General features: G+C 45.7%; 4 protein-coding genes, 2 long non-coding RNA genes and 2 pseudogenes across 7 annotated transcripts; 4 read left to right on the top strand and 4 right to left on the bottom strand.

Moving 5' to 3' along the window:
• Positions 1 to 2534: 2534 nt before the first annotated feature.
• On the bottom strand, positions 2535 to 4535 carry LOC120660928 (protein transport protein sec31-like). Its single transcript, XM_039939587.1, has one exon. The coding sequence runs from the start codon at positions 4435 to 4437 to the stop codon at positions 2977 to 2979; it is 1461 nt and encodes a 486-aa protein (XP_039795521.1). The 5' UTR covers positions 4438 to 4535; the 3' UTR covers positions 2535 to 2976.
• A 16641-nt stretch (positions 4536 to 21176) lies between these two features.
• Positions 21177 to 22271, bottom strand: LOC120660927 (protein MIZU-KUSSEI 1). The gene has a single exon (XM_039939586.1). It carries the CDS (start codon positions 22172 to 22174, stop codon positions 21437 to 21439), a length of 738 nt encoding a protein of 245 aa, XP_039795520.1. The 5' UTR covers positions 22175 to 22271; the 3' UTR covers positions 21177 to 21436.
• Positions 22272 to 32534: 10263 nt separating this feature from the next.
• On the bottom strand, positions 32535 to 36830 carry LOC120660926. Of its 2 annotated transcripts, none has more exons than XM_039939583.1 (10): positions 36387 to 36830; positions 35744 to 35869; positions 35537 to 35653; positions 34947 to 35429; positions 34447 to 34850; positions 34175 to 34274; positions 33637 to 33696; positions 33435 to 33521; positions 33200 to 33334; positions 32535 to 33073 (listed from the first exon to the last, which is right to left on the bottom strand). In XM_039939583.1, the coding sequence occupies exons 1-10, from the start codon at positions 36471 to 36473 to the stop codon at positions 32768 to 32770; spliced, it is 1905 nt and encodes a 634-aa protein (XP_039795517.1). In that variant the 5' UTR covers positions 36474 to 36830; the 3' UTR covers positions 32535 to 32767. The 2 variants fall into 2 exon arrangements, with proteins under 2 accessions (XP_039795517.1, XP_039795518.1); XM_039939584.1 differs by lacking the exon at positions 36387 to 36830 and adding an exon at positions 35942 to 36362 and having other exon boundaries at positions 32653 to 33073.
• A 13328-nt stretch (positions 36831 to 50158) lies between these two features.
• LOC120658875 (protein SLOW GREEN 1, chloroplastic-like) lies at positions 50159 to 52507 on the bottom strand. Its single transcript, XM_039937016.1, has 4 exons — positions 51848 to 52507; positions 50609 to 50755; positions 50447 to 50527; positions 50159 to 50344 (listed from the first exon to the last, which is right to left on the bottom strand). The coding sequence occupies exons 1-4, from the start codon at positions 52505 to 52507 to the stop codon at positions 50159 to 50161; spliced, it is 1074 nt and encodes a 357-aa protein (XP_039792950.1).
• Positions 52508 to 54612: 2105 nt separating this feature from the next.
• On the top strand, positions 54613 to 97673 carry LOC120660924 (annotated as a pseudogene).
• Positions 80427 to 81467, top strand: LOC120660925. The gene is made up of 2 exons (XR_005669765.1): positions 80427 to 80785; positions 80918 to 81467. It is a non-coding gene; the product is annotated as an uncharacterized LOC120660925 (long non-coding RNA).
• A 2557-nt stretch (positions 97674 to 100230) lies between the features above and the next one.
• On the top strand, positions 100231 to 102460 carry LOC120660922. Its single transcript, XR_005669764.1, has 2 exons — positions 100231 to 101060; positions 101667 to 102460. It is a non-coding gene; the product is annotated as an uncharacterized LOC120660922 (long non-coding RNA).
• Positions 102461 to 105126: 2666 nt separating this feature from the next.
• Positions 105127 to 107648, top strand: LOC120660921 (annotated as a pseudogene).
• Positions 107649 to 115197: the final 7549 nt, after the last annotated feature.

The raw sequence follows: 115197 nt of genomic DNA, 5'->3' as shown, positions 1-115197 counted from the left end.
TCTAGAGTATGTATTTGTTGCAGCTCTGGCAGTGGCAGATGACCTACCGAGTATATTACTATATGAGCTCTGTGCTGTCTGTTCTGGCCAGGCTTGCATGCCATCCGAAGGCGAGGAACTGGTGCACGGGGACGGGCCCCGTCCAAAGAGCGCCCAACAGCTTGGCGTAAAACCCCAACAGTAGTGGTCAAAACTTCCTCGAGCTTTCGCCGTCGCTTCCCAAGATCCAGTAAAATGGTCGAGGCCAGGCCAGCTTTTTCACCCCGGCCGGCAAAACGGCGAGCAAAAGCGCGCGGTGGACGACACGAGATGACCACTCGCTTTAACCGTGTCCTCCATGGCCCCCCGGCCGGCTCACTGTAACAACGAGCGAGCAGCGGCATACAGCCCCGCTTTAGGTTACAAGAAAGCGACGAGCGGCCGAGCCCAGGTAAGAAAAAGCGCGGTGAAAAGTTGCAGGCGAGCACGCCACGCCACCGCCACATCATGGCGCGCACAGTGGCCTCAGGTCTCCGGCGGCCTCGGCCAGTCGGCCGGCCGGGATCCGGCCGCGGGCAGGCATCGACGGGCGGCGCCGCGCGCGCATCTCGAGACCGGAGCCGGCAGGAGGATGGCATCGTGCACGTACGCGAGAGGGGGGACACGGCCGCCTGGCCTTCAATCCCTTTTGCTCCGTTTCCGGATGGCACGCGGTGTGCAGCCAGCGGCGTCGCGATCCTGCTGCCGTCAATGGCGTGCAGTGCAGGGTCTGCCGCCGAGGAGACATCGCGTCATTGCTTGCCGGCAGGGGCGGGCCGGTGGCGAGTACGGCGTCGTGCAGGCATCGATCGCGTCCGTCGGTCGTCGGGGGAGAACGCGGAACAGAACAGCCCTCTGGCCGTCGGGCGACGCTGGGTCCGCCGAGGACGATCTGCGAGTCGTCATGCCACGTCGTCGGGGGGTCCCCGGCCGATTCATCCTCGGACATGGGCTGCCGGCGAGAGGTTTCCAGCATCTCGCAGCAGTTTTACAACTGCCTCCTCATCCTGAGCGTTCCGAGCAACTTGGCTTCCGGCGCAGGGGGGGGGGGGGGGTGGCATTTGGCAAAGCCATGATTAGTTCAATCAAGTTCCGCATCTAGCAAGCCTAATGCATCAATAACTCTTGAGAAGAAACAAAAAAATCACACATAACAAAACAGGGGGCCGGAGCCCCGTATGGTCCTCACGAGGCTCCGCCACTGTTCCGGCGTGTACTGCTTGTCTGCTTCAGCTATCTCAACGGCAAGGTGCTGGGCGCAGATTTGACCACAAATTAACCTAGAAAATGCAAGTTACATTGGCAGTTACAGGACCTGAAAGCCATCACAAAACAACCAGGTAAGCTCTCATAGTCTCATGGGTTGTGATCGTCAGTGGACAAATGCCCAGGAAAATACATCGCGCAATACTGCTGCACTAACCAGATACTCTGAACATTTTATTTATCTGATACGACATCACATATTGCTCAGTTTATTTATCTTTGATTCGGAAGAGTTTATCGGTGCACCTCTTTTGATTAATTCAGGCAATATAGTTCGACAGTGCACTAGTCATGCCGACCAATTCTGTAATTCTCTTCCTTGGAAACCAGAAATATCAATAGCCGTACTAAACTTAGCACTGTTGAGAACACACTTGTTACAGTAGAACAAGCAGCAATGGTCTGACCCAATGTTTCTGCACCGCATCAAGACAAGCACTATAGCATCTGAGCAGCTATCGTCATTCATAAGCTGGAACTTACCCTTTTCTTGGTCTTCCAGAGCATAGGTGAACATTTAAATCTGCAACACATTGGCCCCTCACCATCACCAGAGTCTTTGTCTCTTTGATACAGTATTTGCTGTATGTTTGAGCATGTGGGTGCACTGTTTCCTTCATATTTTGGACCAAAAGATGGGGAAACATTTCTTGCTGACGAAAACCCAGTAGCCGACACAATTACCCCATTCAAAGTAATTGATGTCTTGCAGATCATGAGACTCATTATCTGAATACTCCACAGGCTTCCACAGCTCATGTAGCTCACAAGTCACATGTCTCAATATAATCTGTCTTCACTAGCTGATTGCTAAGAACTCAGACTAGAGATAAAAAAATGGCTCCTGAATTCACAAGAAAATGGGAAGGACAACCTTGCACAAACAATCTAATAAATGAACTAATATTAAATAACAAAGCATGAAGCCATGAGCTATTCGTAAAACATGCTTGATTCAAAACAGCCTATCAGCAAAGCAAAAAAATGATAACAGAGTGGTTCAATGGAGAAGGTACAATGTCCTGGTGAAATCATCAGTGTGTACATTTAGTCCTTTATCAAAGTTCAGCAGAATTAAATTGCAATAATTCCTATACAACAGAACTATTACAGGAGCTATTTAGTATCATGATGAGAAATTAAGAATTGTCATAAAACTTAAAAAGGAAATAGATTTCCATCATGCCACATTGGAACAAGGACAGGCAAACTGCAAAATTCTGGTACCAGAAAATTTGTCATGAGCAGAATTCACATTAAAAAATAGAGCTTTAAACCATTTCATTTAATGCACCATTCCTACACAGAGCACATGTTACAATAGCACCAAACTCAAATGTACAATAAATATTTCCCGCCGCATTCACCTATCATTTTAGATCAACTCAGCTGTCTCCAGATCAGCTGTGAAATTAGAAAGTATGCAAATACAACAGCTAACAGCTAAAGCATAATAGCAAGTCGATGTGGCACGAACAAGAAATTAGCATTATCTGGAAAAAGAAGAAATCTTCCACTGGAAAAGAAGAATTCTTCCATCAATAAGACCGCAATGCTGCTCATGAAAGATCCTATCAACATAAAATGGGAACTCAACCTTCTTCAATTGATCTAAATGGCAATGTGATTGAATGCATATCCCAACCAATCAATCTGGTCTATGATCATAACCATCATCTTCATCATTAGCATTCACAGCTTCTTCTTGTTCTTACTACCCTTGGGGCGACCACGCTTCTTTGCACCCACCTTCATTCTCATTGGTTTTGCTGGCGGCGTCACAGCCGGCACCTCTACTGGTACCTCTACTAGTGGGGCATTAACTGGTGGCACCCCATTCTGAGCATTATTCTGAGCATTACCTTTCACACCACCGGTGCCACCAAGCCATGGCGCATTCGGCTGATCTGGTCCCCGTGGCTGTGAATTGATCATTCTTTCAAAGCCAGGACACCCAGGGAACCCAACGGGGAAGAACCCCCAGGTGCAGTAATACATGTCGGTGCCCGGCACAATAGGAGGTGGATCAGCCATTGCCTCGGCTACAAATGTCTTGCGGCAGCTAGGGCACAGCAGCTTGCGAGTCTCATATTGGCGGTCGTACTGGTGAATGTGGCAGCAGGCTGAGCACACTGTCCAGAAAGTTGGCGAAGGTGCCGCACCAGACTGCACTGCTGGGACCGCAGCAGCAATTGGCGTTTGGGGAGCAGATGGTAGCGGCGGACTTGGTGGTGTTTGTGAAGCAATTGGCGGCGGTGTAGGCCGTGGTGCGGGAGTAACCGTCAGCGGTGCTGGTCGTGTTTGGGGACCAACCGACCGCTGAGTTGACCGCGGAGGGGAAGCAACCGGTGGCAGCGTTCGCCGCAGAGGGGTAGAAACCGGCAGCAGCGTTCGCCGCTGAGGGGGAGAAACCGGCGGCAGCGTTCGCCGCTGAGGGGGAGAAACCGGCGGCGGAGTTGGCAGTGGGGAGGGAGCCGCCGGACTTTGTGCTGGCCGTTGAGTGGGAGCAGCCGGAAGCGGAGTTGCGCGTGGGGAGGGAGCAGCCGCCGGCAGAATTGGGCGTGGAGAGGGAGCAGCCGTCGGTGGAGTTGGGCGTGCAGGCAGAGGAGACTGCGAGTGCGGTTGCTGTAGATTTGGAGCGGGAGAGTGGTATGCGCGAGCTGCTGCTGCTGCTGCTGCGGCGGCGGCGGCGGCGGCGGCAGCGGCATCGAGCTCCGCGTCGAGAGCGGATTTACGAACGGGATCAGATAGGAAAGCCCAGGCATCGGCAACGAGGCGGGCGGCTTCGGCGAAGGCGAGCGAGCAGGGGCGGTCGGGGCGGGAGCGATTGAGGAGGAAGGAGAGGCGGCGGTACTGTGCGTGGATGGCATCCGGGCGGCGTGATGCGGGATTCGCGGGGTCGAGGCCGAGGACGCCGTAGGGATCGGGCTGACCGTTGGGGCGGCGGTGGCGCTGGGCCGCCAGGAGGGCGGCGGCGGCGGCGTGGAGGTCGTCGGCGCCCGGGGTGTGGGGATCGGAGGCTAGGGCCTGCGAGGCGAACTGCTTACACCCTTCGAGGTCGCGCGCCACCAGGAGCTTCTCGGCCACGCTCAACCACTGCTCCGCCTTCCGACGAAAGGCGCCGGTGCCGGCGCCGGCGCCGGACGGATCCATCGCCGCGGTGGAGGGGTGGTGGGCTGGGGTTCCCGTGGAGGCGTGGATAGATCGGTGGGAGCAAGTTGAGTGAGGGTAGCTATGTTCTTTCTCAAGGAAACAGCCCGACCTCCGGTAATTCAACGTGGGTTTAGGATCTGAAAAAAAAGTTCAATTTAGCTCCTTCAACTATAGCCAAAGTCTAAATTATCCTCTAACTATAATTTAATTTACTTCTAAAACTATACCACTTAGTTCATTTTACCTTATAATACAATTTATCTTTTCTTTTTCTCCGTACACAAGTTGAATTTTAATTTTAAATTTTATAGGATGGTAGTAGATATCACAATGCATAATTTTTCCATCTCTATATGAAATTTTGAACTCCAATGAGTAATTTATTCTAACCTATTAAAATAGTGATAGAAAATTACGATGTGCTTTTTCTAACATGTGTTATGTGTTATGATGTGTACTATTATCATGTAAAATTTCAACTTAAAACTCCACTTATGCATGGAGAAATGAAAAAACAAATTATATTAGGGGTAATCTATACCTATTTCTAAAGCGAGTAAGATTTTTACCTCAATTGTTGGTTTGGTCCATCTCGTATTATTAACAGATGGACCTTAGTACATCCCGTATGCGAGTCGGACCAACCCCCCATCCACGACTCGATCATGTAGATCCCTATAAATTAGCATACGAGCACCAATACATATTCGATATTTATACTATTTTTGTCCGTAGCAACACACGGGCATAATTGCTATTTTAAACTAAAATACAAAGTTTGGGCGATAAAATGAACCAAACGATAGTTTAGTAGGTTATCCAGACTTTGACTATAGTTGAAGAAAGTAATTTAGACTTTTTTTCCAAATTACAATAATGAAGCACGGAACAGGTTTGGAAAAAAGAACGCCCTCCCCTCTTCGAATTTCGAAACAAGCCAAAGCATAAAAATGGCTAGAGGAAATATCGAGTGCAGCATTTGATTACTGTTTGAAGCTGTTTTTTTTTCTTTCTTTTGTTACATACAGAAACAACTCTATGATATGTGCTAACTACCACGCCAAGTAGTTAAGTTAGTGATTGAGATAGACTTTCCCACATCAAGAGGCGAACTACCGCACCTCAAATGAATCAACACGGTCATCCTTACATTGGCTGTCAGTGTCCGTGAACTTGTCTGTTGTTTTTTTTTTGCGATAAAGAGAGAGCTTTACTGATTACTCAAAAGAACGGGATTACAATCATGAGCAACTAGTTGCTCAACACAGGTCGGAACTCGGTTGCGCCATACTGCACTATGAAACAACCGCTTTGCGAGCTGTGCAAGCTCAAGTGCTACATTCTGCTCTCTCTTTACATGATGGAAGCGGATTGAGGGCATACCCCGTGCCAAATCACAGATCTCTTTTATGAGAAACATCGGTGCAGATCGCTGTTCTCCTGGCTTGCTTAGAAGCTGTGTTGCAGATAGACAGTCCGACTCCAGGATGGCCGGCATAGGGGTCCATTCAGCCGCCAAAGCGACCCCTTCCCGGCAAGCCATCAGCTCTACTTCTTCAGCACACGAAGACTGGGAGATTACTCGCCATTCTGAAAGCAAGACAATTCCTTCCGAGTTCCTGATCACTACCCCCACACTGGCATCACCATTATTCGTGAAAGTACCATCTACATTTATTTTGATGTGACCATTTTCCGGCGGTATCCACCCAAGGTTCATTTTCTCTTTTGTGGACTTCACCTTGGTGTGCTGGTTTCTCACCTGCTTCCCCTTTCTATCAGACGCTTCATCTTCTCGGATGTTGCACATTGTTTCCCAATAGTTCAGCAGGAAACATATTGAACTATTTGTCGCTGGGACCCTTGAGTGTGTTAGTTCATTACGAACAAACCAGCTTCTCCAGAGAATAAGGATAAGGTGCCCCATTATCTCTGCCTCATTATTATCAATCAGCCGTAGTAACCACTCATAACCTGCAAAAGACAGTTTATCCTCCGATGGGAGCTTCCAAAACTTCCTCATTACTGAACGCAGGGTTCTTGCATGCGGGCACATAAGGACTGCATGATGTCCATCCTCGCCCCCCCCCCCCCCAACATATCAGGCATGTGCTTTGTTCTGTCATTCTGCGAGCTACTTTGTTTGATTGTGTAGCTAAACCATTATGTGCGAATTTCCAGACAAAGACTTTTACTTTTGGGGGCAGCTGCAGAGCCCACAGCTTCTTCCAAACCATTCGTTCTCCATTAGTATTAGAGCTTGAACTTGTTGTCGTTCCAATCTCTTTCCAATCCATGCCCAGTCTGTAAGCACTTCTAACCGAAAAGCAGCCTGTCTTTTATAATGCCATGCAACAACGTCTTCATTATTCCCCCCCGGCAGTTTAATTTTAAGGATTTCATCAATATCATTCCTATGGAAGAACCTCTCCAATATCTCCTTGTTCCATTCCCTGGATCCATCACGGATCAATTGTGAAACCCACTTAAGTCGGCATGGTCTTTTGCTACCAATTGTACTCAAAGACCAAGCTCTTAGTAACCAGTGGTGTCTCCAGATCTTGATTTTGGTTCCATCTGCTACTCGCCAGATCACACCTTTTTTCAGCAGGTCTAAACCATGCATAATTGCTTTCCACATTGAAGAACTTTGCAAAGGGAATGCTGTATCAAGTAGATCACCATTCGGATAATATTTGGCTTTCATCAATTTTGCACAAAGGCTATCAGGGAACTCGATAAGCCTCCATGCTTGTTTGGCTAGCAAAGCTTGATTAAAAATCTGAAAGTCCCGAAAACCCAATCCACCTCTAGCTTTGCACCTGGTAAATTTTTCCCATGCAATCCAATGTGTTCTTCGGTTGTCAGTATCCTCTCCCCACCAATACCTTCGCACACCACGCGCGAGTTCTTCACAGAAGCTTGCTGACAGGTGGAAAATACTCATAGTATAAGTCGGAATGGCCTGTGCCACAGCTTTTATGAGCACTTCTTTTGCAGCAGCTGAAAGGTGTTTTTCTGACCACATTGCCATGCGTTTTCCCATGCGCTCATGCAGTGATTGGAAGTGATCTCTTTTTTGTCTGCCCTCCGGGGTCGGTAGCCCAAGGTACTTTGCTTCAAACTCGAGCTTTTCAACTCCTAGAACAGCACAGATGTCTTCTTTTTGCCCTGCATCTAGTGAATTCCGAGCTAACAGTGAGCATTTTGCTGGGCTCAGCTTCTAGCCTGTACCTTTCTCGAATAATGATATGAGATTTCTAATCCTAATTGCTTGCTTAGCATTAGCTCTGAAAAAAAAGTAGAGCATCATCTGTAAATAGGAGGTGTGAAATACCAGGTGATTTTGAGCTCTTCAATAAAATTGTCCTGCATGTCTTTTTGTAGAGCAAAGGAAAGGGCATCAGCGACAAAAAGGAACAGATATGGCGAAAGTGGATCACCTTGGCGTAATCCGCGGGATGGTTGGAAGGATTCCAGGGGAACCCCATTAAGGCACACCGAGTAGCGCACAATGGTAACACAAGACATCACCCACTGCACCCATGAACTTTGAAAGCCCAGGCTCGACAAAACTTTTTCTAAGAAACCCCAATCCACCCGATCATACGCTTTTGACAGATCCAATTTATATGCACAGAAATTATTCCTTTCAATCGTCCCCTACTGGATTGCATGCAAGCATTCAAAAGCTATAATGGCATTATCAGTAATCAAACGCCCCATGATGAAAGCACTTTGATGTGGGGATATCAGCTCATTTAGCAACGGTCTTAATCTGTTTACCATGCATTTGGAGACAATCTTATAAATCACGTTGCATAAACTTATTGGCCTGAATTCAGACAAGCATTCTGGGTGTGCTACTTTAGGAATCAGAAATCGTCCCTTCTCTTAGAGTTGTGGTTTCGGGCTTCCACATGTTCTCAAAGATATATTTAACTTCTAATATCAGGCTGCCTCTCTCTTAGAGTTGTGGTTTCGGGCTTCCACATGTTCTCAAAGTAATCGTAAGATTTATTGCTCTAAATTCTATAAGCTTTCTTTGGTAGCAAGAAGGGTTTTGTGGTTCCTAGCGGATGAATGGAGGATTTGTTTTTATCTTTACAAGTTCTCTTCTTTGTGGTTATATGTATTCTCATTGATATGTTGTTGATGTATATGTTTGGAGTGGCCTTTCCATCATCTAGAATGATTATGCCGCATGCACTTTGCTTTAGATATTTTGCACCACTATAAATTGGTTTCTAATAATAACAATCAGCTCTTCCTCTCTTTTTTTTTAAAAAAAAAGAAAAGAAATAAACTATGTAGTTCACATCTATTCAAACCATTAGGGTTTTTTTAGTTAACACATGACCCTTCTTGTGTGCTTTGTTCTTCCTTCAATGAAAGTTTACCCTTTATGGCAGATGGATTACAAGGTTCACGTACCACGTCGCCTACAGTAAGTGATGCTAATTAAATTATTGAAGGCATACAAGAAGTCATAAAAGGAAAAAAAATAATCTCTATTATTATAAAATTTACCTAATGCTTTAAATGCTACCAAAACCAACCGATTAAATCAATTGATAATCCAGCCCTTAAAAGGTAGAAGCTTGCACCAACTCTACAAAAAAAATTTGGCAAACTTTTATTTGATTTAATGTTTGGAGATGTTGTTACTGATTTATGGGTCCTACTTCTTTTTTAACAGCAACATAAAGTTTACTGCTATGAATTTTGTGAGATTTCTTAGATTGTAGCATGGTATTGTTCCAAAACAATGGAATAACTAGTTCTAAGCACATGGATGGAAGATTTTTTCCCAATTTGTTTATTTGTTGTTATATCTCATGAGGATGATTATGTTATGGTCCAAGGTGATGGCACTAATGGCTATATGGATTATGTTGACTTCTGTTGATGACTATGGTTAGAACTTCCATTATCAACAATTAATATGTTGCATGCACTTTGTGTTAGATACTATATACTAGTAGAGCTTGCTCTCTGCTAATAGAAATCAAGGGGATTCTTACCTTCTATTGTCTTTTTAAAAACCGAAAAGCTATATTGTCAATAGGTGTTAAAACCTTCATTCTTTTTTGACGTCGTTAATGCATAACTGGTCGTACATTTTACTCGTTCCATCTGGTTGCAATCTTTGATCCATGAACCTTTATAGCAGATGCATTGTAGAATTCATGTGCTCCATTGCATGGAGTATGCTAATTCAACAATGGAAGACATAAAATAAATTGCAAAAGACCAAAATAATGACATATCAAGTAGAATAAGACAAGAAGCATATACCCCTCATTAAATGCTATCAAAATCAACTAACTAAACTAAAATTCATGAATGGTCTAGACTCTAAAAGGTATCTGGCATGGGCTCTAAGAAATTTGCCTATGAATCTTTAACACACCGTCATGGTGGAGCCATAATCAATCATAAATCCCATATATTTCTAGATAATGTTTTTTATTCTATGATCCCTTATATTTCTTGATGAGAAAACAACATATTGTACTACTTTTAAACACATGTAACTTTTATCTCGAGTACCATTTTAATTTTCTTTGTATCTTTGTGTTCTTTACAACTTGCTTCACAAAATAAGATCAATATTTCATATACTATGTACTAGAAAATTAGGTGCATTGATAGTAGCAACTTGAGTATAAGCATAATAGTAAAATATCCACACAAGTGACTATACAATGTTGATGAGGAATTGGCCATTGCTATTTTCAAACTTTGCATTCCTTGCATGGAGGATCAAGCTTTTTTCTAAATATGGTACAAATACAAACACTCGCATATACATGTGCATACTCACCATATATATGAATACACGCACGAGAAGCCTACCATATGAGAACCTTTGAAATTAAGATTATGCCGACATATTCTAAGATTGATAAGTCACCATATGCACCTCATTATTGATAGACATATCACATCCCACCAAAATAATAGTACCATTAATTTCTATAATATATTTCACCACAACAAACCTAACCAACCAAGCTACTAATACGGCCAACTCGCAAGACCAAGCTATATGTTGACTTCAATATATGAGAAAACTTATATAGATTGATCGAGTTACAAGTACATATAGGATGCGTAAGGGCAAGAGAGTTGTTAGGCCAGCTAGATGTTAAGGGGCGTCCCACAGTGAATTCACAGAGCATATAAACATTCTAGGTGTTGAAGAAGGTTATGATATATGGCGGCTCATGGATAGAAATTGATGCTAGTTTGGCTGTGTCAACATAGGTATTGCCTGCCTTAATTAGCCCCTATCTTGAATTCAACATTTTACTTATGTTCTTCTTGAGCCTTGCCATACAACAATTGTACACTTGTGCTACATGCTAGACCTAACTAAGTGATCAATGGGTTTTCAACAAAATTCTTATTCGGCATGCGTTCGCTGGCAACTGTAGCAGCGAATGGCGAGCCAACTCTAGTTGGAACCACGAGGACCCTTTTATGTCCTCTCATTTATCATTTTTTCCATCTTCTCATTTTCAATTTTTTTCTACGACATGAGCGAGGCGTCGAGGATGAATTATTTTAATAAGTTGGGATGTCTCCGGTGAGCTTCTATATGCACACATATTTTGGATTCCTAATACCACAAGCTCTTTGTTCATATTTTTTTGTGTATGGAGTAAAAGTGCTTTGAATATATATATATTCCAAGTCTGTATTTACGGACTTATTGATTATATATTTATGGTTTCAAAGTTAGATATGTTGATAGGTATCTAACCAATATGTATGAAGTTTCTGATTCATCCTCAGATAAAATTTAGTTAAAAATTTCTAATAAGTGCTTATAAAGTTTTGGACCTACGAAGCAAAAAGTTTGAAATGTGCTAGTACAAATTTACTGCAGATGTGACCACAAAGTTTGGAACTACAAATTTTTGGATCCGGGTGTATAAAGTTAATAATATGATAGTAGAAATTTACTATGTGATAGTAGATAGTTCACAAATTCGGAGTCAAAGTTAATAATTACAAAGTTTTTTTGGATCCTCGAAATGTTTGAAACATGTGAATAGAAACTCTTGAATTTATTAAACTGCAAAGTTTGGAGTTTGTTTTGTAAAATGCTTTTAACTAGTGTCTTCAAGATTCCTGAATTCAAAGTGCAAAGTTACCAAATTTTGAATGCAATATTTTTCACATGATGTTAAAAGTTGGACATGTCAAAAGTTTTGAATATATTATTTGAAACTTTTTCATATAAAATCTCAAAGATTTTAGATGTTTACTTAAGAGTTGGAAATGTATAAATTATTTATAAGAAATTTTCATTCATTGGAAGAGAAAAATAGTTAAAAGATTTTTTTAATATATGCTTTATAAAGTTTGGTATATAGGAGTACAGAGTTTGTAATGTTCTAGTACAAATTCTTGAACGCAAGAGTGCAAAGTTTTGGATCTAGATGTACAAAGTTCATAATGTGCTTTGTAGAAGGTGTGGATATATGAATTTTTTGGATCTTTCATAGTATAATTGTAACACCCCGGTGTTAATTTTGACGCTAACATTGTGCTTAATCGCTAATCGATTCTAATCACCGTTATTAGCGTTAACCGAGTCCGCGCGTTAAACATTGTTTAGTCGTGTTCGTCTACGTTTTTCTTCTCGATCCGAGCCTCAAATCAATTTCCGCCCAAAACGAAAGTTGTAGACCTTCTTTTTCTCTACAACTTTTATTTTGGCCAAAATTGATGTTTCAGCACGAAATTTAAAGAAAATCTTTAATTTTGCTTTGATTAGGACATTTTCAAATGCACCTAAGTTTTAAAATTTTATCTTTCAAACCTTTGTTCAAATGAAAAAGTGCCTGAAACAAAAGTTGAAGATCTCCAAATTTTGAACAACTTTCGTGTTCAAAAGTTTTTCATTTGAGGCCATGAAGAAGGAGAAAAGGTGAGTTTACGAACTGGATTTTTGGAACCTCGAAATATTTACAGAAATGCCATTGCTACATATCCTCCTCTGCTCGTCGCTCGACACGCCGCCGGAGCCGTCGCCGCTCTTCGACGTCCGTGTCCACGCATCGCGCCGACGAACCTCGCCCCTCGTGCTCACACACCCGTCCTTATCCGCACGGAGTCGTGCTCGTTTTCGCCCTCCCCTTTCCTTCCTCGCACTCACACCAAGCCGAGCTCGAGCTCAGTGCCCCGTCGGTGTCCACGCCGGCCATCCTCGCCGCCGTGCCTCGATTCGCTGCGCCCCGAGCCGCACAACCTCGCCCTTTGCCTCCTCCACCCGTTCCCGAGCTCGTTCGAGCCAACCCTGGGCCGAATCGACCTCCTGAGCGCCTGCGTCACCGGCCGCCATTGCCTTGCCGCGCCGGAGCTCCGCCCCTCCGTCGATCTCCGTCCTCCGGTCTACCTCCGCCCGATTCAAGCCGTGGTGAGCTCGGCCGCGCTCTCCTCTCCCTTCCCGACCCCTTCTACGGCCGAATCTCGCGCCGCCGCCGCCGCAGCGCCGCCGCGCCGCCGTGGCCGCGCCGCCCCCCACTGCGCGCACGCCGTGGGGCCGCCCTGCGCTGGCCTGCGGGCTGCCGCCGTGCTCCTCGGGGCCGCCTCGCCCCCTGGTCGCGAGCGGGCTCAGCCCCTCCGCCGGCCTGGGCCGCCGCCGGCGGGAACGCGGCGCGCCGCCGCGCGCCCCCGCCCCGCGCACGCCACCTCCGCCGCCCGCCCGCTGCGGAGCGCCCCTGCGCCGCCCTACACGCCTCCCTGCCCCACCGCCCCGCCCTGGCCTCGGCTCCGCCGAGCCACGCCGCCGGCGGGAGCCAGGGCCGCTGCGGGCGCGCGCCGGCCGGCCGGCCGCCCGTGCGGGCGAAAGCAGAGGAGGGGACGGCAGCTGGGCCTGGGCTCCCTTACATGTGGGGCCCGGCTGTCAGTCGCCCCCCCTTTATTTTTGTTTTTGTTTTATTTATTATCTTTTGGCTGAAAACTTTAAGATTTTGTAGAAAAATAAAGAAAAGTGAGAAAAATGCAAAATAAATTTTGTTAGGTTTCTAAAATCGAGATCTTCAGAAGAAAAATACTTGTGCGTGGGTAATGTCACTTTTGCCCCTGCTAAATTTCGGGTTGTATTTAATCTAGTTTATTTAATACCGGTTGTTCCGTTGCTCTAAAAATTATGAAATTTATTCAGTAGATTATTCTTTGTATGTGTAGTCCACTGAAAAATTTCCAGATGCAGGGCCTATGTGTATCTTTGTGGATCTATTGTTGTTTGATTTCTTTTCTAGGGTTAAAATAAATACTTTCTGTCGTCAATAAATATTGGAAAATTTATGTGGCATGCTTATCAAAATCATGTTATTTTGGTAACTTCTTGTGGCTTGATCATATCTGCATGTCGAGTCCTTGCTTTTATTTGGCTCCTAGCTACACTTTTCTTTTATAAGTGTGGTTATTTGATTATTGTTTCATGCATGTGTAACCTCAACAAAACAAACTCCTGTCTTACTCCGTGCTGCCCTAAGCAAACTTAGTAGTTGATGTTTTGAAGGAAACACTTCAGGCTAAAATGTTTTAACTTTTTGAATCGCATCAGCAGCACTCATGCATTACTCTGTGTCCTAATTGTTGCATGGCATATTTTTATTCGTGTAGACGCCGCGAACGCAGCTGTCCACGAGCTAGATGCTGAGCCGGTCCAGGAGCCACGAGCAGAAGAGCAGCTGGAGAACGCCGTTGAGCACGCTCCAGTAGACTTTGTTAACCCCGCTGACCTGCAAGGCAAGCCCCGGAGCATATCCCTTATTTTAATTACTCCATGTTATATTTAAATTATTGTGCATTTACGTTCAAGGAATTGATTGGAACCATAGAGGCATAATCTTGAATACCCAGTGTCCTTACTAGTGTAGGTATCGCTAGCACTGCTAGGCTTAAGTAAACTCGGTAGAAGACGGGTGATTTCCTGTCACCCGCGAGATATAGGGTTGTTACTTCAGGCAGTGTTGTCAGGAATAAGGCAATGAGAAGGAAATTGGAGACCGGGCGGAGGGAAAGTTGGGCATGATAATTGCATAAAGAAAGTTGAGTCTCCGCCTGTGTCGATTGAGGACCGTTCCGTTGTTGGCCCTTTGACTGAGGATTGAACAGTACTAACCACATACCGGAAGTAGGAGGTAGTCGAAACCGGTGAGCTGTGTACCACTTTACAACGGTGATTTGAATTCCGTCATGCTACGCTGGGCGTGGGAGTTGGCGGGTGTTGGATAGGATGCCGCCTCCGGGTTCTCCGGGAGTTCACTGCGAGGGGCCCATCACCTGGGTTTTAGCAGGCGTAGTTCAGATGCCGTGGTAATGATGGAAACAGTTGACGCGCGTGACCCAACGGGGTTTACCTGCGTCGTGTGAGTTAGGTCCACCTTGCAAGGTTAAATCGGATCGATTCGCCGTGACTCGCGGATATGAGAGCCTTGGTCAATGCGTCGCATCGTAGTAAGGATTGAAAGGCAGAAAGAGAAAAGATGAATTTATGTTGATGTTCTTGAAAAGATAATATGATTAACCATGTGTGCTTTAGAGAATTAGGCAAACCTAGTTTCTAGCTATCAACACAATTGGAGCTAAAATATTGAAAGTAAGAATCCAATGTTAGTAGCTTTTCAGCAAAACAAACTCCAGAGCCAAAAAGATTTGCATGTCTAGATAATGGGCTAAGTATACCCATAGTCGGGTAAGCCTTGCTGAGTATTAGTATACTCAGGGTTTGGTTGTAACCCTTCTGAGCAGGTGGTATTCCGGAAGTCTTCGAGGAAATTAGTGCGTCCTGGAGTGGTCAGCCTCTTCCTCCAGGTTGGACGGTCGAGTGGGTTCCGTCTCCTCCGTGAAGTGAAGGCAGGTGAGCCTCACATCAGTGGGCAAGATGTGAAGCTCGTCTTTTGCCATCGACGTTATCTACCGTACGGTATTTTGAAGTTTGTTTCAAACTGTTTGTATTTTCCGCTGCGTTTGAACTCTGTATTCGAAATGTAACTCTGGCTTGTAAAACTTTATTGTAAATTAATTTGGAGACTTTTATTTAACTCTGGTTGTAAGTTAAGTTTGAAAATTTTTGTTGCTTGTAATCACCTGTGCTCGTCTTTTGGCGAGAGTTCCTGTGCAATCGATCCTGGTTAAAGCAGGCAGTCTGAGAGTACTGGTAAAGTGCAGTATCGGAGGAGTAAGTTTAATGGTTATTTAGTGCACTTGATCGGTATTATTTGGACTGTCCTGTGACAATAATGTTTGAAACTTGTTAGTAGAGTTTATTAAATCCGAAGTGTAAAATTTGGAGCCAGTTTTTGAAGTGCTAAAATGGGCGGAGGGCCATTTTAATACAAGGAGAGCCGGATAGGGGAACTAGTGAGTAAATATAATCTAGAGAGCGGAACTGCCGAGTAATTAATGCGGAGGGGAGGGAAGAGCATGCTTGTGTTGCTGCCTAATAGCGTGTTCGCCGTTAGCTGCTAGCTACACGTGCGTGCCACTACCAACTACCAACGCTCGTTCGCTGCCAACGGTCATAGCGAACATGCGCTGAGCAGCAGGTCCAGTTTTCAATCTAAAGAATAACACAATCATGTGTGTCTATTGTGTTTAGCTGAGACATTTGAAGTTGTTATGTTGTTAAATGTTTTGGATTTAGATTAGCAGTTACCGACCACTATTTACATGTTTTGTTTGAATTGCTTCTTATCCGACGTCCCAACATATCTGTTATCATTTTCCTAACTGGCTTTTCAGATTTCAATGTCGGGTAAAAATCTGTAATTAAAAATGTTTAGAGACTTTTCCGAACGTTCTCTATCTTATTTTTTATCTCTAAAACATGTGAGGACCAATGGTGGTCATCCTGGAACGATGAGTGATTGACAATATAATGTGGATTTGATGTATCTCTTGGCTTGTGATGTGCAGGTGTAGGATGCGACGTGACAGCCGATGGCACGTGGTGAATGGGTGGGCTCCAGTTTGGGTGCGATGGACCATGCTGTGATGATGGGCAAGCAAGAGGCTTATTGTCGATGTATGCATCATGCGGTGGTGAAGGACAAATGGAGGCTTGGCTCTGAGTGACCTGAGTAGTTAGGACGGAATCATGGCGCTCCACATGGTGCATGATCAGAAAGAGTACATGGAGGGAGAGATGGTGACAAATATGGCGTCGGTCAAGTCAGGGAGGAAGACGATGGCAAGCTCAAGCAGGCTGCCCGTGCGGCAGGACTGCGAAAGACTTGAATGCGTCCGAGCTTGGCGGAGACTGGATACGCGCCGACATCAGAGATGCCAGGTTTGCCTATTTGGGCCTCAAAACCGGTGGCGCGTTCAGTGCGGCTGGCTGGTGGTGATGATGAGCACATGGAGCAAGTCACGAAGCTTACGTCGAGGCAAAGCAGAGTCGTGAAGACGGTGTGTCCGTCAGGTGGTTTGATAAAAGGTTGGACGATTTTACCTCTAAGGATATTTGGGTTGTGTGATTTATGTAAGGACATTTTGATCTTTTGGCTAGCATATATATATATATATATATATATATATATATATATATATATATATATATGTCTATATATGTGTGTGTGTGGTGGGTTGTTGGGGGCAGCCACCTCTGGCATCTCTTTTGGTGAGATCCTCTCATTTTGTTTGTGAGAGTTTTGGCTAGGGTTCGAGAGAGGGAGAAAGGAATGGATTTTTATTTGAGTTTTTTTCCCACTTATGCTTTGATTGATGCTAGAAGTGGTTTGTAACCGGACCACGTGAAGTAATCCAAGGATCACTTTCGTGTCTCTCCTGTGCATCCCGAACGTTTTCTTTTTTCACGACTTTTTATATGTTTTTCGAGTGATTTTTGACTTGTGAGATTTACTTGAACTTTTCGCAAATTTCATTTTGGATCTGTTAGTTCTATAAGTTGTGGATCTACTATTGAAGTTTCATTCGAATCAGTTTTGATTCCAAGTTTCGGATTTTTGTTCTTCCTCATTTCTATTTCTTGTCCATGCAGATCACGCGAGCGCACAAAGCGAGGTGACGACGAGGCACAGGAGTGTGCAACAGGGCGTTGTGCGTAGAGGCCAGCGCAGCTGCACATGCTGGATCGCGGCAGCGTGCTCACGCACGTGGAGGCGCCGTGCTCGCGTGGCTAGTTCGCTGGGCATGCGACGGGCTCACCTCTACATCAACGAAGGTGATGGAAACAACATCCATCGCCTGAAGTACGGCCCACAAAATGCGGTCAACAAATTTCTCGCCCCCGCGCCGCCCGCCATCCACCTCGACTCCGGCGGCTAGCGGCTTCCACCACCGGAGCCACTGCCGCTGCTCGCATCCCTATCCTTCTCGTTGGATCCGCCGCCACCGACTGCCACCAGCTGTGGCACAACCTCCATGTCCCCTGCCGCCTACCTCGCCCACCGGATGTCCTCCGCCACCTGTGTTCGGCAGCGCTCCGCCGCCTCGCCTACCGGTCCACTGCCGTCTAAAGGCTCTCCCACTACATCCAGGAACACCACCGACCCCGAACCCCCAAACCTGAACACCCTAACCCGTCTCGTGAGCGCAGGAAGGAGAAGGATGAGGAGCTGGTGGGCACCGCGAGCTCAAGAAGGAAGAAGAGGAGTTGCTGGGCCGCGTTGGGCCGAATTGAGCAACAATTTTCCTTCAGGTGATTGTTCTCAGATTTGTCATAGCGTCGCGGCGGGCGTGCGGCCCAACTAGCTCGCGAGGCTCAGTTCGAGCGCTGCTGGCTCGGCCCAGCTGCCAGGCGCAGGGTAGGAGCCAGACCAGCACTAGCGCCAGGCCGGAGCACGCACGCCCCCCAGGCGAGGGCGCGGTCCAGCAGTGGCTGGAGCAGGCCGTTTTGCTCGCACGATGAGGGACCGCTGCAGCAGGCCGGCTCGGTGCACAGTCCACAAGTAAGAAGGAAGCCCAGCTCTGCACAAGGTTCAGCAGTGCATGCCCAAGTCTGCGTGAGGTTCAGGCAACAGCTCAGTGAGCTATCTTTAGTTTGCTCCTCTTTCTCTCTCTCCTCATATTGATCGTTGCATTGCTTAAGTTAATTACTAGAACTAGTTAATCACTGATTTTGATTAAATTAATTGATCCACATGTATTAGCATACTTAGCTAGTTCTTAGCTTTTATTCTTGATAATCTTTATTAGCTTTTACATACTTAGTTGGCTTGTGTTAGTTCTAGTCTTTTTGGTGAAACCATGTGATCGGCTTTTCAATAAGATTTGCTCCCGCTTGATTTCAAGATGTGTTAATCATTGTTAAAACATCACATGCTTGGTTAATTGAACCTTTGGTGAAAGATTTGCTCGAGTGAACCGCTTTACATTTGCTTTTGGCGTTTTGGTTAATATTAGCTTCCACTTTGTGTCGAACTTTTTCTACTCGTTTCTAGGGTGAGCTCGTCACGAGTTGACTTGTGTCACCTTGACGCTCGACGGTTAGAAAAGAGACGCGTCGGATTGAATTAGGGATATATAGACTTGTTCTCATTGAGGATAATTTTTTAAAGGCTCCAATTCACTCTGCCTCTCTGTCGGCCATTCCGGTCCTTCAACATGTTCTTTCCTGATCTAAACTCTGACAATAAAGCCACTTCAGAATGTCAGAATCCATCGCATGGTAAGTTCACGCTCTTAAAGAAAGAGAATAAAAGGATCCCCTAATAATAGGTCAAAAGGAGAAAAATCCCCTCAAGGCAGATCGATCATTGTGTCCCAGCATGGACTGCATGTATAGGTTGCCCATATTGATTGAAAGACGGAGCAACCCCACTGAATATAAATCATCTTAATTTTCCAGGACCAGATCCTGTCCAAGGGGCATGCATCGGCCATGCTGTGTTGATGCTGCAGCTGATCCATAGCTCTTCCATCACTGCTGGTATGCGTTCAGCCATCTTCGAGGATGACAGCTACCTGTTGCTCCACAGCGGTCGGCAAACAGTAGATTGAGAAAGTTCATTCCACAGTGACGCATTCTAACTGCAGGAGCAGGTGTCGGAGATTTTAGTTTTATTTGCACTCTTTCTCTCTCGATCGAATATCTAGAAGAACCTGCTTTACTCGTTATCCACATAGCATGGAAAAAGTAAGGATCATACCTACTGACAGATTGTGCTCCAAATAGGCATATCGATTCCAGAAAGTTGCCGTTAGTTCAGAAGTCCTTTCACACATCGATGTTCTGACGAGACACTTCATTTTTTGTGCACGCACCTACCTTCTCTGAAGCTGCTCTGAAAGCTGTAACATGCATGGCAGTTCCGAGTTCCGACCCTTCATTCATGCCCGGTACTTGCCTACTTGGGTTGGGTTGCAGTAGTCCGGTTGACAAATTTATTATCTTATTATTTAGTCAACAAATGGAGCCTCTACGCTTGTTCTCAATGTCTAAAAATTTTCACGTTAATAGGAGAAAAATAAAAAATAAAAAATAAAAATTACCCACTACTTCCATTATAATAATAATTAGCCAAAAATACCCCTATGCCTAATTAAAAATCACCCACCAATACCATTATGAAAAATTAAATATAAAATACCATTTAACTATGTCTCAGTTACAAACATATACTATTAATAAAATCTAAAGCTAACAACATTCAATCAAAATAAAATGAAAATAAGCATAATTATATGCATAATATAATTAAAGCTCAACAAAATAAATTGTTATTATAGATAGATTATATTTTAATTGTTTTAACTAATAATAAGACATAATTTACTATAATGAATAGGATGATATATGATAAAAATAGTATAATCTTTAAGTAAGGATACAACGACATGAATTTTTTTGAATTTTCAATACTAGCCGCGCAAATGCGCGGGCTATACGCCTAGTTCTTCAGATTTGCTAACCTGACAGACATCGTGTCTTCACATTTTTGGGCAACGTAAATGATAAGAAAACACGAGGCAAAAAAAATCAAAGCATATTGCTGGTACAGCAGAATCACTTGCCTTTGTAGCTCATTTCCTCAACGGGTTGTTCATAAGATTTCGTAGGTTTTGCATCAATTGTCATAAATGCAAAGATAACAAAGCAAATGGTGTTTCAACATGTTGGACATACTTATGGTAAATACTCTTGAAAACTCCACAAGTATATGGACTAGAGTCTCTGATGATATCCACAATTTGTTATTAGCAAAAGTGGTGTAATATTGTTTTCCAACTGAATTTCACCACTTTTGCTAATAACAAAAAGTATTTGGCCAAGAAACACGATTGTGTGACATGATTGGCTTGTATATGTCAAAGATGAAACAATAAAGAATCTATCTCATATTCTTTTTCGTTAACTCGCAAAGCTGAGCATCTTTTCTTCTTAGATAGAAAAAAAATCTACTTTATTTGTATTCAATGAAGCTTCAGTCTTGACATTTTTGTTGTCCAAAGACAGCCTAGCCTTCTGCCTTCATGCCAAACTTAAACATGTAGAAGGGAAGTGCTGCCCAAACTCGATAATCCCCACTGTGCCTAGCTACCACATTCCACATGGCTCACTTAAGAGCGAGAAATTATTATGGTAATAGTACGTACTAACGTACATGACCCATGACATGTTGACAACGCACACCCGGCCCTAACACTTCCGTGTCCTACTCCTATCTAACATGGATGTTCATCTTTTTTCTGAAAATCACTAAACTGGGATGATTTATCTTTTTCTGAAAAGAAGAGAAAGAGTGCGCACAGTAAAAAACTTTACAAGTTTTTTTTATTAATCCTCCTCTACAACAATTCATTCGCACCCTGGATTTGATCCCACGATTCACAAAATCAGTTACTATCTAACATGGAAATATACACCATCTAGATCACAAACCATATACACACAATCTATTGACAGTTTCATAGATAGAACACCTTTGTGCAATAGGGGAGTGTGCGTATATGTTCAGATTCGCGAAGCGAAACAATATATATAGTAAGATGCCCCAGTAGTATGCATGGTTCATTTCATCCTTACTAGGAAAATGCTCAGCTCCGGCGCGCCGCCACCTCCAGCGGCACCACTTTCGCCGCCGCCGTTGCCACCCTCCTCGGGGTTGATCATGTAGAAGGCCTCCGAGTCCTTGGACCCGACGACGCGCTCGACGCGGGCGCGCACGTACGTGAGCTCGCCGTCGGGCCCCGCGGGCACGCCGCCGTCCTTCTCGGGGGCCGCCGGGAGCACGCCGGCGCCCATGGACACGCCGCGCAGCAGGCGCAGCACGTGGCGCTCGTCGTCGGAGGCCTCCTTCCTCCGGATGGCGTACCCGGCCTTGCGGCCGTTGCAGTAGACGGCCCAGACGTAGTCCTCCACGAGCCGGCGGCGCGCGCTGCGGGTGTCGCTCTCCAGCGCCAGCTTGACCACCCCGGACGAGATCTCCCGGTGCAGCGCGCTCGTCAGCATGGGCAGCTCGATCAGGAACAGCGGCGGCGCGCGTGTGTCCTGGTGGATGGCCAGGCTCACGCGCCCGCGCCGGTGCCCGAACAGCGTCACCGTCGTGGCGTGGTCGGCCAGGAGCGCGCGGTTGTGCTTGCCGAGCAGCGCCACCATCTTGCACCCGGAGGAGAGCATGGGCATGAGCTTGAACATCTTGAAGATCCCGCCGCCGCCGCCGCCGCTGTCCGAGATCTTCGTCCGGCGCCCATTGGTGGACGGCCGGAGCAGCGCGCGCAAGGTGGGGCCGTCGATGAAAGACGGCATCTTTGGGGAGAGAGTTCGAGCTAGCTGGTGAAGTGAGATCGCCGTGTTGCTTTTCTCTGAAGCAAAGGGGGGCTCTCGCGAGGATATATAGCCTAGCCATAACCATACGACAGGGGACGGGAAAGAAGTTGGAAGGTCGTTGCTGGGCTGTTCATTGACATTGCTGTTGGAGTCTTACCGATACCCATGTTTTGCCTGCTTGGATTTGTTGTACGTTGGATCTGAGTGTAACCTGACAATAGAGACTTCCACAGTTCCATCCGAGCTGTAAGTCTGTAACAACCTATCTAGAGCCTTCACTATAAAGTTGTTATTTTGGACACATTGTTTCTTCCAAAGAAAAAAAGATTGGCGCTCTCTCGATTTGACATGGCAATGGATTGTGTGTAGGCCAAAAAATGTAGGCGTCTGATAAATAGGGCAAATTATGTGTGGTACCATTATAAGAGCGCAATGCAAAGAAGTACAGTTTTGTGATAGTTTTCTGTGCATAGATGTGAAATTTTGGTAGAATGTTATCCATGATGCCAAACTACCAAATGTCACTCTTTTAGTGACGCCTAAGGTTGATAGCACGACACACTTCATTGCTTCCCCTGTCTACACAACGTATTCATGATGAATTAGTATATGATCCCTTCGCAAAAAAACAAAAAGAAAGAGTGTATGATCAAAGCCATTGTCAATCTGTGATTCATATGCCAAAGCGGGGATCTAGGGTGAAAGCTGGATATCAAAACGATAAAAACCAGCAAACCGTAGTGTTCTCGGTGCCAATCATTCAAGTTGGCTAGTTGCACTTCCTGACCCCACATTAAAATTGAAATACCATATCAAGTTGTTGGCCATGTTGCCATGTCAATGTCGTGTCATCCAAAACCATTCTAATTTGAGTCAAGTTTGAAAAGTGAATTACTATGTAATCTCAAAAAAGAAAAGAAAATAAAGTGAAAAAAACTCGACCTACGGGAGGTTAGACCGCCCCCACGACATTGTATTGGCCTTCTTACATAGGTCGAGAAAATCTCTCTGCCCCATCCGTACATAGTGTTCTGTTGCTCGTGAGAAGGCTGGTCCACAACTGTGACCCGTTGCCTGAGCCGAACCTCAACTGTGCTTTAGACGTGGGACGAGTGAGCAGGTTTTTTTGTGCGAAGCTGGGGTCAAACCCCCGAGCAGTAGCTTCCCAATTCCCATCATGGCGTGCTACTAACCGGGCTAATGCCCCTTTGCAAAGAAAAGAAAAGTGAATGATGATGGTTTTGATAGATGAGAGTTGAAAAGTGAATGGTCTCACTGAGCGTTCAAAGCTGGACTTATTTTTTTTTCTTAAAAAAGCATTTAAATTAGCCCATAGTTGAAGGTTTAAACACCGCATTCAAATTATTCAGTTAGCTTTTCCACGAAACCTAGTGAGTTTAAAAGCATTGAAACACATCCTGCTAAGAAACTGTGAATGGTGCCTAGCTAGGAACGTGCTGGCCTACTCCACTTCCATGGAGGTTTCATCAACAAGGTCATTCTGGATCATGGCAGACCGATAGGATCGATGGTGATATGCACGACGGGCCATTTGGGGTGGGCAGCATGGAAGATTGTAGAAGATGGTTGCCTTTCTCGTTGGGCATTCAGTCCCTTCATCCATTACCCTGAAAGTTGCCGTCCTTGGGCTCTGCTCGGATGTGTGCACAGGACCTATCCCAGCCATTTATTTACATCAGGATTCGTGCTACAAGGGGTATGTAGATAGAAAAGGAAAACGGTTAGTGCCAACTACCAAGAATTAATGGTTACTAGCATGTCAACCCGTGCTCCCGTTGAGCTAATTAGAGTTATTTTGAAAATAAATTATACAACTAATAACTACAATTATCTATCTCACGCACTCCTATCTATTAAATATTCTAACATATACTATAAAATACATATTTATCATAATATAGTTGCAATATTTTTCATTTTGCACCACACCTCCATCTGTGTTGGATATATATATTTAATTGAACTATTTATTTGTGAATTAATATTTCTATCTCTTTCATCGTACATGAATACACAATGACACTTATCTTGGGTAGTATTTTTATATAAGTAATAATATAATAATGATAGAAATAGTAATTTAAAATTTATATTGATATACTTTAATATTTTATTACAATTATATAATTTAGATTCAGATTTAGGAGTTATTTTAACTTTTAATAGTGACATAATTGAATAATTTATTTACAAATTTAGGGGCTATTTTTTGCATTATTGTTTTAATTGCATAGGTGAGTAATTTACACAAAGGTTAGGGGGTTACTTTAGTTTTTTTAAATAATGGTAGAGGTGGGTAATTTAGATACATATTTAGGGGTTACTTTAGTCTATTTTTATAATAGCAGAGGTGGATAATTTATTAGAAAATATTATAGATCCATTGACTATTATGATTAGAGTACTCAGATGGATGGTTAGTTTTCGATTTTTGTGAGAATTTCTAGAACTTCACTATTTTTTTAGAGTGTCCACCTAGAATTTTAGGTGATTTCACGTGGAGGTTTTAAAGGTGCCTCCAATTAGTAATAGTAAAATAGACGCACATCATCTATTATAAAAAAATGTTTGAGATGAGTCATACGTGCACTGGTGGATGTGTTTTTGCCTTTTTACCCCAATGTCAAACAGCACTAGATATAGATAAAAGGTCACTTCTTATTTGAACCTTCATTTCTCTCATCTCTGCATCTGCTTCACGCTCATCTCTCAATCCTTTTTTTTTTTTGCGAAATCCACGAAGCTGCCATTCAGTTTGCCTTACATCTGTCCGTCCAGTATAAAGCGGTGTGGCCTGAGAGTCCGATCAGCATCACAAAGATTAGAAGTCAATCAGAGATTCAGAGGCCTGCTCACTTGCAGTGTACACAGCCACGCATGTCCTGCACGTACAATGATTCCCTTGTTTCCTTGTGAGCGATACATCGGTCGAGGCACCTCGTTGCGTAGCGATTTAGCTCGCGAGCTGGGGATATGAGATGCATGGATGTTTCCTATCCCCGGCGCCGAGTCCTTTTCTTCCGTATAGCGAAGCTGCAGCAGCTAGCTAGGCGATGGAATTATTTGGGGCCTGCCGGGCCGTGGGTTTCGTGGGTGCGCTGTGGGCATGCCGCGTGCACATGGCGTGTTGGGACGATCGAGAGCGAGCGAGCGATCGGTGCATAGCGCCGGCGCCGTGGATGCAAGCGCACACGATGCATCGGGCTGTCATTAGTTAAGGTTGGTGCGGCTCGTCGTGTCCGGCCGTGCAGTTGGGCAGAGATCCATACGCGGCGCATGAGATGGCTGGGATCGATGGCTTCATTCATGGATCGCCTTTATTTGCACGCGCTGTTCAACCTATGTCTAGCTAGTAGCTTGAATCACGTGTGAACAATTCTTGTATGGTTGCTAAGTGGTTAACCTGACGCCTGTTTGGGAAAAGGAGTTGCAGTCTGAAATCTGAACCTAACTGAAGTACCGCAGGCATATATACCAGCAGCAACTAACAATCAAAAGCAACCCCCAGGTCCAGCGGTGTTCTTGTATAATGCTGCCTACTCCTACGTACCGAGCTAGCTAGGTCCCTTCGGTTTCCCCACTCAGATGCGTAGCGAAGCTTTGGTAAATGCTCGTGAGCTTACCTCATTCGCTATCGTTTTGTCCCTTGCTATATATACGAACGTTCGCCGGAGGCGGAGCAGCAACACACTGCATCTCATCTGGGAACTGAAGAACAGTGTAGTAGAGATAAATGTATCGGATTCTTCAGAATAAACTAACACATGTAGCTAGTTCTCATGTCACTGCGACCTATTGTACAGTACCTATGTTAGGCTGCTCAATAGCATACAAAGCAAGCTGGCAATGCCCGCGCAACAGGTTTCCGATGGAGCGCATCGGAGGTCAGGAAAGGAGTGTGTTGATTGACAGGGAAAGATCCATGTTTGGTGAGGGGCGGCAAGCGACGGATCAGACCAAGCAAAACTGGAGCCGAATCGACGAGCGATCGATCGATCATCCACGGGCCGCTGCTCACAGCTCACTTGCATTGCTGCTAGGGATCGCCGGAGCGGAGCTACCTAGCTGGTCCATCCATCAACCATCATCATCCGTGGCAAAAGCGGGGGCGGCCATGTGACGCTGCGTGTGCCTGCCCCTTCCCCCGAGGGCCTGCGCGCATATGCTCGTGCCGGCCGGCGCGTCGTCGTCGCCGTCGCCACCACGACACGCCGCCGGCCCCGCATGGCCATACCGGCAAATCTGGAGGCCATGTGCGAAACTATTAACTGGGCTCTAGTTCCGTCGCTGTGGCCTGCTAGTGGCCAGTGAAGTACGGAAGGTGGAAGTGCAGACGTCACTATCGTGCCTGGCGAGCGGTGACGGTGGAAGCGGAAAAGATTGCACTGCGTCCTGCGGATTCGATTGAAAGACAAATCGAGCGACATATTTCCTCTTCTATGACATATTTGAGCTACAGTTTGCTTGGTATTGGGCCAAAAGATAACTAAAACAAAGCCTACCATATAACTATTCCTAGTATACTAACTAAAACAAAGCCTACTATATAACTATTCCTAGTATACTCATTATATTTTGGGTCCCCTGAAATTTGGGGGCCCTGTGCGGTCGCACGGGCCGCACAGGCCTAGATACGGCCCTGCGGCCCCGGCCCCCACGCGCGAGCGAGTACGTCGAACTGCCTCCCGGTCTTCTTTTAATGCATATGCCCCGCCATGCCGGCCGGGGGCACGTACGGCCGGGATTTGTCGGCGAGGTGCATGCTGCCAGGGTTTTAAATTTCGACCGGAACCGGTCCGGAAACCGCGGTTACCGGTCAAACCGGTCCGGACCGGTTCTGGTTCCGGCCGGTTTCGAACCGGCTCAAATTCAAAATTTAAATTTGAATTTAAAAAATGAAAAATTCTCAAAAAATTTATAAAAATACTTCAAGTTGCGACGAATTTAATGGTGTCAAATTTTTTCAAATATTCGTTCATTTAGTATACTTTGCGATCATTTGAAGTTAAACAAAAAAACGTGCATACAAAAGTATACAAATACAATGTAAAACATGTCATACATTGTATTAATGTAAAAGTAGTACAAAAGAGGGTTGGAGGGTTCATTTAGGCTAAAATATGTTATACAAACATTCATTTAGTATAATTTGCGGGCATTTGAATTTAAACCAAAAAAAATTGAATTTGGCCGGTTACCACTCAAACCGGACCGGTTTAGCGGTCTAACCGGTCGGCTAACCAGTGGAAACCAGTTGAACTGCCGTTTTTATTTGAAATTTGAATTTGGCCGGTTTTTCCTGTAACCGGTCAAATCGGTCCGGTTTACCGGAACCGGCGGGCGGCGGTTCGGTCCGAACGGTCGGTAAAAAAAAACCTACATGTTGCGCGTGTTAATTAGCTTACACTAGTCTGTCAACCCGTGCTCCCGCACGGGCTAAGATCAATAATTATAGATTATCCATCTCACACTCTTTTCATATACTAAATATTCTAACACATACTCTAAAATATAGATTTTTATTATTTAGTTATAATAGATTTTATTTTGTGCACCTTCATATATATATATTCAATATATATTTAGTTGAACTATTTGTTTGTGAATTGATGTTCTTATCTCTTCCATCATACATGAATATATGGTGACATATATTGTGGGTATTATTTTATATAAATAATAATATAAATAATATATTAATAATGATATAAATAGTAATTTTAGAATTTTATATTGGCAATTTAATATATTATTGTAATTATATAATTTAGATTTAGATTTATGAGTAATTTAATTTGTAATAATAATTACATAATTAGATAACTTATATGCAAATTTAGAGCAGCTCCAGCGTTGTATTTTACAGGGTGCTTGGAGGAGAGAGAAAACCTTAGACGTGGTGCGATACATTGGAGGAGATGGTGCTAGGGATGAAAGGCTAGCACCTGGTGCTCTCTTTTGCTCCCGGTGCCAAGGATAGAAAATTATTTTCGACAGCCGTTGCTTGTTCTTAGGGCTTTCCACATAGGCCTCATTTGGTTTGTAGCGTGCTAGTGAATAGTAATATTTTGACCGCTAATTACAGTGTCAAATAAAGCCAGTTTACAAAACCAACTTCAGAACCCCCGTGCTAGTGACCCTAAAGAATCTAATGAGGCCGTTGGCCGCACGATTAGAGGATGCTTATTGTAGCATCACTGTAGCAAATCATCGATTAATTACCGTAATTAGATTCGTCGCGAACACCCATCCCTTTCAGGTTTTGTAAATTGACTTCATTTACTACTTCATGCATAGAAGATTCTTTTATAGAATGGAATAGCGCAGCGTGAACCAAACGAGGCCATAGGAGAGAGAAGAACTGCAGGGATCCGCTCGGTTGGTGGAGAGGATTGTGCAGAGATGCTAAACGTTGGAGCAAAATTTGCCAACTTAATTTTTTTTCATGTGGGTCCCGCCTTAGCTTGGCAACGGTGCTACACACTGGAGCTGCTCTTAGGTGGGTATTTGTATTATTTTTATAATAGCATAGGTGGGTAATTTATACAAAGATTAGGAGGTTACTTTTGATTTTTTATAATGGCAGATGTGGGTAATTTATATACATGTTTAGAGGATTACTTTAGTCTATTTTCATAATGGTAGAGATGGGTAATTTATTAGGAAAAATAACAGATCTGATGGTTATTATAATTAGAATTGTTGGATTGATGACTTGATGTTTCTTATTTTTGTGAGAATTTATAAGATTTTTGTATTTCTTCAGAGTGTCCACCTAGGATCATAGGTGAGAGTATCCACCTAGAATCCTAGGTGGCTTCACGTGAAGACTTCAAAGGTGCCTCCAATTAGTAATAATAAGATTACCGTAGTCTTGCGAGCACGGCTCTGGCTAGCTCTTGGCTCTGCTAGGTTGCCGTCGGGCTCGCACCGTCGTTGTACGTCCTCGCTCCCCACCCTAGGGTAAAAGCTCGTTGGAATTTTGAGTTGGCGACTTGGCGTGCCGTACGTGGGCCCCATCCTGCCATCTCGATCGTGTATTGAGAAGTACTCCCACCGTTCCAAATTATAAGGCATTCTAAGAATGTTGGAGAGTCAAAAGTTTCTAAGTTTTACTAAATTTATACAACAAGATAATAAAATTTACGATACCAATTAAGTATCATTAGATTCTTTGTTAGTTATATTTTTATAGTATACCTATTTGATGTTATAAATCTTTGTATTTTTCTTTATAATTTTGGTCAAACTTCGAGATGGTTTGACTCTCCAAAATTTTTAGAATGACTTATAATTTGGAACGAAAGGAGTAAAGGCTTGGGGACCGTGCGCCTTGCGTTGCGTGCGTCCATGCCAAACACTGATTGGAGTTTGGAATAGTAGTGGACTAGTGGGGGCCTGACCTGGACCCCTTCGGTGGCGGTGCCTCCAGGAGACCAGGAGCCTTCCTATTCCGTCTGGAATTTTGATTCTCAGCAAGTGAAACACATTACACATCGATGATCTGATTCCTCGAGCAGTTGTGGAGGCAGCAGCGAGTGTTGATGTCGTTGCTGCTGGACGCTGAAACTAATGGTGTCGTTTTGGAGGGACTCTCCGGCGTCGATCGCACGGTGTGGCGCGGAATGGCCGGCTGGCCCTGGACCCTCCGGACTTGTCCGGAGACGGCGACGTCTTCAGGTGGCATGCATTTTGCAGAGTGACGATACAAGCAAAGGTGTAGCAGCAAAGCCAGCAAGCAAAAGGCTACTGTAGAACCGGGGGGGGGGGGGGGCTACTATCCATCGAACGGAAGATGGGAAAGTGATTCATCTCACGGCCCACTGCGGCCCGAAATTCCTTTCCAAAGCACGTGCACGCACAGGCCGCGCCGCATCAATATCGTCTTCGACCTCTCTCCCCGCCCCGCTAGCTTCCCAATCATCTCCGGAGCCGATGAGGGCTCTGGGGGGAGAAGGAATCGGCAGGATCGGACCGGGGTCGAGAAATCACCTGCTGTTCGACTCGAAAGAACGCTCGAGAAGGAAGATCCTTCCTGTGAAATACTCTACCACGGGCCGGCGCTTTGTTTGGATCGGCAACATAACTGGACCGATTCAAGCATGGGCTGAAATAGACCCTATTGGGCCGAATTTATCTCCTCCAAGACGAACGTCATGGCCCCGTTCCCGACAATAGAAAAATCTGCTGAGGCCGCCGTGGCGCTAGACGGACGGGCCACACGAGGCGGGCCTTGCCAGCCGGTGCGCCGCACGGCAAGGTACGGCCCAACGCTCATCCTGACGAGCAATAATTAGTCCAGGGCAAAGACTGACACTAAAATCGTTACAGAAAAATACTACTACTACCTCCCTCCCAAAATATAAGTATTTGTTGATTTTTACTGATCATGTTTGACCATTCATCTTATTCAAAAAATTGTGAAAATATTATTTATTTTGTTATGATATATTTTATCATCGTATATATTTGAAGTATATCTTAATTGTTTTTTCTTAAATTTTTTGAATATGACAAGGCTGTGGCGGAGGTAGTTTGAGACGGAGGTAGTATAGTTTACAGTGAGTCAGTAATGTTTATACTCTGGAAAATACGGCGGGTACAAGGCTGTGGCGCACAGGAAGCCAAGGCTCCAAAGCTAAAGGTGGTCATCGTTGCTTGATCGAAAGCACCTAGTAGCTAGCTAGCTGCGCTGCTAGAGCTACGCCCCCGTTTTCCTTTCGTTCGAAGACGAGAGGAGGGATCTATCATCCGCCGCTCGACCGGTTCACACAACAGTTCTTCCGCGATTCCATCACTACAGGAACACACACAATCCCCATGCCCCCCGCTTTCCTCTTTCCAAAAGCAAAAGGCGCTGGCGCCATTGCAGGCAGCACAGCCAAGCCAGCGCGGCCCAGCGCCGCCCTAGTAGGTCACCCACACTGACTGACTCACTGCCGCAGATCCACGCGCGCACGCCCACGAAGATCGATCCGATCCGATCGAACGCCGAGACCTGTGGATTTTTCTGGTGGGTTTCTTGTCCCGAGGGAACCCGCCGAGCGAGCGGTAGGAAGGAGTGCGAGGTTGGTTGGTTGGTTGGTTTGCACGAGACGGGCGGGCAATCATGCCGTGCCAGTGCCGGTCTCTCCCCACACGGGCACACCGCAACGCCCCCACCGCGCAAGACGACACCCCCCAACCAGTCTGGACAGGCCCGGCAACGAACGGATCGGAGGCCGCGTCATGGCCGCGCGCGGGATTCAGCGCCGGGACAGGCCTCGGCGTCAGCGGAGAGCGCAGCCGGCGCTAGGGTGTGCCTGGGTGGCGTGGCGTGCTCGACAGCCACGGCGCATGGGCGTTGGCGTCCGGTTCGCGTGATCAGGGAGGGGGAGAGGGGCGCGCGCGTGCATGGAGCGGACTTGGATTCTTGGTTGGAGCCTGGAGGCACGGCGATCGACGGGCGAGAGCCGGCAGGAGTGCAGGACGCGAGTGGTGACTCGGAGGCGAGGTCTCTCCGTCTCTGCGGCACGTACACGTACACGTTGACGCCGGGCATTCAATCTGTCCGGGCAAGGACAGCACCGGCCGGCCACGCTGTCAGCCTTTACACAGCAACAGAAGGGCCTGTCAGTTTCCAGCCCCCAAGGCCCTACGATTATTGGCTGGGTCGGTCCCCTGCCCCCACGGATCCGGGCTACTTACGGCGGCGCCGCCGCTTCTCTGGCTTGTTTGGCATTTTTCAAAACTAGCGTGCACATTTCCTAGAAAAAGAATATCGCATACATGAAGTACTAAATAAAATCTATTTCTAAATTTTTTTTAGAAATAGGTATAACTTTTCGCGACAATTCTAATGACGGTAATTAATCGATGAGTGGCTACAGTGATGCTACAGTACCATCCTCTAATCGTGCGGTCAAAGGTCTTATTAGATTCTTCAGGATCACTAGCACGGGGGTTATAAAGTTAGTTTTATAAACTGACTTTGTTTGATACCATAATTAGCGGTCAAAATGTCACTATTCATTAGCTCGCTAAAATCCTAGCGCGAAGAACCAAACAAGGCTCCGTCGCGCAACGACGGCGACACGCGACACCACCACTACGGCTTTGCACATTCCTGCTGTAATTTTGCACACCAATAACTCGTGTCGCCGTGGGTACTGATCTGATTTTACCGTTGTGTTTCAAACTTCGATCAGTCCTCACTCACCCGGACAGGCCTGAACACACGCCGGGATGGGGATGGAAGGTGAAAGGCAAAAGCTGCAAGTCCAGGTGACCAGGTTAATCATCGCCGACAGGCGACAGCGTGCGGTGGCGTCCTTTTCGCTTTCCGGCAACGGTCCCCTCAGTTAGCTGCGGAGCACGGTAAAAACCATTTCTCGCCAAGCACAAATACCGATCGAACTATCACCAAGAAGAAGCTTTCATATTTCCTATCCTTTAACAAAAGGCCGAACTGCGGGACGACGGCCGTCCAGCCTTTATTGCGAAACCCTGTGCACAGTACACCAAAGCTACGCGCGCCTTCGTCAGTTCGGGGGGCTCTTCTTGTACGCGCCTTCACGAGGGCAGCAGGTACCTGAACCTGAACTCGTACGGCAGGACCTGGATGCGTTGGGGCTCGGCGCCCGCGCGCCGGCCGCCCTCCACGGCCCGCACCGCCTGCTGGCGCAGCCCCGCCGGCAGCTGCAGGCACACCCAATCCATGAGCGAGTCCACGTCCTTGGCGAAGTCCAGCAGGTACCAGTGCAGGAGCTTGGGCACCGCCAGCCTCCCCGGCGACGACACGCCCACGGCCGCCTGCAGGTACTCCCGCTTCGCCGCCTCCAGCTCCTCCTCCACGCGCGCCGCCGTGTACACCCTCACCTGAAGAGTGAAGAGACGACGGCGTCACCACCAGGCCAAGCTCACATCGTTACACGCACGATCGCGTCTGCCGATTGCTGCTACTGCCGTCGCCCTGCGGCAGCAGGCAGGAACTTAATTAATTACCGCGGGGGAGGACCAGCTCCCGCAGGAGAGCGCGAAGGTGACGAGGGGCTCCGGCCACTCCAGCCCGAACGCGCCGCGCTCCGCCGTCACGTCGTCGCCGGCGCCGGCGCCGCCCTTGCCCCCTTCCGGATTCACCTGCCCGGTCACGAGTCAAGCATACGTTCAGCTCACTCTGCCACTGCCACGCGCGGCGTGGCTCCGCTGTATCGAGCACGACGGGACCGGCGTCTCTCACCTGCTTGACGCTGCTGTAGGGCAGCCTGAGGATGAAATGCTCGATGGACATGGCGCTGTGCGCGCGCCCACCAACGTTTATGGTCGCCTGAAAACACCAGACACGCATCGCGGCCGTCAGATATCAGAGGCATGGGCTCCGGTTTAATTCCTTGCGCGTTTCTGGAAAGGGGGCGGCGGCAGGGGAAGCGGGGCGCTGGTACCTTGGGCATCATCGCCACGAGCATTTGGGGGGTGGTAGGTACCCCTTGCTCCAGGAACGCCTGCAGTACAGAGAGGAGGAGCAGTCAGTATTCAAGGCGGATCAAGCATGCATACCCATCTGCCTAACCAAAAGATCTGAGCTAACAGTGGCAGCATTAGAGTTGATTAGGCCGCTGCTGATGGTCAAGGGGACATGGAGCATTTTCTTTATTCAAAGTTTAATGGCGGACAGCCTACAGTGTGCGGCGGTGCAAACATGCCAGATGTTCAGGCTTCAGACTTGAAGAAGACGCATCTCTGAACCCATGTGTCCAGGCTGTAGGTGCCATATGATAGGCAAAGCTATGGCCTTTTCTTTCATGCAATAACTAGATCAAATTAAAGCGACCACTGATAAGGTACGATCAGATTAATTCAGTCACCGAAATGTAATGTAACCTATCGATAACGGAAAGATGCCCAAGATAGAATGGAGGTGGAGGGAATTCAGGAAGCAAGAGGGGGTGCCCACAATTCTGAGCGACAGCAGCAGCTTACGTTCATCATGCAGGAATTGTAGGTGTTGATCCAGAACGCCAGCTTCTGCTGATGCGAGAGCCCCGCCAGGTCAACCGACGCCAGCCTCCGCAGCAAGGCCCTGCAGGTTTGCCAGGCGGACGGACAGGCGAGCGCCGTCCCGATCAGCATGCGCGCGTCGTGTTCAGGTTGAACCGCCACCCACTCGCCAGGCAGCCAAATCTAGCTTTAGCAAATAATTGAGCCTGCCGGATTAGCAGCTGCGATTGCAAGGATCACAGAAAACTACTCACTTCAGCCTCCGGGCGTGGAACGCGTCGCCGTCGCCGTCGCCGCCGCCGGCCAGCGCGTTCCGATCGAACGACGCGGCGTCGACCACGTGGAACCGCTTGTACGGGCCGATGTCCCTGGCGCCGAGCTCCAGGATGCCGTAGGGGTCCTGCGGGTACGCGTCCTCCGGCCCCGAGCTCTCGCTGGAGCCCGACACCGACGGGGACGGCGCCGGCGGATCCTCGCCTCCTCGGGCGCCGCCGGTGGCCGCGTCCATCCGCGAGAAGATGGTCAGCAGGCACTGCAGCAGCTCCTCCGACAGTTTGTTCGGCACGCTCGAGCCGTCTTGGTGGGACGTCGCTCTGTCGCAGTTGCTGGCCGAAGCGTCCGCGGGCCTTTTACGGTCTCGCGCCGCGGCGCTGGTTGTCTGCGTGGACGATGCAAAGAGCATCAGAACACCGATCAAGTGAGACAGTGGCAGCTCTGAACAACAGTAGAAAAGAAGAGGCTTTTACTGTTTTACCTTAGCAGGAGTTACCCTGCGCCTGTCAGGTGCCACTGCCGCTGCCGCTGCCGGCGTCGCCCTGGACATGGGCGCCTTCGGCTGCAGCGGCGTCTGGCGGCAGTTCCTGCTCGTGCTCGAAGTGTTGCTGCACGACTGGTTCTCTTTCCCTGCCATGGGTCGGTCATCATGGCTCGCCGAGTCAGGGGCGGGCTTTCTCGGTGTTTGCTTGCCATTGGCGATGCCGTTGTGCGGAGATGGACGAGCGGGAGGATGGTCTGAACCTTGGCGGGCCGCCGGCGGAGAGACCGCTGAATTGGGCACCGGGTTCGACGGTATCAGCTGCACCGGCACGGGAGCTTCGCCGCCGGGTAGATGGGTGTTCTTGGCGGAGGAGAAGATGATCGCCTCCTGGTAGATCCCTTGCCGGAAATTCACCACCTGCTCCTCCAGCCGGACGACCTCCTCCTCCAGCACCGCCACCTCCGCGAGAAGAGCTAGCGTCTTTACAGCACAATTCACAGCAAGGAACTCAGAAGTCAGAACAATTCAAAACACAATTCAGAGTGAATGGGCGAATCTCTAGAACAGAATGCAGCTGCGGCGCTAACCTGAGACGGCAGATACGGCGGCAGGCGAGGCAGGGCGCCGAGCGGCCGCGTGAACGCCCGCTCCAGAGCTCTGTGGACGTTCTCCTCGTGGCGCAGCTTCTTCTTCAGCTTATCGACCTGGAATTCAGCACCGCAAAACGTCAGAATGACCTACAGGAAGCAACCGAATCCGACAAATTGATGAGGTTGGCATAGAATTTCAAGTACGTCTTGCTGCAGCGCGAGCTTCCGGTCTCTCCTCGACTGAATTCTGTTCATGGCGCCCCTGGTGCCCGCGTTGGCCGCCGGTCCCTTCACCGGCGTCGCGGCCTTCCTCGGATCCTTGTCCATCACCTGAACGCAAACACCATCATTAAAAGAGGAACAAAAAGATGCCGCATTGAGCTGCGAAAGAAGGTTACTAACGGAAGCAAAGCGCAGATTCCTCTGCTCCGAAAGATAAAGCTTAAATAAAGGGAAACTAAAGAAGAAATGGGGCTCAGGAGCATTGACGAGATACTACTCCAGCTCAACACGAGTAGCTAGCTCTCTGAAGCAACTCCCAACTGATGCCAGAGAGCAATGAACCCGCGTCGAGATCTTGCCATAAACGCCAGCAGGTCACCAACCATTCTTTCATCACGAGAACACCAGATGGCACTGTTCATCGTTGTACTCTTGCCATAGTAATTAAAAGTGATCGTACAAAATATCGACGCCGCAACAAACAGCTGACGATCGGCGAAGTCGAAAATCTGCTGCGGAAACGGAGAGACCGTGGCGCATTGCCTCCCGGACGCTGAATTCGAGCTTTCTGTTCATCCAGAGACAGGGCAGGCGAAGAACTGAGAGAGATTGATGAAGCACGTACTCTACTGGCGCTCTTCGCGGCGGCCCTTGCGCCGTGCGCCGCCGCCGGCCGCCGAGCCCGGCCATTCATCTCCGGCGACGTATGCATGCCTCGAGACAACAAAATGCGCCGCGGAGAGAGGAGCAGCGGGGTGACAACTGATCGCGTGGGCACCTCAGGCTCCCTATGCCCGGCGACGCGACTCCGACGCCATTGAATTGATGATGCCCCCCGCGAACTCCGAGGCGTGGCTCGCTCGACGTCGACGGCAGCAGGGCGCGGGTCCAACCACCGCTACCGGATTAAGACGAGCGCCGCTAGTGGGTTCGATTCGGCGGTGCCTTTGATTGGGGTTGGGAGGAGGAGGAGGGAGGTGTGTGCGGGAATCGGGATTGCGGCGGCGGTGGCGTCGGTGATGGCGGTGCGCAGGTTGCCTTGGGCCGTGGGAATTCGTTTCGGGTTGTGTACAGCTTGTGGGACTAGTGTATACGCGGCGGCGAGCGTCATATATATATGCAACGGCGGTTGGCGATTAACCTTCGGCTTCACTTCACACAATCCACTTTAATCTTGGGTGTCATTTGTTTTACAATTGGTCACTCATTTTTTACGTATGCTGTGGATTCTGAATTGGCTTTTACAGTTACAGCCCCAACTTAACAGGCATTTTTTTTCTTCAATAAGATTCCACAATCTGCGCTACCTGAATTCTACAATTCCGCAAACGGTACAATGAACATAAGAAAAAAATATAGGGTAAGGGAGAAGGAGATTGTGGGGAATCTATTTCTGCACAAAGTGCAGGGGAGATTCATTGTGGGGAGCTGCTCTAAGGTTGATAACTTGATAAGGCACAGATCAAAGAGGCACACATCTCATGGAAAAACCGCAAGAGATCAAAGTTCTAACTGTGATAGTGTCAGATGACGAGACATGCAAACACAAACACTAGGATGAGCCCCCGGAAGTGGTGTGTGCCATCCACAGGTGTCACATCAGAGAAACCATGTACCGTTAGCATGTACATGTGTGGAGTGAAAAAAGAACAACACTGATGAGAAATGCCATGTGAGTGCTGTGGGGAATTCACGCTCAAAAGTTGGTTTATTTAATTGTTGGGTGGGAACAAATTGGTAATTTGCACGACTTGCTTTGCAATTCTTTAGGATTAAACATATTTAAAAAGTGTGAGTGTTCAACCAAATGAAATTTATGTTACTGACCCAATGCCCTCGAGTGTTTGTTAGGATGTCGTCAGACTTTCTCATCCCTCCTGGAAAAAAAATCGACTATTTTTTTTGCAAAAAAATATTGTGTTTGGGTTGTGTACTGTACATGCAGTCAGTTGAAATACTATGTTTGGACAGAAAAAAAAACATGCACTCAGTTTTTAATAGTCACCCCAAATTTTTTGTTGTGTCATGTATGCAAGCCTTTTGCAACAGGTGCAGTTGAACTTCAGTATATAGCCTTCAAGATCACAGTGTGCCCGTTGATGATACACTACTCTTGTACCATTTTTGGCTGCGACTACTACAGCTCATCATCGCCGCGAGACTACCGCAACTCTCGAGGGAACTTCACAAGAAACCTAGACTACGGTAGATTGGTTGGACGTAGGACAACTCGGAAAGGGACTGTAGAGCTTTAAGTGCAGTGCCAAACCAATTCCGGCGCCAGTGAATTTTTCCTCAGCTTCAGCTGTGTGCAAATTCATGCTACTGAGTACTGACCGATGGTGGACAAGGGAATTGTCCGTCACTGACATGTTAGCCAGCCGGTGGACGCGTGTCGGGCCCAGCGGGCAGTGATGGAAATTAGTGGCGACGGGATTTCTTACGCTAGCGGACCACAGTCCACGGTCCACGGATCGCTTTGCCTTGTTTTCCCCTACGAAGTAGGCCCAGCGGGGCCCGCAGCCCCTGTCGGAGGCCGGAGAGGGCGGTAAATGGGCCCGGGCCGCGCAGCAAATGATACAGAGTAGCGCGCGCCCGGGGGACCTTTCCACTTTTCCAGCTTCGAGGGAGGGACTGACGGGATAATGCAGCACCCAGCAGGCCAGCACGGCAGCACCAGTCCTGCAGGATTCTCGACCGGCCGGAAATGAACCGTACAATAATTCAGCTCGTGTCCAATTGTCCATCCTTGTGGAAAAAAAGGAGCAGCAGCTGTGAGGGGAGGAGAGAAAGGTCGATGCACGCTGGCGGAATGAGTAGGAGTCGAACGGCCAATTGCATTGGCGCGGGGGGACGTCCTGCAGAGCGGGTGGAGGCAGCGACGGAGCGGGGTCGATCATGAGCGGGGCGAGGGGCGACGGGGGCACGCCGCACGCACGCAGCCACATGCCGATCGCGGAGCGTGCAAGCAAGCCAGTGCCCAGGGGTGGGCAAAATATAACCGAAACCGATTAACCGAACCGAACCGAACCGCTTTAACCGCAAAAGTCGGTTAATTCGGTTAACGGTTAATTTTGCGGTTAAAATTTTTGAGATATTCTTTAACCGCATATTATTTTGGTTTTGATGTGCCACTAACCGATTTAACCGAATTAACCGATTTAGCAAGTTGAGTGTAATATGTATTTATCTTATGTCTTAAATATATGTATAATCATGTGAGATATCAAGAATTCTTGGTTTTCATAATTAAGATATCTAAGTGAGGCTACATTAATTGTTTTTCTAGCTTTCTAAGCTTATTTTAGTGGCCAATAGCTTGTAGTTGATGTCATAATTTCATTCTAATTTGCTTGTTATTTATGTATTGTATACATTACGGTTAACCGCAAAACCGAACCGATTTAACCGCAACCGAATTTACGCGGTTAAAAGATTTCTAGCTACAATTTCGGTTAAGAGTTTGTCATAACCGAAATATTTCAAAACCGAATTAACCAAACCGATTTAACCGCACTAACCGAATGCCTAGCCCTACCAGTGCCCGTCCCCCCCCCCCCCGGCTCGCTTTATCCAGGCCATACAGCTCGGTTCCGCAGCTACTACCAAAAAAATTGTTTTTTGTTTGTCCCCGTGTGCCACGCGTGGATGTGGCGTCGGGTTAGTACGTCCTGTGTCTAGGCGATCAAACTTCTGTTCACAATTCGCGGTGCTTTTCTTCAGGCCTACGGTGCTCGGCATGTACCAACTGAGACGACGACGCATGCGTTCGTACAGGCCGGCAACAGATGGCCGGGCGTGTCAGGCTCTCGGTGTACGCTAGGCTCCACGCCTCGACCGTTCGAAACAGAAGCCGCCGGTGCTGGCACAGCCTCGCCGCCCCCGGGCGCTGCCGCGTCACGCCACCGTGGCTGCCCAAATCATGGCGTCGCTTTTTCTGAAAAGGCCTGCAGCCTTTTCCGCCCCCTTGGCCCTGCAGGCAGGCACGCACGCACGAAAGCACGATAGAGTGTGCCGGCAGCCGGCAGCCGGCAGCCCCACGGTTGCAGCGGGCAGCGGTGGCACCGGTCGATGAGGTATTCAGGTGCGTGGCAACCAGGCCCCGGCGACCGTTCCACGGCACTGATGGTGTCGCGCGCCCAGCAAGGTCGGTCGGCCGGATTTCGGAGGGATCGGCGGCAGATCCTCTGTTTCCACGTACGGTAACCACGTTGGGGATCACTGTAGCCGAGACTCCTGTTTTGGACTCTGAAAGTCTGGAAGACTGAAGCTGTTCATGAAAGGGAGCTGACGGCGGGTGCAAAGCAAGTGCTGCATGCCTGCACGACTAGTCGAGAGCCAGGCACAAAAAGAAGCCACACCACCGCTGCTTGTTTCCTCCTCTCGCTTGCACATCCCAGCCATGAGCAGCACAACTTATCGAGACAGTGGAGCACATGGACAGAAGAAAAAGGGGTCACCGTCCTGGCGCACTGTAGTAGGAACGAACGGAGGAGCCACCGATCGAGCCAGATCCAACCAACCCAGATCGTGCGTGCGCCGCTGTGGTCCATGGCAGCGGCACGCCTTGCCTGCCAACGGAGGCCATCGAAGCGCGCCACGGCAGCGGCACGCCTTGCCCCGACCCTGGATGGAAACGGGTAGCCTACGCTAGCATCACTACCACATATATCCAAGATACTTGCGAGTAGAAGATCATAGATTGTTACCACTAGACGCGCAGCGCAGCGTAAAAAGTCGCGCGTCGATGTAGAGGAAGTAGTCGATCACATCCCACGAACCGAGCTTCTCGTACTTGATCCCAGCAGCCGATCAGCGCAGCAGTCGTAGCAGCGCCTCCACGGAGTCCACACGTACGGGGATGAAACGCCGGGCGTCGGTGTGCTAGCACCGCACGCACGGCAAGGGCGGCGGCCGAGAGAGAGAAGGAGGGGCGGCGGCGGCCGAGAGAGAAGGAGGGGCGGCGGCTAGGAGGTGGCGCGGCTCACCAGGGTATCGCCCCCCTAGCCCCTCCCTCGTATATATAGGACGTACTAATGTGTTTCTATCTCATAGGCCCATTAGTAACCCTAATCCCTCTTGGATCAATATCCTCTTGGGCCTTTAAACCGTATTGTGATGATGGGCTCTTGGGCATATCACCAACAATCTCCCACTTGCACTAGAGACAATCATACATGCAAGTTTTCCAATATTCCAAACCCCTTAAGTGTGTGACCCGTTAGGTTCATGTGTAGGTGGTCGTGATCGGAAATCATTTCCGAATCACAAGTCAATAGCGGCACCTAGCAGGGCATAGTGACTCACAAATACACATAAAGATCATATCGGCCGAACCTTAGATATACTCATACACCGATCCCTTTGCCACACGATACCAGTCAAGCTCAAAGCGAGATGCGTGCCACCTTTGTGATAGCTCAACCATTCTCTCGATCTAATAGTGGATTCTATTCATAACTAACCTTTAGTCATCATGATTAACTCTTTAATCACTTTGGTATGGCCATGCACTTTCAAATCCAACTATCTCGAGGGGCCCAGAGATATCTCTCCCGTTATCTAGGAGTGGCAAATTCCATCTTGATCCACTCACATCCCATTCCATGTTTCATGACACACCTGTAAGCTACTTTTGTAACTACCCAGTCACGGAGTAGCGTTTAGTAGCCCCAAGATGCACCACTACACACAGTGAGAAACAATGGCGATCTCAGGTCTAAGGATTCAGTAGGTATAACACTCAAGAACAACTGATGGCACATACAAAATAACAATCCCAACATTGTCTTGGAGTGGGTCAATCCAACACCATGTTCACCAACATGTGTCCACATCATTAATCCGATATCTCCAAATCCATGATCCGTGAAACATGATCATCAATTAATGCATGTGCTAGTCTCAACGTCGTTGTTGTCTCACACAACGACATAAACTAGGGATAATTTAGAATCATATCATTGTCAACAAAGAGTTTCACGAACAAGTCACATATTTGATAATCAATGTAAAAATAATGATCCATGGAACAAATAACAATTATTTATCATTACATAAACATACTCATGACACAAAAATCTCCCACGCACACTAGAATTACTGATGTAAGTATCTAATACCCATAGATCTCATGTGTGTCTCATGCTTTGGTTGTGGGAGAGGTTTCATCAACGGATCAGCAACGTTTGAATCCATGTGCACCTTGCAAACCTTCACATCACCTCTCTCAACAAAGTTACGGATGAGGTGATACTTCCGCAGTATATGTCTGGACTTCTTAGTTGTTCTAGGCTCCTTTGCTAGTGTAACGGCACCACTATTATCACAATAGAGGTCCACTGGACTGGACGCACTAGGAACAACACCCAAGTCAGAAACAAACTTTCTGATCCAAACAGTTTCTTTTGCAGCTTCGGAAGCTGCAATATACTCGGCCTCTGTCGTCGAATCAGCCACCGTATCTTGCTTGGAACTCTTCCAGCTCACTGCCCCACCATTGAGGTAGAAAACAAAACCGGATTTCGATTTGGAGTCATCTTTGTCTGTTTGAAAACTAGTATCGGTGTAACCCTTTACAAGGAGCTCATCTTCGCCTCCAAATATTAGGAACATATCCTTAGTTCTTCTCAAGTACTTAAGGATACTCTTTACAATTGTCCAGTGAGCTTCACCGAGATCTGACTGATACCTGCTCGTAACACTTAGAGCAAAGGAAACATCTGGGCGCGTGCAAAGCATAGCATACATGATCGACCCTATGGCTGAAGCATAAGGAATCGTACTCATCCTCTTTTGCTCATCAGGTGTCGTAGCACACTGACTCTTGCTTAGAGTAATGCCATGTGACATTGGCAAGAAACCTTTCTTGGAATCTTGCATATTGAACCGATTCAATATCTTGTCAATGTACATGTGTTGGCTTAATCCAATTAGCTTTTTTGATCTATCTCTATAGATCCTAATACCCAGAATATAAGCCGTCTCTCCTAAATCCTTCATCGAAAAACTCTTTTTCAATGTGGTTTTAACGGCTTCAAGCATTGGAATATCATTTCCGATCAGTAATATGTCATCCACATATAGGACCAGAAACACAAGTGCGCTCCCACTAGCTTTTTTTAAATACAAGGCTCATCTTCATTCTTGATGAAGCCAAACCCTTTAGCTACTTCATCAAAATGAATATTCCAACTCCGAGATGTTTGCTTCAATCCATAGATGGACCTCTGAAGCTTACATATTTTCCCAGCATTTTAGGATCGACAAAACCTTCAGGCTGTGTCATATACACATCCTCACTTAGATGTCCATTAAGGAAAGCGGTTTTGATATCCATTTGCCATATCTCATAGTCATAATATGCGGCAATTGCTAGGAGAATCCGAACAGACTTTAGCATTGCGACGGGCGAAAAGGTTTCCTCATAGTCAACACCTTGAATTTGTCGGAAACCTTTCGCCACCAATCGTGCCTTATAGATGTGAACATTTCCATCCATGTCTAATTTTTTCTTAAAAATCCACTTACAGTCGACAGGTCTCACACTGTCAATTTGATCGACCAAGTTCCAAACTTGATTATCATGCATGGATTTTAACTCGGATTCCATGGCTTCAAGCCATTTGTCGGAGTCGGGTCCCATCATTGCTTCTTTGTAGGTCAAGGGCTCATCATTTTCCATCAATAATACGTGGCGCTCCTCCGTAATAAGGAGGTTGAGCTTGTCAGTAGCGCGACGTACCCTTATAGACCTTCGTGGGGCTGGTGCCTCAACTACGGGTTGTGCAATATCTTGCACATCCCGTGAATGTTCAGTGGTTGCTGAAACAGTTTCGGGTGTTTCCTGAATTTCTACAAGTTGCACCTTGCTCCCACTAAATCCTTTTGAGAGAAACTCCTTTTCTAAGAAAACACCATTACGAGCGATAAACACTTTGACTTCCGCCTTATTGTAAAAATAATATCCTTTGGTTTCCCTAGGATACCCCACAAAGAAGCATTTGTCTGACTTTGGAGTGAGCTTATCTGACATCAAACGTTTGACATAAGCCTCACATCCCCAAACTTTGAGAAAAGATAATCCGGGACGCTTCCCAGTCCATATCTCATATGGTGTCTTCTCAACAGACTTATTTGGAACCCTATTCAGTGTGAACGCAGCAGTTTTAAGAGCATAACCCCAAAATGACAATGGAAGATCAACTTGGCTCATCATGGACCTAACCATGTCCAACAAGGTTCGGTTCCTCCGTTCGGATACCCCATTCCATTGAGGCGTTCCGGGCGGAGTTAGCTGCGGAATAATTCCACATTGCTTCAAATGATCACCAAATTCAAGGCTCAAATATTCTCCTCCACGATCAGATCGCAGAAATTTAATTGTCTTGCTTAATTGATTTTGTACTTCATTCTGAAATTCTTTGAACTTTTCAAACGATTCAGACTTGTGCCTCATTAAGTAGATATAACCATATCTACTAAAGTCATCAGTGAAAGTAATGAAGTACTGAAAACCACCTCTGGCTATTGATCTCATTGGTCCACATACATCGGTATGTACAAGTCCCAACAAGTCACTTGCCCTTTCACTATGACCAGCGAAATGCGCTTTGGTCATCTTTCCAAGCAAACAAGACTCACATGTGTCAAATGATTCAAAATCAAATGAGCTTAACAATCCATTTTTATGGAGTTGTTCAATGCGCTTCTCATTTATATGACCTAAGGGACAATGCCAAACAAAAGTGGGATTCAAATCATTTGGTCTAAGCCTCTTAGTATTAATGTTACAGACAGATTTACCACTGTAGGGAAACGGGTAGGCTACGCTAGCATCACTACCGCATATACCCAAGATACTTGCGAGTAGAAGATCATAGATCATTACCACTAGACGCGCAGCGCAGCGGAAGAAGTCGCGCGTCGATGTAGAGGAAATAGTCGATCACGCCCCACGAACCGAGCTCTTCGTACTTGATCCCAGCAGCCGATCAGCGCAGCAGTCGCAGCAGCGCATCCACGGAGTCCACACGTACGGGGATGAAACGCCGGGCGTCGGTGTGCTAGCACCGCACGCACGGCAAGGGCGGCGGCCGAGAGAGAGGGAGGGGCGGCGGCTAGGAGGTGGCGCGGCTCACCGGGGTATCGCCCCCTAGCCCCTCCCTCGTATATATAGGGCGTACTAATGGGCTTCTATCTCATAGGCCCATTAGTAATTCTAATCCCTCTTGGATCAATATTCTCTTGGGTCTTTAAACCGTATTATGATGATGGGCTCTTGGACATATCACCAACTGACTCCGAGCCAGGCCAACGCGCGCATGCGTGCCGCCGTTGTCCTTGTCCCGGTCGAAAGCTCGCGAGGCGGCCGGGCAGGGCAGAACGCGCGGGCGGAAGGCGCCCCCCGCGCCCTGGTGCTTGTGCTTCTGCCTCGCGGGTGTCCTACTCCTGACAGTTTTCCTGGCGGGCTCAAAAGGCCTGGGGCTGTCGACGGACCTCCGCGCTCGGCGCGGCCCCGGCGGGTGAGCGCTCCGGGGACCGGCACTCCGGTGGTTGGCGGCTGGCAGCTTTGGCCGCGCGCGGACGGCGGGGCTGCCGTCTCGTGTCGGGATCCACGGCTGGCCGATCCGTGGCCGCGCGCGTCCACCAGACGGGTCGCGTTCGTGGCCATGGCAGCGAACGGGATGGGAGGTGAACACGGACGCGACGCACAACGAGCCAAATCAAAAGGATTTCTTTGTTGATTGAGATATGAAAGAAGATTGGTTGTTAAGAGTTATTATTGCGTGGGCCTGCACGACTGGTTACAACGCTTAAATGGCAAAATGCGTACGGCCCGAAATTCATTTGCGCCCTTGATTTCATGGTCGGGACCGAGGAAGCTGGGAAGATGAGCTCCGACGGCCGGAGCCGCGGCTACCCACCACCACCAGGTCGAGGCGATCGGCGAAGGGGCGAGGAAAGGGGAAGACCACAGGCACGGCCGCACGGGGGCGTGGCCCGTGGTAGGCTCAACGCGCGTTTCGTCACACGGTGACAGCGGAGGAGTGGACGTGGAGAGCACAACGGACTGAGAGAAGTGACCGCCGGCTCTGTCCTAGTCTCCCTCTGCAGCTCATCAGATTACCAGGGCTCTAAGCTCAGTGTCTTCTGATAAATCGTGCATGAGTGCCACTGTTCAGAGTTCAGATACGAGATAAATCTAATGACGTTAATTAATTCATAATTAAATATTAATTGTAAAATAACAACGAAACGTACTATACCAAAATCCAAACTTTTTCACCAACTAAACACCCCGACTTACCGTGCGAACTGCAAGTGGCGCTGCGCTGCACTGAAGCAGCGGTAACACGCGCGACTGTTCGTGCATGTGCCCGGGGGTTCCTTCCGATGTACGACCGCTCGCACAGTTTTGCTTTGCGTGCCGACTAGGCAAAGGTTTAATTTAGGCCCCCGATCCTTGCCTGTTTGTCGCGCGGTACACGGTTGAATTGTCACTTGTCAGGGTGGTGGTACGGAACGAACCCTGCCTAATTCTAGATGCTAACCTTGTCACATGGCTTGCTGCCGATTTCAGACTAGTTTTTGCTGACAGCGGCCTGCACTTGGATCATAAAAATTCAGGCACGAGGAGGGGCATCTTTCCATGCACCGCAAACCGCCAGAACGAACGTATAATCATCTACTAGCCACTGATCACTGTCACTGCGTCCTTAGACACAGGAGTAGCCAGAGTCTAAGGTTGTGTTTAGTTGGTGAAATTTTTTGGATTTGGATACTGTAGCATTTTCGTTGTTATTTGTTAATTAATATCAAATCATGGATTAATTAGGCTTAAAAGATTCATCTCGTCCTTTACAGTTGAACTGTGTAATTAATTATTTTTTCAACTACATTTAATGCTCTATGCATGTGTTCGAAAATTTGATGTGATGGGTATGTAGGAAAAATTTTAGAAACTAAACAAGGCCTAATATTCCGTTGCTATGTGTATGCATGGAATTCATATTTTTATATCTAGAGAACCATGTGTGTACGGCATCACATGCTGTAAAACAATTGCCCTGTCCCTGTACGGACGAACGCTGAGAGGATTGGGATTGCCAGTTTGCCGTTGATCCACCAGCAGACAAATTGCAGTGGCCTTCAAATCAGCGGAGGAAAAGCGAGCGGCGGCTTCCCTATGATCACCCTCTTTTTCGCCCTCTCGCTGCTAGAATCTGCGCGGAAAAGATGGTGGTTGGTCTCTCGGGCGTCGCCCGGAAAGGGCGCCCCGGCCCCGGCGGCCGGCTTGTCCTCCTGTCCGCCGGCTCTGCGGCCTGATTGATCGCGTCCTGGTGGCTGCTGGTGTGTGCTAGCTATTCTCGGCATTCCGGCAATGCGCCCAGTGCATGAATGGATCCGTCGCCTTGTGGTGAATCGGGGCATGAGTGTTGCTTGGGTGGTTGCAGGGCATGTGCTGCGTGACCTGTGATTCATTTTCAGGTTTTGAGCGGAGGGTGAGGGATGCGGTTAATGCCGGCCGTCCTAGCAGACAAGGCTTGTCAATGCAGGATAAGATTAGGGCTAGATTCTGTTTCTGCGGATCCATGATATGGCCTAGGGCGATTTTCATATTGTTGCGGTGCTCTGGTCTCTGGACGTTGAGCAATTGGATGGTGCAGCCACCACAAGATCTGCATCTCTGAGCGTATGTGCATGCCACTGGATCGCACTTCTGAAGACAGCATGCTCCACGTTGCCGGTGTGCCACCCTAGCTACAAGCCACGAACTCTAGTGAAGGTCCGAGATCCGAAAGCTCCATTGGCTCATCTTCCAGGTAGTATTTTGTTTCTTTTTTACCTCGACAAGATGCAGACTTCTCCTTGTCATGCTGCTCTTCACGAGCATTTGCCACTGGCCATCGCAGCTCGGAAGGTGACAGGGGAGCGCTTCTTGCCAAAACCAATAACCTTCCAAAATTGTACACCACGAGCGTCAGCAGATCCAAGCAGGAGCAGCTGACGAAGCGAGTGCACTGGCAGACTGCGGATTTGGAAGGCATGCAGAAGCGGACTAAATTCCGGGCGTTATTTGAGGAAAGCAGACAAAACAGTCGATGCGACAGGTTTGTTATGAAGACGAAGTTGATGGTACCACCGTACCAGCGACTGCATTATTGATACAGACGTCGTTTCAGATGAACAGATCCCCCGTTGTTGTAATGTTTATAGTAGGAAATCAGCTTGTGAATCGGTCCAAGCAGCCTTATCAAGCACATACAACTTTGAAAGTTGAGTGGCTACCATTAATGCACAAAAGTGGATATACAGATTTTTTTTAGATGAAATGGATGTTGGATTTACTTGTACTTACATGCCGGATCCCACTACAGAATTCAGATTAGAAAATGAGAAGAAATGTAAATTCCGCCGCCTCTCGGTGGTACTAGAAATATTCGTACATGACCATGGACAGTCAACAGGCAACGGTGAGTTATTCAGGGTAGAGTTTGGCTTTTGGAATTACTAAATCACACTCAGTGTATGACAGTTACCACCCCTATGTGTATCTCTCACTCTCCACACTTGAAAAGCAAGAATTGAAGAGCACAGTGATAATGAAGCGTATGAATAGTAGGATCGTATGTGCAAGAGGAATGGAAACTAGAGGGTTTTTTTTTCTGAAATCAACTAGAGGCATTTTTATAAGATAAGGTGTTTGGAACACAGAATATATTCGTTTACATGTACCAATACTCACTTGTGGAAGTTCTATGAATGGAACTCAACATGAATGCATGGTAAGAGGATATGCTAGTGCAAAACAGGGGAGGCAATACATTACTGTGATAGAGAATTTACAACTTCTTTCAGTATGTACACCTGTATATCATTTCACAACGCAGTGAGCTCACAATGTACACTTCTTTCAGTATGAAATTTCAAGCAGATTAATCTGTGGACATAAATATTTTACATCTCATCATCTTACTATTACTAATTGGAGATTTCTTTTGAAGTCTCCAGGTAAAGCCATCTAGGATCCTAGGTGAACGGTCTAAAAAAACCGAAATCCCACAAATTTTCACAAAATTCAGAAACATCCGACCATCAATTCGGCAACTCCAATCATAATAGCCATTAGATCTGTTATCTTTTTTCTAATAAATTACTCACCTTTGCCATTATGAAAATAGATTAAACTAACCTCCTAAACACGTATCTAAATTACTCACCTCTGCCATTATAAAAAATAATCTAAAGTAACCCCTAATCTTCTTGTAAATTACCCACTTATGCCATTATAAAATAATATCAAATAACCCCCTAAATTTTCATATATATTATCCAATGATATCATAATTAATAAAAAGTTAAAATAAACCCCAAATCTAAATCTAAATTATATTATTATAATAAAATCTTAAAGTGCATCAATATAAAATTCTAGGTTACTATTTATATCATTATTAATATATTAATATATTATTATTTATATAAAAATACTGAACATAATGTGTGTATCACCATATTTCATATATAAGAGAAAAGATAAGAATACTAATTTTCATGTTGTTCACATAACTCAAACAAAATGTTCAGTTAAATACATATCAAACCATGGTTTTAAATAGCGGGCTATGACAAATAGTGGCGTATTTTTTTCCGAGGCTATGAGGCTATAGCGGGCTATGACAAATAGCGGTTCACTACTAAATCATGAAAAATACAAGTAATAGATGCACAAAAACATAGTAATTAGCGAATTTCATAAACATAAATATATTTCTAGAGCTATGGGAACATTACTTAAGTTGACAATGCAATAAAAATCATACAATCAAATATTTATTTGTCCAAAAGACCAAAACAGTAGCACTGAGCTAAGGATAAGGCTATAGCGGAGCTAAAGCTATGTTATTTAGCGCAGCTATAGCCCAATTTAGCGTCCATAACTGCCATAGCGGTACAAATACAAATAGCATAGCGGGAACCCTCTAAAAAATCTATAGCGGGGCTATGGCGAGGCTATAGCCCGCTATTTAAAATCTGGTATCAAACATATATGGAGGTGTGATGCAAATTGAGAAAAAATTGTTAGCAACTAAACCTGTCACATTTATTACAATTACATAATGATAAATATATATCTTTACATCACTGGATTAGATTATTTAATTAATTAAAGAGAGCGTGAGATAGATAATTATTAGATATCTCCAACTAGCCTGTATGGGAGCACGAGTTGATAGACTAGTGATATTCTAATTCGACGTGACAGCAGGGGCAGAGAAGGAGCAAAGAAAAATAATGCTGGGAGCTCTCACTCACTCCCCTTTATTATATCTCAGCTGCAACATATCTACCCCCAGGAGCATCGAGCCATTCAGCTATGAAAATCCTAATGGATCATTTCTTTGATAGAAATTCTGATCCAAATTCCTTTTGTATCCGATCATCTGACTCCATTTTAGCTGCTAGTATAACATCACTAATAAAACTCTTATCTGAGAATTCATCTGGCACAAGGCTTCTGTATATATCAAATTGCCTATCTGCGTCTTCTTTCCTGTCTAAAAGTGCATACACAATGCCCTGTAAGACAAAGTAAAATCCAGAGTCAGAATCAAAACAAAGATACTTTCAGGAAGACAGGAATCAGAACAAACCACAATCCACTGAAGATAAAAAGAGTACCTGGCAAAGGTGAGGCCGAAAATCTCGAGGATCCTCATTTATAAGATTTTGTAGTTTCTCAGATGCAATGTCTAACTGACCGTGTGTGCCATCAAAACTTTCATTAGACAACAACAAACTGCCACTGATTCAGAATGCTGTGTCATTTGAAGTATTTGTTACCATGACAACATGCATTTGTGCAATCAAAATCCTTATGTTTCGCTCTTCCGGGACCCTTTTGTCAGAAATCGCAACTTGCAAAGCATTCTCGAGCATTTCAAAAAGAGTAGGGCCTTCAAGTTTCTTATGCATACACAGTGCAAGTCCCTGCAAGTGTCTGAGGTTTTTACCAGATCGTGAGGAAATACCAACTACTTAGAAATATCATATGAATGGGGCTATAAGAAAGAACATGTTTTAAGAATGTCTTAAGGACTAGAATTGGGTTCAGAATCTGTTGCACATGCCTGACACAAAATGCTGAGCAGACAGATCAAGAAGTAATGAAGTAGAGAATTTGCTCTGCTTCATTCCTCACAAAAGCGATTCTTTTTTATAGCTACATTTTATCAAATGAAATCCTCAACGCTTGATATAATCATATAATCAGTTCCTTTTTCAAACCAATCGGTTAAATTTACAACACTTGACTAATCAAGTTATATAACCCCTACAATAAATATTGAGAAAGCCTCCGCATACATAGTTTGTACTTCCTACCATCTTAAAATGAAAAATTGACTGTTAATGAAACCTACACAATATTCATCACAAAACACCTTATGGGAAAGGCTCATGCCTCATGGGCTGTGCCACAACCCTTCAATTCCTGTTGCATTTGAACTTGCTAGCACGTGAACTGGTTACCAAGTGTGTAGCCAAATGAAAAATTGACTGTTAATGAAACCTACACAATATTCGTCACAAAACACCTTATGGGAAAGGCTCATGCCTCATGGGCTGTGCCACAACCCTTCAATTCCTGTTGCATTTGAACTTGCTAGCACGTGAACTGGTTACCAAGTGTGTAGCCAAATGTATTTCTGTTCCATTCTGAGAATTCAAAGCATTAAGACAACATTATGTGAATTCTTAGGACAACTCTAGCATAGGTTAGAAATAGATGCAGTAAACTGCCACGGTGTTAATGGAATTGTGGAATGACCTTTTGTTAACAACCTATTGCAATTGCTACAAGTACCAATTTGAATTCTCAATGTCATGAACGTGTACGATCTTTCTCAATGTCATGAACGTGTACGATCTTTGAACTTCGATCAGTACCAACGCAAGCAGAAACCAATAATCATAGCACAATCTGATATCATAACGTGACAAATGTAACCATGTCAACAAGAACAATTGCAGTTAGTAGATACTTTAGATCAGAAGGAGCATGTATGTTATACTTATACCCACATGGAGAGCACGAACGAGAAGGGGCTCCTCTGCTAGGACCTCCTCGAACTGACGCTCGGCCTCGGCGAGGTTTCCACTGAGCTTGTGCAGCTGCGCAATAATCAGCCGCCACTCCACCTCGCCGGGCTCGGCGTCATGCAGCCGCCGTGCATACCGGAGCGCACCACCCCAGTCCGCGTGCCTCATCTTGCTGTACAGCGCGCACTTGAGCACGTCCACATCGCCGGGGTTGTGGCTCAGAATCGCCGAATACATACGCATCTCATCGTCGTCCTCATCCTCGTGCTGCTCCTCTTTCTCTTTTACCTCTGCTTTCTCGACCTCCTGCTTCCTCTCTTCGGATTCTTGCTGCTCGTCTTCGTGTTGCCCCTCGATTTCCTGTGGCTGCAGAGTTGGCGGGGGAGTGGAGGCGAGGGCGGGGAGCGGGCGGTTGCCGGAGAGGGAGAGGAGGCCTGCGGCGAGCAGGAATAGGTCGCTGACTGTCGGGGTCTTGAGGGAGGGGGAGATAGAGGGGACTGTGGAGAAGCGTGGGGGTTTGGGTGGAATTCGGAAGCGGATGGGCTTGAGGGGGGAGGGGAGGGAGAAGCCGACAGCGGAATGGCGGCGGATGCAGAGAGAGGCAGAGGCTGTGGGGATTGTGGTGGGCAAGATGAAGTTCATCGCCGATTTGTCGCGAGCAAGAAGAAGAGTATGCTGAGGGCGAGGGGTCTTCTCTGCTTCTGAAATCTGCAATGGAGATGCTCATGCCCAAGCCCTACCAAACGCATCAAATCAAACCAGTTTCGGCACAAAAATGAATTGCACACCGTGAGCTAAAAATAATTACAGCTAAAAATACCACCAATCGTACCTTTCGACCCTGTTTGGTTCCCAACAGTCCCTGAGCTAATTGTAGTCTCTGGGCTAAAATAAAAAAGTTTCTCCCTATTTAATTGAGGGACTAAAAGGGACTAAATATCATTAATTGCAGTGATAAAAGGACCCAAATACCCCTTGCATGCATGCACCTACATGGCCCGCATGCACCTAGCTGCATGCACCTCGCGGTGGGTGGGGTGGGGGTCGCGTTGGAATGTGTGTGGACCATGGGGCATGGTGGAATAAGTTCCAAAAAACTTCTTTTAAGGGACTTCTCAAGTTTTAGCCCCTAACATAATTTTAGCCCCCAAAAATCCTCCTATTTGGTTGTTTAGCCTCAAAAATCTCAGAAACTTATGCAAAAATCTCTCAAACCAAACAGGATTTTCGTCGGCCTTCTCTCTCGTGCGAGGCACGCTGGTGGCGGCACCAGCCCGGGGCTGATGGCGCGGCCACACGCAGCAAGCGTCGGCGGGCGGAACGGCGCCAGGACGCGCGGCCGCAAGGGGCAGACCGGCGGCGGAGCGCACAGGCGGGCAGAGCCAACCGGTGTTCAGCGATAAAGAACAGTGAGATAAGAGAGACGCAAGTATTCGTGGCTCAGAATGAGCCCATAGTGTCCAACGGGCCGGCCCGGGCTCGGGCTAGGCACGGCCTGAAGGAGGTCGGGCTGACCCGGTTTGGATACGATTCGTGTTTAGAATATTTGGGCTTCGATGTTAAGCACGGCCCATTTAGTTTGGCCCAAAATAGTTCAAACCTGCCCGCCTGAGCCCAAGCGGTTTCCGCGAGTTGCCCTCGGCGAACAGCGATCAAATCTAAATTAACAAAAAACAACGCAGAACAGTAATCCACACCTGTCATCTCATTAAAAGAACCAAAAGCCGCAATATCATTTCCCATGCTTTGCAATGCATGTAGTACCAAAAGCCCGTTTAGTTACCAAAAAATTTCACCCAAAAATTTTTACCTCCCCTTTGAACACATGCATGTAGTATTAAATATAGTTAAAAAATAAAACTAATTGCACAGTTTGAATGTACACGACGAGACAAATCTTTTGAACCTAATTAGTGCATAATTAGCCATAAGTGCTACAGTAACCCACATGTGCTAATGATGCGGTCAAAGACCTCAAAAGATTCGTCTCACGGTTTCTAGGTGAGTTCTGAAATTAGTTTTTTAATTAGTATCCGAAAAACCCTCCCGACATCTGGTCGAACAGTCGATTTAACATCCAAAAATTTTTATTTTGGGAACTAAACAGCCCCATATACTCCAAGACAGCTGGCATGTCATCAACAATGCAGAATCGAGGCTGCACGTTGACAGAAATGTCACACCTCGGTCTCTACGTACATCGATCTGGTCGTTTGGGTTGTTGCTGGGAAATGTCAGTATGTAACCACCTCGGCATGGCATTGACGGAGTCCCCGGGAGAGCCAAATTGTCGTCATCGATATCGAATACGGAATACTAGCTCCTCCATTGTTGAAGGCCTGGTGGCCGGAGTCTGGAAGGAAGATGCTTGGAAACCCGACAGGAAGCAACACACAGTGCAAATCCTGGCATAGCTAGCTCATGCCGTTCGTGTTTCGGAGAATCCAAACTCCCCAAAATTCCAGTTGGTAACCTGGGATGGGATCCCACAAACACCAAGCAATTTACAGCTTTTTTTAGATAATGGGAAAGAAGCAATTTACAGCTGAACCACAAACTGCAAACAATCGACTGATTCACGTATAGCTCATGCATCCCCCGCTCGGATTTCGGAGAATCCAAACACCAAAAATTCCAGTTGGTAACCTCGCTCCGGGCTGCTCCTTGCCACAGCACTATATAAACACCAAACACTCTCCATTACACTCTCAGCGAGGAGCTCGATCGCAACACTAATCTCCTGACAAACCAAGATGGGTAGGAACCAGATCTCCTACTGCATTCTTCTCGCGATCCTCCTACTCGCCGTACCGCCGCTCACGAATGCCACCCTGGATCAAGCCACGCTGCTAAGGCAGTTCATCGCGTCCCGGTCCCTGGCCCAGAGCGCTGACGGCCCTGCCGAGACGGACCCCTGGGCTGACCCCAAGACCAGCTTCGGCCACCTGCCCACGAAATGCAAGAACCCCAAGGGCAGCAAGGAGGCCGACAGGATCGAGGCGCTGCCGGGGCAGCCGCCGCGCGTCAACTTCGAGCAGTACGCCGGGTACGTGACGGTGGACGAGGAGCACGGCCGCGCGCTCTTCTACTACTTCGTCGAGTCCCCCTACGACGCCGCCTCCAAGCCCCTCGTCCTCTGGCTCAACGGAGGTATCTCAATGGTGTTCGGCGTAGGCGCGTTCGTTCTGGCGCTTGGCGCCATGTAATTTGTGTGTTTTTTTTTCCACGCGGGCAGGGCCAGGGTGCTCGTCCCTGGGAGCCGGCGCGATGCAGGAGCTCGGCCCGTTCCGTGTCAACGCCGACGGCAAGACGCTTAGCAGGAACAAGCACGCCTGGAACAACGGTGCGTACGTGGCTGATGACCGGTCAATGTTCTTGCAAGTCCACGTACTCCCAGTGGCTGATGATGGATCGACCGTTATATTCATGACTCGCAGTGGCCAACGTGATCTTCCTGGAGTCGCCGGCCGGCGTCGGGTTCTCGTACTCGAACACGTCATCGGACTACGGCCTAAGCGGCGACTGGAGGACGGCGGTGGACTCGTACACCTTCCTGCTCCACTGGCTCGAGCGGTTCCCCGAGTACAAGGGCCGCGACTTCTACATCGCCGGCGAGAGCTACGCCGGGCACTACGTCCCGGAGCTGGCCGCCGTCATCGTGGCCATCCGCAAATTCACCGGCAAGAACCCTACGAACCTCAAGGGAATCTTCGTAAGTCGATCGATCGTCTGCCATTAACTATGGGAATAACTATTTAGGCAAACTTCAGTTGCTACTCAAACTTGAACTAATAATTGTTTGCGTTGTCGATTCTCAACCAATCGATCGGTTGGTTTCAGGTTGGCAACCCGTACCTTGATGACTACAAGAACGAGAAGGGCTCTCTAGAGTTCTTGTGGAACCATGGTGTGATGTCCGACGAGGTGTGGGCCGCCATTACCGAGCACTGCAGCTTCGGACCGTCCGAGGACCTGCTGTGCCACAAAGCGAAGGCGTCGTTCCAAACTGGTAACATCGATGGCTACAACATCTACGCTCCGATCTGCATCCAGGAGCCCAACGGGACGACCCACTCCATTGGCTATGTAAGTACATACAAGTACTCCCTCCGTTCCAAATTATAAGTCACTAGTCTATCAACCCGTGCTTCCGCACGAACTAATTAGAACTAATATAAGAATAAAGTCAATAATTATAATTATGTATCTCACACCCTTTTCATCTAGAGAACATATCAGGTGCAAACTAAGCAAACAGTGTAAACTCCAATTTGGACCACTGGATCAACATCCAAGGGGCATATGGGGATTGGGTAATTTTACAATTAACCGGCCGCCCTTGGATTGTGTAATCACACATTTGCAAATCCCCCTTTCCACTCCCTCTGCGCCTCCCCTTGGATGTTGATCTGGTGGCTCAGATTGAAGTTTGCACGATTTGCACGAAGAGGTTGGTTTGCACCTGTTTGTTTCATTTCATCTATTAAATATTCTAACGCATACTCTAAAATATATATTTATCATTATGTAAATACAATATATATTTTTTTTGCATCACACCTCAATATGTATTTAATATATGTTTTGTTGAACTATTTGTTTGTGAATTGGTATTTTTATCCCTTCCATCATACATGAATATATGATGACATATATCATGGGTAGTATTTTTATATAGATAATAATATTGATAACTGTACAATTTAGATTCAGATTTATGAGTAATTTAACTTGTAATAATAATGATATAATTGGATGATTTATATGCAAATATAGGTGAGTATTTGTATTATTTTTATAATGTCAAAGGTCGGTAATTTACACAAAGATTAGGGGATTACTTTAGATTTTTATTATAATGGCAAAGGTGGGTAATTTAGATACATGTTTAGGTGTTACTTTAGTCTATTTTCATAATGGCAGAGGTGGGCAATTTAATAGGAAATAACAGATCTGATGGTTATTATAATTTGAGCTGTTGGATTGATGGATGGATGTTTCTGATTTTTGTGAGAATTTATAGGATTTTTCTATTTTTCAGAGTGTCCACCTAGGATTCTAGGTGGCTTCATGTAGAGTTTCCTTTGGAGCCTTCAATTAGTAATAGTAAGATTCCAAGAATTTTGGAGAGTCAAAACATTTCAAAGTTTGACCAAAATTATGGAGAGAAACACAAAAATTTATAACATCAAATATGTATACTATAAAAATATACTAATAAAGAATCTAATGATACTTAATTGGTATCGTAAATGTTATTATTTTGTTGTATAAATTTGGTCAAACTTAGAAAATTTTGACTCTCCAAGATTTTTGGAATGACTTATAATTTGGAACGGGGGAGTATATACGATGTGCTCTTCTCTTAGTCTCCTAGTAGAGTTTAGGCACTGACGGCTGATAAATTAATAAATTGGTTCCATCGGTGACATGCTGGCTGACTGGCTGCTGAAATTGAGACAGTTACCTGGGTACGATCCGTGCATCAATTACTACGTCCCAGCCTACTTCAACAGGCTTGAGGTGCAGGAGGCGATCCATGCTCGGGTCAACACACGTTGGTCCACTTGCACGTAAGTACTGCTAGTACTCTAGTACTACCTAAGCCAGCCAACCCTTGGTCTATACAAACCTGGCCTGTATATATGCATGCCTTAATCCTTGTGTAATTTGGTCAGTAGTAACCTGCACTGGCACTGGAAAGAAGCTCCGGTGTCCATGGTGCCAACGCTCTCGTGGCTTGTCCGTAATGGACTGCGAGTGTGGTTGTACAGGTAACCTCCGTCACTATGCAGACTGAACAAGGAAAAGTATAGAGTGAATGATTTGATCTTGCTAATTCATTGCCAGTGGTGACATGGATGATGTGTGCCCAATTACGGCGACGAGGTACTCCGTCCAGGATCTCAATCTGACCATCACGAAGCCATGGCGCCCCTGGTACACCCCTGCCAACGAGGTAATTAAGAAACTAAGAATTCAGCTCAGAGAATAAAACTATAAAGATGAAATAGGATCGCTACATGCTGACGAACTGCGATGCTGTGTCACATATAGGTTGGAGGTTACATTCAGCAATACATGGGAGGATTCACGTTTGCGTCGGTGCGGGGAGCTGGACACCTAGTACCCAGTTTCCAGCCTAAGAGATCGCTAGTTCTCTTCTACTCCTTCCTGAAAGGCGTGCTCCCACCCGCGGTTTCATTGTGGCAGCCGTGAGAAGAGCTAGTTTTCCGAAGAAGTCATGGCTTGTTGGAAGCTCACTACCAAGAAGAAAGATACAAATAAGATTGAGACATTTCTAAGTGCTTGTTTAGCAAATAATACTCAAATGACCATTGATCTTTTAATGTCAATTTATGACATTCTGAGATTTATTTATTAAGTGGTTGGTTTCTTTCTGGTTCAAAAATATTGGTCAGAGATTCTTTGTGATAATTTACATAGCATGATTTAGTTTATATTTTGTGCAAAGTTGTGGAAGGTTTGTGAATACCAATGGTAGTCACCCTTGGATGATGAGTAATTAACAACGTCGTCGGTTAGTCATGCCAGGAGGATGTATAAGAGGGTTTGACCGGTTGACTTTAAAATTGGAGGTGCGTCCGGTGCGGCCGGATAGCGGTGATGGAGGGCACGTGACGCCATCGCGAAGTTTACATCGAGGCGAAATAAAGTCGTGAGGGGGCATATCCGTTCAATATCCCGATAAAAATTTTGACGACTTAACCCTTAAGCTGTATTTGAATTGTGTGCTTCATGTAAGAATGTTCTGGATATTTATCGGGCTTCTATATATATATGTGGATGAGCTGTTGTGGCAGCTATATATTTTGGTGGAGGTCCTCTCATTTGTTTGTGAGAAAGGGTTTGTTAGGATTTTGATTTGAGTTTTTTGCAATCCAAATTTTGGGTTAGGTTAGAAGTAGCTTGTAACTGGACCTCTTAAAGTATAATCCAATCATCAATCTTGTGTTCAATCTTGCATCCTGAGCGTTTTTCCTTTTCTGCGGTTTTTCGGGTGTATTTCATTTTTTTCACTCGATTCGTGAGGAATACTTGAGCTTTTTGCAATCTTCTTTTTGGATCTATTAGATCTTGCCGCTATGCTTCTAAACCTCAAGTTTCGTTTGGTTTCACGGAATTGTGAGAGAGCAATTTACATTTGAAGATTCGAAGTTTCTCTCATTTGCCCCCTTTCTTCCCTCTATCATTGCGCAGGGAGCTCGCGCTCTGCTCCAGGCGCTCGTTGACCACCAGACAGCAGGGGACGCGTGGCTGACAGAGGCGCACGTCGGAAAATCTATTTATCGAATATGCGACTACAAGCTATACTATCGCACATGTTCGCTAGAGATAAAATATCTTAAAACAGAAATTATTTCGAAACAAACTTAAATATTCTAAGATAAAACAAAAATATTCTAGAGATAGTAATTGTTTCGGAACAAATAAAAATATTTTAAGATAAAATTAAAATATTTTAGAGATAGAAATTATTCTGAAATAAATAAAAAATTTTAGAAAAAATATTGTTTAAATATGATCAAATACAATAGCATACCTTCTAGTTGTATTTTGTATATTGGGTTCTTAAAACCTGCTGCCTCCTCGTGGCCTCTCCGCATTTGCTGGCCTCACCGTGTCCCCTTTGTTGACACGTGCCACAGCCTAGAGGAGCCTCCAAGCCCTACTTGCGGTATAGTTGGCCAAATGGGCTGGGCCAAATGTGCGGCCCGAAGCCTAGCCCGAAAAAGCACGGCCCAGGCACGGCCTGGCATGATAGCAATAGTGTTGGGCTGGCCCGGCACGATCATGCAGGCTGTGCCTGGGCCGCCATCCCGGCCCGTAATGCTAGCCCAAGCACGGCCCGACTAAGCACCAGGCCCGATACGTCCCATTAACAGCCCACAACCTTCTCCATATATATACTCTCTCCTAACCCTAATTTTTACCATCCCTCTACCCATCTCCCCCTATCCAGCCGACTAGCCGCCAGCCTCCTCTCTTGGCTGCCGCTTGGCCGTCCGCCTCCACTAGCGGCTTGCGCCAGCGCCGTGGCAGCCGCCGGCCTGAAGCGCCTTGGTCGCGACGGCCCGCATCCTCTTGTCGCGCCGTCACCGCGGCAGCCGACGGCCACCGGCGCCATGGTCGCGGTGGCCAGCATCGTCCCGTCGCGCCGTCATCGCGGCAGCCGACGGCCTGCAGCACCATGGCCGCGACATCCCACGGCCTCCCCTCGCGTCGTCCCCGCGACAGCTGACGAATCCAGCACGGTAACCGCCAGCCTGCACCTCTGTGGCCGCCGCAAGGCCATCGGCCTCCATGGAAGGCGCCTTTGCCGCAGTAGCCAGCGGCCCTCCCTCCACGGGCACGAAAGGCCCGGCGTGTCGAGCGGCCCAACCCGGCCCATTTATGAGGGCTTAGGGTTGTGCCTGGGCCGCTGAATCAGCACGCCGGGCGGCCAGGCACGGCCCGACCAATTGATCGGGCCAGATAGGGTCGGGCCTAATCGTGCCTGGGCCGAGTCGGGCTAGGACCGGGTCGTGCCGGGCGGCCCATTTGGCCAACTATAGCTTGCGGGCCGAGCAATCAACCACCTCATTCCATGTGGGTCCCACACAAAAGCCCAATCCCCTTCGTTTTTCCCATTCTCACGAGTCTGCTCGCCACACACTGCCACGTAGCCCTGGTAACGAGCCGTGGCCCGCTCCTAATCCAAGCTCGGCCCTTTTTCTTTGGGTAGGTGCCGATCCTGATCCAATTTGGGCCCTTCTATTTATAATCCTAATCTAGTTTGGGCTCTTCTATTTAAAATCCTACTACTACTCCTGATCCTAACTCAGCCCTTGGGCCGCGATCCTAACTCCCTTAGCAAAGCCAAACAGCACCTCAAGTAGATGTAACTAAGCTCAAGCAAGTGCAAGTTTACAAAAGCATTGCCAGGGCATGCTAAACTGGCACAATAATTTTCAAAATCCTCTACGAGTACATATCCTGGGGAAGTAGTAAAGCAGCAATTCTCTCTTTTCCCATTAAGAGATGTCATGATCTAATCGCCCTTGCGACGGAAGGAGCACCCCTTGGTGAGCCTGGCCTTCCCACCAGTAGGTTGGCAGAGAACAGTTTGGCAGCTTGGGCACACAACCACAGTCTGGGAGTGGCTGAACACAGTGGTTCTGCAATCACAAAAACTTTGTGAGATACAGTCTGGGAGTGGCTGAACACAGCATGCTGATATCGCAAAAACTATACAACCATAATAACCTTTCACCAAAGCTTAACATCAAAAGATCGCAGATAATTGCAGTAAAGCTTAGTGGTCAATGTAAATTAGAACTCACTGGAATCAATCTTGCATCGTACACAACATGATTAAAACAGCTACACTTGCAAAAATGTGGTAAATAGAGCAGCAAGGTGTATTGTTGTGCAATTATCAAAAGAAATACAAGTGGTGAGAAACTAACAAAAACACTAGTCAAACATTAACAGTTTCATCTCCATATATAAACAATTTTCTTGTCCAATATATCCAGGTGTCATTCCATCTACGAGAACTGCATTCTTTTGGGGACAGAGGGTGTATGAATTTTTACCAAATCAATATGCAACCTTATATTAAGTTGTTCCACACAATCAAGGATTGTGGAACCACAAGATTTCACAAGAATTTTAATCATGTTGTGGAACTAGATAGCCTGCTAACTTAGCAACATGCAGCTGAAAGTAGGATCTCGAGGTGAACATGCAGCTGTACAACTACAGATCAATTTCAACTTCTCTCATGAACCAACAGCTAGGGCACTAACCTGTCAATTAGCATCTTCTTCTTCATCTGATTCAAACATACGTTGTCCAGTGAATGGTTGACCTGCAATGAATAAGAAACATATTAAACCACTATTATAAACATAACCAGCTTTGCAAAATGTATCTCAAATACGACATTTGGTTGACCTGCAATGAATAAGAAACATATTAAACCACTATTATAAACATAACCAGCTTTGCAAAATGTATCTCAAATACGACATTTACCTTCATCTGCATCATTCAAGCCAAACAACTAGTCTTTCGCACATACTAATGCTTCAAGAGTTTCTTGAGAGAGAGAAGTCTGATTTTTTCTAAGTATCCTTCCAGCACAACTAAAGGCAGATTCTGAGGACACTGTGCTTACAGGAATTGCCAAGAAGTCTCTAGCCATTAGAGCCAAGATAGGATAAGCATCTGTGTTTTTTTTCCACCATGCCAGAACATTAAAGTTCTCTCCTGCTCTCACAACTACTCTAGGATCATCCTAATAAATGTCCAGTTCAGTTCTTTCTGAGCGAGTCCTCGAGTTTTATGATGAAAACTGTGCAAATGCAAGTTCCACACGCCGTTTGCCACGAAGTCCAGAAGAAGAACTCGAATCGCCCTAACTTAGTACTTCCTCTTCATGTGAAGTAAAGACAGGACCGCCACTGTTCCTCACAATCCTCTCATACTCTAGATAGTATTGATTCAAATATCGCCTGAGTTCTCTCATCTTCTCTTCCACTTGTGCAGTCTCAACGGTCATGAAATAGAACTTGATAAAGTCAGCTTTCATCGATGGATCTAGTGTAGCAGCTATAAGAAGTATGATACTAGGTGCAGCCCAATACTTCTCAAACTTGAGATACATAGCTTTTGCCAACGCATTGAGTAGTGAATTGGCATTCCACGCCTCATCAAGCAGTTCATCTCGGATTGCCATCACCATCTTCACAAACATGTGAGCTGTTGGGTGCCTATCCGTAGAAAATGCTTTTGTAGCATCACTGAACTACTCTAGAAATTCATGAAGCCATGCAGTGTCCTGCCAGTCTAGTTCACTAGGACAATCTTGAAACTGCTCTGCTGCAAATCTGTTGAGGGCTGCTTTGTACTTCAAAGCTTCATGCAACATATCATATGTAGAATTCCAACGGTGGGGAACATCTAGAACTAGCCCTGACTTGCCTATGAGACCTAATGTCTGAACGACTGAGTTGAATGTTTGCAGCCATGAAGGTGTAGAGGTGGCAACCTTGATAATGTCCCTTATCCTTTTAATTGCATTTGGAATGACTTGCAGTTCCGCTTGAACCATTATATTGAGCACATGAGCAGCACATCTGAGATGTAGATGTTCACCTTCAAAGAACATCTGCGGACCTAGAGCAGCACGCAAGTCTCTGATTGCTCTATTGTTCACACTTGCATTGTCTAGAGTCACTGAGAACACGCGATCAACCAAACCCCACTCCATTAAGCAAGCAGTGATCCCATCTTGCACAGCAAATGAGTTATGGGGGTAAGAGATCTGCTTAAATGCAATGATCTTCTTTTGGAGCTCAAACTCTTCATCGATGTAATGGGCTGTAACTCTAAGATACCCCAAGTTTTGGTTAGACGACCACAAATCAGTTGTTAAACTGACATGAGACTTCAACTTTGTGATCTTATCTTGTAGCTGCAATTTCTCTTCTTCATACAACATCATACAATCTGTACGAACTGTTTGTCGACCGACGCAATGGAATGAAGGTTGACAATAGTTTATCATCTCTTTCCAAGTAGGATCATCTGCTTTTCGAAATGCAACCTCACCATGGAGAAAATACTTTGCACTGAGTCCTCTGAATACCACAGGATCGAATACAGAATTCTCTGTACCGGGCGTGTTCTTCAAAGATGCCAAGAATCTATCCCTGTCCTCTTGAGGGATATGATGGCAATGGTATCCAATATGCCTGTTCAAATGAGTTGTTCCTTTCCCTGACACAGAAGATAACTGAAGCTTACAATACTTGCAGACAGCCTTCTCCACTCCATCAATGAATTCCGTGTCAACATATGCCCAAACTCTAGCTCTCTTTTTTCCTGACCTGCCTGATTGATCTGTGGATATAGCATCCTCAACCTCTACTGCTGCGGTTGCTGATGAAACTCTTTCCATAATACCAGACACTGTAAAAGAGATAGCATTGCTGATGACACCAGAACAATGCTGCACAGCACAACACAGGCGCTCGATCAACAACAGCAGCACGCCGCCGGTCACCAACAGCAGTACAACACCACAGTCACCGCCGGCAGAGCAGCAGACGGACCTCCAATCCAATCGAGCAAATTAAATCACCGGAATCGAGTGGATCAGGAGACATACGACCCCGTATCAGCACTAAACTAGCCCACGCCCCTAACCCGATACACGGAGCAGCGAATCCCCAAATCAAACGCACCGCAACACCAATGCGCGGAGAAATGGGGGCCATAGGGGACGGAGACGGGCAGGCATCATCACCTAGAGTTGGCGGACGGCGGAGGAGCGGCGAAAGGCAGGACCTCTGGGCGGATTCGGCGGCGCCACCTCTCCTCTCCTCAGCCGCGGCAGCAGGTGATGCGGGAGCAGCCGCGGTGGTAGATGCCGACGATGGGGTGAGGAGAAGTGTGGCGGAGGAGGTCTGGTGACCTTGTCGGGGACGGCGGCGGAGACCCGCCGGGAGGGACGACGACGCACGCGCAGCGCAGGATCCGTTCAGGATCCTTCCGTCTCCCGTCGCCGCCCGACCCAACCTCCCTCGGCCCGCGTAGTATACGGTGAAGGGCATGATCCATTTAGGATCCTCGGGCCGATCCTTGATCATCGACTCGGGCATGTCTACAGCCTGTGTGTTTTTGGCCCGTAAAAAAATTGTAAATGCAGGCCCACGAATTTGGAGGCCCTTCCGGCCCTTGGATTCACACGATCCGTTCCCAGGCCTACCGCCACGGCGCCCGGCAGTGCCAGCCGGCGCGTGCTCGTGTGGCCGCTTGGCGGCCAACCATCAACCGTGCTGATTTGCTCTGCAGTGGCCGGCCAGCAGGTGTCATCGCCCATGGCTGGCTGCGCTGCAGAGCGTCGAAGCTTGTTGCTTTCTCCGGTGCTCGCCAGGCGATTTGATTCCCAAACAATGCAAATACTACTACGCACCCACTCTTATCCAACCTGCCGCTCCGTCGTCCATGCAGCGCGGCCTAGCAAGTGGCAAAGCAAGGCGGCAGCGGCATGGGTTTACCGGCGATGCGAGGAACGCAGGGCAGCGACGCCCCCTCAGAGCTACTCTCTTCTTTTCCCCCTTCCTCTCTCTATCTTGTTTTCATCCAGTCTCATCTCAGCCCCTCTCTCCTCTTTCTATCACTGCTCTCAGGTCCAAGCCGAGCAAAGCGGCTTTGGTATCCTCTGTGTGATCTGCCACGTCTTAAAAAAGCACCTGCGAAAACCCAACCAGCTGGGCTAGCTGGAGTCACCGTCGATATGGATGAAGCCCAGCACCCGTTCGAGGAAATGCCTCCAAGGTAGGATCCTCACTAAGTAGTTAGTATTTTTAGATTTAGAAGTATTATTTGTCAAACTGTTGTAACTTAAGAAACATTTCTTTATTTTAAAGAAACAATAATCAATCCTAAAGTGGAAACGTCAATCTAGCAGTACCAGGCCCTTAGCTTCATGAGCCATTGGCTGGTCTGACAAAAAACAGCATTAGTTGATGCTGAAAAATGAAAATGGTTGCTCCAAATTTGCGCAGGAAGTAATTGATTCGATGTACCTATGTATATTTTCTATTTTTTCTCAGTTCCTGCGTCAAACCACCAAGATTAGCTTCTACTATTTGTACATCAGTTCAAATAGATATTCTACAGCTTGGTCAATTGTTGCAGATGTGTCTTCAGTCCGAAGAATAGAGCATGGGCCGCATTCATGTCTAACTAAGCTACCACATGAATTCTACTGCGAAAGTCAGGTTCAAAGGGCACAATTATGATCTATGTGGCCGATCAGCATTCTTTATGTAGATCAGATGGGATCTTGTAGTCCAATGAGCAAATTTGATAATTGTTCATGTAAATATGAGTCAGTTTGTATCGTTTAGGTTTTTCGCCGGTTTCCCTTCAGTTAACCGTACGCTGTACAGTTTTCAGGCCCAACTTTCCTTATAAATCGGATCAATTCTATTGTTCTTAGGTGAAATGCAGGAGCTCCCTGCCCTCTTCAAAGGTTCTTCAAAAGAAAAAAAAACTTGTATGGTTCGCTTGGAGTGTCCTACTTAAACCATCCTTCTTCCTTTGTAGATTCGTACAGGTACCACATCGCCAATGGATGATAATTTCTGAGCTTGCTAAGGAAGCTACATGCAGATCACTCACTGATAATCAAGAGTAAATGCATTTCTACCTTTCACGTGTTTCTGTAAATTTATATCTTGAAGCATTACTCAAGATTTTTCCTTTTGCTATTCATAATTTGATATGTGAAAATCTTTGAGGTTCATATGTTTACCTGTCCTCCACTTGCAGTTGTGCTGGGTTGCTATTTTCAAACCTACCATGCAAATGATATATATGATCGGAATATTGTTGGGATCGTTTGTGCTCCTGGTTGCCTGTCAAGATTTGAAGGTGCAACACTTCCTTCAAAGCATACACAACAGCAATAATGCCACCATAATCCACATATTCTGTGCGCATTCAGTGTACAGAATTTACGCTTGCCTGCCTATCGTTATGCCATCTTACTTCCAGTCTTTGTGCCTTGATGCCTCCATATATAGCACTTGTTTTTTTTACCGCAGTTCCCTTCCCGTTTTCTTCCCCATTAGATATTATCTTGAGATTTTTGGTTTGGTTGCCTGCTCCACCAGTTAACATTGTGTCTATAACTTACATATCATCATATAATGTATTTGAAAGATATAAACCATAGCTGCGGCCTGCATGCCTTTTAATTTTAGAGAGAAATCTACACTTACGTTATATATTCCTCAATAACTGATACAAAGTCTGTTCAGTCCACAAGTGCGCAAGCATAAGGTGGATAAGACCTTATGCAGTTTAGAACAGATCTTGAGCTGTACTAGATTTAGATTTTAATATGGAAATCAGATTCTAATCCCCTGCGATGAGATGTGGTTAGATCAGATAATTGTAGTTTTGATTTGTTGAGAAAAATATGAGATTTAATATATTTGGTGTTTGTGATTTTATTTAATATAAGATGTATAGTTTTGTCTTCCTGTTTAGATGTATACTATTGAGTTAATTATAGGGCGCGCAAAGCGCGCTAAATGTTCTAGTGCTGTGAATAGATGCACCCGGTGCAAGCGGCCAGTAGAAGGCGCGCGTGGCCGACGGGGCAAGCAGGCGCTCCAGCGGCAGGGCGGCGGTGCTAGGCACGCGCGGCGTCAACAGGCGTGCGACGGGGCGTGCAGCACTCGGGACAAAACTCTCTGCGCTCGCTCGTGGGCTGGGGGCGCACAAACTCGCACGCCCCAACAGGCTGGCGTTTTTTCTATTTTTATATTTTTTAAAAACATTTTTTATAGAAATATATTTTTGGTTTCACAATTTACAGTTCTATACCCCTACCGCCCGTCTGCGGGGCGGCCGGCCCCATGCCGCCCCCTGCCGGGCGGTAGGGACCTATATGTAATTAAAATTTGAGTTCTATCACATGGAGGCCCCTACCGCCCGGTGGAGGGGCGGCAGGCAAGCCGACCGCCCGGCAGGGGGGCGGCAGGCTCCCCCCCAATATAAAAGAGAGAAAGGGAAAGTCGAGAGGTTCGACAAGTCACGCTACACCACCTGCAGCACCACCATCTGTCAACTGGGATGACGACCTAGATGATTTCATGACATGATCTATAACATATGATGTTCATCGGTTTTAGATTGTGATATAAATTGTGACGGGACGGCAGACCTCCTGTACCTTTAATTGCAATACTTATATGTTTGCTATGTTTGATTGCAATGATTAAATTTATTTGTGAATCTTGAACCTCGTGTGGCTCTATGATACAATACCACATAAGATACAATGAACGAAATATAAATAGAACGTTAAATAAAATACCACATAACATATTACATTGAAGGTTTCATTCGTTACAACCAAATTCGAGAGAAATACGCACTGCCAACTAATTAAACAATACATCTAGACATAGTATATACATAATATACTTAGTTTCGTACACACAAATACATTGCAAGTTGTTGCATGCACAACTAGATGTGGCGAATTCTTGTAGGTGGAGCCGATCCATCCGTCGGATTCCCGGAAGGTCCAGCCTCGGCAGCAGCAGTGGGTACTGAAAGCTGTGGGCACTTCTTGTAAGTGTGACCATCTGCTCCACACAAGTTGCAATGTTTTTTCTTCTTTCCAACCTCGGACTCGTCCATTCCGTTCTGGATACGACGCGTCTGCCATCGGCCTATGCCCCTCTTCATAGCTGGATCTGGGATGAGCATTGGATGAGAAATTTGTTGAGTGAATGGTCCTAGAATACCGATGCCGTATATCTCATGACACCAAGTCTGTGCAGCGGCTTCCTTTGTGAAATAGTGGGAAACATATGACGCAGCATCTAACCCAGATACAGAACAAACCGCGATGACATGGGAGCATGGTAAGTGATGCACATTTGGCTTCTGGCATCTGCATAACACCCTCCCGTCAATGGTTATCAAAATTTCTTGAACTACCCTTTGTCTGCGAACACCCTGTCCGGTCCTGTCCCTACATGATACCTCAAACCTTTGCTCTTTTGTGCCCATCGATATAACTGAGTGAAATCGAGCCTTTTCCATCTTTTTTTCCATGTACTCATTGACCCTTCCACAAAAACACACTCCTGGATCATGAAGTAAGGAAGCGGTTGATGCGTACCGCTCCCTAAAATACCTTACACATCCATACATGATGAACTCAACAATGCCAACAAGAGAAAATCCACGAACACGACGCATTACCATATTGTAACACTCAGCATGGTTGGTCGTCTCGATCCCGTAACGCCTCCCATCTGTGTCATACAGAAGTGACCACTTCTCTTTAGGTGCACCATCAACCCACTATGTAAATGGTTTAGCAGCTCGAACTAATGAATCTGTAGAACGTCTCCTGCTGGATGATGAGGTCTGGCTTTTAAGCAATTCGGCGCTCATGTCATCAATTATACCCCACAAAGCATCGAACTTCCTCTGCTGATTCTGAGTGCACAATCGCTTGAACAAATTCATCAGATCCTTATTTTTGAACCGCTCATAAAAATTAGCAGTCATATGCCTCACACACCACCTACTGACAACATCTGGCCATATAGGAGGTGAAAATGGATTACCTTCTTGGAGCTGCCTTATAGCTGCAAGGAGACCTGCATGCCTATCACTGATAAGGCAAACATTAGGCCTTCCAGCAATAACATGATTCTTCAGACGTTCAAGAAACCAGTACCAGCTTTCTGTGTTCTCATTCTCAACAAAGGCAAAGCCGATGGGAACTATCTGCTTGTTGCAATCAATTCCGATCGCCGTCAATATTGTTCCCTTATATTTCCCTGTCAGGAAAGTGCCGTCAATACACAGAACAGGAAGGGAGTAAATGAAGTCCCTCACACATGCACCAATGCAGAAGAAAGCTCGCAGCAAAATGCTTGGCCCCCCTGACAAGCTCGGTACACTGTATGTATCAAAAGCACTTCTAGGATTTCTGTGCACAATTACTTCAAGCATACGAGGTAGGTTGTCATATGAAGTCTCATAAGTGCCAAACCGCATCTCAAACACTTTTTTTTAGCCCGCCAAGCCTTTGCATAGCTGATCACATACTAGAAATTCTGTTCAATGTCCCTAATTATCAATGCAGGCTCGTAATCCATTTTGTCAAGAATCACCCCATACATCTTCTTGGCTACGAAAGTAGATGTGATATTACGGTGATGTCCCACAACACCTGTCAATCTACAAGTATGTGGTGTAACAATTGAACATTCCCAGTGTGTTTTGAACTTCCCCTTGTAGGCATGCACTCGCCATGTACAGTCTCTATTTGCACACCTCACCTCGTATTCTTTGCTGCTAGACTTCAACACTCTGAATTCCTTCCTCAGAGATATAGCCCAGACCTTCACAACATCCTTCACATCTTCAATGGTACGATACTTTGCCCCTTGTATGATCTCAATCACTCTGTATTCAAAATCCAGACATCTAATATCTTGTACCACTGGATTCCCAAAACCCTCTTCACGCCATTCACCTAGCACTAGGAAGCACTCATCGTCCTCATCGTCAGATGAGTCCCCACATTGCTCTATTATTTGTGCATCATGGTCTTCTTTCTCCTTGTCCTCCACAATTCTAGGTATCCGCTCGCCTTCATCTGCAAAACCTTGTGGTTCTGGTTCTGGTTCTGGAGCCTGTACATTCTTTGCGTGCATGTAATGTTTCCATTTTCCGTACTACTTATAAGCGTCAACTCCCAGAAATTCCCATTTGTTTCCCAGGAAGTCACGGTATGAACCGTAAGCAAATGGGTCTTTGGATTCACATTGAACTTCCCGTGAAACCATTTGCGTATAGAACCAAAACTCCTCTCTAGGGGTTTATCTAGACTGCACTGTCTTCGTTCCAATGCTGATATATTTACTCCATAGGAATCACGAGTAATTCTATAGAAATCACCGTAATAAACTTGAAATGCCACCTTACTCGACATATCTGGCCAGTCGAAGACTTAATTTTAATTAAACCAGTTTCTAAAACCATGGTACGACTTCAATTATAACCACTAATCCAAACCCTAAGCAGTTACAATTATAAAAAACACAAACCACAGAATTAAAAATACAAAAAATTTAGAATGACAAAATTGAGAAATATTGGTTACCTGCGGTTCGGATCTAAAATCCGGCAGGGCTTCGCTGTTGCAACTCCCTCCCTCACCCCACGTCTCTCCTTTTTCCCTCTATGAATGTTGTTTGCTACAAATACAGGTGTGGGGGGACCTCAGCTTTTATATTGGGCGGTCGGCATGCCTGCCGCCCCCCTGCCGGGCGGTAGGGTATAGAACTGTAAATTGTGAAATCAAAAATATATTTCTGTAAAAAATGTTTTTTAAAAAAATAGAAAAATAGAAAAAAGGCAGCAGGCTGAGCGCGCGGAGCAGGCCGCTCGGCTCGGCTGGCTAGCAGGTCCACTCCAGTCAGCCCAGGGAGCAGTCCAGCGGTGGGAGGGAGGTCAGGCAGAGTCAGCCCAGGGAGCAGTGCCAGCAGCTGCACGCGGCCCAAGGCCAGCACAACTGCCTAGTCGGGGGCAACGAAGGCCCAAGCGTCAGCAGCCTCTGCTCAGACCAGCTCACCCGCACGCCCAGCGACCCAATCCTCTGATTCCTGCACGTGGTCAGCAGGCTGGGGGTGAGAAGGGGGTGTGTTTAGTTCCCACAAAATTTCCAAATTTTTCATCACATCCCCTATCATATCGAAACATTAAATATAACAAATAATTCATGTATGGAGTACTAAATGTAGTTAAATAAAAAAACTAATTGCATAGTTTTGATGTACGTTGCGAGACGAATCTTTTGGGCCTAGTTAGGTCATGATAGGACAATATTTATCACAAACAAACGAAAAGTATTATAATGTGCTACAGTGACCGATGTGACTTTTTCTCCCACCTTTTCACCCCATCTAAACACAGCCAAGGTTACGAAGCTTGGTTTGTACAGGGCCGTCTCCAGAAATTTGGGGTCCGGTGCGGAATGCTAGATGGGCCCTTAAAATATTTTATAAAAATATATTTAATAGAACTCTCTTTGTTATAAAAATTAATACAAGTATCACTATTTAGAAGTATATCAAACATCAATACTTAAAAATATAGGTAGTACCGGGGAAGGCCGGGCGGCCGGTTGGCTAGCCCGGTCCGGTAGTGTCGTGCTCTCAGCAGGTCCTGAGTTCGAATCTCATCTGAAGCGAATTTCAGGCTGCCGAGAGAAAAAAAACCCTCTCGCTGTGCTCGCCGCAAGGCTTGGCCCTCACGGGCATGGGCCAGAGTTCGGGGGGTTTCTCTACCCGGTTAAACCGGTTAGGCTTCCTCTTAATGAAAAAAACGATGGGGCCGTTTCACACCTCGGGTAGAGTTTTTTTTTTAAATATAGGTAGTACTGACATCATGCTTTACTAAGAAACATTATCAGTATAGTTATTAATGCTATCGCCAATATTAGTGTTATACCTACATGCTATTACCTCCATGCTAATAAGGACAATACATGGTCAAAATAAAAAAAATCAGTTGAAAAAGACAAGAACTGATAATAGCATTTACGAACTCACGTCAATACCTCAAGATGATTTCCGGCCTTCGAAGCTTGCTCGCTTGGCCGAGAGATTGTTCTCCTATTAGAGAGCACGCAGACGCCCTTGGCCCTTGTTTATGGGAGATGAGACACCGAGAAGAAGACCGACCACGACGCGGACTGGGTCAAGGCACAGGCTATGAGCCCGGGGGAGGGGGGGGGGGGGGGGGAGCTCGTCGTCGGCAGCAGCTCAGCAAGCAGCCAACAGGATCGCAAATAGTGAGGTTACGAACGGCTAACAGGGAAGGGAAAAGGGACGTGGTTATGACACACAACGCAGATACGGATGGAATAGCATGGCAGCTCGCTGTGAGCATGCGACGATTCAGATAGACTGTTTGACCAGACGTCGGGAGGGTTTTCTGGACACTAATTTTAGAACTCACCTGAAAATCGCGAGACGAATCTTTTGAGACTTTTGACCGCATCATTAGCACATATGTGTTACTGTAGCACCTATGGCTAATCATGCACTAATTAGACTCAAAAGATTCGTCTCGTCGTGTACATTCAAATTGTGCAATTAGTTTTATTTTTTAACTATATTTAATACTCCATACATGTGTCCAAAAGAGAGGTAAAAATTTTTGGGCGAAAATTTTTGATAACTAATCGGACTCATAATTGTCAAACGATTGAACCTTGGGCTGTGACAATTAAAAAAGTTGGGGGCCCCTCATGGGTGGGGGCCCGGTGCGGCCGCCCACCCTGCACGTGGCCATCGACGGCCCTGGGTTTGTATTTTCTTTTGCATTTTTCTCATTTTCTCAATGCTCAAGCTGTTAAATTTCATGCTCGCTTGATTAGACTGGTTAATTGCTTGTGTTAATTAGTTCTTGCTCTTGCTAATGCTTTTTCCGCTGTTGCATATTTGGTCGACTAGTGTTGAGTAGCTTGATTAGTTTTTTCACAAAATGAACTTGCGCTCGTGTATGTGACCAGTTGAATGTTGAGCTTAATTTGTTGCTAGCAAATTAGCTTGCGCTCTTTGCTCCGAGTTTATAGTGCATGTTTTTACCAACGATATTACTCATTTTTGTTCCGCTTGGCTTTGAGCTATGCTTATTATTGTTGAATCATTGAATACTTGGTTACTGAAAATTTAATTTGGTGATAGCTTTTGGCCGAGTGAATTGTTTTACATTTGCTTCCACTTTGCATCAAGCTTTTCCTAATCGTTTTTAGGGTGAGCTAGTTGGTTTGTGTCACCTTGACGGTTAGAAGAGAGGCGCGTCGAGTTGAACTCGGGACATAGGCATTGTTCTGTTTGATATTTTTTAAAAGGTTTCCATTCACCCCATCTGATCACGCGTTTTGATCCTTCAACTTAGGTTAAGATTTTAAATTTGTCAACTTATCCCCTCCCCTTTCAGGCATACCAGCACTGATCCTTTCCACGGTTCGCCTACACAGCCGTTTACATCATTTACACTGGGTGTAAATGCTACTCGATGGGTAGTCGTGTAGGTCAATTAGTCGTGTAAAACCATTTCGACTGTTTAAAATGTCATTTAAACGGTCATATATTCTGACTATTTGCTAAATGGCGGGTAACCGGCCGTTCACCGTTTAACGTTTAGGCTAACATTGATCCTTTCGTATTCTTTCCTAATAACTAAAAGTGTAAAGAGGTCAATTAATGTTTCTAATAAAAAAAATGGAAAGAGGGTTTGAATAAAAGATACAATAGAGTTTGGATTAAGCCGTGACATGTGCTACAACATGATATACAGCATGACACAGGTGATGCAACCGTCGATAATGAGAGTCTTATTGGTGATTTCGTAAACTTAAAAGTCTGATAACTAGTGCACATACCCTCATCACCACCGGTTGAAAAGTGGCATCACCGCCAGTTTGGCCTCCCATTGGATTAGGGTCGACAGTGATAGGATGATCCATCACCACCGGTTCTTCACCTAGCGGTGCTGCCCTTTACACAAAACAAAAATAAAAAAAATGATGCTCCAGCCTGTGTGCCGCCGCCATCTCCCTGCATGCTCTGCGCGCCGCTATGGGCCTCGTGCAGCCCTTCACGTCACACCCGCTGCATCCGCCCCGCTAGGGCCTTGCCACAACTGCAGAGGCGATGCGGCGGCGGAGGATAAGCGACGGTGAGAGAAGCAGGGGACTTGTGGAGGAGAGGAGGCTAGTTAAGGGAGGACCGGTTGCCGCCGAGCCGCGCCGCGCCTAGATCTGCATGCCCTGCTACCCCTACCGGCCTCTGCTTGCCCTGCACTGCTCGGCGGGGAGGTGTGGTAGGGAGGGGAGGGGTAGGGAGGTACGTGAGGAGAAGGGAAGAGAGGTGAGGAAGGTGGGGAAGGAGAGGAAAAGGGAAGGGAGGGAGGCGGAGGAGGAGAGGAGCGGCGTGAGAGAGAAAGCATGGCGGAGGAGGGCAGTGGGGGAGGCAAGGGAAGGAGCTTGCGGGGGAGGAGGAGAGGGGAGGGAGGCGGCTAGGCGGGGAAGAAGGGGAGCGGTGTGTGGAAGAGAGAAAGATAGGAGCGGCGTGTGGAAATAAATGACTGGTGAAGGCATCACCGCCGGGTCTTATTACAACCCAGCGGTGATGGCCACCCATCATTGCCAGTTCATGTTACAATTCGACGGTGATAGACTATCACTGCCGGTTTGGTTGAAACCAGCGGTGATAATAAGGTGTTTGCGATGAACTATTTTAAAGTAGTGGATAATCCAATCTTTCAAAGGTACTCAGTGTGGTAGGCAGGGATGCATACACATACTTAATTATAGATAACTATAGTCTATAAGATGTACATGTGATGTGAGTTTGTGCGAATGTTCGGTTTGACAAAATATGTCACCTAGCCTTAATTATCATTGGCGGCTTCGGCGGGAGACAAATTGCTGTCGATATCTACTGAAATGTTGAACGCCGGTTATGCATGACAACTGTCCGGGGGTTTCAAGGAAAATGTTTGGAGAAGTAATGCAATTGAAGTACTGATGACTAGTAACGCCAATCTTGCCAAACCATTTACGGATAATCTAAACACCACACCTCGGATTCCAGCTGGTAATATATGTCCGGACTACTCCATGCCACAGTATACTATATATAAACACCAAATGATACCTATCTTTGCATTCTCACCAACAAGGAGCTCGCAGATCGATTTCCTGACCAATCAAGATGACGAGGAACCACATTTCGTACTGCATTCTGCTCGCGATCCTACACGCGGTACCGCTCGCGACTGGCGCCCTGGACCAAGGCGCGCTGCTGAGGCAGTTCATGGAGTCCCAGGCCCAGAGCGTGCGGCGGCGCGGAGGCGCCCCCCCCCCCCCCCCCCCCCCCCCCAAGATTGGTGTAAGTCTACTATAATACATATATAATGATAATTGTATAAATATAAAAATTAAAAAATACACTAATCTAGTGTAGATATAGAAAACTATTTTTTATTTATTACTTGTGTCAATATATTTTAACTACATATTTCACAAAGTATGATCTTTGAGTAATCATGATTATTTTTAGGTTTCTAGCTGATATAGTTTATTTGTATCTAACTTTTTAGATGTCATGGATAGTATAATAAACATATTCTTATGCCAACTTAACTCTGATTTTAAATATCCAAACATTTTCCTAGATTACTTTCGCCATCCCCTACTCCCGCATCGACGCCCCAGACCTTGCCACCCAGCGCTCGACACGTGGCCCCATCCTGACCCTATCTCGCAGCGTCCCCTTACTTTGTTAGGAATATATGATCCATGTAGCGCCCCTCACTCCTCTAGCCTCTTTTTTATGATCATCACTTAATAATATCAACACTTAAGACTGGCTCCATACAACAATAGTTTGCATCAAAATTACTTTTCGAGCAAGCAAGGAATCTAAGTCATAATCGGTATCTCACCCACTTACAAGCCTATTGTCCTAACAAAAAAGTCTATTATTGCACTAAAAACGTGTTCATTTTATCTCATCACTTAGTCCCCCGTCATTGAATCTTGGCTCTGCCACTGAGCGTGCCCTTGCCCGGCGAGACCGACCCTTGGGTCGACCCGGTCAGCAGCTTCGGCCACCTACCCACGGACTGCAAGACGCCCGAGGGCAGCAAGGAGGCCGACAGGATCACGGCGCTGCCCGGGCAGCCGCCGCGCGTCAACTTCGAGCAGTACGCTGGGTACGTGACGGTGGACGACGAACACGGCCGCGCGCTCTTCTACTACTTCGTCGACTCCCCCTACGACGACGCTTCCAAGCCCCTCGTTCTCTGGCTCAACGGAGGTATATACTCCCTATGTTCCAAATTATAAGTCATTTAAAAATTTTTTGAGAGTCAAACCATCTAAAAGTTTGACCAAAATTATAAAGAGAAACACAAAAATTTATGATATCAAATAGGTATACTATAAAAATATAGCTAACAAAGAATTTAATGATACTTAATTGGTATCATAAATGTTATTATCTTGTTATATAATTTTGGTCAAACTTGAAAACTTTGACTCTTTGAGATTCTTGAAATAACTTATAACTAGGTGGGCCACCCGCGCGTTGGCGTGGCTAGATATGTTATAAGGTTACATCCTTTATTTTCTATTGTAACTTTATGCTTTTTAAGCTATGAGTAGAAACTATATTTTTTACATATAATTTTTAAATATTGAAACATCCTATCTCATTTATGTAAACATACTGAAACGTGTTGCAGCGAGACACGTTGAGTTTATTACTGTTTGCCCTGATGGGTCCGTCTTTAGCTGCATTCGGTCATGGCGACACCGCTACATACTGCAGGTCTGCAGCCGCGCTTGGCACCCAGCTAGATGAGGAACGGTTCGTACGTGGTCCACAGAAATAGTTTGAGTCCGTTTGCATGTAGGATATATAATGCGGAGGCCGCGGCCGGGCGTCGAGATGACACCAGTTCACGGCGCCATCGTTGTTGGTTAAAGGGTATTTTTGACTAATTTTATTATAATGGCAGTGGTAGGTAATTTACCTGGCTAATAAGATAAGGGGTATTTTTGACTAATTATATTATAATAGCAGTGGCGCAATATAATGCGGAGGCCGTGGCCGGGCGTTGAGATGACACTAGCTCGCGACGACATCGTATTGTTGGTTAAGGGGTATTTTTGACTAATTTTATTATAATGACAGTGATGGGTAATTTACCTGGCTAATAAGATAAGGGATATTTTTGACTAATTATATTATACTAGGAAAGATGTACGTGCCACAGGCACATATTTAATTTTTCTTCAATCAAGCAATGATATTATTTATTTTCTTTTCAAAAATAATACACATCTTTTTTCTTTTATAAAACAATAATGTCAATTAATATCCTTCCAAAACCATCAAGCAATGATGCCATTTAATTTTTTTCTAAAAATAATACACGTCTTTCTTTTCCTTCCATGAACAATGATGACAATTATTATCTCTCTAAAAGAAAAAATATCATGAATTATGGGTGAACGCATGTGCAAAGGAAAGTATGTGTATACTAAAAGAATGTAATATGTTAATACACGTCTTTATTTTCCTTTCATAAACAATGATGTCAATTATTATCCTTCCAGAAGAGAAAATGACGTGAATTATAGGTCAATTTATGTGTAAAGAAAAGTATATATGTGCTAAAGGAAAGTTCATAAAATATAAATTACACGAACTGAATGCCAGCAATGTGATGATTTGATTCACCTCTATCACGATTGGCAAGTACTCCGATGACCATCATGAAGTTATACTCCGATGACCATCACAAAGTTATTGCGGAGTCCAGCATCAATGAGTTTGGCACCTATTGTTTGGTCAAAATCCGTTACAACGCGTAGGAATCTAATACGACTTTTAAAAAATTACTATTTACATACCTAATACCCAAATCAATAATAATTCATACAAAAATTTAAAATTCAAACTTATAAATCCATAAGATATATCTCCCTTGTGAAGAACGGATCAAACGAATACCTCGGGATCATAGGGCTGATAGAAGCAACAACCACGATCAAGCCGACTCGTGAACCATGTGACATCTCAAGGGCATCAACCATGTTCTACTACTACTACCAAGAATTTTTGGAGTTGAAAGGAATGCGCCTGCACTATGTGTGACACATGAATGCTATTACCTGTATATATATGCACAGGGAGCCACCTGCATCAATGGCAAGTATAATGATAGAAAACATGGTTGGCTAATCTGTTTCCTTAATTGGTGGGACAAATATTGGAAGGTTAACACAAATCCGACCTCCTATCCCTACATAGCCGGTCAATCCCTTGCTAATATGTTTCCTTAATTGATGAGGCAAATATTGAAAGTATATCAAACATAAAAGGAAGGATAATCACCTCACAACCAAAAGAAAAAAAATAGAGAGATTTTAAGATGTCGAACAAGTTTTACCAAAATATCATTGTCGCTTGGTATACAAACAATGGAAAGTAATAAGTCTTACCAAAATATTATTGTCGCCTGGTATACAAATAATGGAAAGTAATAAGTGGGTACAAGAGTGGGTAGATGAAAGTGCTTGGTGTAAAAAGTATTAGGATTTTAGTAGAAACATTTTGTTTCTATAAAAAATAGGTCTCCACCCCCTTTCGTCAAAACTCTGGATCTGACAAGTGGGTCCTCCGTGAGAGGTAAGGTGGGCCTAATTTTAGTGAAAATTATTTTCAATTGTTTTAACTTTTATAGTATAGATAGATAATGGCAGTGGTGGGTAATTTAAATTTATCTTATTTTCTCCGATTAATGTGAGAATTTCTAGGCCTTGAGAGCGAACGTGAGGCTCCGTTTGTTGGCCACTTTCGTCAAAACTCCGGCCCAAGCCTCCCGGCGACGGGTCTCCACTCCGCTCCGTCAGAAATTGACCTTTTTTTTACAGAATTTAGATCACAATATAACACGTCGAGATTTACCTCAATACCACTGACGTGAAGAAGGCGATCCACGCTCAGATCAACACAGATTGGTCAATTTGCAAGTAAGCAGTCATAACCGCCTCACCAGCTCTGGGATCTTTTTGCAAACCCATCGACAGTTCGACCTGATAGCTTCTGCAAATTTGTCAGTGACTACTTGCCATGGAAGGACGCCCCGATGACCATGGTGCCAACGCTCTCATGGCTTGTGGCCACCGGATTAAGAGTTTGGGTGTACAGGTAACGTGCCCATCATTCCCATCTGTGCTTCTGCCAACAGGGCGAGCTGAACTGGAAAAAAAAAGGAACCAAGTGATTCAACTGTTATTTGGCAATGATCGAATAACTGTTTCTCAGTGGCGACATGGACGACGTTTGCCCGATTACTGCGACGAGGTACTCCGTCAATAATCTCAATCTGACCATCCGCAAGCCATGGCGACCCTGGTACACCCCTGCCAACGAGGTAATTGACGCAAAAATATTTATATTTAGTTTTAGGATCGAAGACGTAGCACGACTTTTATTATTCTATTCGTTCCAAATTATAGGTCATTTTGGCAAATCTGGATATATAATTTTTACCATGTATCGAGACATAGTGTTTATCTAATACATAGCAAAATCAATGTATGTAGATTTGCAAAACGATCTACAATTTGAAACGGAGAAAGTATAATCTGATTTATCACAATCTTTTCGTAGGTTGGAGGCTATATTCAGCAGCACGAGGGAGGATTTACGTTTGCATCCGTGAGGGGAGCTGGCCACATGGTACCCAGTTTTCAGCCCAAGAGATCGTTGGTTCTCTTCTACTCGTTCCTAAAAGGCGTGTTCCCACCTGCAGTTCCATTGCGGCAGCCGTGAGAAGAGCTGGTTTTACGCAAGTCCAGACTCAAGATAGAAGATATAATAAATAAAAGTTTAAAATGTACCTAGGATTCTTAAACTTGACCACTTCAAAAGTATATTTTTGGATGCATAAAATTTTTAAGTTATTTGCCGCAGGTCCATTACTTATTCATGTGGGCAAGCATTGGTACGCTGACCGTACGTCTCCTGTCTCATCTATCTTCATCCTCTCTCTCATTGTCTCCAATCCAATGGCGCAGCACAAGCCGTCCGTGCCGCCCTAAGACCCACAAACCTCGACCAGATGCGCACCCACCGTGTGACCGGACATGACGCGCCTTTAATGCAACACAACTGCTTCATGCCTGCCAATGCATTCAGACTCCGGCTGTTTGCACTCATGATACTATATATTTATTTTTTTTTAAAATACATTTTATTTTAGTTATCAAGATTCTCTGATTATATTATTTTTTTCACACCCAATTATTTTCTATATTTCTACTCTATACTAATTATCAGTCATGGAACCCACGTGTTAGAATTTCTTTTTTTTAACCCCCACTCCCTGCTCCCAGCTTGCCATCACTGCTCACCTACTCCTCCCTGCTTCGGCGGAGGGCTGCTCTCCTCCTCCCTCCTCCAAGCGGCGCCGCGCTCGCCTTCGTGCAGCGCGGATCTAGCACCCTCTCCTCCCTTCTCGCCACCACTGGCCTCGAGCTCCGTGCGGACTGCTCTCCTCCTCCCTCCCCTGCGGCGTGGCGACGGTGGGCGCGGGCGCAGGCGGCGTGTGGCGGGCGCGGTCGGGTCTGCGCAAGCTCGAGCTCGGCTGCCGCGTGGCCAGCGGAGCTCCGCCTCCGCGCTCGCCTTCGGGCTCCACCACCGCGCTCCGCCTCCGCGGTCTTGCCACGCTCCGTTCGTCCTCTGCGCAGGAAGCAGCAGCTCCCGAGGCGAGGTGGGACCGTCGCGGGGCATAGCAAAGGCCTGGGAGCCCGCTAGATTTGGCGTAGCACGACGCGTCCTCTTCTTCGGCGCAGCTCTCCCAGTAGCGCGGTGCAGCCGGATTTACGCTATATGCATTTTGCAGGGAGCTGTACCGTATGCCGGTGCAGACAGCCTCGAACTGTACTAGTGTTGCCCTCTGCAATGCCCCAGGCGAGCATGAACATGGCGACCACGGACATCGTACGGGCCTCCGAGCGCCGCTGATGTCGCGGCCTCCACAATGGCGCCCGCGATCACTGTGGCGTCCAGCAGGTCACCGGTGAGTACTTTGTCAAGCTTGGGTGAGTCAAGCTTGGTCACCCGCTCCTCCAGCTCATCTCGCAATGCAGAGCACCCTGAGCCTCTGGAGCACGAGGAGGCCCGGGCCTTGTGTGATTGCGGGTGCATTTTACTCTAAATAAAATTTATCACTGTGTCACGAGTGTTCGAACAGTCTCTAACAAGTGTTTTCCCCCTTCAACAACATATGTATGCTACCTTTTTTTCCCCCTTCGGACACACCCGCTCATGTTAGCATGGAGAAAAGGAAATTATCTTTTTCTCGATGTCTTAATGGTACCATCTTCCTGTATAAATAAATATTATTGCAGTGAAATATGTAATATGTATAGCGCTTGAGTTTGTTTAAGCTATTTGATAAGGCAGTAGCGGACCCAGGACTTCTTTTAAGCCTGAGCCAACTTATTGACTCCAGCGTTTTTTTCTTTTTTATATTTTTTAAAAATAAAAATTTCAAAAATATATATCCGTTTTGAAATATTTCAAAAATACCCCTCAGTCGCCCCCCATAGGGCGACAGGCCTTAAGCGTAATTTTTTTTCTTCAAATTCGCAACGAGGTCCCTGGAAAAAAAGGGTCTGTCGCCCGTTGGGGGGGCGGGGCGACAGGGTCCCCTCCTCCTATATAAGCCCTGGTCGCCATATGCCGCCATTCCCTTTATCATTTGAGCCAAAAAAATTCAGGAAAAAAGAGAGGGGTGAGGAGAAGAAAAACGGCGAAGCTCTGCCGAATTGCGTACTTGTGATCTACCGTTAACTTCCGTATGAATCCATTGATATTGTATAACAATTAAATTTAATTAGCGGATTAGCTGAATTAGATTTGGTGCTTTAGAACACTCGTTTAGTATTACAATTTCAGTACTATTACATACTTGTTTTTAAATTAATTATAAATTAGAATAGAATTATGAAAGTATCTTATTGATATTGCAGCATAAGGCAATGACTGCCTCCAATTGTGGAGGATTTTCATGGACCGAAGAAAAATCTAGTATAATACTTGATATCATGACTCATCTTGTTATCAGTAAGAAGTTGAATCCGTTAGCGGATGGTACGATAGAGATGGTGTTGTCCAAAGTAGTAGAGTTTAAAGATTTCACATTATTTCGAGGTATTACGACGCAAGATGTAAAGGGACACCTGCTAGAACGTCGGAAGATATACATGAGAGTATGTGAACTAGTGAATCATTCTAATATCATTGGATTCTTACAAAGTTCTTGTAAGATATGGATGCGGCCAGAGGTGTATGAGATGCACATTAAGATAACTCTCATTCAGTTGTAATCCCGTCCGTCATTTCGAATCCATATTTATGAAACAGTAACATTTTTTTTAATTATATGCTAGGATTACCCCGAGGACACGGAGTTGATTAACAAAACGATACCAAATTTCCATAAATTGGTATGTATCTTCGGTGGACTTATGCCGTAAACTAGACGAAGGAGGCGGATAAGATCTTCGGGTGATAGTACTTGGCCTGCGCAAGAACAGATGCCCGGAGATTCGTCGAGTCATGCTTCAGCACCTCAACCACCAACTTGTGTTAACTGGGATGACGACATGGATGACTTCATGCCCCCCAAACCATGGCCTCGAACACATGATGTTCCTCCCCCTGTACATGAATCTAGAATCAGAAAGGAGACAAAGGGAAAGACAAGAGGTTCGTCAAGTCATGTTGCACCACCTGCAGCACAAATTTGTGTTAACTGGGATGACGACATGGATGACTTCATGCCCTTCAAACCATGGCCTCCAACACATGATGTTCCTCCCCTGTACATGAACGTAGATCCAGAAAAGAGAGAAAGGGAAAGCCAAGAGGTTCGTCGAGCCATAGTACACCACCTGCAGCACCACCATCTGTCAATTGGGATGACGACCTAGATGATTTCATGCCATGATCTATAACATATGATATTCATTGGTTTAAGATGTATTCGCATTTAGTATTGTTAATGTTGTATTATGCTTGTATGTATGTCTCGTACCAAACTTGCATTCACTGGACATGTACATAATGTCGAGTTTGAATTGTACTTAGTCGTAACGGAGCATCGAAGTATAAACATACCATCAATTGTATGTAATGGAAAATACGAGAGTGATCAGAGGCGAACGTTGAAGTGTATAAAAAGCACTAGGGCGTCGGACCCTCTTAGCCCTCTGCTGGGCACGGAAATGGCCCTCGGAGCTTTTCATGTGACTAAAATACTATAAAGCACACATTTAATTAATATAACGATAAGAAATAAGGACTAAGAAATGCATTACATAATGTGAACCATCAAATTTTACATCATAATACAACGATAATGAAACACACATCACACATGCAGTGGCTGGAGTGGTCCTCGACAGGTCCGTCGTCCTCGACAGAGAGACTGCTTTGAAGGTGAGCTGGAGTGGTTGCCGTATTGTCACATCTTTTTGAAATGGTGGAAGGGCACTGCTATTGGGTCACGTATGTCTGGGCAAAGAATGCGACATTTGGGAAACCCGTGATCGCCGTGCTGAGCAGTGGCAACCTGTGATCTCGTACTCGCAGCTAGATACACTGTGGTTCCTATTTTGAGCTATTCGAGCGTGTAGTCGTCATCATCGTCGGCAGGATCTCGGCCGCTAACTCCTACCGCACCTAACTTGTCCTTCATTAAATCACAGGAAAAAATCGCAAGAACTTCCCTTATTTCACGAGCATTATGGAACCCACAAACATAATAAGTTCACATCAATAGTATGTATAGAAACAAATGACAAGTAAACTAGCACAATCATAAACATCGGATACAAATAAGCGGTCCACAGCTATCTCATTATAAATAAACATCAGAGATACAAACATCAGATATATCTAACCACCCCTAGGGCGTCGGACCCTCTTAGCCCTCTACTGGGCACGGACATGGCCCTCGGAGTAGGTGAGAACATCCGGAGACCTCACCTGTCGCTCAGGACGCGCAAGGGGCTGCGGTGTCTGCTGTTGAGAGATCCCAAGTGGTGCTCCTCCTAGCTATAAATACCCCCAAGACATCGGGGTCACCTTGCGCGGCAGGCTCTTCTGGACTCAAGCTGTCGAAGTCGTCTAAGGTGAATGTCTCGTTATCTGGTCGAAAAGAGGAAGAAGAAGGTCCGGCGCCCGCATCGGGGTAGAATCCTACGCAAAAAATGTGGATGTTAGCGTACGCTCGTATATTTTGTCATGACATGTAGAAACCGAAATACGAAACATAAACTAACCTGTGTAGACCGGTATCTGTGGCCCCGGTACCATCCCTGGATACGGTCCGCCAACTGGTGCTATCCCTCTAAACATTCCAGTATGGCCGAACGCAGTAGCTGGATCGTATCCTGTATGTGATATTAGTAAATATGTAGGAACACTTGATCTAATTTTAAAGAGATATGTACGTTACCTGCACTTGGGAAGAACTGCGACGTCGGCCCGTGCACGGTCGACGGACACGGGAACGACGACGAGGCCTGGGACGACCCGTGGCTGTCTTCATACTGCACACGGCTTTCCAAGTTGTGCACTACCTGACGCAACTGATCACGCTACGTCGACCATGCCTCTGTCTGCTCAAACTAGGTCATTGGGGATCCGGCACGTACCCTCGTCAAGTAAGTCGAGCAGTCCGTCTCCATCATGTTGCAAAGGCGAAACTGCATCCATTCAGTAAAGGTACAGTTACAAACACACGAATTATCTATGAATATGATTATATATATATATATATATATATGTAAATATGATCAAGAGACTTACCGCACCAGCTAGTGCCTCCACGTGGTGCCGGGCATAGCCATCCTGAGGCCTCGCCTGGTGTGGCTGCGGGTGAGTGTCAACAAAAACCAGACGAGCCCGAGTCCGGGGTAAGCCCTAAAGGAGCTGTCTGTGTGTGGTCCTGTTGGATGGACCAAGTGCTCGTCTGCCTGTTCCCATTGGTCCACCCACGGCTGGATCTTGGTGAGCCAATCATCAGAGCACGGCAAGCCACTCCTTGACAACCTACAAAGTGGACCACGAAGAATCGTTAGATTCGACACGAATGTATGAGCCAAGTTCATTCATAATTACCTGTGGTCCTGGCGACTGACACACTCCAACGCGGTGGGCACCGGAAACTCCTGGCGCTGCCCAAACTGTCTACTGACTCTCCAGGGTCAATATGCCTCAACCGCGATGTCATAAACCAGGACGGCGGAAGTAAGCCACAGGCTCGCATTCGCGGAACAGTGCGAAGAGAGGCCTGCTGGTGCACGGGTAGCCACAGCCTCTGGGCTGTAAGGCTCCCAGACAACGTCCTTGGGCGTCAGCATGTCGAGCTCCGAAACAAACTCAGGATATGCGCGTCTAACCTGCGCATGCGCCCAGGACCTCTGCATTCGGAATGAGTAACATTAAAAGTGCGCTAATGCATCATGTAACAATGAATAACAAAATTAGATTTATTGCGAACGTAACTGACGCCAGATCCAGATAGTTCCCATAGTGGGGGCCGTCCTCCTCGTCGCCGTACATGCCCCCGTGGTAAGGCTCGTGGCTAACCATGGGCCGACCAACGGCTAGCCTCTCGTACGATCAAAGCTGTAGCAGTAGTGGGCACCCTGCCAGGATAGCGTTCCCATGTGTCTTCATGCAGCAATCGCAGAGTCCACGGTAAGTGGCTGCAAGTACCGCCTCACCCCAGCTGTAGGGCGGTACGTCCTCGTCCCCATCCGCAATCTCCCGTGCATACGGAAGGAGAATCCTATCGACCGAATTGCCATGAGTGTTGTTGAATATGATGTAACCAAACAACCAAAGTAGGTACGCCTCCAACGATCTGGTCACACTGTACTCGTCGACATCCGCAGCCAACAGGGCAGGCTGCATAAATAATTAAGATTAATGGTTTCAACTGACAATGGAACATGTGAATTGTAACAATTAAATTTATATATGGAATGAATACGTACTGTAAACTGTAGGAACCAGGTCTTCGATGGACCTACTGCTCGCGGGTGCGGGTTGATCGGACCTGCTTCTTCCACGCGGTCAACCAGGGCAAAACGAGCCTCCAGGTCATCCTTCCACGAGGCCGCCACCACACGCGGACCTACAGCCTCCCCGACGATAGGGAGGCCGAGGAGGTAGGCCACGTCCTGCAGCGTAGGAGTCATCTCCCCACACGGGAGGTGGAACGTGTGTGTCTCCGGCCTCCATCTGTCAACGAGCGCCGTCAGGAGGGATCGGTCGAGCTGAATAGGCCCAACCTCGACAAGATGGCTCAGAGTCAGTAGACCGGCCTCACGTAACCTGCAATAAACAAAATTGTCTAAATAAAGGAATACCGACGAATACATAAGTGATAAACAATAATATTTCATTACATACCTGTCACACCAATCGTGGTGTATAGAGATCGCCTCCCCGGGTGGATGAGGACGTAGCACCTCTAGGGCTCGGTGCTCAACAGCTGCAAAGTAAGACCTGTGGCTCGAGTCGATAACTGGGTCTAGCAAGGAGTCCATCTCCATACCTGCATTTTCAAAAATATATGAGAACACATAGGTACATATATGTTTCATACAAACTGGACACATATGCACAATAATATTTCATTACATACCTGCAATATTTCATTACTACATATTACAAATAATGAAATACAATTGTGGATCATGGCACCGAATGCCTTCCACGAGCAATTCTCGCCGATGCTCGTCTGAACGTAGGAGGTGCTCCATCTCTGGGATTTCCGGAAGGACCACCGTCAGCAGCATCGTGAAGTGCATTCTGAGGACACTTCTTGTAGTTGTGACCCAATGCTCCACATTGGCTGCAACGCTTTTGTGCCTTGCTTGCTTCCGACTCGTCCATACCATTCCGAATACGATGTGTCTGACGGCGGCCTTTGCCTTTCTTAGTGGCTGGATCAGGAATAAACATCTTATTCTCATTATCCTGAGTGAAAGGCCCCACAATTCCAATCCCGTATACCTCATGTCCCCAGGTGGATACAGCTACTTCCTTGCTGAAGTAAGGTGAAACAAATACTCCTGGCTGCAACGCAGACTCTGCACATGCCGCAATGAGATGGGAGCATGGCAAATGCAATAACTTAGGCTTCATGCAGGAGCAGAAGGCTTTGCCATCTACTGTAATCAAACTCTCCTGTACCACCCTATCTCTACTGATACCACGACCACTTCTATCCTTGCATAGAACATCAAATCTATGCTCCATTATATCTGTCGATATGACGCGATGCAGTTTGGCCTTTTCAATCTTCTCTTGCATATATTGTGTCACTCTTTTGCAAAACTTAATTTGGGGGTTGCTGATGTTTATGCTTGCAGCCGTGTAACGCTCTCTGAAATACTTCATGCACCCATACATGATGAACTCAACAATTCCCACAAGAGAAAAGGCACGACAAGAACGCATAACCATATTGAAACACTGCATGGTTCGTTGTCTGAATACCATACCGTATTCCGTTGGTATCATACAGGAATGACCATTTCTCCTTAGGTACAACTCGAATCTAGTGTGAAAATGGCTTCTCAATTGAATCCCTAGCCTCTGCAGCCTGACTCGTGCCTGCTCCTGATGCCTTTACCTTCACTAGCTCTGCAGTCAACTGATCAAGCATCTGCCATAATGCATTGAATTTTCTCTGTTGATTTTGGGTGCACAACCTCTTAAACAGGTTCTTAAGATCCTTGTTCTTGAAGTGGTCATAGAAGTTTGCACCCATATGCCTAATGCACCATCTGTTTTGGATATCGGGCCACAATGGAGGCGTTGTCGCAGTTTCACGTTGCAATTTCAGTATTGATTGCAGCAGACCTGCATGCCTATCACTAATAAGGCACACATCTGGACGTGCAGCAACAACATGAATCTTCACTGGTTCAAAGAACCAATACCAACTGTCTATATTCTCATTCTCAACAAATGCAAATGCGAGCGGAACTATTTGGTTATTGCAATCTACACCGATTGCGGTGAGTATCTGACCTTTATACCTTATAGTAAAAAATGTGCCATTAATGCAGATCACCGGAAGACAAAACTGAAATGCTCTAACACAAGCACCTATGCAAAAGAAGGCTCGTTGCATAATTCTTTGTCCTCTAGTCACGGTTGGTACAAGGTATGTGTCATAAAAGCTTCCAGGATTTCTAGCAGCAACCTGGGATAACATACGAGGTAGGTTATCATATGATGCCTCGTATGTGCCGAACCGCATCTCGAACACCCTTTGTTTAGCCCGCCATGCCTTCAAATAACTGATGGTGTACTGGTAAGTCTGCTCAATGTGTCGAATAATCATTTTTGGCTCATAATTTAGGTTGTCCATAATAAACCCATACATTTGCTTTGCAACAAAGTCGCAAGATATATTGCGATGCGAGGGAAGAACTTCTGACAACAAACAAGTGTGCTTTGTCACAATGGAATATTTCCAGTTTGACTTCCATTTTCCTTTGAATGTATGTACTCGCCATGGACATCCATCATTCACACACTTCACCTTATATTCTTTACTGCCAGACTTTACGACTCTGAATTCTCGTTTCAATGATATTGCCCATAGTCTCACAGCATCTTTTACGGCTTCAATGTTTGGATATGTTGTACCTTGCACTACCTCATTCCCTCTGTACTCCCACTCCTGATTTTGTACATCTTCTGCGACATGACTGCCAAAACCATGCTCCTTCCACTCTTTTGGCAATGAGTACTGCTCATCATCAGATGAGCCCTCATATTCTTCCATCTCTATTGCGGTTTGGTCTTCTGCCTCCATTTCGTCGACAATGCTATGTATCCTCTCTCCCTCATCAGCAAGGCCCTGTGGTACCATGTTTTGGTTCTTTGTCGCTTCTGACTCATCTTGCTCAACATAATTGGTCTCTCTTCGAATACTCGGAGTTCCTTGATCTGCACAATGTTGGATTTCATTTTGTGTCTTCTCCCGGATTTGAACAAGAATGGCCAGAGGCCACCCACGCTCTAGAGCTGCTTGCAGGTACTTCTGCCAGTCATCAGTGCTATGTATCATCATCAATTCCCATAATTCACTTTCTACCTCCCAATTAACAAGAGACTGGACGGTGATCACATGTGTCAACGGATCAACACGGAACCCACGCTGCAGCCACTTATATATGGAACCAAAACTCCTTTCTAGTGGTTTATCTATGGCGCTAGATATGCACTTAAAGGCAGAAAGATCTACTCCATTTGGCCCATACATAACATTGTAGTCACCATAAAATATTTGAAACTGCATCTTGCTCGACATATCTGTATATCACATAATACTTATCGAGTTATACTCTTTACTTCACTACTTTATTTAATAATCCGTAAAAACTAAGTATGAAATTCAACTACAACGTATAAGTATTCATAACTACGTGATGACACTCAAATTCTATACTGCATATGCCAAATTCTATTCTAAATCATAATTAATTTATAAACACGTCTCTAATAGTACTGCAATTGTAATAATAAATGCGTAGTACTAATTTTCTAAACTAATTTACTACTACGTGACTACAAACTAAAGTATCATTAAACTCCTACTTAAATGGTTCTACTATAGCAATAATTAAATTAAATTACTCACCCCTACTTAAATTACTCCTACTTAAATGCGTAGTACTTAAATAAAAAATTATATAAACTAAATGTACTAACCTGCAGATCACAAGTGCTGAATCCGGCAGGGTTTCGCCGCTTCCCTTCTCCTCACCTCTCTTTTTTTTTCTGCATTTTTTGTGGAATTTTCGGGCTCAAATGAGGAGGGAGGGGGGGTTGAAACTTATATAGGGGGGTTGCCCCGGTCGCCCAGGGGGGCGACAGGCCCCCTGCCGCGCCCGTGGGCCGGGCCCAGCGGTCGCCCGAGGGGGGGGGGGCGACAGGCCTCCTTTTTTTTCAGGGACATCGTTGCAAATTTGAAGAAAAAAATTACACTTAGGGCCTGTCGCCCCCATCCTGTCGCCCTATGGGGGCGACCGTGGGATATTTTTGAAATATTTCAAAACGGACATATATTTTTGAAATTTTTATTTGTAAAAATATAAAAAAGAAAAAAACGCTTGACTCCACCATGTCTACTTATTGGGCTGCAGCGTTTTGTGTTGGGCTGCCAACAGCCCATGACATTTTTCACTGGGGTTAGGATAAGGGAGCTCGGGCCGATGCCCAGGCTCACCAGGTCTTGGGTCTGCCCCTGTGATAAGGCGATATCTCCATTTAGGTTTTCACAACTAGGGAGGCTAGACATTAGCCCTCATGACATGCACTAGAAGAATAAATATTCTAAAAGTTCTAACAAAATTCAGAAAATTCTGTCATCAAACTGGTAGACTCTAATCATCGTAACCATCTTAATATTACTAACTGATGCTTCTTTTGAAAACTATACATTAACCCAATAAAAACCAGTAGGAAAAATATAGACCGTATCTTAAAATTTCTAAAAATAAAAAACATTCAACCATCAATGCAGTAGACTCAAATTATCATAGCCATTGGTTTTACTATATTTTCTAAAAAGTTATCCACCTTTGATAATATAAAAATAGTCTAAATAACCAATTAAATCTATATCTAAGTTACCCGCCTATATCATTACGAAAATAGTCTAAAACAAATTCTAAATCTATATATAAATTACCCACCTCTCATATTATGAAAAATAATCTAAAGTAACATCTATGTCACTATAAAAATAACTTAAATAACCCTTAAAATTTGTATCTAAATTACCCCATATAAATCATTATTAAAATTAACCTGAAGCAACCCTAAATCCGAATCTAGATTATCTACGTACGTTGATATGAATTGTGCTAACTCTAACAAAATGTGCTAGAAAAAATATAAATAAATCCTATAAATTCTTATAAAACCCAGAAACATAATAACATCAATCCGGTAGACTCCAATTTTAATCTCATAGCCATTGAGTCTATTATATTGTACAAGATGTTATCCACCTCTAACACTGTGAAAATAGTCTAAAATAATCCCATAAATCTATGCCTATGTGTTGATGCCAAAAATTTGCAAGTACAAATTTGGGAAATAAATTGTGCCGATGGAGATTTTTAGAAAGGCCGCTGGCCCAATCACCAGGAGTAATAGAAAGCCTGGTCAGAGCTGACGCCAGCACAATTTAGGTGCGGTCAAGGTTGGTCAAAGGTGGCGCAGCGGCAAGCCCAGACACGGACGAGGGGATGATGCCATCAAAAGATCCAGGAGTCCCATTTTTTTTTGGAAAGTATCTTGTCAATATAGTAGATTTAGTTATTTTCTTTCAGATCAAGCCTGTTTAGTCATATCAGGCTAGGAATCTTAGCATCAGGTTATAAATAGAAGACATGAGGATTTTGTAAAAGAACGACCATCAGTCAGTACAACTTATTTTTGACGTCACGCCAAAATTCTAGTAGTAGGAGTAGAATAAAACTCGACATATCCTTTGGTAAATGGGCGTGCATCGATTAGGTCTGACATCCGGTTTACTAGTAAGTATCATCTTTATCTGATTTGCTAAGCTTTAATTACTGGCGCATCGTTGTAATTTCATTTAGTTTGTCTACCAGTTATTGATTTCTTTTAATTGCTCATAAGACTGTCTCGGTTAGATCCGATCTGTTATATATTTTTATTAGGTTTCACAATTTATCCAACGATGATTACAAATCTAGTTGTTATCTAATATTTATTTAGTAGAATCTTGGAAGACGATAGGTTTAGTGATCCTCTTTTTATATTCAACGGCCAAATACTGTATCGTGTCATAGTCAATCTTATCTACTAATTCTTTTGGTTTAGTCTTGTCATTTCAGACTATCTTGGTTAGTTCTGATCTTTGAGTGGTATGATCAAGCTAGGCTCGTTGGTTCGATTCACCCTGTCATGGCTAAGGCTGGACGAAAAACTTGTGGCTCGGTAGCTCGGCTCATTAGTAGCTCGGATTGTTAGGAAATATTAGCGAGCCAAAATGAGCGGCTCAACCTTCTAGCCCAATTAAGATTTGGCACATTTAAATCAGTCCACTTCACAATTCATCCCCTAGGCCCCAGCTCTCTCTCTCTAGTTCTCTCAACCCTCTCATCTCCCTCCCGTGATGCCTAGACCTGGGCATCCTCCGGGCCGGGTCGGGTTCGGGTCGGGCCAAAAAAAACCCGGTGTTTTTTCTATCGGCCCGTGCCCGACCCGACCCGGTGGCCGGGCCGTAAAATTGAGCCCGCACCCGACCCGACAGCCAGTCGGGTCGGGTCGGGTTCGGGTCGGGTCGGGCCGGGCCTATGTAAAATGTCGGGTTCCTTCGGGTTTTTCGGGTTTCGGGTCAAAATTTTTAGCCCGTGCCCGGCCCGTCAGTCATACCGGGTCAAAAATTTTGACCCGAGCCCGCCCATCAAACTCTTCGGGTCGGGTCGGGTCGGGCTATTTTCGGGCGGGTTGGGTCGGGTCCGTCGGGTCGGGCAGCCCATGCCCAGGTCTAGTGATGCCCTCCTGGTCCCGCCCTGGCCGCTGTACGGCCACCCGACACCTGCCTCCCGCCTCGCGACCTCCCCCACCCTCCCATCTGGCTCTCCCAAGGCCTTGGTCGGACAGCTAGGCCCGCGATAACGGCGCAGTGCTGTGGCCCACGGCCGACGCCCACCACGTCTTGTTCTAGCGCAGTCGTGCACCTCGTCGGAGTGCGCCTCCCCTGCCCCATCCTGCGGCTCCGCACGGTGGCAGCTGGATCCGCGCGCCACCCCCACTAACTCTGCCTAGCTGGCTCACGAACTAAACGAGCCAACTCGAACTGCCAAACGAGCCAAACTGAACCTTACTGCTAGCTTGCTATGATACTGAGGCGAGCCAAGCTAGCTCGAGCTAAAACGAGCTGAGCCGATCCACCCTTAGTTATGGCTCGAGTTGTTAATCGCTACCTCAGCTGACCCCAGTTACAAATCAAGAATAAACTCTTTTATAATTATTCTATGAGTATTTTGAATTTTTCTGTGAGTATTTTGAATTTTCATGTCGGGTTTTCACACATTGAAAAATCATGTTTTCTAGTAGTGATGGTGAATTTTTTCTAGTAGTTAACTAAATTTTACCATGTAAAGTATACTACCTTCCTTATTTGCAATGGAGAGTGTACGGGATCAAATTGATCTTGGCTTCGCTACTGTACGAGAGGATGATACTTCTTTTAAAGAAAAGGTATGTGGATGGGACCACTGGAATGTTGAACGTCGGTTATGCCAGACAGGTGGAGTTTAAGCAACATGCTACTATATCCAGATGCTATGGTACAAGTATTGCAATTTAAGTATTCACTATGCTAATGTTGCCAAACCATTAACATCACTGGCCGGTTGACGTATGTAGCTAGCTCAGGCCATTCGTCTTGCGGAGAACCCAAACACCCAAAGTTCCAGTTGGTCCAGACCTCCACGCCACAGTACTAGAAACACCAAGTGATCTTTGCATTCTCAGCAAGCAAGGAGGTCGCGGGATCGATTTCCTGCTGACCGACCAATCACGATGACGAGGAGCCAGATCTCGTCCTGCACTCTCCTCGCGATCCTCCTGCTCGCCGTACCGCTCCCGAACGCCGCCCAGGACCAGGCCGCGCTGCTGAGGCAGTTCGTCGAGTCCCGACGGGCCTAGAGAGCCGACGGCGGCCCTGCCGAGACGGACCCCTGGGCTGACCCGGTCACAGGGCCGTGCCGGCATAAATCGGGGCCTGTGCGAAATTCTGAAATGATGTCTATTAGACTAATTATTTTTATGTTTTTGGCTGTCAGAATAATATTTTCTAGATCGATTTGCAAAAAATATAGCTTCAATCGATCGTTTTCTAACATAAAAGATGAAAGAATAAAATTATAATTAATTTATTAAAGACTCAAAGGATACAAAGTATATATGTATATCAATACAGTTGGGGAATTAAAAAAATATCCTATTTACCCTCTCCTGGACACCAATTGCATTAGAGCCGGCCAAGTAGAAAGAATACAGGAAGTTAATGGGCTGCTACAAATTCTAAGGCCAAAAAAATGGGGGCATGTGCATCTAAGAATCACCAATTTGCACATCTACCTACAGATGTGTACCTCTTTGTAATTTTTTGTCCTCTCTTCCTCTAAAAAGATGGGACAGAGCGTCAAAAAAAATATGGGACTGGAGAAGTTGGGATTTGCGGTCAAAAGAGCTCACCGTGAAATAACAATGTGAGTAAACATCTCAGGTGCATTGTCTGTGTAAAATTGAATATGATTCTTCAAAACTAAAGACCTGAATATCTCCCGTATATGTTCAGCTAATTAATGTAATTACGGTCTTACGGACAGTGATTAATACAAAATATAAACAAGTTAGAACATAATAATAATGGCGTGATTCTTCTGATATGTTTTATTGATAATTCTTCTGCTATTGTTTCCGCAGTTGATTATGTTGCCAACTAGTTTATGGTTCAATCATTATGGGCACAGCTGTGTAATGACTGTCGTCTTCTATGGAAAGTTGGGAGTAATCCCAATTTAGTTTGAGCGGGGACAAATCCAGCTAAAGAACTATACGTCAAACTGGAACCTTCTTGGGCATCTGTTCTAGCAAATGTAAGGACAAACCAAGAATATATGTCCATGTACTGTATAAATTTGTTTACACAGTTGTAGGACCACAAGCCAAAATGTTCTCTTCTTGACTGTAAGCTTCGTTACGCATGCGTACAAGATGGAGCCCGACGACACTGTTCGGCTGCCGAATGTAGTATTCAATGGATCAAGGGCTAGACCAAATCTTCTCAAGATCCCAAACTGCTAATGATAAAGGTTCCAAAATTGATCGTTTCAAAAGTATTTTGGGTGACGTAACCCTGATCATAATATCAGTTGGACCTGTATAAAGCTCCTGCCTAGGCTTGATCATCTTGGCGTTCAGCATCTGATCTTGCTCATCAGGAATTTTTTTTAAAAAAAAACAAGATGAGAAGCATTTCCATATGCTTCCTTCTGCTCGTTTGCGTGGCTGCGCGGCAGGCGAATGCGTCACAAGAGGCTCGTCTGAGAGAATTCATCCAATCGAGAAGGAGCAGCAGTGCCTCCAGCGCAGATGCGCCGGCCTTCAGGATCACCAGAAGCCTCCGAGCAGAGTACTCTGTTACTGACCAGAGCGCTCTGAGGGAGGCCGACAAGATCACGGCGCTCCCCGGCCAGCCTAAGGGCGGCGCCGGCTTCAACCAGTACAGCGGGTACGTGACCGTCGACGAGAAGAACGGCCGTGCGCTCTTCTACTACTTCGTCGAAGCGACGAACGATGCAGCGACCAAGCCGCTGCTCCTGTGGCTTAACGGAGGTCAGTCAGGCTGCTGAGAAGTCTCTCCTACAGCTACAAATGGGAAGCATCTCTCATGTGCACGCCTGCTTTGCTTGATCTTTGCTGAATCTTGATGCGGTACAGGTCCTGGATGCTCATCGCTCGGCTATGGAGCAATGATAGAACTCGGCCCATTCCGCATAAACAGCGACAACAAAACGCTGAGCAGAAACGAGAACGCCTGGAACAACGGTGAGATGATGTTAACATCTTAGCAGTGTTCTTGTTTCCATTTCCTACACATAGTAGCCTGGCTGCCTTCTGATTGGGTATATCCAATTGTGAAAAAAATTGCAGAGGCCAACGTGCTCTTCCTGGAGTCACCTGCTGGTGTTGGATTCTCCTACTCCAACACATCTTCTGACTACAGTAAGAGCGGTGACCAAAGGACAGCAGAGGACGCGTTCGTCTTCCTGACCAATTGGATGGAGAGGTTCCCTGAGTACAAAGGGCGTGCTTTTTATATCTCCGGGGAGAGCTACGCCGGACACTATGTTCCTCAGCTCGCTACGGCTATCCTTAGTCACAATATGAATAGTAAAAGTAATATCATAAATCTACGGGCTATATTGGTGAGTAAATACTCAATTTTAGTCAATATCTAGTTCAGAAAAGCTTATGAATTTGTACAAATTTTCTTCCCTTTTTTTGGAACATATTCCAACAAGAGTTGAGGAATCTCTATCTTTTTAGGTTGGCAATGCATACCTTGACGATAATAAGAACACAAAGGGACAAATCGACTACTTGTGGAGCCATGGGGTGATATCAGATGAGGTGTGGGCCAACATTACCAGGACCTGCAAATTCAGTCCTTCGGATGGTAGCACATGCTCTGATGCTATGGCTGCATATGACTCTGGATACATTAGTGGGTACAACATATACGCTCCTGTTTGCATTAACGAACCCAATGGAAACTACTATCCCAGCAGCTATGTAAGAGCAATTCTTTTTTTATATTTTTATAACAAATTATAAGATCGTTTTGTTAGACATATTGTTGCTGATATGCTGTCTATTTATTAACTTCAAGTCACATTCAGTTGGGACTTTGTTTGCTTTCTGAAGAGTATTTCTTTTCTTTTTGCAAGATTATGAATAGTTTTTCTGTTCTAAATTCTACAGCTTCCGGGAATTGATCCGTGCAGCGACTACTATATCCACTCTTACCTGAACAATCCCATGGTGCAAAAGGCTTTGCATGCTAGAACGACAAAGTGGTCAGGCTGCACGTAAGATTGCTTAACTGTTGGGAGCAAAAGTTTCAAACAGGAAATTGAATCCTTCTACCTTACTAGTACCAGTTCTTAACTGATGTTCCTTTCGCAGAGATTTACACTGGAAAGATGCTCCAGTGTCCATGATGCCGACCATAAAATGGCTTCTGGAACATGGGCTACCCGTTTGGCTATACAGGTAAGTTGAGCGTCACATTTCTGAATTGACATCCAAAATCTGCATACTGCAAAGGATGTAACATGGGGGGAACACGTTTTCAGTGGCGACTTTGATGCCATCTGCCCGCTCACTGCGACAAGGTACTCCATCATTGACCTCGAGCTCTCGGTCATGGAGCCATGGCGCCTCTGGACAGCAAACAAAGAGGTAATCAAATAACACTCTCAATCCGGCCAGCACTTTGTTTTTTCTTTTTTTTTCGAACAAAATGGGGGGGGGGGGGGGGGGGGGGGGGGATCCCCACCTACTCATTTCATTCAATGAAAGTTAGCTTACAAAGAAGCATCCCCGGCATACCGGGGTTAGATTACAGAGGGGTGGAGAGTAGGAGAATGCAAGAAGTTAACAACAAGAGTGAAAGTAATCCTTCCAAGCTTGAATGTGGTGAGGCGCGCGCTTGTGACAAACTTTGGTGTATGCTTGCAGGTTGGAGGCTATGTTCAGCAGTACACGGGAGGTCTTGTGCTTGCTTCAGTGAGGGGAGCTGGCCATCAAGTTCCTTATTTCCAGCCTGATAGAGCACTAGTACTGGTCAGCTCCTTCTTGAAAGGAAAGCTTCCGCCTTATGTAGTGGAGCAGTAATTTGTGATGCAAATATAATGTAACCCTTTTTATGGAGTTCTGTGTGCGCGCGCGCTGAATGTTGATTGTTGTTGTTTGACATTAATTAGTTTCACAATTGTCATTAAGTGCCAAGACAATGTGATAAAAACGGCAATATCTCAATGCTGCAGAGCATATATTCATGGTACATCGTATAAGTCCTGAACTTCAGAACATGTCAATCATATTGATATTTAATTTTTTCTGTTACCCGTTTCATGTCAAAATATAATTTTTCTAGTTTTGTTCTAAGCTGAACCATAGTTTAACTGAGCTTATAAAAAAGAATAACAATATCCACGACACCAAATTAGTTCTAAGCTGGTGGATTTGCATGGGTGGGCGAGCAAGATTGGGAGGGAGAGGAAGGAGTGCGCGCGTGGCGGCATTTTGGGAGGCGGGCACGCGATGGGCTATACATAGGGGTGGTAAAGGGCTCAAAATTTTGAACTAGAAAATCTAAGAGCCGGGCTCTAATCTTATACAATTTTGACCTAAAAAGTTTAAGGGTTTTGTTGGGCTGTGAAGAGACCACCAGGGCCATGGCCCATTACCACCCCTAGGTATACATCGCCCCGCTACAAAAACACGAGACATCGCGTCTGAAGCCGTATTCGGCCCATCTTAGATTTCTGCAGCCCACGACGATGGTCTCTTTCCTTCTCTCGTTAGAGCCTTGGGGATGGACTATCAGTTAAACAATCACATAAAGTGAAATATTTTTTATATTGCTGGAATAATTGTTTAGACTTCAAAAAAAATATTCCGCTATTTGAAAAAATATTCCACAAAAAATCATCCAATTGTCTTCTTTTCTTTTTGAAGATTTTGTTGTAAGGAACATAGTGGCGCAGTCGGATTTTAATTTGGATGTACGGTTTTGAAAATTTTGCCTGTGTGACACGTTGGCGCAATCGAATTTTAATTGTCTTCCGCCTACCGTCTATGTGACACGTGTGATTCCTAATAGCCCCCTTGGGGAGGTCTGCATTGGGGGGTGGGGTGTTTCCGGCCTACAGGGAGCTCGGCGGTGGTGGTTGGTTATAGGTGGGCGGCGAGGCAGCAGACGCTGCCGGCCACGAGCCGTGAAGGATATCTGGTGGCATGTGGAGGCGGCGGGGGAGTCATGACGAACTCCCCATTGCTCAATGGAGATATGTTAGGTGGCAGAGGTTGGTGGCGACGAATTTGATGGTGGGAGACATCAGTGGTAGTGTTGGAAGGTGCCGTGGGGGCGAGCAACTCCGTCGTTGGTGGCACGGTTGCAAGCAACTCCAGTGGTGGTGCTCGGCAATGGTGAATTCGACGACTCCTACCGCCGCAGGCGAAAATGGAGGACCCCGCAGTTCGTCAAGGAGGGGGGGGGGGGGGGGGGCGGCACGCAAGCAGAACAACATTTTTTGTTAAAGAGCTGGACAGGACAGCTTTTGTGAGGGAGTGGCACACCACGTGGTGGCCCAGATTTGGGACGAGGAAGGGGGTTTGGCTATTTTACGGTCGACCATAGAGGAGGAGTTCCTACGGTCGATACTCCGACCGTACTTTTTTCCATTTTTAGTAACACTTTGTTTTTTTTTGAGAAAAAAGTTCAGAAAAATGTTTGAAGAGACAAATAATTTTTCAAGCGAAAATTTGGTGAGGTAGAAAAAAGTTTTCAAGAAAAATTTTGGTGAAATAAAAAATAACAAGAAAAAATTTGACAGAGAGAAAATTATGAAATAAACTGAAAAATTGCTAAATTTTTTTGCTAAAAAAATCGAGTAAAATTTTTTGTATCAAAAGAAGAAAAAAAAGAAAAAAGAGAAAAAAAAGAAAAACCTACCGCCGCCCGCCGCCGACCCGCCGCGCCTCCCTCCCCGCGTACCGCCAACTTCACCTCCCTCCCTTGCGGCGCCGCCGCCCCCAACCTGACGCACCGCCTCCCCACCACGCCGCACCGCCTCACCCCTGTGCCATGCCTGCCCGCCGCTCCGCGCCTCCTAGCCGCCGCCACCGCGCTTCCACACTGCCACCACTGCGCCAGCTCCGCCACCGGGAGGAAGGGGGAGGGGCTCCCCGCTGGATCCGCCGTGCCGCGCCACCCTGCCGCCGCCGCACCTCCCCGCCATCGCGTCGCGCCACTCGCCGTCGTGCCGGTCACCGCCGCCCGAAGCCGCTCGAGCCCGCCGGCCGATTGAGATCTGGCGAGGAAGAGATAAAGGGGGAGGGGGAAAGAGAAAGGGGAAAATGAAGGAGAAGGCGCGTGGAGTGGGAATCGATCGTGAGTTTGGGAACTCACGGTCGGTTGTAAAATCAATATTGGGGGAGGAAGGGCACAAGCCTAGAATTTCATAGTGTTTGATGTTGGTTATTTTTTCGTGTGAGTGGGCCAAATATTTGGGCTTTTGCCGACTGACATTCTTAAGATTCCGGTCCAATATTTCACAAGCATTCTTACGGTGCTAGGAAGAAAATACTCACATTGTGACATATGTAACTCTATATCGCCCAACCAACTACCAAAAGGAGACCTGCGAGAGGCTCAGCCGCTCAGCGTCATGTTCGCCAATGTCTTTGCGCCGCGTGGTGCTGCTGGGTCGCGTGTGGACGACGCTGTTTGTCAGCCCGCGATTATAGCCCTCGAATCGCGCTCGGAGGCTCTGACCGCTCAATTAAGCTGCTTCGTGTCCTCTCTTCACAAGTTCCAAAACACGTGTACAGGTGCACCGTCCTTGCCTCGCAAACGAATCGAAACACCACGGCTCGTGGCATCCTCCAACCGACCCCTCCCCTCTGGCCACCTCCGCCACCCTCTCTCCGGCCACCGGCGCCGAGGCGGACGCCCAGGGGCCAGCTCCTCCCCTGCTCCCTCCATCACCGGCGGCGGCGGCGCTCTGCTCCTCCTCGAGTGCGGCACGGCGGACCTCCGCTCCCCCTTCCCCCTCTCGGCCACGGTGGTCGAGCTCGCGTGCGCGCCAGCCGTCGGTGGCGCAGTAGGGGCCGGCGGCGCAGCAGAGCAATGGCCCTATCCCCGGCGAGATCCACCCCTCTCCCATGGCGGCGGCCAGATCCTTCCTCGCGGCGGCGCATCCTCCCTTCCCGAGCTCGCAGGCGGCCAGCTCAGTGCGGATCCGCGGCTCTCCTCCCTCCTCCGTCCTGGTGGAGCTCCCTCCCGCGCCGCCGGCCCTGTCGCTGCTCCGCAGCCACGGCCTGCAGCTTGCCTACAGGACACTAAAGAAAAAATGGGGATTAGGCGAGCATCGCCACACGTCGTCGGTCCGCCAGTCGCGTCAGCTCTACACGATGCCAAACGGAGATCTATGCGCCGTCCTTGACTGCGGAAAGCATCGCCCCCATCTGGTTCGTCTCTGCCTCCTCGCACTTGCCTTCCCCACCATCGTCAGGGTCCTCGAGCCGACGCCAGCTAGCTTCCTACCTTCTGCTCAGCTCTCAATCTGACAATCTCCTCGGCGTTGACGGCAAAGTTTGGAAAGGTAAGGGGTACGGTGCCTATGCCTTGCTGATTGGTTTATTTCCTTTTCTGTTTATTATTACATTTAATCTCTTCAATGCTTTTTGTGGTATTTGGCGATTGGTCAATATATATTAACATGAGCTCTGTCCCAATCCCAATCATAGCACAATCCGCCTCATTGCCCAAAGATTTATGCATCGTATGACTCAACTGATTAGCCAGAAAAATTGTGCCAAGTTCTTCCGCTGCTAATTTTTCAGGGATGTTTTGTTTGTGAATAGATTTGATGCTCACTGTCTATCCATCCTACAAGAAGTTACTTGGTAAAGATTGTTGCAAACCAGAAGTCTTTAGCATCATGCATATATACTGAGCTTTTCTCATATCATATTATCTACTCAACAATTGCTTCAACTTTATATTAGGATACAATACTGTGATATCTAATTTAGCAATTCACATAGTTCCGCTTTTTGAAGATTGCTTTTTCAATTGTCCTGTTGTACAATCATCTGATCAGAAATAAAATATTGTCTGATCGTTAACTACATTGTTCCACCTAATTGTCATTGCATCTATCAGATTTTAATCTAGAGAATATATGTATATGCCTTCCCAAGGTTAGTGGTGAGCACATGAATTCTTTCTTGCTGTCCTCGTGTATCCAATGCAAGGAGGCGGAATAGTGTATTTTGAGCAAGTATGCTAATAAGGTTCAACGATGGACAGTCGGCGTAAGTTTGGTGAACAATCAAATCTATCTATCTATAGGATTCAGAAGAAGCAAATCAGGTCAGCCGATGGCTTTGATAACGCCTTTTGTTTTTTTTTATGAAATTGATAACCCCTTTTGGTGATTATACATCGATTGTTCATCTCTTCCTCTATTCGTAAAGTTAGCTTCAGAAGGTTTCTACTTCTTTTTCCCTCAAGTTTATCTTTTTTTTGTTGCCTGATATGCGTTGAAACTCAAATCATTCTCGTACCGTTTCATGCTAATATCAGATACTTGCATATTATAGGTTTTCTTAAGCCCTCAGCCGTTGTATATGTGTTCAAAATTATATATGTACCCATCATGTCTACTTCAGCCTGTAGAAGCAGATTTTTTTTCCCACCATGAAACTCACAGATGGGATGGGGCTTTCCTCTGCTTTAAAAGGATAGTTGCTGACAAGAGTTACAACAACATGAAGGCACCTCCAAGAGCAGCATGAAGCAGAGCCATTAAGTGAAACCTTATGCATCTGTACCCTATACCATATTTGTGAGCTATTGTTGTTTCATTTTCGCAACCATGGTGAACCAAAACCTTTTTGCATATGAGTAGATTTTTAAAAGGTGAAAGATGTAATTTGCATTATGCATTATTCTTATCAAAAAGAAGGGTGTAATAGGTTAAATCTTTTTGCTTGCCTACAGCACATGGTACTGATACTTTTTATTATAATTTGTCTATGCAATGATATAGTCATTTATGCTTTGCAAATCCTATAGCTCTTAATCAACGCAGGTTTAGTCTTTGCAAATCTGAATAACTGGTTATTATGCCATCTTTATGGTTAAACTATAATTCATGCCTTTCCATACTATTTTTAAGTCTACCCCGTCCTTTCCACACTATTTAAAATTCTCCCTGCCGTCAGGATGACCTTGCAATTTCCTCTTGATTGAACTATTGTATGATTAAAAGGGGACAAATAAACCTACACCTAGATATAATTATCGGACACAATGACTACACTAATAGTATAACGTTGACAACACAGACCATCCACGCCATCTCTACAGTCGCGGCGTTAGCGCGCCCACCATCCTAGTTTTTTTTGCAAATGCCCCGTAAAAACAAATCATGCATAGATCGATGCTATTATTGTGCCTGGGGGGTCATTATTTATTTTGTTTGCATGTATGTGCATTGGAGTACCTCATACACGATCTATCTATTATCTTATTATTTGGTCAACAAACAGAGCCTCCACATTCTTTTTAAGATCTAAAAATTTCTACGTTAATCGAAAAAATTAAAATTACCCACCACTACCATTACTAAAAAATTAACCTAAAATACTCATATACATGTTTATAAATTATCCAACAATGCCATGAAAATATATTTCTATTTATAAATTAAATCTATCCATTGTTTTGTGTATCAAGCTACATATCGTGCATACCTATAGGATACTAGCTACACAATCAATTAATATATTTTTACCACACGTATATCTTATTATATTACCAAAATCCCAAATGTACCTTCATGATTATATTATTATTAGTCAAAATAAACAAGATAATTTTAGACTTTGTGCTATATTAGACTACCACCTGGCCTGCAGTGATCATGATGAGAGGGTGGCCAAAGTTGGGCCAGTGATGAGGATCATGGAGTTGGAGGTTAAGAGCAAGGGTAAGCGCCGCGCCGCAAACTTCTTCATCCTCCGTGGAGTCTGGAGACTGTCCATCACCTACTGCCTACTAGTGATATATGAATGTGCATGTCCGTAGGCCCAATGCAAGCACAAGGTCACTGCACATCCAACCTAATTCTTTTTCGCAATCCTCCTGCATCCCTTGTCCTTGCCGAGGGAGGATCCTTGACATTACTCCAAAGGTTTGTTGTCGACATTGATACAAAACACTACCACACCTCACAATTAACACCACAAGCTCAAAAAAAAACACCACAAGTAGATAAGGAATCATGACAATATCGATCAGGCCATGATTGGTGAACATAGATTGCTGAAATTCTGAACGGAATCTTGTGCTTTGCACTATAGAGATTTGTTGGCTTCCAAAAAACAAGAAATTTGGATTGATTGTTCCCCAACAGAAACTAGGCCATGGAGCATGGCACCAGATAACATACGACAGATTTAAACATAATAGCAATAGATGACCAAGAGGATCATAAAGTAGAGAAGCTGTTAAAGGAATAACTGAGTCAGTTGAACTAAGCAGTAGGCAGCATTACTGCAAGGGCTGGTAAATAAGAAACATGTTACTACTACTAGCGATTGGTAAGATAGGCAGTCATGACAGAATTTGGATTGTGCGCTTCATGCGGCCACATCACTGACAAAGAAAGATGTAGGCAAAAGGAGTCACCACTACACTAGTAGCAGAGAAGCACTCTTGATTACTGAAACAAGTAGCATGCAATGAGAAAAATTTAAATTTATAGTAATAATTAGATAAAAATATAAAATATATTTAGAATATCAATACTAGCCGCGCAAATACGAGTCCCCTCACTGGTGAGTTACGAAATGGATGCTGGATCTCTCGCCATTATTATTGGGTCCGACCTGCAGCAAAAGGTTGGGGCCTGTAACACACAGAACATAGGAAAAATTGCCAAATCATGTCTTAACAGAGAAGGCAATGTATCAGATGCAAACAAATCTCTCCGTGAAAACTTTGCAAACTTCAATCTAAACCACCGGATCAACATCCAAGGGGCATGAGGGAGGGGGATAGTTTTACAATTAACCGCCCGCTCTTGAATTAAGGAATCACATTTTTTTCAAATCCCCCCTCCCACTCCCTCTGCACCTCCCTTAGATGTTGATCTGGTGGTTCAGATTGAAGTTTGCATAGTTTCCACGGAGAGGTTGGTTTGCACCGGATATGTTCCCAACAGAGAATGCTTGTAAAGAATGGACCAAAGGCTATACACACTACAACAAAAAGAAATCCTAACGGCCGCGCCTGCTACTAATCTACGCATAAGGTTCGCTCTCATTAGCCGGCAACATGTCCTTTCTCTCGTCGAACCATTCCCATCTCCGCGAAGGAAACTGTGGTGGAGACTGGAGAGATACTAGCTCCGCTCTAGACCAGCCTGGAGAGGAAACAACCATAGAACAGCAGAACGTACAATGGTTACGGCTTGCTGCACGAAGTGTTGCACTGCTCGTTCTCACTTGAAAAAAGCCATCGTAGGATCCAAAACGTAAAGATCGACGCACATTCTTCAGAAGGAAAAAAAATTCCGAGTCCCCCGTCAAGGGTCTATATAAACCCTTGCCAAGCGAACTGTAAATCTCGCAGAGATCGACACGCATTTCACAGTGAAGATGAGGAACACGGCTTCCCTCTTCTACTTGCTGCTCCTCATCTGCGCCGCTGCGCGGCACGCAGATGCGTCCCAAGAGGCTCAACTGAGAGAGTTCATCAGGTCCAGGACGAACAGTCGTAGCGATAGGGGCACGTTTAAGGTGAGCAACATTGGTCAGAGGGTTGCCAGCAGCCTTCAGAGAACAAGCTACTCCGGCGGCGCGGACCAGAGCGCCCTGAAGGCGGCTGACAAGATCACGTCGCTGCCGGGGCAACCAGACGGCGTCGACTTCGACCAGTACGGTGGGTACATCACCGTCAACGAGGAGAACGGCCGCGCGCTCTTCTACTACTTCGTGGAGGCGCCGCAGGATGCCTCGACAAAGCCGCTGCTCCTGTGGCTTAATGGAGGTAAGCATCAGGCAGTTATGTGTTGACACACCACTGTCTCGCGCGCTCTTACAGGACACCGGTGTTCCCGTTCACAGGGCCAGGATGCTCCTCGCTTGGCTATGGAGCAATGCAAGAACTGGGCCCGTTCCGTGTAAAAAGCGACAACAAGACGCTGAGCAGGAACAAGCATGCTTGGAACAACGGTAACTTGCATTGGGCAGCTTGCATTACCCCTTTTGTTTAAGTTTGAAAAACACTGAAAATTTCCATGTATGTAACTCTAACGGGATAATGAAAAAAAATGCAGTGGCTAATGTGATCTTCTTGGAATCGCCGGCCGGTGTTGGCTTTTCTTACTCCAACACCTCTTCGGACTATGACCGCAGTGGAGACCAGAGGACAGCGGATGATGCCTACTTGTTTCTGATTAACTGGTTGGAGCGTTTCCCTGAGTACAAAAGCCGTCCCTTCTACATCTCCGGGGAGAGCTTCGCCGGACACTACGTGCCCGAGCTTGCTGCCACCATCCTCATCCAGAATTCGTACAACGGCAAGACAGCCATAAACCTACGGGGCATCTTGGTATGACCTGAATTTTTTTTTATTTGAAGCAACATGCAGGTTATTATAACCGTACAATTACCACCAGAGAACGACAAATTTCTGACGGCCAGAAACCGACAGGAGATGCTAAAAAACTGTTAGGAATGTAAATCCTAACAGTCAACCTGCATGCCCTTAATGGATATTCTCATTATATTCCTTTTCGTTCAAGGTTGGAGATCCTCTTCTGGACTGGAATAAGAACTTCAAGGGTCGAGTTGACTACTTCTGGACCCACGGATCAATGTCAGACGAGGTCTTCGCCAACATAACTAGGCACTGTGATTTTGACGACTCAGACGGCGTGGTGTGCGAGGGCGCTATAGAAGCTTTCGATCCTGGACTAATTGACTGTTGTTATATGCTCCAGTCTGTGTTGATGCGGCCAACGGAGCATACTACCCCAGTGGCTACGTAAGACTACGACGACTCATGTTTCACTACTGTGATGTTCTTAAATTTGGTTCTGCCAAAATTACACAGTTCTAAAATCGCTAACCATTTTCCACACTACACAGTTACCTGGGTATGATCCCTGCAGCGACTATTACACCTACGCCTACCTCAATGACCCAGCAGTGCAGAATGCTTTCCACGCTAGAATGACAAACTGGTCAGGATGCACGTAAGATCTTTTGATTGGACCTAATCACGCTGATCTAATATTAGTTACTCCCTCCGTTCCAAATTATAATTCAAAAGTATCACTTCTTTTGTTGTGGCTTATTTTATTAATAAAAATTCTTCAAGAATGATTTAAATTTGACTATATTTGCAAAAAATCTATGAATAAGGCGAGTGGTCAAACCTAGGATAAAAAAAGGTAAACAAATTATAATTTGGAACGAAGGGGTAGCTAACAAAACGCTGCCTTGTTTCACCTCAAACTCGTGGGGGATTTTGCAGAAACTTGCACTGGAAAGATGCACCAATTTCAATGGTGCCAACAATCTCGTGGCTAATTGAGAAGAAGCTGCCTGTCTGGATTTTTAGGTAATTAAGTATTGTCCAATTAGGACCATAGTACAATTATATGTAAACATTCCTGCATAATGCAATGATTCTGCACTTTTTTCAGTGGTGATTTTGATTCCATATGCCCACTCCCCGCTACGAGGTATTCCATCCATGACCTTAACCTGCACGTCACAACCCCATGGCGCCCGTGGACAGTAAACATGGAGGTATGTTTCATCAGTACCTGATGTGCTCACTTTAAAATGGAAGCATCTTTTCTATATAAATGATTCCACTCCTGTAGGATTGCTGCTTGTTTCTTATGAAAGTCAGTATGAGAACCTCATATGCTCCAAACCGAGCATTACATGTTTATGTGAACTACAACCTTGTAAGCATGAAATTCATGACTTCTGAATGTTTGCGCTTGCAGGTAGGAGGATATGTTCAACAGTACAAGGGAGGATTCACATTTGCTTCCGTTAGAGGAGCTGGTCACATGGTTCCGTCCTTCCAACCTGAGAGAGGACTAGCATTGCTAGACTCCTTCCTGAAAGGGATGCTCCCACCATACGTTCCGGAGCAGTGATTTCATAAATGAACTGTCTTGTTGCTCAGTGGCAAACTCAATAAACAAGAGCTGTGGTGGGGGCAGAGAGTTGCCTCTGGCACTTATTCGATGTTAAATTTCTGCGGGAAACTTTGCTTGGTGTTCGTTTTACATTAGCTGGTTGTGGTTAAAATGAAAAGGTTCGTGTTCCCAAAGTGGGCATGGATTTTCTGGTTGTGATACGACTTGAAACAAGACAAATGTTGTGCCATGTGTACTTTTGAATGTCTGCACTTGTGAAGAGTGTATGCCGATGGGAGACGATGCAATCAGGGTTTACAATTTCGGTAAACAAATTTATAAACACGAAATATCGGAAACTTCGGATCAAATTTAAATAAATTCAAAATAAATTTAAAAAAATTGGCACGATTTTGTTTGAGACTATATCTATCCCATAATACATCACAATTGCACATAACAACAAAGAAATAATGCAACATATCACAATATATTACAACCTGTGGTAAACAACATAATCTGAGCAAATTTTACATTAGAATCTGACATATCAGCAATTTTGGGCCAGCTTGGTATAGAAACTGGGCCACTTTTAGAGTTTTTGTGCAGGCTATAGATGGGACGGCCAATGGGAAAGGCCATTTTTTGTCCAGTTTGGCGTGCGAGTCTAAATTTGGCTGAAAAAATTTAACCGGAATATAATTTTTTGCCCCCCCCCCCCTTCCATCCACCCACCGATAAGAGTGATATTTCAGATTTCTCGCTGAAATTGTGTGAACCTTGGATGCAATAAACTCCATGTGTTGTCTATTATGTCTTCCAAGTTCCAACTAAGCTTATTCTAAGGAAAATGATCCTATTAAGTCACTACTTATGATTTTAGTAATTATGTGATAACATAATCACTGGGACTAATGATTTTATAAACATTTGTAGTCTTAGTCCCATGGGTGAAATCCAAATCATAGCAACGTCATCCAAAACAAGCGATACAAATCATAGCAACTGCAAGTCATAGTAAAATCCAGGACGTCCAAACGATAACTGATCATGTCCAAAGTACCGGGTGATGAATCACCTTTTTTTCTTTCATGCAATTAGTGATCTGCAACATACAAATATGAGACCATCAGATCATCTGGTGCTTTGGACATGATTATTTGTCATTTGGACATCCTAGATTTTTGCTATGACTTGCACTTGCTATGATTTGGATCACTTGTTTTGGACAATGTTCTATGATTTGCACTTCATCCATAAAACATAAAGATCCTACAAATATATATGCTCACAGACATGTTAATTTCAATAACTATGTTACCACTCAATCATCAAAATCACAATTAATGACCAAATGAGGCTATTTCTCTTACACTTAACGAATGAAATGTGTGTCATTCACATCAGACAAAGAGAGAGTAAGGATAATTAAAGTAGAAAACATAAATATTAGGTTCCAAAGTGTTTTTATGTCATGTAGATAAATTTTTACATGTGGATATGCCACGTATGCAAATTTATCCATGTTAGCATGCCACCTAAGCAAAACCACCCTTCAAACCTGTCTATAATGTTATTTAGATGGTTTTAAATAATTTAGGGTTTGCAATTGTCACACCCGGTTTCAAGGACAAAACCGAATGCATAGCTATATGTATGCCAGGATCAAGTTTCATACATGTAGAGACATCATAAGTGAATAATCAGTAACAGTATCACGAAAAAGAGAACTAAAACAAATAAAAGACTATCAGAGTTTACAGCTTATCCTGGAAACGAAGGCTCCAAACTTCACAGGCAATCGACTGGGGGTTGCGCACGCCTAGAACTCAGCATCATCTTCAAAAATCTTCACAGCAACTTTCTCTTCTGAGCAGCAGTAAGCAAGGGTGAGTACACTTATGGTTGGTACTCAGCAAGGCCACAAGAAATAACCAGAAAATGATTTAAATCCATCTTTAAGTTTATTAATCATGTGAGGGTCCAAGCCGCTCCTGACCGTGAGCACGGCTAACCGGTTAGTTTTAACTCTGCAGAGGTTGTACACTTTCACCACAATTCGCGTAAAAGTTCCGAAGAACTTTGAACCCAACCACGCATATGTGCTGATCAGGCACAATACCACACTTCCGAGGTGTGATTGCATAGGGACGCTACGAGGCCTTTACAAAGAATTCCTATATGTATGTGTTGGTCCCTGCCGTGCGGTCCCTCAGAAGACGCAGCTTCCTTCACCCGCTCCACAACACAAATTCATAACCACCAAGCAGAACAACCCCAACACAACATATAGTTCATCTAATTACTTAGCCAAGACCAGAGCCCATTAGTATTGTGGTTGTACGGTTTTCTTGGGTGGTTCTCCATGTTCCAATTAGATCATCATAATACTCTTGTAAATAAGCATAGACAGAAAGATGGTTAGGGTCACTTGCGTTTCTCCAATGAAAAGCTACTCTTACTGCTCTTCAGCTTTTTCTCACTTGGAACTCTTGATCTTCAACCTTCAAACAGCGATCCTTCTACTCGGAGCAAACATCGGGCAAACATACAAAGCAAACAACAAGATATATCTAAGAACAATACACCAAACAAAAGAAAAGCTTTAAGAGAGCGTACTAACGGATAGGGCTTGCTGCTACGGTTACGAGAGCGCAAGAAACACAGAAAACGGAACTAAAATGGTGATTCTATGGGATAAACAATGCTTTAGGGATCTAGTCGTGATTAACTAAAAGGTTAAGGACTAATAGAAAAGATTTGCAAGACACAGAAAACTATGCTCACAGAGGATAACAAGGTCATAAAGCTATTGCACACGTTACAAGGATCATGTGAGCGCAAGAATCGATGAAAACGGAGTTAAAACGTGAAAGATATGGCTAAAACAAGGTTCTAGGGGCTTATTTGTGAGAGTTTTGAACTTCCAGGGGCTAGCTCTAAAGAAACCAGGGGCCTAAACATAATTAAACCTTATATGCAGGGGTTAGATTGCAAAAACACGATTCACGGACGGCGGGTTAGATTTTAGATAAACTCAGGGTTTAAAACGTAAAAGGAAGGACCTATATGTAATTATTTTTGAACACTGATGGACTGCGGGTTTATTTTGTGGAAACTGAGGGACTCTTTTGCAAAAGGCCAAGGACGGCTCAGATCTGGCTTGGTTCTGGTGGATCGGATCCGTTGGATCTCGATCCAACGGTGGAAGGCGGTTAGGCTCAGCTGGAGGGAGACGGCTCGGCTCGATTGCGCGGCTCCAGACACAGGGGAGCAGCTGACGGCTCGGCGCTGGCTCGGTAGTGGCTCGGGGCGGGGCGAGCGGCGCTGGGCGCGGCCGGCGGCGAGCTAGGCGGCGGCGGGGTCGCCGGCGCAGGCCAAAACGGCCATCCGGGCTCGTTTAACTCGGGTTTTGGGATGGAGAGCGAGCGCGCGACGTCGCGAACCCGATGGCGGGATCTGCGCGACGCGCAGAGGCGGCGGGGCGGAGCAAAGCTCCGGCGAGCAAAATCCGGGCGGAGCAGAGTGAGAGGGAGGGAGAGAAGGGGTCGACGAGCGTTCTCTCTACCTCGCGGAGCTCCTGGGCGGCGAACTTGTCGAGGATAGGAGGCGGAGCGGCGGGTCGGCGTCGAGCCAGAGATCGGCGGCTCCAATGGCGACGCGGGCTAGGGTTTGGGGCAAAGGGCGGCGGCGCGGATAGGAAAAGGTTCCCAGGGGGCGGTGCGGCGCTTATATAGGGGCGGAGCAGACCGCCTTGGCGTGCGGGCCAAGGGCAGGCCGGCGAGGCGGGGCGCAGCCGGACTCTGCAAGAGTCCCGGTCGGGCGCGAGGAGGAGGACGGCCCCGACAGGAGGGCCCCGCCTGTCGGTGGGCTGCGGGAGGGGGCAGCGTCGGGTTGGGCCTAGACGAGGAGATGGGCCGCGCGCGGGGGAGGTGCTGGGCTGCGAGGAAAGCGAAGCGGGCTGCGGGAGAGGGAAACGGGCGGGCCGCCGGGGAGGAAAAAAAATGCTGGGCCGGCTTGGAGTTTTAGGCTGAAAGAGGTTTTTTTTTTGCAAGAGATTCAAACAAATTCAATTTGAATTCAAATTTGAAGAATTCAAATTCAAATTGAACCACAACATTAAAACAATGCAAGGGTAGCATGAGTGCAACACGCAACTAATTTCATTTTATTTTATTTTTTTTTAAATCCAAACAAACTTTATTTATTTTTACTAAATTCCCTGTGAAGAAAAATAAATGTTGAGAAAATTTTAAAATTATGAGAAAATTATTGTTTTATTTTTAATTTTAATCACATCTTGAAATTTAAAAATTTCAGGGTGTGACAGAACTACCCCCCTTAAAAGGAATCTCGTCCCGAGATTCACAAGGCTAGCAAGAGGCAAAAGTTTTAGGTGGGTAGCATCCAACACATATAACTTTCTTCTCGATTATTCCATCTTACAAAGTCTCCTCAAACATACTTCTTTATTCTCCGCAACTCATGCCAAACACTTCATGTATACTCAATCTAATTCCACCTTTAACTATCCATTCTTTTTCTCAACTTCGTTGGCCCATCCATCGATGAACTTCCATCGTACCTTGAGTAAGTGATTTGAATAGAGCTTGGTTGTTTCTTTCTGGCTTGGGGTCTTGTATCACCTCTCAAGTCTTCATGTACTTTTGTCATGGAGTTAATTATCATTTTTCATTTTTTTTACACCAACTGGCAAGGTGTCCATCTTCTCCACACTTGAGACAGTATAGTCCAATATCATGGAATCTAGTCTTCTTACGCTTTGTTGGACATCCATTGGTATAGTGCCTTTCTTTACAGAACACATTCTCTTAGCATACTCATCCTAGCTTCATCGTCTTGTGGAACATCTGTTGGCATAGTGCCCTTTTCCACCACATTTATAGCACAGTACTCTTTTAATACGCCCATCTCGATTACCTTTATGCTGCATCTCCACTCTTGGTGGAATGGCTTGTGCACCAAGATTCTTCTTGATAGAGTTGTCATATGGAGGTTGAACCACTTCAGGTTGTAGTTGGTTGAAACTGGGTTGAACACTTCTATCTGCCAATGGTTGTTGTAACTCCATCTTCTCTTGGCTTGCTTTACCAATTTGTTTCTTGGACTGCTTGCTTCTTTTAGGTTGAAACTCTTTGAAAGTGATAGTCCAATCCTCGAGGTTTATAGTCGGATTTCTATCTTCAGCTTGAGTAACTCCTTCTAGGTTTGGAACGTGCATAGATAACTTTCTATTGATATCTGAATGATAACGTTGCCTTGTTTCTGCTGTCATTAAGCTATCTTCTTGTAGACATCGACGGCCATAATGCTCACAACATTGGCACTTTTCTGAAGTCTTACTAATCTCATGTTGTTCCTCTATCTGTGGCTTTGGTGCTTCATAGTTTCTCTTACGCTTTTCATTGTTCCATGCTTTAGCTACTTGCCTCTTCACTGGTCCGGTAGGAATCTTTGCTTTGGTCAACTCCATGCTATTCGAGGATGTTGTTGTAGATTGCAACCTTCCTTGTAGGACACGAGCTTGCATAGCTAATAGCTTCTCTTTATCAAACGCTGGCAGACCGGTTGGGACTTGATTATCACTGCTAGCAGGGTTGTGGCTCCTACGAGAGGAGGCTTGCTCTGTAACATGCTGTTGGTTGTTGACCTTTGATTGGAACCATTGCTTGTACTCCTTGAGTTTGTACTAGAATGTTGATGTCTTCTTTCTCCTTTCTGCTGGGGCTCACCATCTGGTTGCGTGGTAGGGACAAGGTCAGTAGAGAGAAAGAAAAAGCGAGTATCAAGGTAACGTCCATATTATCATCTTCACAAACTCTTGGTGGTTGCAACTTAAATAAATCAAGGAGGAGGGGAGAAAGATATGGGGGTAACAGAAAGAAAAAGAGAGCATTCTAGTCTTTAGCCTCTTTCATTTGTCGATCATCGTAGATGAGTGTTGCCATAAACTTCCTTCTTGACATCCATTAAAGGATTAGGTAGAAAGACAGAGGATAACAAGGAGGGGGAGGTATAAAGGAAGAACCCATCTAGGCAACTGATGTCATTGTAGGTAGAAGACCCACAGTACACCAACAATCATTACAAAGATACGAATCAGACAAGGCCATAAAGTCAAGCATCATCATGCAAACACTTAACTCCACCAGTCAACACAGTCAAAGAACGATGCTAAACGTTATTAATAGAGTTAGAAGGGGTATTCCTAAGCAGGTTATCTCTTTTAGCTTCGGTATTGATGGCATGGATGAACTGGCAGCTCCATTCTTCAGACAATTTGGACAGGCTTAGGGTACGTGGTATGGATCATCTAATTTTCTTGAATCAGGAAAGATACTTTGGAATCAAAAATCAAGGGATAATTCCAGAGCGGTATTGTTATTATTATTATTATTATTATTTTGGAAAGAAAAGGCACAATGTGCAAACTGAGCACATTGTAAACAAATTAAAAGAAAATAGGCTCAAGAAAGATAAGTTAAAAGGAATTCAAGGACAGAATTTGTATAATCATACATCAAGGAGGATTAAAAATCAAGGAGTGATCCAGAAGGGGAAATTAGACCGTCCAGAATTGAGGGTCTAACATTTGCGAAATAATAAGGTGCAAATGAGAAGGGGTCAGACGAGAAAGGTGAGTTATCAAAGCAGATTGAGAGAAGAAAAAGCTAAGGAGTGAGAATATTCACCAAAGAGGTCAAGGATAAGGTAGGAATTGTTTTGGTGACATAAAAGGCCTTAGGAAGCGACCATTGCTATCTAGGCTTACGTCCTACAGTCGATACAGCTCTGATACCACTTCTGTCACACCCAGTTTCAAGGACAAAACCGAATGCATAGCTATATGTATGCCAGGATCAAGTTTCATACATATAGAGACATCATAAGTGAATAATCAGTAACAGTATCACGAAAAAGAGAACTAAAACAAATAAAAGACTATCAGAGTTTACAGCTTATCCTGGAAACGAAGGCTCCAAACTTCACAGGCAATCGACTGGGGGTTGCGCACGCCTAGAACTCAGCATCATCTTCAAAAATCTTCACAGCAACTTTCTCTTCTGAGCAGCAGTAAGCAAGGGTGAGTACACTTATGGTTGGTACTCAGCAAGGCCACAAGAAATAACCAGAAAATGATTTAAATCCATCTTTAAGTTTATTAATCATGTGAGGGTCCAAGCCGCTCCTGACCGTGAGCACGGCTAACCGGTTAGTTTTAACTCTGCAGAGGTTGTACACTTTCACCACAATTCGTGTAAAAGTTCCGAAGAACTTTGAACCCAACCACGCATATGTGCTGATCAGGCACAATACCACACTTCCGAGGTGTGATTGCATAGGGACGCTACGAGACCTTTACAAAGAATTCCTATATGTATGTGTTGGTCCCTGCCGTGCGGTCCCTCAGAAGACGCAGCTTCCTTCACCCGCTCCACAACACAAACTCATAACCACCAAGCGGAACAACCCCAACACAATATATAGTTCATCTAATTACTTAGCCAAGACCAGAGCCCATTAGTATTGTGGTTGTACGGTTTTC

The sequence above is a fragment of the Panicum virgatum genome, chromosome 2N (assembly GCF_016808335.1).
Source record: "Panicum virgatum strain AP13 chromosome 2N, P.virgatum_v5, whole genome shotgun sequence".
NCBI classification, from domain to species: Eukaryota; Viridiplantae; Streptophyta; class Magnoliopsida; order Poales; family Poaceae; genus Panicum; species Panicum virgatum.
The sequence above is the reverse complement of the archived record's forward strand: the minus strand, read 5'-3'. Positions and strand labels throughout refer to the sequence as shown.

Bases quoted from the DNA above. Each gene is read 5' to 3' on its own strand.
- LOC120660926 (XM_039939583.1), bottom strand. From the start codon at position 36,473: ATGCATACGTCGCCGGAGATGAATGGCCGGGCTCGGCGGCCGGCGGCG. The intron at 34,851-34,946 runs GTAAAACAGTAA...TCGTCCACGCAG, and splicing joins GCAGGGTAACTCCTGCTAAG to ACAACCAGCGCCGCGGCGCG. The intron at 33,697-34,174 runs GTAAGCTGCTGC...TCTGTACTGCAG, and splicing joins ACAATTCCTGCATGATGAAC to GCGTTCCTGGAGCAAGGGGT.
- LOC120660927 (XM_039939586.1), bottom strand. From the start codon at position 22,174: ATGCCGTCTTTCATCGACGGCCCCACCTTGCGCGCGCTGCTCCGGCCG.
- LOC120660928 (XM_039939587.1), bottom strand. From the start codon at position 4,437: ATGGATCCGTCCGGCGCCGGCGCCGGCACCGGCGCCTTTCGTCGGAAG.
- LOC120658875 (XM_039937016.1), bottom strand. From the start codon at position 52,507: ATGAACTTCATCTTGCCCACCACAATCCCCACAGCCTCTGCCTCTCTC. The intron at 50,528-50,608 runs GTAACAAATACT...GATGGCACACAC, and splicing joins CACAAATGCATGTTGTCATG to GGTCAGTTAGACATTGCATC. The intron at 50,345-50,446 runs GTACTCTTTTTA...TTTGTCTTACAG, and splicing joins TTCGGCCTCACCTTTGCCAG to GGCATTGTGTATGCACTTTT.